This window comes from Bubalus kerabau, chromosome X, assembly GCF_029407905.1.
Source record: "Bubalus kerabau isolate K-KA32 ecotype Philippines breed swamp buffalo chromosome X, PCC_UOA_SB_1v2, whole genome shotgun sequence".
Classification (NCBI taxonomy): Eukaryota; Metazoa; Chordata; class Mammalia; order Artiodactyla; family Bovidae; genus Bubalus; species Bubalus kerabau.
The window spans coordinates 7,482,823-7,627,001 of NC_073647.1; the positions used below are offsets into that span (position 1 = coordinate 7,482,823).

The 144,179-nt window shown below is 41.3% G+C and overlaps 2 protein-coding genes and 1 pseudogene across 5 annotated transcripts; 1 reads left to right on the top strand and 2 right to left on the bottom strand.

The window, feature by feature from the left end:
• The first annotated feature begins 9,041 nt into the window (after positions 1 to 9,041).
• On the top strand, positions 9,042 to 81,863 carry LOC129638911 (fibrous sheath-interacting protein 2-like). 4 transcript variants are annotated; one of them, XM_055563648.1, is made up of 21 exons: positions 9,681 to 9,969; positions 10,347 to 10,472; positions 12,284 to 12,445; positions 13,142 to 13,231; positions 13,435 to 13,574; positions 14,648 to 14,789; positions 19,252 to 19,362; positions 19,777 to 19,924; positions 40,048 to 40,116; positions 44,105 to 44,205; positions 46,029 to 46,074; positions 47,167 to 47,252; positions 48,978 to 49,038; positions 53,609 to 53,645; positions 58,339 to 58,372; positions 70,608 to 71,096; positions 73,541 to 73,641; positions 75,053 to 75,099; positions 77,175 to 77,218; positions 79,275 to 79,341; positions 81,655 to 81,863. In XM_055563648.1, exons 1-21 carry the CDS (start codon positions 9,871 to 9,873, stop codon positions 81,690 to 81,692), a joined length of 2,238 nt encoding a protein of 745 aa, XP_055419623.1. In that variant the 5' UTR covers positions 9,681 to 9,870; the 3' UTR covers positions 81,693 to 81,863. The 4 variants fall into 4 exon arrangements, with proteins under 4 accessions (XP_055419622.1, XP_055419624.1, XP_055419623.1 ...); XM_055563650.1 differs by lacking the exon at positions 70,608 to 71,096 and having other exon boundaries at positions 9,682 to 9,969; XM_055563647.1 differs by lacking the exons at positions 70,608 to 71,096; positions 73,541 to 73,641; positions 75,053 to 75,099; ... (1 more) ...; positions 79,275 to 79,341; positions 81,655 to 81,863 and adding an exon at positions 61,217 to 62,224 and having other exon boundaries at positions 9,042 to 9,969.
• Positions 81,864 to 92,271: 10,408 nt separating this feature from the next.
• Positions 92,272 to 115,623, bottom strand: LOC129639517 (RNA-binding motif protein, X-linked 2-like; annotated as a pseudogene).
• A 4,938-nt stretch (positions 115,624 to 120,561) lies between these two features.
• On the bottom strand, positions 120,562 to 124,340 carry LOC129639892 (homeobox protein ESX1-like). Its single transcript, XM_055565184.1, has 2 exons — positions 124,293 to 124,340; positions 120,562 to 121,104 (listed from the first exon to the last, which is right to left on the bottom strand). The coding sequence occupies exons 1-2, from the start codon at positions 124,296 to 124,298 to the stop codon at positions 120,712 to 120,714; spliced, it is 399 nt and encodes a 132-aa protein (XP_055421159.1). The 5' UTR covers positions 124,299 to 124,340; the 3' UTR covers positions 120,562 to 120,711.
• Between the last annotated feature and the right edge of the window lie 19,839 nt (positions 124,341 to 144,179).

A 144,179-nucleotide genomic window follows, 5' to 3' on the forward strand; every position in this document is an offset into this window, starting at 1 on the left:
GTAATGTATATGCTAGGGTTTCCCTGGTAGCTCAGATACCTGGTTTCCCTGGTAATGAATCTGGCTGCAAAGCAGGAGACCTGGGTTCAGTCCCTGAGTTGGGAAGGTCCCCTGGAGAAGGGAACCACTACCCACTCCAGTACTCTGGCCTGGAGAAATCCATGGACAGAGGAGTCTGGCAGGGGTTCCAAAGAGTTGGACCATGGGGTCCATGGGGTCCCAAAGAATCGGACATGACTGAGCAACTTCACTTTCACTTTCAGTTTCAATGTATATGTTTCCATGCTACTGTCTCCATTCATCCCACCCTCTTCTTCCCCTGCTGTGCCCACAAGTCTGTTCTCTATGTCTGCATCTCTATTCCTGCCCTGCAAATAGGTTCATCAGTACCATTTCCCTAGATTCCATACATATGTGTTAATACACAATATTTGTTTTCCCCCTTCTGATGTACTTCACTCTGTATAACAGGCTCTAGGTTCACCACCTCACTAGAAATGACTCAAATGCTGAACCCATATTTTTAAGAGAACTGAACTAGCAAAACCCCTTCAAATAGATCTAAGAAGGCTTGAGATTGCTCCATTTGCAAATTCCAACTGGGCCCCCAACTTTCTGTGCGTAGGGAGGGAGCAGGCTGAGAAAGCCACTAAGCTGCAAACATAGGCCTTTTTTTAAAAATAAAAGTATGACCCATGGGGCCATGTCAAGAGCCCAGAAGATGAAAATAAGAACAATGAATAACAGTAAACTAGGAAGCCACTCCCAGGGAATAGAATGAGGATTGAGTCAAGGATTTCTCTGCTCCAAGAAAAGGGGGACCTGGCAGCACATATCCAGGTGGTTCTATGGTTGCTATGGGTCAATGACTCCTTTGTACCTCTCTTTTCAAGTGGGAGTGTTTACTGTAGTTATCTTGTCCCCATATCACCATTGTGGTTGGAGGGCAGTACTAGATAACTTGTGTGGCAGATTGCATTTTTCCAAATATGGGCACATTAATATATAGATGATCCTATATGCTGTTCTCACAATGTGACATTGACAAGTCTCTTCAAGATGGTGGCATCCATGTTCCTTGCCTTTGAGCTTGGGTGGACTTTTGTAACTGCCTCAGCCAAATAAAATGTGGTGAAAGTGATGCCGTATGACTTCTGAAGCTGGGTCACGAAAGGTAACAGCTTTTGCCTGGCCCCCTCTCTCACATGCTCTTGCTCTTGCTCTCGCTCTCTCTCTCCCCTTGCCCTGGAAATGCAGTGCTGTGTTGTGAGGAAGCCTAGTCAATACGAAGAGATTAGTGTGGCTGTTCTAGCTGACAACCACAGACAGGCTCCTAGCCAACAGCTACAAGCCACACATGTGAGTAAACAGAGCCTTAAGATGACGCTGGCCTTCACTGAAAGGGTCTTCCAACTGAAGCCCCAGACATCATGGAACAGAGACAAACTATACCCTCTGATGCCCTGTCTGAAAGGGAAGCCAAGAAGGTAATAAATTATTTTGCATTGTTTTAAGCCACTAAGTATAGGGGTAAAACACTCTCTTACAACAACACAAGAGAAGACTCTATACATGGACATCACCAGATGGCCAACACGGAAACCAGATTGATTATATTCTTTGTAGCCAAAGATGGAGAAGCTCTATACAGTCAGCAAAAACAAGACCAGGAGCTGACTGTGGCTCAGACCATGAACTCCTTATTGCCAAATTCAGACTTAAATTGAAGAAAGTAGGGAAAACCACTAGACCATTCAGGTATGACCTAAATCAAATCCCTTATGATTATACAGTGGAAGGGAGAAATTGATTTAAGGGCCTAGATCTGATAGATAGAGTGCCTGATGAACTATGGAGTGAGGTTGGTGACATTGTACAGGAGACAGGCATCAAGACCATCCCCATGGAAAAGAAATGCAAAAAAGCAAAATGGCTGTCTGGGGAGGCCTTACAAATACCTGTGAAAAGAAGAGAAGCGAAAAGCAAAGGAGAAAAGGAAAGATATAAACATCTGAATGCAGAGTTCCAAAGAATAGCAAGAAGAGATAAGAAAGCCTTCTTCAGCGATCAATGCAAAGAAATAGAGGAAAACAACAGAATGGGAAAGACTAGGGATCTCTTCAAGAAAATCAGAGATACCAAAGGAACATTTCATGCAAAGATGAGCTCGATAAAGGACAGAAATGGTATGGACCTAACAGAAGCAGAAGATATTAAGAAGAGATGGCAAGAATACACAGAAGAACTGTACAAAAAAGATCTTCATGACCCAGATAATCACGATGGTGTGATCACTGACCTAGAGCCAGACATCCTGGAATGTGAAGTCAAGCGGGCCTTAGAAAGCATCGCTACGAACAAAGCTAGTGGAGGTGATGGAATTCCAGTTGAGCTATTCCAAATCCTGAAAGATGATGCTGTGAAAGTGCTGCACTCAATATGCCAGCAAATTTGGAAAACTCAGCAGTGGCCACAGGACTGGAAAAGGTCAGTTTTCATTCCAATCCCAAAGAAAGGCAATGCCAAAGAATGCTCAAACTACCGCACAATTGCACTCATCTCACACGCTAGTAAAGTAATGTTCAAAATTCTCCAAGCCAGGCTTCAGCAATATGTGAACCGTGAACTTCCTGATGTTCAAGCTGGTTTTAGAAAAGGCAGAGGAACCAGAGATCAAATTGCCAGCATCCGCTGGATCATGGTAAAAGCAAGAGAGTTCCAGAAAAACATCTATTTCTGCTTTATTGACTATGCCAAAGCCTTTGACTGTGTGGATCACAATAAACTGTGGAAAATTCTTCAAGAGATGGGAATACCAGACCACCTGATCTGCCTCTTGAGAAATTTGTATGCAGGTCAGGAAGCAACAGTTAGAACTGGACATGGAACAACAGACTGGTTCCAAATAGGAAAAGGAGTTCGTCAAGGCTGTATATTGTCACCCTGTTTATTTAACTTATATGCAGAGTACATCATGAGAAACGCTGGACTGGATGAATCACAAGCTGGAATCAAGATTGCCGGGAGAAATATCAATAACCTCTGATATGCAGATGACACCACCCTTAGGGCAGAAAGTGAAGAGGAACTAAAAAGCCTCTTGATGACAGTGAAAGTGGAGAGGGAAAAAGTTGGCTTAAAACTCAACATTCAGAAAACGAAGATCATGACATCCGGTCCCACCACTTCATGGGAAATAGATGGGGAAACAGTGGAAACAGTGTCAGGCTTTATTTTTCTGGGCTCCAAAATCACTACAGATGGTGACTGCAGCCATGAAATTAAAAGACGCTTACTCCTTGGAAGGAAAGTTATGACCAACCTAGATAGCATATTCAAAAGCAGAGACATTACTTTGTCAACAAAGGTTCGTCTAGTCAAGGCTATGGTTTTTCCAGTGGTCATGTATGGATGTGAGAGTTGGACTCTGAAGAAGGCTGAGCACCGAAGAATTGATGCTTTTGAACTGTGGTGTTGGAGAAGACTCTTGAGAGTCCCTTGGCCTGCGAGGAGATCCAACCAGTCCATCCTAAAGGAGATCAATCCTGGGATTTCTTTGGAAGGACTGATGCTGAGGCTGAAACTCCAGTACTTTGGCCACCTGATGCGAAGAGTTGACTCATTGGAAAAGACTCTGATGCTGGGAGGGATTGGGGGCAGGAGGAGAAGGGGACGACAGAGGATGAGATGGCTGGGTGGCATCACTGACTCGATGGACATGAGTCTCAGTGAACTCTGGGAGTTGGCGATGGAAAGGGAGGCCTGGCGTGCTGCCATTCATGGGGTCGCAAAGAGTCGGACATGACTGAGAGACTCATCTGATCTGATCTAAAGTATAGGGGTAACTTGTTATGTGGCAGTAGATAACAAATGCAAAGTGTTTTATGAGAAGCTACCTCTGGGTGTGACTGTAGATGACAAAATTCTGGACATTGAGCTGAGGCTATAATTGGATGAAATATCTGAGGTCTTAGGAAAGGTAAGTATATTTTGCACGTAGGAGGAACACAAATCACAAGTACCAGAGAGAGGACAGTGCTATACTGTCATATTAATCACCAACAATGGTTAATCCTCTGCTATATTGACCACGGGCTTGACTGTGTGACATGCTTTGGCCGAGATGATGAAAGCAAAATCTTGAAATCTTGAAACTAGTTGTACATTGGGGTTTGCCCTTTCTTACTGCTGGGGAACCTAAGACCACCATGTGAAGCAGCATAGCCTTAGCTCCTAGAGGATTAAAAAACTCGTGGAGTGAGAGCCCAATTATACAGGTCATTCCAGTTGAGGCCCCAGAATTAGACAGGCAAAGACAGGGCATATTCATGCAAGGCAGAGGCACAGAGTCACAAACCGGCTGGTTGTGTGCTGTTCTATATTTCTGTAAGGTCAGGTTTGAGAGGTAGTATTGCAATAGAGTCTTGTAGAGGTAGACAGGGACCGAGGCACAAAAACATTTTATGCTTTGTTTTCATTCTTTCTTCCTTAGGAGGTAAATGCACTAGGGCTTAAGGATGGATTGAATGTCAAGGTCGTGGAGGAAAGGGAGGCATCTAGGAGCATTGTCTGGGGTCTGGCTTCAGTAGAACTGGCACCAGTCGCTGAGGCAGGAACTATAGGAAGAATGATAAGGCCTTTTTTAGTTCTTTTTAGTGAGGGGAGGCTGAGTTGAGTTTTGAGTATGTCAGTTTCAGTTGTTTGTCAGACATCCATATAGACATGTTTGGCTGGCAGTAATGTATATAACCAGGCTAGAGTTTTAAATGCAGGAGTTGTAGTCATATATGTGAAAATAAAACAAGAACACATACAATGTATCGATTAAGAGTATAGCTTTTGGGCTCATTTAACTTGGATTCAAATCTCAGCTCCACCACATATTAACCACAGTCATTGAGAAAAAAATGTCTTCATCTACAGAGACAGAGTAAATATAGACAAGGTTGTTGTGAGGATTAAACGAGGCAAGGTTTAGCAAAGAATCTAAAATTAATGAATTCTCAATAAGTGGCAGATATTGTTACTAAATGATCAAGAAATAACAAAGAGGTAGACCAAAACCATGGAGCCAAGAAGTGGCCGAAAGGCACTTGAAAAGATGCTTAACATCACTAATCATCAGAGAAATGCAAATCAAAAGTACAATAAGATAGCACCCCCACATCCATTAGGAGAGCTAGTATTAGAAGGAAAGAGAGAGAGAAAAGGAGGGAGGGAAGGAGGGAAAAAAGAAGAGAAAAAGGAAGGAAGGAAGGAAATAACAAGTGTTGGCAACAACGTGGAGAAATTGAAACTCTTGTGTACTGTTGGGGGGGGGATGGTAAAATAGAATAACCCCCATGGAAAACAGTAAAGATCCTCAAGAAATTTAAAATACAATCACCATATGATCCAGCAATCCCACTTCTAGGCATATATCCAAAAATTTTTGAAATAGGATCTCAAAGAGACATTTGCACATCCATGTTCATAGGAGTACTATTCACAATAGGTTGTCTGAGGAGGCCTTGCAAATAGCTGAGAAAAGAAGAGAAGCAAAAGGCAAAGCAGAAAAGGAAAGTTATACCCATCTGAAGGCAGAGTTCCAACGAATAGCAAGGAGAGAAAAGAAAGCCTTTCTAAGTGATCAATGCAAAGAAATAGAGGAAAACAACAGACTGGGAAAGACTAGAGATCTCTTCAAGAAAATTAGAGATACCAAGGGAACATTTCATGCAAAGATGGACATAATAAAGGACAGAAACGGTATGGACCTAACAGAAGCAGAAGATATTAAGAAGAGGTGGCAAGAATACACAGAAGAACTGTACAAAAATGATCTTCATGACCCAGATAACCACAATGGTGTGATCACTCACCTAGAGCCAGACATCCTGGAGTCCAAAGTCAAGTGGGCCTTACGAAGCATCACTACAAACAAAGCTAGTGGAGGTGATGGAATTCCAGCTGAGCTATTTCAAGTCCTAAAAGATGATGCTGTGAAAGTGCTGCACCCAATATGCCACCAAATCTGGAAAACTCAGCAGTGGCCACAGGACTGGAAAAGGTCAGTTTTCATTCCAATCCCAAAGAAAGGCAATGCCAAAGAATGTTCAAAGTACCACACAATTGTACTCATCTCACACACTAGTAAAGTAATGCTCAAAATTCTCCAAGCCGGGCTTCAACATTACATGAACCGACGTGTACCCCAATGTTCATCGCAGCTAGGACATGGAAGCAACCTAGATATCCATCAGCAGACGAATAGATAAGAAAGCTGTGGCATATATACACAATGGAATATTACTCAGCTATTAAAAAGAGTGTATTTGAATCAGTTCTAATGAGGTGGATGAAACTGGAGCCTGTTATACAGAGTGAAGTAAGTCAGAAAGAAAAACACCAATATAGTATATTAACGCATGTATATGGAATTTAGAAAGATGGTAACAATGACCCTATGTGTGAGACAGCAAAAGAGACACAGATGTAAAAAACAGACTTTTGCACTTTGTGGGAGAAGGCGGGGGTGGGATGATTTGAGAGAATAACATTGAAATATGTATATTACCATATGTGAAATAGATCGCCAGTCCAGGTTCTATGCATGAGACAGGGTGCTCAGGGCCAGTGTACTGGGATGACCCTGAGGGATGGGATAGAGAGGGAGGTGGGTGGGGGTTCAGAACGAGGAACACGTGTACACCCATGGCTGATTCATGTCAATGTATGGCAAAAACCACTACAATATTGTAAAGTAATTAGCCTCCATTAAAAAAAAATTATTTTTTTAAAAGAAACATTAAAAAGCAAAACAGTATGTGAACTGAGAACTTCCAGATGTTCAAGCTGGATTAGAAAAGGCAGAGGAACCAGAGATCAAATTACCAACATCCAGTGGGTCATAGAAAAAGCAAGAGAGTTCCAGAAAAATATCTACTTCTGCTTTATTGACTATGTCAAAGCCTTTGACTGTGTGGATCACAACAAAGGGTGGAAAATTCTGAAAGAGATGGGAATACCAGACCACCTTACCTGCCTCCTGAGAAATCTGTACGCAGGTCAGGAAGCAACAGTTAGAACTGGACATGGAACAACAGACTGGTTCCAAATCAGGAAAGGAGTACGTCAAGGCTGTATATTGTCACCCTGCTTATTTAACTTATATGCAGAGTACATTATGTGAAATGCCGGGCTGGATGAAACACAAGCTGGAATCAAGATTTCCAGGAGAAATATCAATAACCTCAGATATGCAGATGGCACCACCCTTATGGCAGAAATTGAACAGGAACTGAAGAGCCTCTTGATGAAAGTGAAAAAAGAAAGTGAAAAAGCTGGCTTGAAACACAACATTCAAAAAACTAAGATCATGGCATCTGGTCCCATCACTTCATGGAAAATAGATGGAGAAACAGTGGAAACAGTGTCAGACTTTATTTTCTCGGGCTCCAAAATCACTGCAGATGGTGACTGCAGCCATAAAATTAAAAGACTCTTACTCTTGGAAGAAAAGCTATGACCAACCTAGACAGCATATTAAAAAGAAGAGACAATACTTTGCCAACAAAGGTCCATCTAGTCAAAGCTATGGTTTTTCCAGTAGTCATGTATGGATATGAGAGTTGGACTATAAAGAAAGCTGTGTGCTTGAGAATTGATGCTTCTGAACTTTGGTGTTGGAGAAGACTCTTGAGAGTCCCTTGGACTGCGAGGAGATCAAACCAGTCCATCCAAGATGAGATCAGTCCTGAATATTCATTGGAAAGACTGATGCTGAAGCTGAAACGCCTAATGAGAAGAGCTGACTCATTTGAAAAGACCCCGATGCTGGGAGGGATTGGGGGCAGGAGGAGAAGGGGATGACAGAAGTTGAGATGGTTGGATGTCATCACTGACTCGATGGACATGAGTTTGAGCTCTGGGAGTTGGTGATGGACAGGGAAGCCTGGTGTGCTGCAGTCCATGGGGTCACAAAGAGTCAAACACGACTGAGCGACTGAAATGAACTGAAGAAGTGGAAGCAAGCTAAATGTCCACTAATGGTTGAATGGATAAAGAAAATGTGATAGAGATAGATACATTTAACAGACTATTATTCACCTTTTAAAAGGGAAGAAATCATACCACATGCTTCTACATGTATGAACTTTGAAGTTATTATGCTAAGTGAAATAAGCCAATCACAAAAGACAAATATTCCTTGATTTCACTTATATCACTTATATAAGGTATCTGTAGTAGTCCAATTCCTAGAAACAGAAAGCAAAATGGTAGTTCGCCAGGAACTGGGACAAGGGAAGAAAGGAGAATTGTTTAATGGGTACAGACTCAGTTTTGGAAAATGAAAGAATTCTGGAGATCTGTTACATAACGATTTGAATATATGTAACATTATTGAACTGTACACTTAAAAATGGTTAAGATGGTAAATTTTATGTTATGCATTTTTAGCACAATAAAAAGATTCATGAAAAAACATGGAGACAAAAGTGCAGATTCCCGACAAACCAAGTGCAGTCTCAGCTATTAAGATATTTACTGTCTAGTGAGTTCCTGGACAGCAAGAACTATGCTCTACTCACTGTTGTATCCTCAGCACCCAGCACAGTGTCTGGCAGAGCAGGCACTCAATAAATGTTGGCTAAGCTAATGTAAGGTGCCTACGTGCTAAGTCGCTTCAGTCCTGTCTGACTCTTTGCAACCCCATGGACTGTAGCCTGCCAGGCTCCTCTGTCCATGGGATTTTCCAGGCAAGAATACTGGAATGGGTTGCCATTCCCTCCTCCAGGGCATCTTCCCCACCCAGGATCGAACCCACACCTCCTGTCTCCTATATTGGCAGGCGGGTTCTTTACCACTAGCACCACCTGGGGTATGTATCCTGTATTGGCAGGTGGGTTCTATACCACTAGCGCCATCTGGGAAGTGCTGATAAGGTAGAAACTATAAGATAGAAATAGAAGAATGAGAAAGGAAGGACAAGGAGCATAGAGAGATGAAGAGCCCAAGACAGGAAAGAAAGCATTGAGTCCTGGAAAAACCAGTATGTTCTAAATGAGACTAGGGGAAGGATATGCCTAGTGGACGTGGTCGGTCACGGGATCGATAAAGTGGGCAGATGTATAAAGCCAGTCCTCTGGTCTTAGTGCAAACTATACAATTACTCAGAGGCACATGTGTTGAACAGAATCATAGCTCTTTGGGCGTCGGGAAGAATTAGAAGAATTACAGGCAGCTATCCAGAGACAAGGGCTTTCCTAGTGGCTCAGTGGTAAAGAATCCGCCTGCCAATGCAGGAGATGTGAGTTCGATCCCTGAGTCGGGAAGATCCCCTGGAGAAGGAAGTGGCAACCCACGCCAGTATTCCTGCCTGGGAAATCCGACGGACAGAGGAGCCTGGTGGGCTCAAAAGAGTCGGACACGATTTAAGGAATAAACAAGAACAATACACTGACAAACACTGATACATTTCTGGCTTAATTTAAATTAGGGCTATTGGTTTCAGGTTGAAAGGTAATGTCAACTGTGGTCCTCCTACACCAAGTCTTTTGGACCACTTCCCCATCTCGCTTGGCCCTTGAGGCTTGGGCTCTGCGCATGCGCCGGAGGCCCCGGGTGGCAGCTAGTGAGGTCACAACGCCCCATCCCCTCACTTGAGGGCGACACGCTTTGGGGAGGCGCCCTTTTAGGACGTCAGCGCGGCAGCCTGGAACCCAGCACTGTGAGGGGCGTGGCCTGGAGGAGCCGTTACCCTCGTGACCACTGTCTGGGTTGCCCAGGCTAGCTGCGGGCGTAGAGAGGGAAAGGTGTGCGCGAAGAGAAGAAACCGAGACGGCTTGTGGCACCCCCAGGCCCCGGCCCCCTGGGGGCTGATGGGTGGCCATGGACCGGTACCTCAATAACTGCTACAAGGCTGCTCAGGCCACTGCCTCTAAGGCGGCCGCCAGAAGCCGAACTGCCAACAGGGAGCAGTGTGGCTCCGTGAGTGGGGGCCAGTCGGTCATCCTCCTCTTTCTGGCTCCAGGGCTGGGTCTTGGGAGGGAAGGAGGGCGGGCAGACGAAAAACTATGGGGGAGGACTCAGCAGAGGCGTGTGGGTCCTTGAAGCTGGGTTTCTGGCTCCCAGACCCTCTGCAGTGACTAGAGCTCCCTCTGGTCGAGATTAGCTTTGAATGGAGCTCAGAGATTGGGTTGGTAACAGGGGTAAACTGGGAGGCCTTCAGGTTATCAACAGGGCGGTTTCTTTCAACCCTGAGTGTGTGTCTTTGGTTTATTTGGAGGTATTAGTTTAAGTAGATTAGTCTAAACTAAAATAATAGTACTAGAAACAAAAATAAGGTTTCTACTTATATCTGACAGGGCTCACAAAAAGACCCCATCCCAGAGATCGGAGCCACTAATCTGTTGGATCTTCCTCTGGGGGTCAAGCTTCCAGTTGTTCCTGGAAGTAATAATGTTTTCTATACTACAAATTTAAGTGAAAAGGTAAACTAACTTTTAATGGTGCTTAAGTGATTTTCTTGACTGTTTTCTGCTTGCTATTAAACTTGAAACACTGCTATTATTTTGCTTTGAGTCAACTTCAGTTTCACACACCAAGTGAAGTTAAAATGAGTTGAAGTATTCCGTGTCTGAACTTAATGATAGAAGGCTTCGTGATAGGCCTCCGCCACCCAATTCAGCCTTATCTCTGACCCAGACCTCAGCTCTGAAAGGTCGGGGTCTTTTCTCCCTGTCGACACATGGTATGATAATTTCTACTTCTGTGCCTTTGTCCATCTGGGTCCTGAAACCTGGCATGCTCTCCTCTCCTTCCTGATCTTCAATTTGAGCCATCTTTCAAGAGCTACTATATGAAGCCAAACCCCAACGGTTTCATCTTTCCTTAGAATTTACATTGCCCTTGATCTGCATTCTCTCACTCAGCACCAATGTACTGTTTTTCTGGTTCAGAGTGCTGCACACACTGTTTAAGTCCTCTGCCTAACACTCCCCACCCTGTCCTTAGCTTTAGGCCAAGCCTGAAGGAGGTTTGGAACTCTGAGTGTGTGCTTTCATCACATTATTTCTACTTACTTCCTGATTTTACTTATTTCCTTACCATTCTCCTCTCTAGGGTGTCATCAAGGATGCATAGGGGGCTCCCTGGTATTTCTGATACTTGTCAAATATATATGATTTTTTTAAGTTTTATTGCTGGAAAGCAATATAATTTCTCTTTTCAAAACCAATACATTCTACCCCTTCCCACTAATTATCATTCCTAAAACACACTCAAAGCCTATTTGACTAAAAAGTGATAACACTCCTTTTGAGTTTGTAAATGTAGCCCTCTTCATTGGTTTCTTGTTCCACTATCTTCTATTTCCCATATTTACATTGTGTTACTCTTTTATTCACTTGTTAGCTACTTATTTCCTGATTTTTTCCCCCATACTTACACTGATCGCTCTACACTTTATTATATTGATTCCCCCCAAACACATGTATTTAATTATGATCAGGTACTATATTCAACTACCCTAACCACTAACTCAGTGGGATCCTTCTTTATCTTTTAGCAATATCTCCTCAAGGAAGTAACACTATATTTTGCACATTTAGTTGTTTTTTTTTTTTTTTTTAAACTCTACCCTTGACCTGGAGAAGGCAATGGCACCCCACTCCAGTACTCTTGCCTGGAAAATCCCATGGACAGAGGAGACTAGAAGGCTGCAGTCCATGGGGTCGCTAAGAGTTGGACACGACTGAGCGACTTCCCTTTCACTTTTCACTTTCATGCATTGGAGAAGGAAATGGCAAGCCACTCCAGTGTTCTTGCCTGGAGAATCCCAGGGACGGGGGAGCCTGGTGGGCTGCCGTCTATGGGGTCGCACAGAATCGGACATGACTGAAGCGACTTAGCAGCAGCAGCAGCACCCTTGACCACCTTGTAAGGTGAAGCTATGACAGGTAGATGGTAGCAGAGTTTAGACTAGAACCACAGTCTCCCAATTTCTTAGGCCATGCTTCTTCACCTGACCTTGCTGCTTTGTGAACTACAATCACTTTAGCAGAATACCATGGAAACGGAATTTAAAGGTCTTTTATATTGATTTAAATGCAAGTGGAAGGAAACTTACAGTATTCTACTGTCTTCTTTTCAGATCAGCCCATTGTCAGTATTCTCTCACTTCAGATTCTTCTTGCATGTTTTATTTTCAATGAACAGCCTAATCACCTTAACAAATTGAGGTTTAAAAGTGTGATTTCATTCATTTTACATATGTAACACTTTTCAATCTATGTGTTTGCAGCTTTATAAACCTTCTTATGACTTTAACCTGTCTGATCCTTACTGTCGGCTGCTGGAAACTGGCTATAAAAGCCTGCACGATCCACATTTAAAATCATACTATAGGCGAAAAGATATCTTGAGGAGATTAAAGAAAGGCGGCTATATCACCAGCAATAATAAGGTGGGTTGAAGTTTGCTTCCAGTTAACCAGCATAAACCCATGGTCTTGATGTAAGCTTGCTTCTGTACTTCACTGGGAACCTGTGTCAACTTTCAATTGAGCAATAAAGAATACCTGACAGAAAACTCAATGAATTACTCAATATTTGAGTAAAGAGAAATCAGGTGGCTGTTTCTAAATAAAATTGTTCCCACTTGATCATTTTTCTTTGATAAAAGCAAAAGATAAACGCCAAATGATTTGAATATGTAAAGACATATGCATACACATTTATTTATGCATTGTCTCTCAGCTGTATTATTAGTGCCTTTCCTTTGGCTCTAAAAGTATTAATGGCACTGTATACCCATCAAGGGATACTTCCAATACCCTTTGAGAAGACTAGAGACAAAATGGAAACCTAACAGAATACAGCTTGATAGAATAAATTCTTCTGAAAGTTAAACATCCTTATTATACTGAACTTTAATAACATGTATTTTGTGTGAACCATATTATTGAAATAATATTATTTAGGTAGACATTTCCTGGTGATACAGCCACTGTAGAGAGATATTGCCTTCTAAACTATTGCCAAAATGTGCTATCACTAGCCTTGATCCCAAAATTGTTTCTAAAATGAACGTTCTTATGACTCTTTTCTCTGGAAAGTTTCATGATTGTTACAACTTTCTATTTATATATTTGTTTTTATAGGTTGTATGCACCTTGAAGGAATTGAATAAGTACAGGCAGTATCTCACCAGTTTGAAATTAGACTCTGAAAGAAACTATGTAAGGGAACAAGTAAGTTAAATACTTGAATTTGTTTTATTTGAGGCCTGTAAGAAAGTTTTTATGTAGGTTGTGGAAGAAAGACTTAAATGCAGGTTAATTAACCATTTGTAAACTACAGGACGTTTACCAAGCCCAAAACATGAGAAGTCATATCAAAGGACGAGGTTATTTCTGGCCAATATAAACACTGCAATTCTTTTTTTCCCTCCCAGGAAATGATTGAAAAACAAGTAAATAAATTGTATAAAACCAAGACAGCCTGTGACAGTCATGGCAGTACACAGTTCCAAGGTTGGCTGTTACAAGAAAATAAACAAACAACTCCAGACCAAGAGCTGTTGATAAAGCAAAGGTATGACCAAAGTTAATGCATATTTTTTGTGGACGTATTGTGGACTCCAGAAAACTGTAAAAGTACTAGAAATAATTGAAAGCAGAATTTAAAAAGTATTAGACAATTTAACTTCCTATAGTCTTCAATGTGGACTGAAAAGAAAGGAGATTAAGAGATAGCAGGGATTGGAAACTTTGATACCATAGCTAGGAAAGAGTTTCTTCCTGAGAAAATGGAGTCATGAGGAACCCAAGAGGTAAGACAAACTGATATTTGAAGAACAATTCCGAAGTACAGCTCCCTGAGCTTGGGAAACCCAAGTTCATAGTAGTAGAGGGAAAGGTGTCATTAGCACATTTCAAACTTAAGTTTAAGGAAATTACTGCCGGATAAAGCAGGGAGAGTTGCTATAACTTCATCTGATGTTAATATAAACAGGTGTTACCCCCCAACCAACCGTGTATGTTCATTTAGCTATTACTCACACACATTCAATCTTATGATTCAGCAGCTGAGCCCATGCCCCAGGAGGCAAATGGATGAGTTATAGTTCCTTCTCTTTTTCCTTTATCAGGGGTGAGGGCCAGTTCCCCATCACCTACCTCTTATATTCTATGGATTCATGTCATGATATGCCAGAATATATACTGATTCACCAAAGTGGCAGACTGGCAGTCTTCAGGCCTGTCTACACATGAGAGATTGTTCAAGGACTTGACAATGACAGAGGCCAATAGCCACTTATTTTTTAAGGAAAATTCAAATATACTTGTTTTTTGAAGTCAGTCCTTAAGTTGACTTCAGCCGTCTTTGGAAACTCATGTTACAGAGCTCCTGAATTATGACTAATCTCTGTATAAAATGCTTTAAATCAGTCTGTTCTACATTTTGCCATTGTCCCAACCACAGTAACAGTCTGATGAGTACATCATGGTGAGTTGGTGGATCAGGTTAGCTTAAAGAACTCTACATTCCTGTAGTTTAAGAAATAAAAAGCAACCCAGAAGGTGGTTTGGGAATATCAGAGTAGATAATACCAGCATAAGGGAAACACCCAGTTCATCTTCCCTTAAATTTTCACTTTTACTTAGAAATTTAGATATGACTAGCTTGGAATTAAACAAGCTTGAACACACGGCAGAAAAGCAGAACGTACTCCGGATAAAGGAAGAAGAAAGACGACATCGGGACCACGTTAGAAGAAAACTTAGTCTCTGGAGACAAATTGAAGAAGTGAGAAACACCAAATTATAAATATTGATGGGGAAATTATGTGTGATTATTTTATTCATAAACATTTTTAGCAGTCCCACCATATTACCTGAAGTTATTTCAGGTCTAAGAAATAAACCACTGCTTAAAAAATTCATTATTTTAAAATGATAAATGCTATTAATCTTGTATCACCATTATAACAGACAAGCTTTTACTTAACGTAGTGAGACTGATACCACAAATTACATACCCATCATAGGATAGACACACTTCATCTGCTCTTAAAGTTTTAGAATTTAACTAGTGAAAAATCAGATCAGATCAGATCAGTCCCTCAGTCGTGTCCGACTCTTTGCGACCCTATGAATCACAGCACGCCAGGCCTCCCTGTCCATCACCAACTCCCGGAGTTAACCCAGACTCACGTCTATCGAGTCAGTGATGCCATCCAGCCATCTCATCCTCTGTCGTACCCTTCTCCTCCTGCCCCCAATCCCTCCCAGCATCAGAATATTTTCCAATGAGTCAACTCTTCGCATCAGGTGGCCAAAGTACTGGAGTTTCAGCTTTAGCATCATTCCTTCCAAAGAAATCCCAGGGCTGATCTCCTTCAGAATGGACTGCTTGGATCTCCTTGCAGTCCAAGGGACTCTCAAGAGTCTTCTCCAACACCACAGTTCAAAAGAATCAATTCTTGGGCGCTCAGCCTTCTTCACAGTCCAACTCTCACATCCATACATGACCACAGGATAAACCATAGGCTTGACTAGACGAACCTTTGTTGGCAAAGTAATGTCTCTGCTTTTGAATATGCTATCTAGGTTGGTCATAACTTTCCTTCCAAGGAGTAAGTGTCTTTTAATTTCATGGCTGCAGTCACCATCTGTAGTGATTTTGGAGCCCAGAAAAATAGTCTGACACTGTTTCCACTGTTTCCCCATCTATTTCCCATGAAGTGGTGGGACCGGATGCCATGATCTTTGTTTTCTGAATGTTGAGCTTTAAGCCAACTTTTTCCCTCTCCACTTTCACTGTCATCAAGAGGCTTTTGAGTTCCTCTTCACTTTCTGCCCTAAGGGTGGTGTCATCTGCATATCGGAGGTTATTGATATTTCTCCCGGCAATCTTGATTCCAGTTTGTGTTTCTTCCAGTCCAGCGTTTCTCATGATGTACTCTGCATATAAGTTAAATAAACAGGGTGACAATATACAGCCTTGACGAACTCCTTTTCCTATTTGGAACCAGTCTGTTGTTCCATGTCCAGTTCTAACTGTTGCTTCCTGACCTGCATACAAATTTCTCAAGAGGCAGATCAGGTGGTCTGGTATTCCCATCTCTTGAAGAATTTTCCACAGTTTATTGTGATCCACACAGTCAAAGGCTTTGGCATAGTCAATAAAGCAGAAATAGATGTTTTTCTGGAACTCTCTTGCTTTTTCCATGATCCAGCGGATGCTGGCAATTTGATCTCTGGTTCCTCTGCCTTTTCTAAAACCAGCTTGAACATCAGGAAGTTCACGGTTCACATATTGCTGAAGCCTGGCTTGGAGAATTTTGAGCATTACTTTACTAGCATGTGAGATGAGTGCAATTGTGCGGTAGTTTGAGCATTCTTTGGCATTGCCTTTCTTTGGGATTGGAATGAAAACTGACCTTTTCCAGTCCTGTGGCCACTGCTGAGTTTTCCAAATTTGCTGGCATATTGAGCGCAGCACTTCCACAGCATCATCTTTCAGGATTTGGAATAGCTCAACTGGAATTCCATCACCTCCACTAGCTTTGTTCAAAGTGATGCTCTCTGAGGCCCACCTGACTTCACATTCCAGGATGTCTGGCTCTAGGTCAGTGATCACACCATCGTGATTATCTGGGTCATGAAGATCTTTTTTGTACAGTTCTTCTGTGTATTCTTGCCATCTCTTCTTAATATCTTCTGCTTCTGTTAGGTCCATACCATTTCTGTCCTTTATCGAGCTCATCTTTGCATGAAATGTTCCTTTGGTATCTCTGATTTTCTTGAAGAGATCCCTAGTCTTTCCCATTCTGTTGTTTTCCTCTATTTCTTTGCATTGATCGCTGAAGAAGGCTTTCTTATCTCTTCTTGCTATTCTTTGGAACTCTGCATTCAGATGTTTATATCTTTCCTTTTCTCCTTTGCTTTTCGCTTCTCTTCTTTTCACAGGTATTTGTAAGGCCTCCCCAGACAGCCATTTTGCTTTTTTGCATTTCTTTTCCATGGGGATAGTCTTGATCCCTGTCTCCTGTACAATGTCACCAACCTCACTCCATAGTTCATCAGGCACTCTATCTATCAGATCTAGGCCCTTAAATCTATTTCTCACTTCCACTGTATACTCATAAGGGATTTGATTTAGGTCATACCTGAATGGTCTAGTGGTTTTCCCTACTTTCTTCAATTTAAGTCTGAATTTGGCAACAAGGAGTTCATGGTCTGAGCCACAGTCAGCTCCTGGTCTTGTTTTTGCTGACTGTATAGAGCTTCTCCATCTTTGGCTGCAAAGAATATAATCAATCTGGTTTCGGTGTTGACCATCTGGTGATGTCCATGTGTAGAGTCTTCTCTTGTGTTGTTGGAAGAGGGTGTTTGTTATGACCAGCACATTTTCTTGGCAAAACTCTGTTAGTCTTTGACCTGCTTCATTCCGTATTCCAAGGCCAAATTTGCCTGTTACTCCAGGTTTTTCTTGACTTCCTACTTTTGCATTCCAGTCCCCTATAATGAAAAGGACATCTTTTTTGGGTGTTAGCTCTAAAAGGTCTTGTAGGTCTTCATAGAACCATTCAACTTCAGCTTCTTCAGCGTTACTGGTTGGGGCATAGACTTGGATTACTGTGATACTGAATGGTTTGCCTTGGAAACGAATAGAGATAATTCTGTCGTTTTTGAGATTGCATCCAAGTACTGCATTTCAGACTCTTTTGTTGACCATGATGGCCACTCCATTTCTTCTGAGGGATTCCTGCCCGCAGTAGTAGCTATAATGGTCATCTGAGTTAAATTCACCCATTCCAGTCCATTTCAGTTTGCTGATTCCTAGAATATCGACATTCACTCTTGCCATCTCTTGTTTGACCACTTGCAATTTGCCTTGATTCATGGACCTGACATTCCAGGTTCCTATGCAATATTCCTCATTACAGCATCGGACCTTGCTTCTATCACCAGTCACATCCACAGCTGGGTATTGTTTTTGCTTTTGCTCCATCCCTTCATTCTGTCTGGAGTTATTTCTCCACTGATCTCCAGTAGCATATTGGGCACCTACTGACCTGGGGAGTTTCTCTTTCAGTATCCTATTATTTTGCCTTTTCATACTGTTCATGGGGTTCTCAAGGCAAGAATACTGAAGTGGTTTGCCATTCCCTTCTCCAGTGGACCACATTCTGTCAAATCTCTCCACCATGACCTGCCCGTCTTGGGTTGCCCCACGGGCATGGCTTAGTTTCATTGAGTTAGACAAGGCTGTGGTCCTAGTGTGATTAGATTGACTAGTTTTCTGTGAGTATGGTTTCAGTGTGTTTGTCCTCTGATGCCCTCTTGCAACACCTACCTTCTTACTTGGGTTTCTCTTACCTTGGGCGTGGGGTATCTCTTTACGGCTGCTCCAGCAAAGCATAGCCATTGCTCCTTAACTTGGACGAGGGGTATCTCCTCACCGCCGACCTTCCTGACCTTCAATGTGGGATAGCTCCTCTAGGCCCTCTTGCGCCCGCGCAGCCAAGTCTCCTTGGACGTGGGGTTGGTCCTCCCGGCCACCGCCCCTGGCCTCGGGCTTAGGGGCGTGGGGTGGCTCCTCCCGCCCATCGCCCCTGGCCTCCTCCCGCCCGTCGCCCCTGGCCTTGGGCTTGGGGCATGGGGTATCTCCTCTTGGCTGCCGCCTCTGACCTTGGACGCAGGGTAACTCCTCTCCTCGCCGCCCCTGGCCTCGGGCATGGGGGCGTGGGGTAGCTCCTCCCGCAATGCCCAGACAAGGCTATTTGTTCAGGCTCTCTGTCAGAATACATTTAAGGGCAACATATTACATATAATAATTCCTCAAATCTATAAGAGAAGATCACCTTTCCAGCATCTTTTTAGATCTACCTTTGAAGCATAAGCCCATTCTAAAGCCAATGTAAGATTTTCATTATGGTTGTCCAAGTTCCTATAAGGGCCTTGTGTGTGTGAAGTCGCTCAGTCGTGTCCGACTCTTTGCGACCCCGTGGACTGTAGCCCACCAGACTCCTCTGTCCATGGGATTCTCCAGGCAAGAATACTGGAGTGGGTTGCCATTTCCTTCTCCAGGGGATCTTCCCAACCCAGGGATCCAACCTGGGTCTCCTGCATTGCAGTCAGACGCTTTATCCTCTGAGCCCCAATTTGCTCTAATTTGCTTATTGACCAAAAAAAGAAAAAAAAAGAAAAAAAAGATTATAAAAGAGAAGCCCTGCTGACTACTATGACATTGTGCTCTTTAGGAATGGAAAACCAAAGAAATGTTACTGCTGTCAAAGATTGGAGAAGAAGTAAACAGAGAATTGAGATTTGAAGAACAACGTAAAAAAGTCAAAGAAGATGCTCACCGTAAGGTAGAGTGACCTTTGAACAATAACTTGGGCTATTTTGAGGAAAGGGTTTTGCTAATGTTGATATTTTAAAGTGTGGATTTTCAAAAGTGACTTAAATTCACAAGGATAGCTATTGATGGAAAGAGCCAGTCTGGTCTGAACCTGGACTTTAAGGGCTGGTCTAAAATGGGACCAGTCTCCCGAAAGTAGGCAATGAGTTCAGTTGGACCTAGTTATTAAAATACATTCTTCAAGCTGGACAGCAAAAGGAAACTTACCCTTATTACCTTCCTAGCTCTGTACTCTGATTTTAGAAATCTCAAGAAAGAGGGCTTCCTTAAAATGTACCATCATATTTGAAGTATCTGTTATACATTTCCAGTGGCAAGTTGATATTCAATTTTAAACATTGAATATATATTTTTTAATATTTAGAAACAAGCACAACTCGAGAAAAAAATCACTTATTATTTACAAAAAATGCAAAGGAATTACCTTCAGAGAGAAGGATCAGAAGAAAATGTATTTGCAAACAGAAGTCAAGATGAAACAGAAGGTGAGAGAGAAACAATGAAAGACAAAGGTAAGTAGAATATGCATAAATATTTATTATCAGTGGCTTTGTAAAAAAAAAGCCCTCTATGTGCTAATATAGTGAGGTGACAAAGCCCTTGCAAAGAGAAATTCTAGAAGCTCACACTTACAGGCACTTCCCAGTTACAGGTCAAGTTGTAGAGAATGCACAGACACCCCCACACATTCACACAATACTGTTATGTTACAGACATTATAACAAATTACACACTTCTGTAAAGTGGCTCAGCAGACAAGACTGCCTTTACTAGGAGTTTAAAAAGGAGCCAGTAGAGGAGACAGAACAACAACAAAAAGGGAAAGAGACAGTTATATATAGATAGAGAAAATGAGCCAGTAAGACAAAACATTACCTCCAAAACAGACTGAAACAAAGAGGGAGACAATGAATGAAAAATAGAAGGAAAATTTTAACTGAGGTCCACTAAGAAAAGAGTATACAAAACAGTAAGCTAGAAAGAGAAAGAGAAAAAAAATTAAGTAGAAAAAAAGAAGAGACATTTAAAATATCCTAAACAAGAAATAGAAATAGAAAGAACAAAAAGGTTGAAAAGGAGAAAATATGATACAAAAAGAAAGAATGAAATGGAGATATAAAGAGGAGGAAAGTGAATGAATGAAAAAGAAGAATATTAAGCAGAAGAACCTAGTAAGAAAATATACATGCACGTGTGCGTGTGTACACACACACACACACACACACACACACACACACACCATGAGGGAGTGGAAGGAGACAAAGGCAAAGAAACAAGAAAAAAAGACAAGGAGTATGAGGAAGAAAAGCAAACAAAGAAGACAAAGAATGAAAGAAAGGGAGCAAGAAAAAGACATAGAGACAAAAATAGAGAAACAAAGGAGTAGGAGGAAGAGAGAGAATAAAGAAGTTTAAAAAGGATATGTGAATAGAAAAAAGCAAAAAAAAAAAAAAAAAAGAATGTTAGAGTGAGAATGTGAGAAAAAAATTTGAAAAGAAGCCAGTAGGAAAATCTAATACAATTTGGGCAGGGAGTAATAGGGGAAAAAATGAGAAGTTAGTAAAAGAAAGAGAGACTTAAAAAGGAGATGCCAATATGAAAAAGCAGTACATTGAAGATAGACTGAATGGAATAAAAGGATCCAGTAGGAGAGGGAGAATAGGAGAAAAGGAAAATATTAATATTAAAAAGGAAGACGTTAAAAAGTCAGTAAAAGAAAATAAAATAAAACAAAAAATGAAAAGATAAAAAAGGCAAAGTAGGAAATGAAAAGAGGAGAAACAGAGACACAGAGCAAAAGGGAGAGAAAAAGTATAGTACAATAAGGAAAGAGAAGGATTTCAAAAGTTACAGAAGACTAGCATTAAATAAGGGGGGAGGGGAAGGTAGAAGGGAGGGAAGATGGATAGATGGAAGGCAGAAAATATGAACATACTTCAAAAAGGAAGAGCCAGTAGCCAGTAAGAAAAGCAGTACAGGAACATAGAGAGAGAGACCATGGAAGAAAGAGAGAAGGGACAGAGAAAGAGAGAGGAAAGAAATATAGAAAAGAGGTAAATAGGATGAGTTTATAAAATAGGAGCCAGTAAAAAAGGCAGGACAAAAAAAAATAGAAGGAAGGAAGAGAGAAAGGGAGAAGGAAAGCAGACAGTTTGAAAAGAGAAGCCTGTAAAAAGAGAATAAAATAGGAAGAAAGAAAGGGAAGAAGGCAGGCATGCAGGCGGACAAAGAAAAGAGAAAGCAAAAGAAAAGGCATGAAAGGAGCTATTAAAAATGGGAATAAAGGAGAAAAGGAAGGAAGGAAAGAAAAAATTTTTAATGAATAAGTTACAGGAAAAAATAAAATGAAAAGAGAATGTGACTGTGTGAGAGAGAGACTTCAAAAGGAGTCAGAGGAATTAAAAAAACCTGTAAAATAAACATGATAGATAATAGATAGGTAGAACCAACTTTTAAAAGAATAATCCAGAGGGCTTTCCTGGTGGTCCAGTGGTTAGGAGTCTGTGCTTCAAATACAAGGGGCCCGGTTCAGTCCCTGGTCAAGGAAGTAGATGCACATGCCACAAGTAAGAGTTTGCATAGCACAACTAAAGATCTCACACGCCCAACAAAGACCAGAGACACCACACGCTACAACTAAGACCTGCTACAGCCAAATAAGTGAATACTTTTTAAAAGAGTAACCCAGAAATAAATGAAAGTACAAAACAAGACAGCAGATGAGAAAAAAAAAAAAAAGAAAGAAAGAAACGTTTCAGAAGAGGAGCCCTTAAAATTGAGTTTAAAAGGAGCGAGAGGGATGGGGCAAGTGCCGGGGGAGGGTGAAGGAGGGAGGAGGGAAGACAAAAAATGTAAAGCAAAAGGATGAAAGGCAGCAAGTAAAAGACAAAGAGAATTAAATCAGAAAACAAAGAAAAAGAAGGTAAGTGTTTAAAGGATGGGACAGTAGGAAAAAGTAAAATAAAAAGAGGGAATGTGATTGTATAAGAGGCTTGAAAAGAAAGAGTAAGTAAAAAATCCAAGTACAATTTGGGGAAGAGGGCTGTTTAAAAAGGAGACTTCCGAGGGGGCTTCCCTGGTGGCTTTAGTTCAGTTCAGTTCAGTCGCTCAGTTGTGTCCAGCTCTTTGTGACCCCATGGACTGCAGCACACCAGGCCTCCCTGTCCATCACCAACTCCCGGAGTCTACTCCAACTCATCTCCATTGAGTCGGTGATACCATCCAACCATCTCATCCTCTGTTGTCCCCTTCTGCTCCTGCCTTCAATCTTTCCCAGCATCAGGGTCTTTTGAAATGAGTCAGCTCTTCTCATCAGGTGGCCAAAGTATTGGAGTTTCAGCTTCAACATCAGTTCCTCCAATGAATACCCAGGACTGATTTCCTTTAGGATGGACAGGTTGGATCTCCTTGCAGTCCAAGGGACTCTCAAGAGTCTTCTCCAACACCACAGTCCAAAAGCATCAACTCTTGGGTTCTCAGCTTTCTTTATAATCCAACTCTCACATCCATACATGACCACTGGAAAAACCATAGCCTTGACTAGATGGACCTTTGTTGGCAAAGTCATGTCTCTGCTTTTTAATACGCTGTCTAGGTTGGTCATAACTTTCCTTCCAAGGAGTAAGAGTCTTTTAATTTCATGGCTGCCATCACCATCTACAGTGATTTTGGAGCCCAGAAAAATAAAGTCTGACAGTTTCCACTGTTTCCCCATCTATTTCCCATGAAGTGATGGGACCAGATGCCATGATCTTAGTTTTCTGAATGTTGAGCTTTAAGCCAACTGTTCACACTCCTCTTTCACTTTCATCAAGAGGCTCTTTAGTTCTTCTTCACTTTTTGCCATAAGGGTTGTGTCATCTGCATCTCTGAGGTTATTGATATTTCTCCTGGCAATCTTGATTCCAGCTTGTGCTTCATCCAGCCCAGCGTTTCTCATGATGTACTCTGCATATAAGTTAAATAAGCAGGGTGACAATATACAGCCTTGACGAACTCCTTTTCCTATTTGGAACCAGTCTGTTGTTCCATGTCCAGTTCTAACTGTTGCTTCCGGACCTGCATACAGATTTCTCAAGATGCAGGTCACGTGGTCTTGTATTCCCATCTCTTTCAGAATTTTCCACAGTTTATTGTGATCCACACAGTCAAAGGCTTTGGCATAGTCAATAAAGCAGAAATAGATATTTTTCTTGAACTCTCTTGCTTTTTTGATGATCCAGCAGATGTTGGCAATTTGATCTCTGGTTCCTCTGCCTTTTCTAAAACCAGCTTGAACATCAGGAAGTTCACGGTTCACATATTGCTGAAGCCTGGCTTGGAGAATTTTGAGCATCACTTTGCTAGTGTGTGAGATGAGTGCAATTGTGCAGCAGTTTGGGCATTCTTTGGCATTGCCTTTCTTTGGGATTGGAATGAAAACAGACCTTTTCCAGTCCTGTGGCCACTGCTGAGTTTTCCAAATTTGCTGGCATATTAAGTGCAGCACTTTCACAGCATCATCTTGTAGGATTTGAAATAGCTCAGCTGGAATTCCATCACCTCCACTAGCTTTGTTCGTAGTAATGCATCCTAAGGCCACTTGACTTTGCACTCCAGGATGTCTGGCTCTAGGTGAGCAATCACAGTATCATCGTTATCTGGGTCATGAAGATCTTTTTTGTACAGTTCTGTGTCTTGCCACCTCTTCTTAATACCTTCTGCTTCTGTTAGGTCCATACCATTTCTGTCCTTTATTGAGCCCATCTTTGCATGAAATGTTCCCTTGGTATCTCTTATTTTCTTGAAGAGATCTCTAGTCTTCCCCATTCTATTGTTTTCCTCTATTTGTTAGCACTGATCACTAAAGAAGGCTTGCTTATCTCTCCTTGCTATTCTTTGGAACTCTGCATTCAAATGGGTATGTCTTTCCTTTCCTCCTTTTCTTTTGGCTTCTCTTCTTTTCATAGCTATTTGTAAAGCCTCCTCAGACAGCCATTTTGCTTTTTGGCATTCTTTTTCTTGGGGATGGTCTTGATCACTGCCTCCTGTACAATGTCATGAACCTCCGTCTATAGTTCATCAGGCACTCTGTCTATCAGATCTAGTCCCTTAAATCTATTTCTCACTGCCACTGTACAATCGTAAGTGATTTGATTTAGGTTATACCGGAATGGTCTAGTGGTTTTCTCCAGTATCTTCAATTTAAGTCTGAATTTGGCAGTAAGGAGTTCATGATCTGAGCCACAGTGCAAAAAGAATAGAAGGAACGTTTGGGGGGGAAAGAGAAGAAAGAACGGTTTTGTAAATGAAGCCAGTAAGAAAATCAAATAAAATTCTATGTGGTGTGTTGCTGAGGTACAGCTAAAGTGTAAAAACCAATAAAAAATACAGTAAAATGAAGATAGATGATTTGATACCTAGATAAACACATAGGTATAGGTAGGACTGTAAAAAGAAGCCAATAAAAAAAGACAATACAGAAAAGAAAAGCAAGAAGAAGTAAAGAAGAGTGTTTAAACACTGGAGACACTGAGAGGAGAGGAAGGAAGGGAAGGAGTAGAGAGGCTGCTATGACAGAGGGAACAGGCTGTTAGAGGGAGAAAGATAAGAAGGAGAAAAGTAATGAAGGACAAAGGAAAAGAGGGTGGAGGGAAATTGAGAGGAATATAGGAAGAAAGAGGAGGAGAGAAGCAGTGGGGAAAAGCAAAGAGGAAGGAGAGGGAAGGAGGGGGAACAAGGGCTTGCAGGCAGCAGGCAAAGAAGACAGAAAAGCCAGAGAGAGTGAGAGAAAGCCATCAAGATATATAGAGAGGGGGGAGGGAGGGAATGAAGACAGGAAAAGAGAAGAAAGACACAGTGAAAAAAGGGAGCAATAGATACACAGAAAGGAAAGAAGGAATGGAGGGAGAGAGGAGGAAAGGAAGGAAGGAAAGGGAGGGGGAGGAAAGGATGGAAAAAGGAAGGAAAAGAGGATGAATGAGAGGAAAATAAGAAAAGGACAAGTCATTCAAAAAGGAAAAGGTAAGAGATTAAAGATGAGCATGAAAGTGTTTGAAAAGGAGTAGCCAGTAAGAAAAACAATCAAGTACAATGGTCTGTACAAGTGAAAGAGATTCAAAGATGAGAAGGAATAATTTTTTAAAGACCCTAATATATAGATTAAAAAATAGATGATTTATAGTTTGGTAGCAGGCAGTCAGAGGGACAGAACAGACTATAAATAGGAAGTACCAGTAAAAAAAAAAAAAAAAAAAAAGAGGTATAAAAAAAGCATAAGAAAAATTGAGCAAAAAATGAAACGCAGCAGGCAGGAAGAAAAACAGTAAAAGAAGGTGGGAAGATGGGATGGAGGGAAGGAGAGCAGGCAGGCAACTTGAAATAGAATGAATTGGTAGGAGAAAGAGTTTGAAAGTGAGAGAAGCTTGAAAAGATGGAGTCAGTAAGAAACTCAAGTAGGACTTTGGGGATGGGAGATTTAAAGAGAAGTTGTTGAAGAAGACAGTAAAAGATAGATAAACAGATAGAAAATAGAGTATAATTTTAAAAGAAGCCAAGTAAAAAAAAATAATAGAGAAAGATAGTGTTGAAAAGAGAAAGATGAGAAGAAAACAAAAAAGTGTAAAACCAGGTCCCTGTGAAAATACAGTAAAATCAAGCGAAAAGAAAAGAAAGCATCCATACATGGAGGCAAAGGAAACAAATACAGAGTGGGAAAGAAAGGGAATGAGAAAGAGACATGGGAAGTAAAAAAAAAAGAAGAAAGAAAGAAAGGAGGGGACAAAAGAAAATAAAGAAGTTAAGATGCTAGGAGTAAGTTAAAAGAATAAAGGAGACAAAGAGAACAAAAGAATGATTGAAATAGGGAGAGGAGATTGAAAAAGAGGACCCAGTGAGAAACTTAGCACACTAGGTGGGGAAGGGGAATTTAAAAAGAAGTCAGTCACAAAAGAAAATAAAAAAAATGTATATACAGAGATTATTAATAGACATTCTTAAAATTAAAAAAGCAAGTCAGAAAACTCAACAGGAAAAGCAGAAGGAAGAGAGGGAGGGAGGAAGGCGAGAAGAAGGGGTAAGGGAAGGATGTATGGTCAGGGAGGGAGACAAAGGAAAGGAGGGATGCAGGCAGCCAGCAAAGAACAGAGACACAGTGAAAGGGAGAGCTAGAGAGACACAGCCAGGAATAGTGGAAAGAAAGGAATTAGGAATTAGGAAAGAAGAGGTTTAAAAGGAAGAGACTCAGGTACAGTTGGGAAAGGGGAGAATGACAGATTTTTTAAGTCAATAAAAATACAGTAAAATGAAGATGATTGATAGGTACATAGCAAGGAAGATAAGTGCACAGGTTTAGGTAGGTGGAACTTTAAAAGGACAGTCCAGTAAAGACAGTACAAAGGAAGGAGAGAAGGGGGCGGGCGGGGAGAAAGAGAAGTTTAAAAAGGAGCCAGTAAAAACGTAAGAAGGAAGAAGAGGGACTTTCCTGGTGGTCCAGTGGCTAAGGCTCTGCACTCCTGGGTCTGATCCCTGGTCAAGGAACTAGATCCCACATGCCACAACTAAGATCCAGTGCAGCCAAATAAATAAGTTAAAACATTATTTTAAAAAATGGAAGAAGGGAGAGAGGGAGGGAAGGAAATAAGGAAAGCAGGGAGGGGAAGCAGGGAGGGAGGAAGAAAATCAGTTTAGAGAGGATGTTTCAGAAGACAATTGCATGAATAAGAGGGGAGAATGAGAGAGGAAGATACAGTAAGAAAATTAAGTATAACTGTGCAGGGTGGGAGAGAGTTCTAAAAGGTAGAAGTCAGTACAGAAAGAGTACAATGAACATAGATCATTAATAGCTGGATAGATAGCTAGGTAAGTAGGTATTTATGTATGTATGTAGGTGTATGGATATAAAAAGAGAGAAGAAAGGGGGAGAGGTAGGAATGGAAGGAGGGAGGGGTGAATAAAAGGAAGAAAGGGGCAGGAAAGAAAGTTTATAAGGGAAGAATCTCTGGGAAAAAGGCTAACATAGCGTGATCGTGAGAGGCAGCAAGAGAATGCTGAAAAGGAGAAACTAGTGAGAAAATAAAGTCATGGACAGATCTAAAAATACATTAAAATAGATAGGAAGATTGGATAGCTAGATAAGAAACAGATTTTAAAAATAGAAGCCAATAAGAATGGCAGTATAAAAGAAGTGCAGACGACAGAAGAAAAAATTTTAAGGGGAGTCACTTAAAAAGTATAAGAAATTAAAATAGATAACCAACAAGGACCTACTGTATAGCACAGAGAACTATACTCAATATTTTGTGATAACATATAAGAAAAGAATCTGAAAAGTGTGATTCATAGAAACTGAATCACTTTACTGTACACCTAAAACTAACACAACATTGTTAACATTGTTAACAACTATATGCAATAAAGCATAAATAATTAAAAATTTAAAAGTATAAGTGGGGAGGGAGGGAGAGGAGGGATAAAAGCAAAGGTTTAGAGATGAGACTGCAAGAAAAAGAAAGAAAGAGTGGGCGGGGAGCCCAGGCAAGGCAGGGCACAGGCCTTGTGACTCAGCCTCTCATGGGAGCAGGCCTCCATGGCAGGCCCTTGCCAAGCCCAACTGCCAGCCCAGGGGCCTGAAGTCACCAATCCTGTTTATAGCCTGGGTTCTTGTGGGGTTCCCCATGCAGATTCCAAAGGAATTGGTTATCTGGCTGGTTTCGCCATGGGCTATACAGCAGCAGCTCCAGCCTTTTCCCTCAACATATATCCTGGAGCACATCCTACCTTCCAAACAGTACCCTGCTAACTGCCCACTCCCCAACTCCTGTCACCACCCACCCACCCACCCCACCACTGTGCCAATGTATGCAGCCCCAAGAATGCCTGCCTACAGCTGTGTGCCCCCTCAGTGGTCACCCCACAGACATTTGCAGATGGAGCTGTGTAGTCACATCACGGAGGGTCCACAGCTGGTGCCGCAGGCCTCGTGTCTCCAACCAGGACTTTCTTCTTTATGCGCTAGGATGTATGCTTAGTCACTCAGTCATGTCTGACTCTTTGCAGCCCCATGGACTGTAGCTGACCAGGCTCCTCTGTCCATGGGATTCTCCAAGTAAGAATACTGGAGTGGGTTGCCATTCGCTTTTCCAGGGGTTAATGCTCTATACAATTAGCTAAACACTACTACGGCTGACCCAGCAGGTCCCAGTGCACTCAGTCTCCAGTTGACTCTGTGGGTTGGTCTTAAAGCAAATCCTGTTTGGTGGGCTGTCAGGCAATTTTTTAGCTAACTGTAATTAAGCAAAGGGAGTATTCATCTATTCTGAATCATATCTAGTTGAATGCATGTTAAAAAAAAAACACAAAAACAAAACTCACATAATTTATCCACAGTGACTGATGAAGAATCATCACATGCAAAGCTCAAAAGTATGGAAAAATATTTTACAGCTTGTGTCACTAATGACTGTCATAATATATGCAAAGTCTTAAAAAAGAGACTGTGTGAGTAAGAATATCAAGTACAATTGTGTGTGGTATGGGAGAGATTTTAAAAGTACAAGTCAGTAAAGGACAGTAAACATACATAGATGATTGATAGCCAGATAGACAGCTAGGCATGTAGGTATGTGCAAAGGAAGACAAATATATGATCGAAGAAAGAAAAGACAGAGATAGATTCATCCAAACATGCACACATATAGAAAGGACACTCATAGGCAGAAGCCAATAAAAAAGAAAGAAAAACTTAGAAATGGATGGAAAGAATGATTTAAAAAGAGGACACTAAAAGAGAATAAAAGGAGAATGGAAGGGGAAAAGTTAGAGACAGAGGAGGAAAGGAAAGAAGGAGGAAAGAGGAAAGAAGGAATTAAGAAAGGTAGAGGGTGAAGCACTGAGGGAGAGGATGGGAAAACAACATTATTGAATAAGAAAGAAACGAGAGAAGAAAGGAAATATGAAGGGAGCAAGAGAGTGGGGAGGAAAGAAAGAATCAAAGAAGGGAAGGGGACAGATAAAAAGAAGACTGAGGCAGGAAAGAAACAGAGGTTATGGAGTCCCTAGGAAAAAGAGTAAAATCAAAAGAGAAAAAATGTGAGTGTGAGATGAGAGTGATACATGGGTTCAACCCCTGATCTGGGAGGATCCAACATGCTATGGAGCAACTAAGCCTATTTGCCACAAATACTGAGCCTGTGATCTAGAGCCCATGAGCTGCAGCTGCTGAGGCCCGCGTGCCCAAGAGCTCATGCTCCACAATAAGAGAAGCCACCACAGTGAGAAGCCTGCACACCACAACTAGAGAGTAGCCGTCACCTGCCACAACTAGAGAAAGGCCCACACAGCAGTGAAGACCCAGCACAACCAAAAATAAATACATACTTTTTTTTCGAAGAGAGAGAAGAAAAGAAAGGGGAAGAGAGACAAAGAAGTTGTTTAAAAAAGAAAATAAGAAATATCATTACAAAAAATTTGAGAGAAAAAAAATAAGTTCTAAAAGGAGGAACCAGTAAAGAATGCATAGAACAAGAATGACAGAATAAAATATAATGGAAGTAAAGAGAATGGAGGGAAAGAGGGAGAAAAGAAAAGTAAGACTTTTGAAAGGATGAGGGAGCTTCCAGTTCAAGATGGCAGAGTAGAGGACATGCGCTCATCTCCTCCTGCAAGAGCACCAAAATCACAACTCGCTGTTGAACAGACATTGACAGGAGGATGCTGGAACCCATCAAAAAAAGATACCCTACTTCCAAAGACAAGAAGAAACTGCAATGACATGGTAGGAGGGGTGCAATCACGATAAAATCAAATCCCATACCTGACAAGTGGGCAGCCCACAAACTGGAGAACAATAATACCAAAGGAGTTCTCCCACTGTTGTGAAGGTTCTGAGCCCCACATCAGGCTTCCTAGCCTGGGGATCCCACAAAGGGACTGAGACTCCCCAGGGAATCTAACCTTGAAGGCCAGTGGGATTTGATTGCAGTACTTCCACAGGACTGGGGGAAACAGAGACTCCACTCTAGGAGGACATGAACAAAATCTTGCACATGCCAAGACCCAGGAGAAAGGAACAGTGATCCCACAGGAGACTGAACCAGACCTACCTGCTAGTATTGAGAGTCTCCTGTGGAGGCATGGGTCGCAGTGATTCACTGCTGTACTAGCAGCAGCAGTCCTGGAAGGTGCCCCTTGGCGTAAGTCTTCTTGCAAGTGGCCATTAACCCTACCATAGAGCCTGTAGACCCCGGGCCTGGGTCTTGCATGCTAAGTCACTTCAGTCGTGTCCAACTCCTTGAGACCCTATGGATTGTAGCCTACCAGACTCCTCTGTCCATGGGATTCTCTAGGCAAGAATACTGAAGTGGGTTGCCATGCTCTCCTCTAGGGGCTCTTCCTGACCCAGGGACTGAACCTGTATCTCTTATGTCTCCTGCATTGGCAGGCAGGTTCTTTACCACTAGGGCCACCTGGGAACCCCTAGGAAGGGAGGGAGTGCAACTCCATCCATCAGCAGATAATTGGATTAAAACTTTACTGAACATGGCCCTGCCCACCAGAGCAAGACCCAGTTTTCCCCACTGCCAGTCCCTCCCATCAGGAAACTTACACAACTCCCCTAGCCTCATCCACCAGAAGACAGAAGAAGCAAGAAGAGAACAATCCTGCAGCTGCCAGAATGAAAACCACATCACAGAAAGTTAATCAAAATGAAAATGCAGAGAGTTATGTCCCAGATGAAGGGACAAGAGAAAACCTGAAGTGGAGATAGGCAACCTCCCACATAAAGGATTCAGACTAATGATAGCGAAGATGATCCAGGATCTCAGAAAAAGAATGGAGAAGATGCAAGAAATGTTTACCGAAGACATAGAAGAACTAAAGAACATAAAACCAGATGAACAATACACTAGAAGCAATCAGTAACAGAATAATTGAGGCAGAATGGATAAGTAACCTGGAAGACAGAATGGTGGAAATCACTGCTGAAAAACAGAATATAGAAAAAAGAATGAAAAAAAAAAAAACAAACAAACAAACAAAAAAAAAAAACGAAGACAGCCTAAGAGACCTCTGGAACAACATTAAACACACCAACATTCACATTATAGGGTTCCCAGAAGAAGACAGACTGAAAGGACCTGAGAAAATATTTGAAGAGATAATAGCTGAAAGCTCCTCAAACGTGAGAAAGGAAATAGTCAACCAAGTCCAGGAAGCACACAGAGTCCCAGGCAGGATAAACCCAAGGAGGAACACACCAGGACATATAATAATGAAACTGACAAAAATTAAAGACAGATAAAATATTAAAAGCAACAAGGGGAAAACGACAAATAACATACAAGGGAGCTCCCATAAAGTTATCAGCTGATTTCTCAACAGAAACTCGACAAGCCAGAAGGAAACAGCATGATATTAAAGTGATGAAACGGAAGAACCTACAACCAAAACTCTACCCAGCAAGACTCTCCTTCAGATTTGATGGAGAAATCATAAGCTATCCAGACAAGCAAAGTTAAGAGAATTCAGCACCACAAAACCAGCTTTACAACAAATGCGAAAGGAACTTCTCTAGGCAGGAAACACACAAGAAGGAAAAGACCTACACGAAATAAACCCCAAACAATTAAGGAAATGGCAATAGTATCATATATACTGATAATTAACTTAAATGTAAATGGATTAAGTACACCAAACAAAAGACATAGACTGGCTGGGTGGATGAGAACACGTGCATATATGCACTTCCACTTACCATATCACTCTACTTAACCCCCCAAATTGTATGTAATTGTTTTATATTGTTAGGATAATCATGTTTCCATTATGGCTTGCAATCGTAATTATCTTTTATTTTTTGTCTGACTATTGATTGTGAAAACTGATGAACATCTTTTACTATTGTGGTTTAGTTCAATTCAGTTCAGTCGCTGAGTCATGTCCAACTCTTTGCAACCCCATGAATCACAGCATGCCAGGCCTAACTGTCCATCACCAACTCCCGGAGTTCAACCAAACTCGTGTGCATCGAATCGGTGATGCCATCCAGCCATCTCATCCTCTGTCGTCCCCTTCTCCTCCTGCCCCCAATCCCTCCCAGAATCAGGGTGTTTTCCAATGAGTCAACTCTTCACATGAGGTGGCCAAAGTATTGGAGTTTCAGCCTCAGCATCAGTCCTTCCAGTGAACACCCAGGACCGATCTCCTTTAGGATGGACTGGTTGGATCTCCTTGCCGATGGACTGGTTGGATCTCCTTGCAGTCCAAGGGACTCTCAAGAGTCTTCTCCAACACCACAATTCAAAAGCATCAATTCTTTGGTGCTCAGCTTTCTTCACAGTCCAACTCTCACATCCATACATGACCACTGGAAAAACCATAGCCTTGACTAGACGGACCTTTGTTGGCAAAGTAATATCTCTGCTTCTGAATATGCTATCTAGGTTGGTCATAACTTTCCTTCCAAGGAGTAAGCATCTTTTAATTTCGTGGCTACAATAACCATCTGCAGTGATTTTGGAGCCCCCCAAAATAAAGTCTGACACTGTTTCCACTGTTTCCCCATCTATTTCCCATGAATTGATGGGACAAGATTCCATGATCTTAGTTTTATGAATGTTGAGCTTTAAGCCAACTTTTTCACTCTCCTCTTTCACTTTCATCAAGAGGCTTTTGAGTTCCTCTTCACTTTCTGCCATAAGGGTGGTGTCATCTGCATATCAGAAGTTATTGATATTCTCCCAGCAATCTTGATTCCAGCTTGTGCTTCTTGGTTACCTAACTGTTATTCACTTAATACCATTGTATCATGATTGGTCAACAGAAAATAATAAAGTTCTACATCACTAAAACTACTATTTAATAGAAAAACCTGTAATCACTTTTTAAAATCCAGATGCATATCAGAATTAATCTTGGAATTTTTTGAAAAATACAAATGCCCAGGTATTGCTTTTTTTCTCCAGAGCTCCAGATGTGTTTCTAATGAGCAGCTATGTTTAAAAGCAACTGGACTATATGATGATTTTTTACTTTTATCTAATTTGTTTCACTTTTTTAATTTCATGTTTAGTGCTCCCATGTCATTTAGTTTATGTTTTCCAATTTCTCTTTTTTATTTTTGACGTTCTTTCTCAAGCCTTTATCAAGTATAGTAGAAAAGCTTTTGTATACATGTATATATATATATATATAGATAGATAGATAGATAGTATGGATTATATATATATATATTTTTTAGAAAGCTTATGAATTTTTGCCTAGCTAAAAAATTTATGACATTTATGGCATTCCACTTGTTTGACTCAGTATGAATAGAATGCTAGATTTCTAATTTATACATTCACTCAGAAGTCTGATATAGTTCCATGTATTTTGCATCTGTTATTCCTGCTAAAAGTCTAGAAAGTTTATAACCTCAGTGACTTTTTAAAAATTTGAATGAGGCTTGAAACTTCTAGTTCAATTCTGAGAATATAAAGAAATACTATGTTGTAAAAGAAAAAAAACCCAGAAAATTAACATGTGATACAGTTATTAAATATAGACTTTGTTCAAATTTCACACACAAAAAGAGTGGATATATGTATGTATAACTGATTCACTTTGCTATTCACTTGACACTAACACAACATTGTAAATCAACCCTACTCCAATACATAAAATTTTTTTAAAAGGGATGAGGCTAGGAAAAAATATGAAATAAAAACCAAAATGTGAGTGAGAGATGCTGAGGAGATTAAAAAGAGATGTTGATAAAATTAAGTATAATTGAAGGCATGGAGAGAGAGAGATCTGAAAGAAATCAGTTTAAAATGGTAAAATAATGATACATTGATAGATGACAGGTTGATAATAGATATTCATAAAGGAGAAACCAGTAGTAGTAAGACAGGACAAAGAATACAGAAAATGAGAGAAGAAAAAGGTTTTTTCAAAGAAGACAGTAAAAGAAGAAAGGAAGAATCAAATTCTATAAAGGATGAGTCAAGGAAAAGAATGGCATACAGAAGGAGAAGGAATGTGAGAGTGTGATGGAGGATAAGTAGGAAAACCAAGTACAACTGTGTGATGTGCAAATAGTTAAAAGCAGAAGACAATAAACGTAACATAAAGCTAAATGATTGATACCTATGTGGATAGCCAGCTAGATAGGTAGGAAATTTAGGTAGAAAAAAGTTTTTACAGGAGAAGGCAGTTGTAAGGAGAAGACTGTATAAAGAAAGAGAGAGGGAAGGAAAGAAAAAAGTTTTAGGAGTAGTAATAGAAGAAAGGAGTGGGGAGGAAGGAAAGGAGAAGGAGGGAATACAAATGAAGGAAGACAAGAGGGGAGAAGGGTGGTAGGGTGGATGATGAAAGGAGGTAGGAGGAAGGAATAAGACACGAGGAAAGGGAGGAGGGACAGGAAGGAAAGAGAGAGGAGGGGCTTCCCTAGTGGTCCAGTGGCTAAGACTCTGAGCTCCCAATGCAGGGAGCCTGGGTTCCATCCCTCTAGGTAGGTAGAACTTTAAAAGGACAATCCAGTTAAGACAGTGTAAAGAAAGGAGAGCGGAATGGGGGGCGGGGGGCGGGGAGAAAGAGAAGTTTAAAAAGAAGCCAGTATAAAAGCTTAAGAAGGAAGAAGAGGGATTCCCTGGTGGTCCAATGGCTAAGACTCTGCACTGCCAACGCAGGGGGCCTGGGTTTGATTCCTGGTCAGGGAACTAGATTCCACATACCATAACTAAGACCCAACCAAATACACAAATATTTTAATAATAATAAAATTAATTTCACACTAAAAAGAAATAGTGATGAAAAGAAAAATCTTTAAAAATAGGAGACAATGCGAAAAGAATGGAAGAAGAGTGGAAAGAGGGAAGTAGGGAAGGAATGGAAGAAGCAAAGAGGAGAGAAAAGGGATGACAGAAGGGAGAGAGAAAAAGAGAGGAGGAAAGACAAAGAGAAAAGGACAATGAATGACACAGAGCTAGAAGGGACGGAAAGAAGCTTTTAAAGAAGGACAAAAAGAAGAGGCAAGATCGAAAGGAGGAAGTGGGAGGAAAGAGAAGTTTAAAATGATGAGCCTGTAGAAAGTGTAAAATATAAAAGAAATGAAACAGAGTGTGAAGGGCTTGAAAAGGATGCATTAATAAAAAAATTAAGCACAGTTGTGGACAGTGGGGAAAGAAATCTAAAAAGAAGCCAGTTAAAATATTTCAGTGATATAAGATTCATGGATGAATTGACAGGAGAGTAGGTTGATAAGTAGGAAAGTATATAAAATATAAATAGATAGAACCATAGATAGGTGAGTGATAGATGATTGATGGTTGGATGGATGGGTAGGTCTTATTTTTAAAAAGAGAACCAAGTTTCTAAAAGTCAGTAAGAAGTCAGTACATACATATACACAATGGAGTATCACTCAGCCATTAAAAAGAATACATTTGAATCAATTCTAATGAGGTGGATGAAACTGGAGCCTATTATACAGAGTAAAGTAAGCCAGAAAGAAAAACACCAATATAGTATACTCATGCATATATATGGAATTTAGAAAGATGGTAACGATAACCCTGTATGCGAGACAGCAAAAGAGACACAGACGTATAGAACAGTCTTTTGGACTCTGTGGGAGAGGGCGAGGGTGGGATGATTTGGGAGAATGGCATTGAAACATGTATAATATCATATGTGAGATGAATCGCCAGTCCAGGTTTGATGCATGATACAGGATGCTCGGGGCTGGTGCACTGGGATGACCCAGAGGGATGGTACTGGGAGGGAGGTGGGAGGGGGGTTCAGGATGGGGAACACGTGTACACCCGTGGCAGATTCATGTTGATGTATGGCAAAACCAATACAATATTGTTAAGTAATTATCCTCCAATTAAAATAAATAAATTTATATTAAAATAAATAAATAAAAGTCAGTACATAAAAGATAGAAAAAGAGAAAGGGAAAGAAGTTAAAAAATATTTTTCAAAGGGGCCAGTACACAGAGAATAAAAGAAAAAGGGAAGATGGAAAGGACAGGATAGGATAGGGTAAAGTAGGAAAGGGAAACAGGAAGGCAGGGAGGCTAACAGAGAAGAAAGAAATACAGAAAGGGAACAAAAAAATGATGAACAGAAATCGAGTAAGAGAAGGAAAGAACGAAGGAAGAAAGGAAGACATATGAAAGCAAAAAAGAGGAGAGGTTTCAAATGGAATAAAATTATAACAAAATGTAAAATAGAGAAAAATACGAGAATGGGAGACAGAAAGGAAAGAAAAAAGGAGAGTCAGACACAGAAAGAAAGGAAGAATGTCTCACGGGCCAAAAAGTTTTAAAAGTAGGAGCCAATTTAAGAGTGATTGACAGCTGGATATAGAGCCAGCCAGCTAGGTAGGTAGATAGGTAGAAAGAACAGATTTTTAAAGGAGAAAGCAGTAGTAAAGATAATAGCAAAATGTATAAAGAAAGGGAGAAGGAAACAAAGAAAATGTTTTGCAAAAGGAGTAGTATAAACAAAGCAAAAGAAGAATGGAAGGAAGGAGGAAGGGAAGAAAGAAGGAAATGAGAGAGAAAGTGGGGGGGGGAGAGGAAGGAGACAGGAATGGACAGAAGGAGAGAGAAGCAAATGAAAGAGGATGAGAGAGCGAGCGTGGGTGGATGGATGGAGAAAGGAAAGGAGGAGGCAGGGGCAAGGAAGAAAGACATGAGGAAAGGGCGAAGGGGCAGTGGACAGTAAGAGGGGAGGAAGGGATGGCGGAAGGGAGGAAGCGAGGGAGGGGAGGGGGAAGACATGCATGCAGGCGGGGAAAGAAGAGAGACAGAGACCACGGAAGGAATGGAGTGAGGAGAATACAGAGAAAGAGGAGAAAGTGAGAGGAGGCAGGAAGGAGGGAAGAAGAAAGGGAGGCTGTAGGGAGTGAGGAAAGAAAGCTCTAAAAAAGAGGAACTCAGTTAAAAACAAATAAAGATGAATGCAGAACAGCTAGGTAGTTTGGTAGGTTGATGGATAGATGGGTAAGTAGACAGGATTTTTATGTGGAAGATCTAGTTTTTAAAAGTCAATATTAAAAAGATGAAGAGAAACAGGTTTAAAAGAGGAAACCCAAAAAAATGGATATAAGAGGAAGAGAGGGGGAAGGAAGTAAAGGAGAAGGAAGGAAAGGAAGAAGGAGGTCAGGAAGGCAGGAAGTAGGGGAGATAGGGAGGGAAGGAGGAAGGCAAGCAGGCAATAAGTTTACAAAGGGTGGAACTTGCGTGGTGGCTCGGTGGATAAGAATCCACCTGCCAGTACAGGGGACACAGGTTCGATCCCTGGTCCAGGAAGATCCCACATGCCGTGGAGCAACCAAGCTCATGTGCCACAACTACTGAGCCCACACTCTAGAACCTGTGAGCTGCAATTATTGAAGCTCTCACGCCCTAGAGTCTGGCTCTGCAATGAGAAGCCTGCCCACCGCAACTAGAGAGTAGGCCCTGTTTGCTGCAACTAGAGAAAGCCTGCAAGCAGGAACAAAGACCCAGTGCAACCAAAAATACATAAAAATTTAAAAATAAAAGATGAGTCAGTAGGGAAGTAAGCTAAAGAAGGGAAGAGAATGTAAGAGTGAAAATGTAGGAACCATTTTCCTACAAAAAACCTAAAACAGTTGTGTGGTGGGGGACAGATCGTAAAAGTAGGAGTCAGGAAAGCAAAGACAAAAATAAAGACAAAGATAAATGGTTGAGAGCTGAATAGGTAGGTAGGCAGTTATACAGATGATAGGTAAGTAGGTAGGTAGGTATATAATTTTAGAAGTGGAAGCCAGTAAGAAGGAATGCATGAAAAAGAGAATGAGAGAGTTAGAGCAGGAAGGAAAAAATAAAAGGGGAGCCAGCAGAAAGAGAGTAAAAGGAGGATGGGAGGAAGGAAGACAGGAGGGTGGGAAGGGCAAAGATAAAGAAGGAAGGAAGGAAGATAGGAAGAAAGGATGATGGAACAGAAGTAAGAAATAATGAAGAAAGAAAAGAGGTTTCTAAGTGATGAGTCAGTAGGGGAAAGTGAGAAATAGCAGAAAAAGACAATGTGAGAATGAGGGGGAGAACCAATAAAGCCAAGTGCAATTGTGTGTGATGGAGGGAGATGGGTTTAAAAAGTAGAAGTCAGTTTTTTAAAAAAGAATACAATATAGATGGATAGATGGCTAGGTAGGTAGAGGGATAGGTAGGTACTGCAGATAGGTAGATAGATGATAGGTAGAAACATACATACATACATCCCTGCATACACATATACACATAGAACTGATGTGGAAAAGGAGAAACCAGTGAAAAGTCAATACATGAAAGGTAGAGAGTTGGAAAGAGAAGGAATGAAAAACTTTTTAAAAGTGGGTTGCTAAATAGTAAAAAGGAAGAAAAGAGAGGACAGGAGACAAGATGTGTGAGGGGGGACAAAAGAGAAAGAAGGGAAAAGAACCAGATAAAAAGAAGTTTTAAAGGAAAGCAGAAAAGACTTCACTTTTAAAGAAATGAGCAAGAGAATGGGTTCAAGAGAACTTTTAAAAAGGACCAGTCAGTAAACACAATGTGAGAGGGAGGAAGGAACGAAAAGTTTGTGAAGGAAGAGTCAGTAACAAAAGCTCACAGTTCAGTTCAGTGAGATGAGGGTGTAACCTTCTGCCTCTGAGACAGTACATCACTTTAGCAGCCAGCTTTCTCCCTCCATCTTCAACTGTTAACTTCCCCTTCCAGTAGGAGGAAAGTTTCAGGTAGGCATCTTAAACAGTGCCCACCTCAAATGCTTTTTGAAAAAGAAAACATAAAAGAACTTGATGTTCACAGTATTACAGAGGTGACAGGAGAATGAAGATGTCTATTTCACATATGAAATTGACTTATCACTGTAACAAAGACATCATGTTCTATCATGTCAACACCAAGGAATATACATAACTCTAATGAAAACCCAGTTAGCACACATATAGTTTAGAATCCTTTTGTCTATTTCTAAATGATTAGAAACAGGAACGGCAGTCACCTTTTTCACAAATCAGGTGTATATATGTATGGTTGCCTCAGCCAGATTTTTGAGGCACAACCAAGAATTGTCATGGCCATTGTGGGGTCTCCAGCACATGGCCTCCAGGGTCTCTAGCACAGGTATTATGCTGGTCTGCATCCCCACACAAAGAAAAAGCCATGTTCTTCTTGAGCAGGACAGAGGGGTGGAGTTTTTTCCCTTTTGCCAGAAGACAGTTCTGCCCCCCCGCGCAGTAGAGCTTTAACTATACAAGATAATATTATAAAAGTGATTGTCCTGCCTCCCCATCACATCTATCCTAAGGTTTCTTAACCTTGCCACTTGGCATGTTGCACTGGATAATTGCTTATTATGGGAACCATCCCGTGCATTGTAGTATGTGTAGCATCATACGTGGCCCCTATCCACTAGATGCCAGGAGAAATCCCTCTCCCTGATTTGTAACAACCACAAATGTCTCCAGACATGTCCCAATTCCATTGTCCTCTGGGGTACAAATTTGCCTCCCCCTGAGACCTACTACGTCCCCTCTCCAGTTTCTCCCCATATACAGATTAGGATATGGTTCTCCCCCTAGTGGGCATAAAAGGATAAATAGAATCTATCTTGAATATCTTTGTCATCACCACTATTAATTTTTTTTTTTTATTATTTTAAGCTTCTTATCCAAAGATCAAGAAAATGAGTGTCACTGCCGGTCACCAGAAGTCACACCAAGGACAAAAAAGTAATGGAAATAATTAGAAATACTAAAATAGTCATTTGTGCTTCTTTCCCAAAGGTGTTGTCTGGGGCAAGAGGTGTGACTTATGTTCTTACTCCTCTACGTGTCAGCAGTATGGGCCACTGAGGCACTTATTATAAAAGCACAGTCTCAGGCACTGCCCCAGTACTGAATCAGAACCTGCATTTTCACAAGACCCCAGTGCATGACACGCACATTGACTTTTGGGGAACACTGGCTTCCATAGCCCCATGGAGGCAGAATAAAGTAAGGGTGCTCGGATGACTATTTGTCCTCTGCCTCCTCTGGTCTTCAGAGACATACCCTTATCTCCACTGATATAGTGCTTGGCCTGTCATCATTCACAGTTAAATTGGCCATCACTGCAATGACTCATGGTCTGGTCTCGCTGGGCTTAGTAGAACCCTCTGGATTTCCCACGCCACCTGAGTCCTGACTGCCTGCTCCATAACACTCTGGGAGGAGCCCTCTTACCCCCAGCCCAGTGACTCCCCTTGACGAGCTTCCCAGCTAGACCCTCAGCCCTTCCTGGGCCATGTGTATACCACATGGGAACCAAGAGTGGCTTAAGAAAGCAAAACCTTAAGGGGAAATAGGGAGAGGTTGGTCAAACGGTACACATGTTCAGCTGTAAGATTAATAAGGTCTGAGGATCTGATGTATAACATGGTGACTATCGTTGAAAACACTGTATTGTATAATTGAAATTTGCTAAGAACAACATGATAAATATGTGAGGTGATGGATGTTAATTAACTAAATGGAAGCGGGGAGAAATCCTTTCACAGTATACATATTTATCAAATCACCACAGTGTACACTTTAGCTATCTTACAATTTTATGTGTCTATTATATAAGTCCTAAAGAAAGGCAATGCCAAAGAATGCTCAAACTACCGCACAATTGCACTCATCTCACACGCTAGTAAAGTAATGCTCAAAAGTCTCCAAGCCAGGCTTCAGCAATACGTGAACTGTGAACTTCCAGATGTTCAAGCTGGATTTAGAAAAGGCAGAGGAACCAGAGATCAAATTGCCAACATCCTCTGGATCATCAAAAAAGCAAGAGAGTTCCAGAAAAACATCTATTTCTGCTTTATTGACTATGCCAAAGCCTTTGACTGTGTGGATCACAATAAACTGTGGAAAATTCTTCAAGAGATGGGAATACCAGACCACCTGACCTGCCTCTTGAGAAACCTATATGCAGATCAGGAAGCAACAGTTAGAACTGGACATGGAACAACAGACTGGTTCCAAATAGCAAAAGGACTACCTCAAGGCTGTATATTGTCACCCTGCTTATTTAACTTATATGCAGAGTACATCATGAGAAATGCTGGGCTGGAAGAAGCACAAACTGGAATCAAGATTGCTGGGAGAAATATCAATAACCTCAGATCTGCAGATGACACCACCCTTATGGCAGAAAGTGAAGAGGAACTCAAAAGCCTCTTGATGAAAGTGAAAGAGGAGAGTGAAAAAGTTGGCTTAAAGTTCAACATTCAGAAAACGAAGATCATGGCATCTGGTCCCATCACTTCATGGGAAATAGATGGGGAAACAGTGTCAGACTTTATTTTGGGGGGCTCCAAAATCACTGCAGATGGTGACTGCAGCCATGAAATTAAAAGACGCTTACTCCTTGGAAGAAAAGTTATGACCAACCTAGATAGCATATTCAAAAGCAGAGCTATTACTTTGCCAACAAAGGTCTGTCTAGTCAAGGCTATGGTTTTTCCAGTGGTCGTGTATAGATGTGAGAGTTGGACTCTGAAGAAAGCTGAGCACCGAAGAATTGATGCTTTTGAACCGTGGTGTTGGAGAAGACTCTTGAGAGTCCCTTGGCCTGCAAGGAGATCCAACCAGTCCATTCTGAAGGAGATCAGCCCTGGGATTTCTTTGGAGGGAATGATGCTGAAGCTGAAACTCCAGTACTTTGGCCACCTCGTGCGAAGAGTTGACTCATTGGAAAAGACTCTGATGCTGGGAGGGATTGGGGGCAGGAGGAGAAGGGGACGACAGAGGATGAGATGGCTGGATGGCATCACTGACTCAATGGACATGAGTCTGAGTGAACTCCGGGAGTTGGTGATGGACAGGGAGGCCTGGCGTGCTGCGATTCATGGGGTCGCAAAGAGTCGGACACAACTGAGCAACTGAACTGAACTGAACTGATTATATATAAGTCAGTAAAGCTGAAATGTTTTAAAACTGGAAGAAAAAGAAAGCAAAACCTCGGCGAGAGCCTTGCTCTGCCTGACCACACTGTATTACAAAGTTTGGGGTCCATGACCCCAGTGAGGAGGAAGAGTCAGAGTAGGGGTAGCCAAGGAAATCTCTTTCTAGAGTCTTAAACAGAGAGCTGAGCAATAGTTCTTCTTTTCTCTCTGTTAACCTCAGTTATCTGAAGCACCAAGGCCCAAAGTAAGCAAAATGTGAAGCCCTGTCTGATTTCTTTGGTCTCCAGTCACTCTCACCACCTTCCCATTTTCCCACCATCTCTGAGCTGCTAAAGGAGTGGACATTTTCCCCCTAACTTTCCTAAAGTCATATCCTTTTTCTTCCTGAGCCCAGATAACTCTTTATTTGGTAAGCTAAGGGTATCTCCAGGACACTATGAAGAATTTTCTCAAGCATTCCAGGATGTTTCTACACAAAAAGGAAGATAAAATTTAACGAAATTCTTGAGACAACTGCATGGCTTGCAAGGCATAATGTCTTGGTTGTGTCATCATTTTGGGGGATGACAGATATTGAATATTATTACCTGGGTGTTCATCATGGCATTTGTCCTGTTAAAAATTCTAACCTCTCCTTCCTTCCCTAGCTCCACCCCCAGGCAAGTGAAAGCCTATGAAAGATGAGGGTAGCGATCTTATACTTAGTCAAAAATGAAAAAGTAATATAAAATTTAAAAAATAGCCCTGTTGCATAATGGCTGTTTCTCATTTCTCAAGCCCCAAAAGTGAGTACAACAAAAGGTGGTCTCCAGACCTACATCTAGAAGGCATGATCACTGTAAAAAAAGTGTAAAATATAGAAAAACATAGTATATGTAATGTGAGAACGTAATAAACTTGGGCAAAAGGCATGAACAAACATTTTACTGAAGATACACAGATGGCAAATAAGCACACAAAACACTGCTTAATATCTTTATTCCTTAGGGAAAAAGAAATCAAACCACAATGAGATACCACTACACACCCAGTAGAATGTCTAGTAGAATTGAAGTAACTGACCATACCAAGTATTTGCAAGGACTTGAAGCAACTAGAACTGTCTGACAATGCAGGTGGGAATGTAAAATGGTACAACCACTGTGGAAAAAATTTTGGCAGCTCAAGTTAAACTACATCTGCCATGTGATTCAGTCATTTCACTCCTAGGTAGGTGCCCACAAGATATGAAAATATATGTTCAGATGAAGACTTGTACATCAATGTCCATAGCAGCATTATAGTCAAATTGGAAACAACCTAAATGCCCTTCAGCAGGCAAATGGATAAACTAGTGTATCCATACCATGGGATACTACTCAGAAATAAAAAGGAATAAAGTATTAATATAGGCAACAATATTGATGACCATCAAAATATGCTGAATGAAGGAAGCCAGATCACCACCCTCCCCCAACAAAAAAAGGGTGGTACAACCCCTGTTTGATTCCATTTATAGCAAACTCTAGAGAATGCAAACTAATTTATAGTAAAGCAGATCAGTGATTGCCTGGGAGATAGGAGAGGAGAGAGGGATGAACTATAAGGGGGCACAAGGAAACTTTTGGGGATGATGTAAATGTTTACCTTGATGGTGGTGATGGTTTCAAGGGTTTATATATGTACATATATATATATATATATGCCAAAGCCAAATGGTACATTTTAAATATGTTCAGTTTATTGTACTTCAATTACAGTTCAATCAAATTTAAAAATTAAATGATTTCTCTTTCATTTGCCTATAGGACCATCCCAGCATTTGTATAGTTCTGTAAAGACTCCCGAAAGAAGATCAACCTTGTTGCATTCTCCACATGATGTAAAGAGTAACACAACAGAACAAAAGGTAGAGAGCTGTATGTCTCAGGTGCTTTGTATTGGCCTCTCATTTATCAGGTTAATTTTTCTTTCTAGGGGATATCCCCATTCACTGGGCATGGTACTGATTGGTTAGAAATAATGGAGTTCTACACAGATCTGAACAGTCTTCCTGGTAGAGAAGGTTCTGAGTCAGCTTCATGCTAAATGTACCATGTAGTTGAGCAGAAACTAACAAATATTTGATGATGATGATGATGATGACGCTAGCTAATGTTTATTGGCAACCTGCTGTGGGCCAGGTCCTAGTAGAAAGTAGGGAAAGGTAGAAGGAAGGGGAAAGGGGGGAAGTAGGTGACATAGGCTACAAAGATAGAAAAGACATAACTGCTCTTGGGGATGCACTGTCCAGGGATCAGACACATAAACAAAAGTCCTTACAGTCAAATGAGAGGAGATTTTTGCTTTGCATAAAATATGAAGCACAGAAAGTGTGGAGAAATAGCCCTGCCTAGAGAAATCGAAAAAAGCTTTATAAAAGGAGGGCTTCATTGAATTGTAGTATTCCCTGGTGGCTCAGAGGGTAAAGCAGACATCTACCTGCAATGCAGGAGACCTGGGTTCAATCCCTGGGTCAGGAAGATCCCCTGGAGAAGGAAATGGCAACCCACTCCAGTACTCTTGCCTGGAAAATCCCATGGACAGAGAAGCCTGGTAGACTACAGTCCATGGGATTGCAAAGAGTCGGACACGACTCAGCGACTTCACTTTCATTGAATTAGGTCTTGAAACATGAGTGGGAAGTTTTCAGATGAGTTAGATGTGAGGATGTAGTGAGGCAGTATTGCAGACAGGCTTACAGTGTTAAGTGAAAGCATGAAAGCTCAAGCCAGCAAAACCAGAGCAGTGGGACAGAAGAGACTGAAATGGTAGGTTGAAGCCAGAACTTTGTATCCCTTGCTGAAGTATGAATTCATTCTCTCAGTAGTAGAAAACCATTGCCGGTTTTTTAGTAGGATGTGAGATACAAATGATTTGGGTTTTAAAAGATACTCTAGTTGCAGTGTGAGATAGCTACATAGAGGAGATTAGAGGCAAGATCGTTTTGAGTCTACTGGGATAGTCCAGATAAAAATGATAAAGGCCTGAACTAAGGCTGTGACAATGAGGGTGAACCAGAGGCCACAGATTTAAGATATTTCAGAGTCAGAGTATGTCAGGATTTGGTGACTCAACAGATGTGTGGACCTAGAGAAAAGGAGATGACAACGATGGTGATGATTTAATTTTTGTGTGCAGGTCTGGTATGCTCTCATAGTGCTGAGGCCTACTTCTATCTCAGAGCTCATTATCCTCCATCATATTTGTCTGTCTTTTCTACTGGGTGATAAACTTCTTGAGGTCAGGAATTATGTATCTTAGTTCCAGGCAGTGTACTCAATAAACATTAGACTGGATTAAACTAGCCTTATCTGAAATAAACAGAACAATTCTATGCTTTCTGGAATGGAGCACTGGATGATTATTATTGGTTATAGGATTATTATACCTATAACCAAAATGTGGAAGACAGACAAGTAGCAAGTTTGAAAAGACAGGAAAAGATAGCGTACCTGGGTACAATATACGCTTCATTTTAAACTAGTTATAAAGTGAGGTACCTGTAAAAGATATCCAGTAAGAGGTTAATAATATGTATTAGCATTGAGACCAGCACGTAGTAGAGAGGTAGAGATGAGGGGAAGGGGGAGATAAGATACTGTATTATTCTGATTGCTTTAGAATCAGCAAAAGTGTCTTTTAGAAGAAGAATTACTAATTAATTTTTTTCTTGAATGTTAAACCATACAGAAAGATAGAGAAACCATTAGGACATCATATCCTTCAAATGATGGAGGTAAGAAAAGGAACAATATTTATAATTGCTCTGATATCTTTTGGTTAAATAATTCATTGTGTCATATAGTCTTCCAAGTTATGCTTTTTTTCTCTGATTATACAATCCATGATTAATTTGATAAAGGAAGACAGAAGAATTATTCATGGTTGTAAATATAAGCATCACATTTTTAAGTGATTGCTGGGAGAATAGGCCTTCTGGAATCGACAAGGTGTGAGGAAGTTAGAGTTTCTGCTGTGACTGCCTCTGTAAGTTCCTGACAATGCGGCCATTAGAGAGTCCCAGTGAAGAGATGTCTCCCCAGGAAGGTCTCTTTTACCATCTTTTCTCCCCAGACATAAAAATCCATCCTGTTTCCCATCTCCCAGGGCTGGACTAGAGATTAGCTAAGTCTCTGTTCGTCTCCATAAAAGATTCCCACGCGTAACCTCCACACTTACCAAGAGCGCTGGGACATCTTCACCTGGGCGGCCCATGAGTACCTCAGATCCAACATGCGCAAAACCATATTCATCCCCAAACCAGCGCTCTGTTCCTCCTAACTTTATTCAGGCACAAAACCTGAGTCATTTTTGACTCTTTGCTATTTGCTCCAGTCCAGTCTGCCTCCTTAAATTCTCTCATAACTCCCTTCCTTTCCATTCATGCTTCCTGTGCCATTAAGCACTGTAATAATTAGTCTCCAATTTCTTTTTCTTGTTGATCTGTCCTACATTTTGCTGTGAATGTAACCTTCCTGAAATACAGGTTTGAACATATAATGCCTCTACCCAAAAGTCCTCTGTGGTTCCCCTTTGCTTACTGAATGAAGTGCAGAACAGTTTGCTCTAGGGCAGGGGAGTGGTGAGAAGTTTAGCTGGCGAAGTAACTTAGAGCCAGGGAGTTCAGGCTTGTCCCTAATGGCAGCAGTGGCCCCTGGAAGCTGGTAAGCAGGGGACTTCACAAAAGGGGATCTTATACTCGGAGATACTGCCTTAATGTCCATAAATACATACATTCTCGATTATGGTAATCTTAGACTTTATGGCAGCCCAGCAAGGAGAACTATACGATTTTTTCATATTTAAAGTTACCTCTTCTTTTCCCTAGAAATTACTACACTTCAGAGTCCAGGTGTTTCTGCGAAAACACCAAGTATCTGTAGATACTGTCTACAGGATACTTCAAAACAACAGGCAAGTAACTTTTCTTTTGTCCCACATACACACAGAAACAATGAAGTATAAAATGAGGATCAAGACTGACATAACACAATTTCATTCATTAAATGACAATTCAGAACAGTCTTATTCCCTGAAATTAGGCATCTTATAGTAAGATTTTATTTAAAAAAATTGAAATGCGAATCCACAGTAATAATCCTGTTACTTCAGACTTCCAATGCTTATGGCTATCTGTTGTGTTAGTGTTGCCATACTCTAAGTGTAGGGAGTATCAATAACAACTAGTAAGCTAACAGAAGAAAAATCTCAGGTGAGCCTGAGATTTTAAATGTGTTAAATAGACCCAAAATTTGAATACTTGTCTCAATTCTTAATAGAAATTACCAGAAACAATGTGAGTGTTCTCACTTAGCTCTTAGGTATGTAGGCTTCTTAAAAGATGAGCTTCAAGTCCATTCACACAGGAAGCAACATACTGGACTTTCGTGAATCATTTCTCTTCTCATGCTGATGGGTTGTACAGAAACAGCCATACAGCCTCACCCTCTCGCCTTTGTGGTCAGTGATCACTCAGTCGATGGTGGGAAATTGACAACAAACATTTAGGGTACAGCCTCTGGTCACAGCATCTGTCATCTCTGTGGGTCACCAATTGGTCATTCACTTTCAGACTCAAACCCACATCCTTGGCTCCATTAGCACTGTATTAAATGACTCACCTGTTCTAAAAAGTTAACACATTTTCCTATATCCTATGTTGAATGCATAATCTGTATTCTCAGTATCTGAAGAAAGAATCTTAACTACCTTAAGACAATATATGAGTTGCACATCAGGAGTTAATAACTTTTTTCACTTGCCTCACTATGCATGTATGCTAAGTCGCTTCAGTCGTGTCCGACTCTATGCGACCCTATGGACAGCAGCCCACCAGGCTCCTCTGTATACAGGATTCTCTAGGCAAGAATACTGGAGTGGGTTGCCATTTCCTTCTCCATGCCTCACTATACAGTCAGAAAAAAAAGTATTTTCTGAGTGTAGTATAGATGGGAAACTTAATACTATCAATACATATGTTATCCAAAAAATAAGCAATAAACAAATTTAGACCATCTGTTTTTTAAGGCTTTAAAATACACTGGACAATATGAGTAAGTCAAATTGTCACAAATACCTAATTCGGTTTGAGAAATAGTACGACCACTTTTATCCAACAAAATCCAATACTATTTTCCAGCTTACTTCACCCATCCCATCAGTGTCATGAAATGTACTTCTGGTGGCTTGTGTTCAGTTCTCAGGCCTAGGAAAAAGCAAAGTCTACTCTGCTGGATTTCTCTTCCTGTATGATTACCTAAGCAGGTGGAGCTCCTGGCCAACTGAGAGAGCCCCATCGCACATATGCAGAAAAACTGCTCTCTGCCTTCCAGCTCCCTCACAGCATTCCCCCTGTGCTTAACTTTCTTTAAAACCCACACATATTGTTTTTAGCTATTCAACTGATTACCTTCCATGCTGGTCAGTGCACTCTTCAGTTAATTAATTTTAGCATACTAGGAACTCTGTAAGCCTTTGAATTATGTAAGAAATGGAAACCAAATAAAACATAAATATTTATGATAAATAGATTTCTAAAATCATTTTATTAAATTTCTGTGAGACATAGGTGATGCTCAAATTCTTTGAAAACTCCTTTAAGGATTTTTTTTGTTTTCATTTTTCTTGTGGCATGTATAGGTGACACGTGCTGATTTGAATGGGGAAAAGGCCAAGAAATCAAGCTTAAACTATGAGCCAGGTAAACATTATCAACAGCTGTTAAGGAAATCATGCAATGCATTAATACATTCAACTAACATTTACTAAGCTTTTGCTACACGCCATGCACTATACTAATTATTGAACAAAGTAGAGAAGCCATGGTTCCTACCCTGGATTTTACAGTGTGGTATAAAACAGTCATGCCAGTAATCACAACATAATATAATAAGTGCAATAAAGGAGGCAAATACAAAGTCCACTGGAAGCATAGGGGAGACAAGGAAGCTTCTACAGAAGATGCCACACGAGCTCAGACATGAAGGACGAGATGTTGATGTATGGCAAAACCAATACAATATTGTAAAGTAATTAGCCTCCAATTAAAATAAATTTATAAGAAAAAAAAAAAAGAGAAAGAATTTTCTAAGCAGACTAATGGAAAGAGAACTTCCAGGAGAAAGGAATACGTTTACCAAGATATATACATTAGAGCCTAGTGGGTTTGTGGAAATGCAGATTTTTTTTCAGAATTGTTTTAGGTAAAAGTTCAAGTCAGAGAATTACAGAAGATGAAGCTTGACTGGTAGATATCGGTTGATCATTAAGATTCTGGTGAGCTGTGCCAGGAGATCTACCTTTTATCCTATTATCAAAGTACAACTATTGAAGAATATTGACAGGAACCTAATATGGTCAGAATTTGCCTTTTCTACCCACAGAGATAGAAAAGGAACTTCTGGTTACCAAAGGGGAAAGTGGGCTTGGGGGGATGAGTAAATTAGGAGTTTGGGATTAACAGGTACACACTACTATATATGAAGTAGATATACAACAAGGACCTACTGCATAGCATGGGGAACTATATTCAATATCTTGTAATAACCTATAATGGAAAAGAATCTGAAAAGGGATGTGTATGTGTATATATATATATATATCATATATAAAATATATAATATATATAGAACTGAATTATTTTGTTGTACACCTGAGACTAACACAACATTGTAAATTAATTATACTTCAAAAAATGACCCAAAAAAGAAAGAAAGAATTTGCCTTTTCTAAAAAAGGAAAGCAGAATTAGAGGTGAGGAGACTTGAGACAATGAGACAATAAAAATAATAGCATATTGAGCACTCACTATGTGCAGGTTCTACGCTAAACCGTATTCTCTCATTTAACCCTCTGAACAACAAAACTGTTTTACCTACCATTTTACACATGAATAAACTAAGTCTCAGAGTTGTAAATTATCATGCCCAAGATTTCACATAACATGTGGCAAAGCCAAGGTTTTAAAAGCCAGGTCTATCTTACTCAACCAATCCTAACCACAATACCACACTGCCCCTTATTACAATTAAGAGGCTATTATAATAGTCAAAGCTAGAAATGAGTCCTGAACAAAGTCAGTGGCAGTAAAGATGAAGAGCTGGGCACAGATTTGACTCAGACTAAGAAAGGCAAATGGATGAGATCTGGCTACTGATTGAATGTGGGAGAAGAATGAATTGAAGACAACGCCCATATTTCTAGTACAGGCAACTTAATGGATTGTGGTGCCATTCAATAGATAGGCAATACAGAAAGACGAACAAGTTTGGAAGACAAATATTTAGTTCAGCTTTGAATATATTGAGTTTGAGGTGCCTGAGGGCATCCAAATGGGACATCTAAGTGGAGCAGTCAAGGAGGCAGTTATAGGTATTGGTCTGGGATGCATGGGAGAAGAAATGAAAGGAACGCCTTATGTCAAAACCTATGGGAAATAATGAAAGCCGTTCCCATAGGTTTGATATACCTGTTCTTTTTAAGGTAGGTTATACTTTCTCCTCTTTATTCCATCTTTGATCTAAGAGTTATCCTTAAGTATGTTTCTTAATTATCAAGAAATTCATATTTTCAGTCACATTTTTAAAGTTAGATTCAGAGAATGTAGCCTGTAAATATTCAACACATTGAAGTTGTTGACATTTTCTTTGTGGCCAAATATGTGATTGATATTTTGAAAGTATTCCATAGATATACAAAAAATATATATTCTCTATTTAAAGGCTGTAAGGCTCTAAATGAATTTTAAATTCTACTTATTGATTATATTATTCAACTGTTATATGTCTTTTCTAATTTTTTGGTCTACTATTTGCTGAATAACAAATCACCCTAAAACCTGGCAGCTTAAAAAAACATTATCTCACAGTTTCTGTGGTTAGGAATACAGAAACAACTTAGCTGGATGGTTCTGATTCAGGGGCTCTCATGAGGTTACAGTCAAGATGTCATCCAGGGCTGCTTCAGTCATCTAAAGTCTTGATTGGGACTGAAGAAGTCACTTCCAAGGTGGCTTACTCACATGGCTGTTGACGGGAGGTCTCAGTTCCTCACCATGTGGGCATCTGCATACATCTCTGAATATCCTCATGATATGGCATCTGGCTTCTCCCAGAGTGGGTGGTCCAAGAGAGAGGGGCAGAAGCCACACTATATTTTATAGCCTAGTCTCAGCACACTCTCACTTCCACTCATCACTTCCACTCTATTCATTGGAAGCAAGTCTCTAAGTACAACCCGCACTCAAGGGGGAAAAGAATTAGCCTCCACCACTTGGAGAGAGTATTATCAGAGAATTTGTAGACGTATTTTAAAAACACCACAACAGTATTATCTTCACACTTATTTTTTCAGGTATGTGCACTATTAATTCCAGCTCCTTCCTTTCAAAACTGTACACACTCAAACATACACTCACACACAAAGACACTTAAGAAAGTACACAGAATTGAAGTTAACTTTGATGCAGATCATTGGAATTCATTGATTATTCAAAATACATGTTATATTTATTGGGAGAACAATAGCTATTCACCCTGACTATGAACTGACTTTTAATTGGTAACATTACTTTTTATTATTCAAAGTATTCTGTTTGTCTAAGACTGTTTAGTCATGTATATGCATGACTGATGGCCTTCCTCAATGGCTCAGAGGTAAAGAATCAGCCTGCAATGCAGGGGACACAGGTTCAGTCCTTGAATTGGGAAGACCCCCTGGAGAAGGGCATGGCAACCCACTCCAGTATTCTTGCCTGGAGAATCCCATGGACAGAGGAGCCTGGTGGGCTACAGTCCATAGGGTTGCACAGAGTTGGACATGACTGAAGCGACTTAGCACGCACACACGTGCATAACTGACATACACCATCCCAGTATTCCTATGGACATATTCTACATGAAGACTTGCTTTAGTATCATTATCCAGAAATAGTTACTAAAATCCACTTGCGAACTTTGCTAGACAGCATACAAAGCATGTTAGTATTTAAGTGGGAAGAGATTAATGACAGGAAGACTAATGAATGAACATTGAGCCAACACGTATATTAAAGAATTAATTGAACAAGTAAATGTTCTTGAGTGCTTACTATATGCCAGGCACTGTAAACTAGTACAATACAGCATAGTAAGTCCTATAACAGAGGGATGTATAGGGCGCTTCAGGAGCTTGACAGAGAACGCCTGTCTATCTGGGCAGATATAAAGGAAGGCTCTCTGAAGGAGGTGACACAAGCTGAATGAGTCCTAAAGGATGGAAAGTTTTAAAAAGGGACCTGAGTTACAAGGGAAATAGTGAAGGCAGAGGAACTGTGTGTTGTTCAGTACTTCTGGAGCAGAGAATATATGTAGAATGGTGACCACAGATGAGGCTGATGAGGTAGGCAGTCACCCCAAATCTTAAGGTATTTGATGCCTGTCTGGTAGTCCCTGGAGGATTTAAAAAAGAGTGTTGACAGCAGGAAATGAAAGACCTATTAAGGGACTTCCCTGGAGGTCCAGTGGGTAAGACTCCGAGCTCCTAATGCAGGAGGTCCAGGTTCAATCCCTGATCAAGGAAGGAGATCCCACATGCTGTAACACAGTAAAAAAGTAAAAAAAAAAAAAAAAAAAAAAACAAAATGTAAAAAAGTCCCATATGCCACAACGAAGATGGAAGATCCTGAGGCTGCAACTAAGACCCAGCACAGCCAAATAAATAAATAAAAGTTGTTTTTTTTTTTTTTTAAAAAAAGACCTATTCAGTTCAGTTCAGTTCAGTCGCTCAGTCGTGTTCAACTCTTTGCGACCCCATGAATTGCAGCACGCCAGGCCTCCCTGTCCACCACCAACTCCCGGAGTTCACTCAGACTCACGTCCATCGAGTCAGTGATGCCATCCAGCCATCTCATCCTCTGTCGTCCCCTTCTCCTCCTGCCCCCAATCCCTCCCAGCATCAGAGTCTTTTCCAATGAGTCAACTCTTCACATGAGGTGGCCAAAGTACTGGAATTTCAGCTTTAGCATCATTCCTTCCAAAGAAATCCCAGGGCTGATCTCCTTCAGGATGGTCTGGTTGGATCTCCTTGCAGTCCAAGGGACTCTCAAGAGTCTTCTCCAACACCACAGTTCAAAACCATCAATTCTTTGGCACTCAGCTTTCTTCACAGTCCAACTGTCACATCCATACATGACCACTGGAAAAACCACAGCCTTAATTACAATTTTATAAGTAGCCTGTGAAGGATACCAACAAATAGTGATTTTCTTTTTCTCTCTAAAAATTCATCTGCAGCTCCCGGAGTCTCCTTCATTCACGACTCACCCATTAGGTAAGTATCTAAGAAAGCTAATAAAGGAATGTGTTATTTTAAATTAATATTTAAATAATTACACAAGAGTGCTGCTTGAATCCTCTACTCTTGTAGTTTTACTTGTCTGTAGTAAAAGTCTCACCTTTTGCAACCTCTCAGGACTAAGCTAAAATTGTAAAGTAGGCAAAGTTAATCATTCATGCTCTTCCAGTTCCTCTTCTGATCTCACTTTAGTCCTGGGCTCTCCTCATAGGCAATACTTTGACTCCCCTTTCACGTAGCATTACTCCTTCTAGGATCTAGATCTGTTCTTTTCCCCCGTCCCCACTCAAAAATGCATTACTTGTACCATTTGAGGTTATTGGTTTTCAAATGATGATAAATTAGTTTACCGTATAGTATTAATGACGTAATCTGTTACTCCCTAAGGATATTTGCATTTTCATCCAAAGTAAGTCAATCTCTCATGATCTAAAATAAAGGCCAGTGGAGAAGTTTTCTTTTGGCCTGGGGCCTTTCAGCTCTCAAACATTGATGGCCACCCATTCTGCTGATGTCCTGTTCCCCTCAAACTTGAATAATAATTCATGCATATAAAATACCTCCTGATGGAACGTACATACCTATCATCTTTTATAAACCCTCAACAAACCAAATTAGGTTCAGGATAATTTTTATAAATCCCAAACTTTGATGAATTGGTTAGGTAAAGGGAAGTAGTGTATGATGGTAAATGGTGTTGATGTTCAGACCAGGCTTCTTAGAAAAGGATTTTGAGGTAGGAGTAATTGCAGTCAGTTTCATTTACAGAGGGCTCATGGGGTACAAGGATGCTGAAGGAAAGAAACTGACTAGCTCAGTATCAAGGTAGTTTCAAGAAATAAAGGTGAGAGAATGTGTGCATTATAGAGTGTTAATTCCTGCCTGCCTCTTCTTCCTGTCCCCACTATCATCCTAGACTACAGAACTACAGAATCACTTCAGTCTTTTCAACAGCAAATGTTCTGGATAGCCCTTTATTATAAAAATCAGCTAAGATGAAGAGCTATGCACATGACCCAGAGCTGCTATCTCATTCCTCACAAATACACAAGTTAAGACACCTTTATCTGAGCCTAGGACAATTCCAAGCCAGAACACAATGGAGAAGGCAATGGCACCCCACTCCAGTACTCTTGCCTGGCAAATCCCATGGACAGAGGAGCCTGGTAGGCTGCAGTCCATGGGGTCTCGAAGAGTCGGACATGACTGAGCGACTTCACTTTCACTTTTCACTTTCATGCATTGGAGAAGGAAATGGCAACCCACTCCAGTATTCTTGCCTGGAGAATCCCAGGGATGGGGGAGCCTGGTGGGCTGCCATCTGTGGGGTCGCACAGAGTCGGACATGACTGAGGCAACTTAGCAGCAGCAGCAGCAGGACAATTCCAAGCCAGAACACAAGAAAACACAGCTAGAATACCATCTGGTATGGCTCTGCCCATTGCACCCATGCCACACCTCTTTACCTTACAGGAAAGAACACAGGTTCAAGGCCTCTGGCTTAGTCCTCTTGATCTGTTGCAGCTCCTTGCTCCCTGAGACTCAAGTGTGGGTGCATTATGTCTATTCCATCACATACCTCATCTCTCTTCTCTTCCTCCACCTCCTTAGTTCTCTGTTTTTTCTAATGCTAACATAAAGACATACACAGTAAACTTCAGTTCAGTTCAGTTCAGTCGCTCAGTCGTGTCTGACTCTTTGCGACCCCATGAATTGCAGCACGCCAGGCCTCCCTGTCCACCACCAACTCCCGGAGTCCACCCAACCCATGTCCATCGAGTCGTTGATGCCATCTAACCATCTCAGCCTCTGTCATCCCCTTCTCCTCCTGCCCTCAATCTTTCCCAACATCAGGGGCTTTTCAAATGAGTCAGCTCCTCGCATCAGGTGGCCAAAGTACTGGAGTTTCAGCTTCAACATCAGTCCTTCCAATGAACACCCAGGACTGATCTCCTTTAGGACGGACTGGTTGGATCTCCTTGCAGCCCAAGGGACTCTCAAGAGTCTTCTCCAACGCCACAGTTCAAAAGCATCAATTCTTCGGCACTCAGCTTTCTTTATAGTCCAACTCTCACATCCATACATGACCACTGGAAAAACCATAGCCTTGACTAGACGGGCCTTTTTTGGCAAAGTAATATCTCTGCTTTTGAATATGCTGTCTAGGTTGGTCATTACTTTCCCTCCAAGGAGCAAGTGTCTTTTAATTTCATGGCTGCAGCCACCATCTGCAGTCATTTTGGAGCCCCCAAAAATAAAGTCTGCCATTGTTTCCACTGTTTTCCCCATCTATTTGCCATGAAGTGATGGGACTGGATGCCATGATCTTAGTTTTCTGAATGTTGAGGTTTAACCCAATTTTTTCACTCTCCTCTTTCACTTTCATCAAGAGGCTCTTTAGTTCTTCTTCACTTTCTGCCATAAGGGTGGTGTCGTCTGCATATCTGAGGTTATTGATATTTCTCCCGGCAATCTTGATTCCATCTTGTGCTTCATCCAGCCCAGCATTTTGCATGATGTACTCTGAATATAAGTTAAATAAGCAGGGTGACAATATACAGCCTTGATATATTCCTCTTCCTATTTGGAACCAGTCTGCTGTTCCATGTCCAGGTCTAACTGTTGCTTCCTGACCTGCATACAGGTTTCTCAAGAGGCAGTCAGGTGAGCTTAATAAAATAGAATTAGGAACCAAAAAAATCAGGACAAGAGGATGCCAATGTGATAAGATAGTGATGGGGGGTAAACAGTAGTAATAATTCAACAGATTTGGTGATAGAATGGACCACACGTATGTATGATCAGGAGGTATCAGGCATCATCCCAAGCTAGGGGCCTGAGGTACCAATAGAGGCTCACCAATTACAATTAGATTAAAACTTAGATATTCAGAAGGATTAGGCAGACGGACTAAAATGTAGTCTTGTTACATTAATCTTCAAGGGGTGGTTGGCCAGTTATTTTCTGGACTAAAGTAAGGTTGTATGGCGGAAAAGGTTAGGAACAGAAAGGTTATGTTTATAGTTTTATAACATGGAAAATTAAACTGTGAAAAACTGGGCCTTATGTTTGGGGCTTCTAAACTAAGTGTCATTAATATCACTGCCCTCTTTAAGAAGTAGAGTTGGCAGTACAAACGAACCTAAACCTTTGACACTTTAGTAGTATCAACCTATCAGGGAAAAACACTGAAGACTAGAGAAAAGTAGATGTAATATCATGGCACTCCTAGAATTGTGGTGGAACTTTCCCACATAACAGTGAGTTTATTTGCGTGTTTCTGCTCAATTGACTCCAATGAGAAACTGATAATTCGCGGCAAACTGCAGATTTGTATCCAATATTACAACTAGTTGCTAGTGGTCTTATATAAGGTTTTTTAAATCTATATGGTTAGTTTTGTTCTTAGGTCTTTGCTGTTTCCTTTTATCTTAAAGTATGCCTTTGGGACAGAAAGTCTGGAGACAGGTAGAAACATACATAGGACTCCACTTGCTGCCTATGGTATGAGGTTAGGGAGAGCAGGAAAAAAAGAATCTGGGTGCGTTAGATTGCAGAGGATCTACAAAGAGGAAATTGTGCTGGAGATGGCCTGAGAAACTGGGTCTCAGAAAAATTAGTGAAGCCAAAGGATAGGAACTATGTCACTGATGGTGAGCATTCATGTTCTAGGTTCCATATTGCAAAAAGGTATTAATCCTAGGATGGGCTATTGCTGCCTAACCCTAGCTGAGACCTTTTCCTACTAGTGTTAAAGTTGTCATTTCACAGTCTGACTGTATGTCTCAATATTGGATTGTTAGGCCTTGGTAGAAAAAAGTAAATTTGATAACATAAGGGCAGGCCAAGTAAAAATGAAAATAGAGCACCATGTTTCCTTTAAGAGGGTCAAGAGGTTATGGCAAGGGGTCCATGGAGGCAGTAAAATATGAAAGTAAATCAGACTTAGGCTTTGTTTTTTTTTTAACTTTGTGTTATCCTATAATCTACATGATTTTGTTGTTCTCTTGCTACAATTTAATAAAATATAATTTTGGTTCCATGTAGTAGATCAGAATAAATAATCCTGATTAGAGCATAGAAGAGAATATTGTGATACCTAGAAAGGGGCTCCATCTAATTTGGCTTTGCATGTCATCCGAAACCCATTATTTTAATGTCCTTGTCAGTAATCATACATAGATCTTCTACTGCAGGGTGAGGAGAGGAGATTAGGAATTTTGAGGGGGTGAGTAGAAAATGAATTATCAGAAAGCTCTGATCAAGCAGGTCAAGTGGAAAGAACTAGCCCATCCCTTGTCTTTCCAACCCCATGCTCTTCTCAACTCACTACAGAACAAACATGGCTAAGGTGGGTCAAGAGTGGCAACATCAAGTGTTAGTTTATACAGCACCTATTATTCTACTGTTTATGCCGCAATTATTCTGCGTAATAATTCTTCTGGGTAATAGAGCATGTCCTATGCCCAGGGGCCAATATCTAAATAAGAGGATAAATGGGGAGATTAGATAAAAAAATAAAGCTTATTCTTCTTTGTGAATTGCTGGGGAGAAAACAAAACTCCCAAGCACAAAACAGGTAATCTGATTCAATGATTAGGAATTTGGAGGAAAGTTACATAAATGATTAACCATGAGTAATAAAATCAATCTCTTTTTACTTTTTCAGACAAGACTACCATCCAAATCGCTGTCAAGAGAAAGTATGTATGATGAAATTCACTATAGAGCAATTAAGGATATTTTCCGATATGTTATTAGAGAAAAATCTGTGAATCAGACTACCAGCAAAATCATCTATTGATTTTAGTCCGTTTTCCTCTTTGCCTTTTTCTCTTCCTTGACTTTCACTCTCTGTTAATCTTGAATTTTGCCAAGGTCCGAAATTATTGTTCAAAGAGTTATTGCTATGCGGGGTACAAAGTTACTGTTACCGCCATTTTGCCCCGGGTCCTCAGGAGGGTAGATTGGGGGAGCTTTGGGAGGTTTAATCATCACAAAGAAAACATCCAATACCACACACTCACTCCATAATGGGAAGGCATTACAGGAAATGCCTTTGCAGACCCTTGCAGATCTGGCTGAAGGGCTGAGCACCCTGCCCCTCAGGTAAGTGAACCAAGATGCCTAGATCTATCTTGTAATTCTCCTGGGAGTAAGAAGAATCTTAGGATGGCTACTCCATCAGAAGAAGGGGGTCTCAAGAGAGCTGCAACTTGGACCAGGTGAAGAGCATAAGGTAAGTCTGATAAGCCCCAACTTTGGGGCTAGAAGAAACATGAACTAGAAAGGGGTTCAGGGGAGTAGCACATTCACATACTTTTTCACACGTACGTGAGAGTTTCATAGACCGTCCAACAAACACAAAGGCTGAGACATACTGGCACCAGGAAGATATTTCTTGGTTTACTAGTATAGTGAAAATGAGCTAAAAATCAGATTCTACTTATCACATTTCACTTCATTAAAAACTTGACAAATGTCCCAATTTTATATGTCAAAGTTGGACATGCTTCTCAGCTACCCTAAGAGTAATAATGTAGATCTACTTACTGTACATTATCTCTGGTAACAAGAAAATAATATGTATTGAAATGCTTAGCTCATATGTATTGGAACAGATTTCAATCAATTTAGACCAAGAAGGTGAGTAGCTTATTTATTAATGTTTAAATGTGATTCTTAGAAGTGTCTGATTTAGGTCATGTTTATGTAAAACAAGTGTTTTTCAACCGTATGCTGTCATTTCAAATTATTAATATGTTCTTCAAACTCAGTAGCCATTTTCTGGTCTGCACGGTAGGTGAAAAAAAGTGCTTTACAAGAACTAGATAGTAGTAATGTTTGCATAACACTGTGAATGTGCTTAATGCTGCTCAACTGTATAATTTAAAACGGTCAATTTTATGTTATGTGCATTTTATCACAATAAAACATACATTAAGAGATTTGGGAAGGATTCTAATAACACGACTTTTCCTGGAGGTGTCCTCCAAACCTTCTCTAACTGGTCAGGAGAGAATATGCTACATTCAGCAAGGTGTTAACTTTTCTCTGAATGTTGGCCTAACCTTGAACAATCTGAGGCTAACTTCAGAGATAATTGTGAATTAACAACCACATGATAGGGAATCCGGTGCCCAAATGCCAGGATATCAAACAATGCACAGCTAAAATGCCAGGCATCCAGCCTTTGCTGCCACTGGCTTGTAGCCACAGCGTTGAGAAACAGTTCCTGTGGAAGGTACACATGCTTGGTCTGGCTGTCTTGAGGATAGTAACAACTTTAAAAAGAATGCTATTTTATTATAGGCAAAAGGATTTTTATGACCCCCAAATATATCTGCAATAAGTAAACGTACACAAACAGTTATAGAGTCTGGCAGGTGCACTTGTCATCTGCCCCTGGTCCCCTGTCTAAGCTGTAACAATAAACACAATTAAACATGAGGAAATGGCTGTTCAAGTCCAGGCCCTGGGTTTCTACTTCAGCACTTACTGAAAGAGACCCCAGCTTCCCTCAAGTGCTCCACCTTCTGGCTGTTTGAGCCAAGTTCGGGCTCAGCCTTTTTTCCTTCTGAAATTAATGTATTTGTTTCTTGAGCTGACCTCTGCCTCCCAATCTAAGACAGTTTGCACTGATAATCTTTTATTGGACCTAAGCCTGTTCATTTCCCTTAAATCATCAGTGCTAATTGTTGCCCATTGATTAAACGTAAACAAGTAGCTGTGGTGATTTGCATATGCAAATCAACACAGTCAATTGACCGAGAAAGGCAGCAACAGACCAGCCAGGGAGCCCACAGGCTGACCTCTCCACAGTGAGGCTTTATTTTTCACCCTCATCTCCTAGCTAAACAGATGCCTAAAAGGAGACTCTGTCCACAAAGGCACATACATGTTTGAACTGCAGATTTGTTTCATGAAATAGTTTGTTAGAGGCAATCTGGTTTTTTTAGGTATCGCTTGGATCATAACATAGTCTTACCTCTTGCTAGAGAATTTGTTTTCTATGAGCTTGGCTATCTTTTCTAACCAAGAAGCCATTTACCCTCAGTAATAAACTATTATATAGTTCCAAGGGATTTTTTTTTTTTTTCTGCTTTATTTTTCAATGGGTGTACTACTTTATTAACATTTAAATTTCACCAACAGTGAGCTCAAGTATATGCTAGGCATACGTTCAGATTTTTGAAATAAAGATAAAATGGACAGACAGCTTTAAGGGTGCTACACTGCACAATAAATATTCAACAATTAGGCAATCTAGGGGATGATACAAGTATACATTTAGGAGCACAAGTATAGCGTCCAAGAGATTTTGAATCAAAGGAAATCTCATTCAAAAAATAGATCACAGCCATAGAGAATAAACCAACTTGAAATTAATCTGGTGTTCTAAATAGATTTCCTATGTTCTCCTTATACACCATGGCTGGATTCTAACTATGCATTGTTTGATATAAGGAATTAAAAGTTAGTTGCTGTCCCTAAAACGAGTAATTTATCCATGATTTCCCTTCTATCCCCACTCACCTCCCTTCCAGGTAACTTCTGAAGAACTGAACAGTAGAATTCAAAATGTCATGACCTGGGTCGTGGCTGCAGTGACCAGTGTATTATACCCAGCCATCACAAAATATGAAGAAAGATTGCAAAATATTACATGCCCGATGCCTGATAACTCCACCCTCTCTTCTGATAGTGCGAGTTGCTGCAGCTCATGCTGTGAGACATTTCTGTATGAAACAAGTAAGATGGTTCAGGCGGAGCCCTGTACAGAGGCAGCTGACAGGTCAATAGAGCAGCCAGTGGCCCCATCAAAATCATCTCTTGCCCGTAAAGAAAGAACAGATGTAGAAACAACATATCACAGGAAAGAACACTTGGAAGACAAACCTAAAGCCCCCAAACCTGAATATAATGAGATATCTGAATCCGCCAACCTTAAAACCTGTAAATCCGATAGTCACCTTGTTGTACGGATTGAAACAGGCACTAGGAAATGTAAAGATGAAACAGATAGCCTAGAATGCCCACTGTCTTCAGATGAAAAAGCAAAAGCTATCAATGAGATGCAGGAGTTAAATAATGTTTATGTTAACTTTAAACATCATCTAAAAGAGGAAGCTGAGTTGATTTTAAGAAACGTTTTTCAGGAAATGGTGTCTGAACTAACCCAGACCATCCCCACCCTTTCCTCTGTTACGACCGAACCTTTGCCTGCCCAAACTGACACTGACAAAGGAGACTTGCTCTCCAATGTTGATATTTCCTCAGCAGCTGCTGAAATTATGGAAAATGTGCTTGGGAAGTTACAGTCTGCAGTTAAGAAAACATGTACTGAGGAATTTTCACCAGGAAATGTATCAGTTCACTTTAAATCAGATTAAGTCAGTGGAGAACATTTTATTTCTCCAAAAGAAAAAACTTCAGAAGTTTCACTGCCTTATGCTTTGGAGAACATGAATGATGTTGCAGAGGACATGGTTCGTGTGATTTTAGAAAAGCTGACGGTCCTTGCATCTGCTAAGCAAAGTGAATTGGCTCATCTTAAAATCACTACTGACCCAGCTTATCAGCAACACAGAGAAGACCCAACGTATACGTTCCTTCAAAGAGCCAGCAAACGGAAATCCAGTGCTAAGACCGATGCTCCCAGTTTGATTGCAAAGAAGAAATACAAAATTTAGTCTCAACTATTTGTTCCAAGTCCTCTCTGGTTGGTTATATAAAGGAAGCAGTCAGCACTATACTAGGTTATATACAAGTTGGACTTCATAATGAAAGGCTAGTTGCAACTGAAGAAACAGTGATCATCCTACAGCTACTTGATGCTCTCTTGGCTCAGCTGCATCAGAAACCAGTGAAAACAGATGTCCGAAAGAGCAGACACTCCAGAATAAGCAGTCCCTCTGGCACTGAAGAAAGGAACAGACTCACCAGGACTGGAGTAGCTAGTGCTCCTAGGTATGGGAGCCTGTTTCCACCTGTTAATGTTCCTGGTGTGGCCCTTTATTCTGAAGACAAAAATGAAGAAAGAGACAGAATTGTAGAAAATGTATTGATTTCATCTGTCAAAGACGAAAAAGCAAAATTACAAGAACAGGTTCCTGACTACTGGTTAACTGGAGAAAACAATGATTTTAAACGCAGAAGAAATATGAACTTACCTACAAAGCCTGCTTATGGACGCAAAGGAGCATTTCACGATCAGGGATTAAATACTGACTTTCCAGCTTTTAATAAGGACCCTTTAAAGGACAAGCCAAGTTGGAATAAAGACATTTTGCTTTTCAGTCAAGATGAAACATATCAAATACAAAAAGCCTCAGAAGATATATAATTAGGAGTATTTTAGCAAAGATGCTCAAAGATCTATCTTCTGGGCCATCTGATCGCTCAGATTATGAAGATGGTAGAGAGGCTTCACTTCTTACCTCAAGAGAACCACAGGATCCATCACATCAAGAATGGATGGACCAGATGTCCTCTGTGTCAGAAATCCATACGGTATCTCAAGATACTGTAGATGCTATATTAAAAATACTTCACGTAACTTCTTGTCATATTATCGAACATTCTTCATCAGTACATCAAACTCCTCTAGATAATGCTGATGTACCAAGCAAAGAGTTATTACAAATATGGTTTGACAGTAAAAGGAAGATGAAAATTTTATCTGCACTTAGCGTGGACCCTACAAAACTTTCCTGGGTAGAATCTGGAACAAGTGGCTCAACATCAGAATCTGTAGATAACCTTAATGATAAAACCATTAGCACAATTTTTAAGAAGTTGAACTCATTTATTTGTCCAAAATTACAAACCTGCTTCAAACCAGAAAGCCATGCTGCCCATTCAAAGCCTGCTCCTGACAAGAAATCTTCATTTCGATCTCACCTTAGTACTTTCACAACTAAAGTGGTAAAAATTGTTTTGGGTGCTATCCAGAAAGAACTACGACACAATAAGAAAAATCTAAATGTTAGGAAGAATAGCCCTCCCAAGAACTTTAGAGATACAGGATTTTTTGCTGACGCCGAAAATGAATTAGACTCTGTTGTCACAAAGCTAAATAATGACATTATGACAAGTTCATTAGCTACTTGCATTTGTGAGGTGTTAAGTGGAAACACAGATAAAAGTAATATTTTACTCCCTTCAGATAAGCTAAGGTCTAAAATCTCACATGGGACTGATGGCATTGATCAACAAAAACTTTTGCCTTCTCATTGCCCTCGCATGCAGAAGGAAGTTCACCAATGTACTAGATTTCAAGTGTTAGGTAGAATTGGAGATGCCTTGTATGGTATGTTATGCAAGCTCACTGGAGACCACCCACATGCTCCCCTATCTGATGAGCAAAATACAGAGGGGATCAATAAGAATTTGAGAACAACCAGTACACTGCAGTCCAGTATTAAGCTCATTTCTCGTACAATTCTAGAAGGTATTGTTTGAAAACTATGTGGTGTTGAGACAGATGGCATTTTCAAAAATTCAGAATTTAAAGCTATCTCAGAGCGTATTGACACTGACAGCCTGTCATTTGCTTTGCTTCTTGAGGAAATGAGCAGATGCTATGACATAATCTCAAGCATAGCATCCAATGTGACCTGGCCAGGTAGCCAAGAGATAACTAACAAGGGGAAAACTACAGGTAGCCAAGAGATAACTAACAAGGGGAAAACTACTGCCCCCAAAATAGGAACCAGAAAAGAAAAGCATCTGAATAAACTGAAAACCTTGGCCTCGGACATCTTTGAAATGGTTTTTGCTAAGTTGGAAGGGTTTGCCAATAGAAATTTGGAAAATCTTGGTGCTATAATCTGTGGATATAAAAAGAACAAGACATACTGTGAAAGTGAAAATACCAACATTTGTGGTAACACACATGAAAAACGATTGCAGTCGACTTTATACAGGCATGCAAAGAAAGTGTCAAGTACTATTTTGAAAGCTCTTCAAACTGAATTAAACATGAACTTGCCAGATTTGGAAACATGTATAAGTAAGCCACTACAAGAGAAACAAATACTTAAGAGTTTAGTCAATTTCATTTTAGATGCAGTGTCTCCAGATATGTTTAATGAACCTGAACCAGAAGAGAGAGGCATTGAAAATTACAGATATAGGCCAATCTATGGAAATTTTCTTCCTGGAGGAGCTGACCCAGATTCATATCTAGAAGATCCTGCAGATACAGAGAAAGAAAGTGCTGTGGAGGAAAGACCAGCAGAAGATGAAACTAAATCCGATTCTCTTAAGCAACAGGAACTAGAAAAAAACACTAAAAACTTTTGAAGTGGAACTCAAAGAGCCAAAAAAGTCCCCAGTTGTGCCCATTGTAAGAAATACTTTGAATGAAATTTTTCACAATGATTTAATTGGTCAGTTAAAGGTGTTTACTCTTCCCCAGTCCCATTTATGTGACATTCCTCATGCTGAAGATGAACCATTTGCTCAAACATCTGTTCAGTCCCTGGAGAAAACAGTGGGCCCTTTAGTATCTGAAGCAGATGTAACCATTGTTGCAGATGGTGTCGTTAGAACCATATTTCAAAAACTTTATTCTGCTGCCATGACAGATAGAAATGAAAGTGAAAATAGGTATAATAATACTATCACCTTTCCAGCAGATAATCTCTTTTCCTAAACCTACCCATGGAGGAAAGTCCCCTGTTTATTCTACCATACTGGATAGAAATCCACGCACATTTCAGTCCACTTTCAATATTGGTAAACTGACCAAAATAAATGTAGTTGAAGATATTATACAGTCAATATTAACAAATTTAGAAGCATTTGCTACTTCCACAGTAAAGGCTCTCTTTTGTCCTCACATCATTTTCACAGTTCCTGTGGCTTTACCTTCACAGCAGGATGAGATTGCTTTACAACAACCATGGTTATCCACCAAAGATTCATATTCTGAAGACCAATTTTCTTGTTGCTCAGTGGATCACAGTAAATCCGGAAAGACCGCCTCGATATGTCAACTGAGTGCCTCTAAATTAAATATGTATGCAACAGAAGTGGCTAGACAAATTTTACAAGGAATCAAACATAAATTAGATCAAGACATAAGAAGTCCATTCTTAACTCAGAGTGTTGTGGCCTTTGAAAGTATTCCAAGTCAGGTTGTTAGCACAGTGCTAGATACTGTGTCTACTAAAGGCAAATATGAAAAAAATGTATTTGACAGAGAGACTGATCCAGTTGCACCAGAAGATATTATTGAAAAGCTATTCAATAAAAGTGATTATCGTAAAAGAACTTCAATTTCAAGTACTAGATACCATTGAAGGTATCTTAATTGATATCTGTGAGGAAACAATAGATGAGAATAATCTCCCACTTGCTGTATCCACTCTTAAATGTAATGTAAGTGGGAGACATTTAGAAACAAACTCTGAAAGGGACCCTAGGTATACAAATAAGGCTATTCTTACACTTTTAGTTCCTAAGGAGCGCGTTGCTATGATTTCCAATGATATGGTGGATATTGTTCTTTAAAATCTCACTTCTGCTATCATGGTTCGCATCAGTGCAAATGATTCCATTTCTCCAAGATTGTCTACAGCATTTTCTGATGCATTTTCCAAAGCAGAGCATCAACAATCTCCCATTAAAGACTCAGTGAATGGAAGGGCAGAGCGTCAACAACCTCTTGTTACAGACTAAGTGAATGAAAGGGCAAAGCGTAAGCAACCTCCTGTTATAGATTCAGTGAATGAAAGGAAAAGGGAGAGATTTCCTCTTGCAAGAAAGGTAAGAGATATTCAGCTGAAATCAGCTCTTTCTGATGATAATCAGACAACTGTACTTAAGAAACAAGATGCTAAGAAACCTACTCCTGATCCATGTAAGGAAAATGCTTACTGTTACTTTATTACTAAAACTATTTTGAATAGATTAAAATCTTTTGCCACAGAAAGAATAGATTTGCTACTTATTCTTGATCCTGAGACTAGAGAAAAACCGGATGTTGGCTCAGAATTTACAAATTGGAAACAAAATGACAGTGTGTTTCTTGAATCAAACCAAACGCCATTAGATGTGACTGTCCCGAAAATATCAACAGCTGGAACCATTGTCCATCAAGAAGTCACAAATTACACATTAGCTAATTACAGAGAAAACCATAGACCTGCAATTCATATATCACAAGCTAGTCTTAAGGAATATGCTGACCTCATCGCCAGTACCATTTTGACGCTTATAAAAAATGACAAAGACCTAGAAATCCAAAAGATGTATACATATCAAACAATACTTCATTTCAAGAAAACATCATTGCAAGTGAAACTGTCAACAACATCTTAAAGAGTTTATGTAATAAAGTATCTTTGAAGGCAAGTGGCTTTTACTCAAAGCAGGACCCTGATCTTTTTACCCAACTAGCTGTACAAAATGAAATAGTGCCAGGTCAAAGAAAAATGGAAGACAACACCAAACTGTCTCTCTTTTCAAAATAGTCAGGTGAAAACCAAAAAACACAAGAAGTGGAAAACCAGAGAAGGACATTGGAAGAAATATTTAGAAATGGAGAATCTGGACAGGAAAAAACAAATTCTTTGTTAAGTGTAGTTAAGGAAATTTTAAAGAAGGCATATCAAAGGGTATTGGAAAACACAGAACATTGTTCTCCATTCAATGAACTCCCCCACTTTACATCTGATTCTAAAATTAAAACATCAGCATGAAAAAAAGCCTTACAGTCACATATAAGCAGTGTTGTAAATGACACAGTTGAAAGTGCTTACACAAAACTGTTCTCAGTAATTATGACCTCGTTATATGAAAACAGTGAGACCAGAGGAGAAATGGAAGCCTCTGGCAGTGATGGATTACTGATGAATCCATCATGCTTTAGAGAACTGAAACAAGCAGAAAAAAGCAGTGTTCCCCCTAAACCTGTGATACCACAAGTTTATCCTTACACAGGCATTGGAAGTGTCAGTTCATTGGAAAACACCTTATTGCAATTTTCTCCATTGTGACTGGGTAAACACTTGGTTCAAAAGGTTCTCAAAAAGATCACAGATTTTGCTTTGCTGAATCTAGAAGAGAATTCGTCCCCTAAAGGTCAATCTGATGAAATTCTGAGGCCATGTAATTCTAAAGCTAGCCCCAAGGGCAGCCCTAGGGCAAGTGTTAAGACAAATTTTAAAACAAAATCAAAAGTTAACTCTTTGTCTAAATTTGGAACAAAACCACAGCTCAGACCTAGTGGAGCTAAAGCCCAAAGCAAAACCAAGTTAGGTCCTAGAGAAAAGACCCTAAAAGGTAGCTGGTCCAAGACTTCCATTGGGCTCCCACACCTACTGTCAATAGGGGAGGCCAAAAGTCCCTCACTGAGAGCAAAACTCCCCACTGCAGAGCTAAAAATGTATGCCAGGGATATACTATGTAATATTCTGCAAACAACTGTGAATGAATTTGAAGAGGTGAGGCAAAACAGAGCAGTGGCAAATGTAAACACTTTACTTTCTGATCAAATTGAGAGAGCAAGTGGAATAGTGAGTGCAGTTTTGCAAGGACTACATGCTATGAAGAATAATTTGGCCAATCCAATAAAAGGCTCACATTCAGATGATCTCAAACTTCCACGGGGGGTATTTTAGTACAACCTCTGCTGCAAATCCAGAAGCCCATTTCTCCTTGGAGAATGTTTCTTCACAACTAGACAAACTCTTTCCCAAAGAAGATATTTTTAAACAAATGTTTGACAAATGGCAAACAGAATCAAGCAACATGGATAACGAAAAATATAAGCTACCAATGATAGCCGAGGCTGTTTTGAATGAAATTTCAACAAAAGCAAAAGAATTAAAACTCCATTTCACTTTTAGGTTTGTCACTTCTTGAGCCATGTGAAAGCAGTCACCATCATTTTAAAAGAGCTGCTTCTAGAGTTGAGGATTCTCAAGCACAAATTAATATATTTGGCCAGGAAATCATTAAAAAACTATTTGAAAAATTAGAGTTGTGCTTCTTGACTCAGATGTTCACAACGGATAGTAAAGAAACACTACAAAGCAAGAAAGAAACTGCTGCTAGAAGAAAATGTGGTTCCTCATGAACAATCTTAACGATGTACCAACTTACAACACAAAGTTGAAAGACAAAACACTGGGGATCGCTGGCCACCAAATCACTCAAGAGATCTTGGAAGGGGTTCTGAACACCTTAGAGTCATTTGCAGACCTACAGTTTAAACATGTCTCTACATATGCTTTTTCTGAAATTGTGAGAACACCTATTGAAAACTTTTTTGCTGTGCAACAGAAACCACCAATGAAAACAACATTTCCCAAGTTACAAACACTGACTACGTTTCCTGATGAATCTAAACCAAGTAGTATGATTTCCCAGGAAAACATAAACAACGCCTTCAACAGCTTTATTTTTTTCCATTCAGAATTGCTTACTTATGCTGTTAATACTGTTACTGACATGCTTAGTATAATTAAGAACAAACTAGACAAAAATGCACAAGGAACCATCTTCAACTAGCATATTTGAAGAAAACATTGTAGCAAGTCAGATCATCAGCACACTGATAAACCAGTGCACTTATTTCTATGAGTTGATGATCAAAAGCCATGCAAAGGAAAATCTGCTCCAAGGAGCTAAAAATGTCTACAGTGTTAATTGCTCCCGATTTACAACTGGACCAGAAATGTCCACTTCAAAGTCAAAGGGAATTAGCTGCTGGGATGATCCTCCACAAGTCTCCAGCTTGTTGTCTTATTCAGAGGAAGATATGAAAATAAAGGACAAGACTTCCTTAGATGTACCTTCATATGTCAGATACTCTACCGGAGATTCAACTAAAACCATAGAGCCAATGGAAGGGCTCGAATCCGAGTTTAAACCATCATCTCCTAGAAGTGAAGCCCAAGCCTTCAGCCATTTTGATCAAGCTGTGAAAGGAGACTACTCTCTCCCAGAAGGCACTGTCTTACAAATTTCATCTCAGAAATCCAGTGACTCTGCACAGGCAGCACTAGAGCACCCCATGTCTTTCAAAGAAGCGGAAGAGGGTGAAAATCAAAGAGTGCTTCACTATGAGCCCCTCAAACCAGTTGTTAACTCAGATTTTGTTTTGCACAAAGGATATTCCTTTAAGGCAGCATTTATCTGAAAATCTGGTTTGCAGTGTTACAGAGGGATCTAGGATTGATAACTCAAATTAACTTAAAAGTTCTGTGGCATCATCAAAAGGCTACAGAAATGGGAAAAGTTATTTGTTTAACTGTAATGGTCTCTTCCTTAATCTGGCTTTAACATTGCAAAATGGAAAGTAACATTTGACTAGGGAGGTGAGGAGAATGAAAATTTACTCTTTGAAGCTTCCTTTGGAAAATATGTTCCAAGGATTAGGGTGTTGGAGGGGTGAGGAGTGAACATTCAAAGTCCTTCACAATTTTGCCATTATTCATCAGTTTTAAAAATCCCGGTCAGCCAACACTTTGTCTTTTCCATGAAAATTTCTTTATTTAGATTGGTGTATTAGTTCCCTAGTAAGAAGTTCAGAAAAACATGTTATCGTGTCTAAATCTGTTAAAAGACTTGCAAAGCAAATGATGAAAACAGTGTACTTAAAGTATGCATTTTGCATTTCTTGATGAGTAAAATGTAAACTTTGAAGCAAAAGGAGGAACCTTAGGGTCTCTTCTTTGAACTGGACTGTTAATCTTGAATGCAAAAAAGAATTATCGAAAAGAGGAAATATTGCTTGTGATTTTCATTTATTTTTTCTTTTAAACATATGACTAATATATAAGTAAAAGGCACTTAAAGATAAGTAATTTTACTAAATTGAAATAGAAACCATGTGAAAGTTGCCTTACTATTCAATACAGTAGAACCACAGCAAAAATGACTGAGTTGATTGTTTTTTAACATTCACTGTCTCTTTAATTCCAGACTTCTAGTAGAAATTCATTTCAGAGCTTAATAAAGCCCGACATCACCAAAGTGGAGCTTTTAAAAGATGTTCAAAGCAAAAAAGATCTTATCATTTGGTTAATCATTCGGTCAATAATTCAAGAAAATTTAGAAAATAAAGAAGAAAGCTTAGATTCTGATGAAGATGAAGTTGTTTTACAAGAGGTTGTAAAAGAAGAAGAAGAATTTCTAGAAAGCCCACTTGAAGATCAAGTAAAAGAAGACATGAAGCTCACTACCAGCACAGTGGCTCACCCTAAGCCACCAGTTAGCAAATGCAGTCTGAAAAAATTTTTGTCAGTAGGAAAATGTCAGCCCAAATCCAGAGTAACTATAATGACTGAAGTGTCACCAGCAAAACAGACGGAATCTGAACAGACACTAATAACTGATTCTAACATTGATGTAACTACCTCAAAATGCTTGACTGTCACAAACTCGCCTTGGGAGAAAAAGACACAACTGAGCGTAAGTGAGAAATGTAACTATCAGTGACCAGGTGTCTCTAGAAAGGGTAGAGAGTTTCACAAACTTAGTCCAAGTAATACACATTGGGTAGGAAGATAAGGGCATCACCTGGATCCCAAGTAGTCTCTCCCAGCTCTGATGATATTTACAACAAAAGGGAAATGATTAACAGATGAAGCCAGGTGCCGGGGTCCAGCCCTGGTGGGTCCAGGGAATTGGAAGGGGAGATGGCTTCGGTGATCAGGATACAATAGAATTAAAGATATAAAGAGTGGTTAAATAAGGATAGTGAGAAAGAATCAGTGAGAAAATTCAGCGAAGAAAAGAGGCTGAATAAGTTGGTTTACATGGAAAGCTAATAAAATTCCAAGACAAGGAATTTGCGTCACCTACGTAGGCCGCAGGCGTCCTCCCATTCTCCCGAAGGAGAGGAGACACTAAGGCCTCCCTGGTCAGATCTTAGAAGCCCAGGCAAAATTAGTAGGCTTGACGAGCCTCCACGCTACAGATGGGAATTCAGCCAGAAGGTGAGAGAAAGAACGACATGGGGAGACCAAGCTTCGGTGAACAAGGCCCACACTTTATTTTCCAAAGTAGTTTTTATACCTTAAGTTGTGCATAGAGGATAATGGGGGAAGGGGTAGAGTCATGCAGTAAGCCAGGCTTTCTTCCTGCAAACTTATCATATGCAAAAGTGTAGGTGATGTACATCATCTTCTGGCCAGGAGGCCTGTTAACATTTTAAGATCCTTTCTTCAGAAAACTCATTTTTCTCTAAAGGTGATTATTCTAAAGTCAGGCACCACCCTCCAAAAGCATTAGATAAAGTTGCATTCCTATAGGGCAAAGGTGTGGTGGGCTATAACAAGAAAAGAATTAACTCAAGGGTCCAAGGTTACAAACATTAAAGCTACTACTTACATTCCTATACACCAATTATATTAATCAATACACTCCCAGGGACACAGAAGGTAAGGGATATGGAAACTTAGCAGCAAACATTGGCCCAACAAGTGAAAAACCCTTCACCAATACAATTTCTAATCAATCTTTTAACTGCTCCAAGGAATCTGTATTTAGACAGTTTAGAACATCTCACGCCTCTCACGGTTGGGAGGCTATGGACAATCACACGTGGCCGGAAGAATCTGTTCAGGCAGGCTAGAGGACTTCCAAAGGAGTCTGTAGGTTGAAACACTCTTGTCACGCCCAGGAACTTTATTAGCTGGAGCTGTAAGTTAACTCTTTTTCAGAGAGAGGTGGTGGTGGGGGACAGCCCCCCGTAAAGTCAGAGGTGTAGGTGAGAGCACAAAGCAGTAAAGTAGGCAGACTCTGGTTATGGGGGTAGATGCTCGAGAATTTCCAGGGGGACTCCTGAGGCTCGATCCCGCCTTTGCCTATGCCAAGCCTCCTTCCTCATGACCTTTGCCACGGGCAGAGTTCCTCACGCTGGCTCCCGGCAGCCAGGAGCCTCAACTGAAGAACAACAGATCATGGAAAGAGTCCTAGGCTATTTAGAAGGACAAGAAAAACAGAAAATAGAAACTGGTTAGGAGAAACACAAGCTAATTATTTAAAATGATAGGTTGTGGGGGGGTTTGGTACACTGACCTGTAAATATTCATTGGAAGTTTTGTGTGTACCAACTCCATTCCAGTGGGCAGGACCAGAAGATGGACTTGAAGGGGAGTAAAAACATTCATGCAAATTCAGCCTATCTGGGTTTGAATTCTGGCTTTGTCACTTAGTAGCTATGTGACATTGGGGAAAGTTATTTAACCAACTATCTTCTTAAAAATTACTTATCCAGCTTGCTAGTTGAATATGTTGAATATTCCCCCTGTTAACAGCCCATAAACTCTAGCTCTTATCCCTGGTTCTGTACCCTTCTAGTGGTGATCTGGGCCTCACTGACCTCTTGGGTTAGCCCTATCCCAAAAATCGTACCTTACTCATATGTATGGGGATTACACATGATTTAGAATTTCCTAGTAAAACAATCCCATGGATTATCCATTTGAAGGAAACCTGGGTTCAATCCCTGGGTTGGGAAGATCCTCTGGAGAAGGGAAAGGCTACCCACTCCAGTATTCTGGCCTGGAGAATTCCATCGACTACAGTCTACGGAGTTGCAAAGAGTCATACATGACTGAGCAACTTTCACTTTCACTTCTTTCCAATTAACTCAGAAGCAGCAATGAACCAGAGAAAACAAAACACAGGGATATGACTCTGGCCAGTTCAGGAGCTCATCATCAGGTCAATAGCCTTGCACAAACTCTGTGTATTGGGATCTGTTTATTTACTGGAAAGCCATGTGAAATCTCATGAGCAAACAAAGTGTGCCTGGTCAGAAATGCTGGCTATATAGATAACTAAGGAAATGTTGTGGTATATTTTATTTATTATACACACTCTTTTGTGTCTTACTTGTATTTTTCCAGGAAACAGAAATGAGACCTAGCACCGAACCAACACATGACTTCATCCATAGAATGATGAGTGTATCTTTAAATGATGAAGAAGATCTGGCTTCATTTTCTAGGTACAGTCAAAGTAATACTAGTTGGCTAAGGAAATAGAAATCTGAAATGAAGATTACGTTGATGGGAAGAATGGGCCTCTCAGGTACACCTGTGAGGAAGCCAGTTTAGCCCTTCAATCTCCCCTCACTCCTTCCCCTAACTCCCCTCTGTGTTTACTTCCTGGGCCCTCCCTTCACATCTTTTCTCCTATTCCTATTTATCTGGTCTCTACTTTCTTCTCCTGGGATCTGCTTTCTAGTATAGTGGTCTATAGTATAGTTACTTTGAGTCTTTAATGTGTTAGGTTCTTGAATCTGGGAGACAGGCTCTGAGTCAACAGTCCCCACACTAACGGCTCACCTAAAGGAGTTCCCACTTAGTTCATGTATGTACCTAAATGCTCAGCAGGGTGGCCCTGTCAGAAGAATCCCAAGGACACAGAGGGGCAATGTAAATTAGAGCACTCAGGGAAGAATTCTCAAAGGCATTAGAGTTGGAATTGGGCTTTAAATGATGGATAAGATTTAGATAAGACCATCCGTTCGGAAAAGACTATAAGAGAAAGGCTGGACCATGTGGTATCTATAGGGACAGGGAGGAACAAAGTACACTGAAGTCTTAATAGTTTTTCTAGAATAGCCAAAACATGTCTAAAATTGCTCTTGTGTCCATAAGAATATTCACAAACTGGGAACAGTAGCACTCTGTTTTTGGTTTTTAAAACTTTTTATTTTATATTGGGGTATCACCAATGAACAATGTTGTAAGAGTTTCAGGTAGACAGCAAAGGGATTCAGCCATACATATACATGTATCCATTCTCCCCCAAACTCCCTTCCCATCCAGGCTGCCACATAACATTGGGCAGAGTTCCCTGTGCTATACAGTACTTCCTTGTTGGTTATCCGTTTTAAATACAGCAGTGTGTGCATGTCCATCCCAAACTCCCTAACCACCCCTTCACCCCACCCTCCCCGCTGGTAACCATAAGTTCGGAACAGTAGCACTTTGTATCATGGGAGAAATAGGGCATAAGGAAGAAAATCCACCCTGTCCCAACTATATCCTTTTCCACCTGGCACCATGAAATCAAGGTTTCTTTTTGACCCGATGCCATTTTAGGACATCCACTCCTGGCCCACCACTGGCTTTATCTCCACTCACGCTTGTCTTAACATACATAATTAGTATTGCAGGCAAATCTCAACTATTGGTATCATTGCATAACACAAGTGGGAACATATAAAACCAAAGTCAATGTAGCTGTCATTTTTATTTTGAGAACTCACAGACATTCCACGCCAGGTTTGCATCTATATAAATAAAGACTTGCACAGATGGTTCTTTAACAGTCATTATTATTCATTAATAATTATTCATTCCTTCATATAAAATACAAGGAAAATGAAATGTCTTGTATCTTTTCTTTAGTTTTGATGATGAGAGTTCCACAGATCCAAGTGCCACGGTTACAGAAGGTTGGATTGATTTCTTTTCTTACTTTAAATTAGATTGTATTTAAAAAGAGAGTTTGTTCATCACATTGATGAATACTGAGTTTTCCAGTAGGCTGATCTAAATTGGAAGAATACTGAGTCAGTTAACCAGCTAGTGTGATGAACTAGTTTGCTTTTTCTGAAACACTAGTAAGATTCCATTAATAATTGTGGCGAAAAGTATGTAGTGTGACTATAAGTTTACAGTTACCATGATCCTGTGGGAAATATCCAGGAAATAAAGGTTTATCACATCTATATGTAGACTACAGCCCATGCTACTAGGGTTTAATCATCTCTTTAAGTAGGTATGCTTGCTTTGTATAACTAGGTCAGCCCCAGTAAAATATATTTAAAAGCTTTTAAAGCTAAAAATGAAACCTACGTTTATTTGCTTGCATTAAATCCTGGCTAGGGTGCACCCCACTTTAATTCTGTCTCTGTTAAAACTGACTCCTTATTTATGAGTTGGGTTTGGTCCTCTATTCTTTTAAAGCTCAAAGGATCAATGTGGCTCTAACAGTGGGACAGCACTGAGGTAGGGGTATCATGTTTACGGTAAAGATGGCCTGAAAACTCCAACTACAGAGCTGGAGTTGGCCTTGGTTGTTTCAAGCCTGCACCCACTCAAGAAGTTACTCAAGAAATATATCCTCTCCATTTGAGAGTGGGAATAACATTTATTAAAAGATGAATCATAGAATGGAGGTAAGTTGCCAGAATCCCATAAATAGGTCATCGTCAGAGGATGATACGTCACTGGCGTGTTTCCTGTATTATGGAATCATAGGCTGTCAGAGCCAGAAAGTAGCTGGTATAACCTTATTTTACAGCTGAAGAGACTGAGGTTCAGGGTAGGGAAGTGACTTGTCCAAGGTCATACTGTCAGTCAGAATATAGATCCCACGTCTCCTAAATCTGAACTCAATGTCATTGTTTTCTTCAACTTCACTGCAGTGAGTCACGCTTAGATATAGGTATCCTGTGGTAATATTTAATATTGCACCTGTCCAGTTCATGCATTCATTCACATTCAACAGAGTCACTGGGCACTTTCTTCGGGCTGGACACTGTTCTAAGTTGTGGAGATAGAGCTGCGAATGAGAGACAAAGTCTTCACCTCCTTCTAATTGGGAAGGGGATATCAACACAATAGGGCTTCCTCTGGGGTGGTGAAGAGTTGGCCAGGACTGAGTGACTGAGTACAGCACATAAACACAATAATTCTAGATAGGAATAAGTACTTCCCATTTCACCCAGGATAAAGGCCGGGGTCTTTACAATGGCTTACAAGGCCACACATGGTCTGGATTCCATTCTCCCCTCCTGGTGACCTGTCTTGACCACCTCTCTTTATGATCCCTCTTAATCCCTCCACTCCCGCCACATGAACATTTATCTTCTTCAGATCTTTGCTGAAATATTATATTCGAAGTCAAAAATTCCCTGAACACTTTTCTTTAAAACTGAAACCCCAATGCCACCCCAGCACTCCCTGCTTTAATTTTATCCCTAGCATTTGTACCATCTGAAAGCTTTTTTTAAAAAATTGTTTATTGACTCTCTCCCTTCCCTAGAATGTTAGTTCCATGAGGGCAGGGATTTTTCTCTGTTCACTGTATCCCCACATGTCTACAAAAGAAGCACAGAGTAGATACTCAGTACGTATTTGTGAAATTCATGAATGAATATGAAAAAAAAAAAATAAAGAAGAGCCCAAGTGATATAGAATGACTGGCTAGATTAGTTTGGTCCAAGAAGTCTAGAAACATCAGATCTTAATAATGAGACGGAAGTGACCACAAGAAGATCTGGAAGCAGAGGGTCCCACACACAGAGTTCAGTAAGTGCAACGGACCCTAGATGGGATGAGTTTGGCATGTTAGAGGCATCTTCCCCACAACCTGTGCCCTGAATTTGAGGATCTCACCTCTTTTGGTTTCTTCTGCTTGCCTAGTTTCTGCGATTCTCTGATGAAATTATTGAGGTTATTTTTGTGCTAAAATGTGTATATGTCTCAGAAATAACTATTTTCCAATATTGTGTTTTGATCACAGAAAGTCTTGAATGTCCATGTCTGGAGAATTTGAGCAGTCTTGAGGTAAATATTTTTCACTGGGTCCCCTCATTGTGAGCCAGTGGAACCCTGACAAAAATGAGGGAGTGCCTTAAAGTAAGGGTGTGGCATGCCTTGAGGTTGCCTCAGGAAGCACTCCCAGTTGGGACCAACCTCTGGTTGAAGTTATTGTCCCCGAGTAAGCGCATAGGGTAAGCCCCTTAGCACCTGAGAACAATGGCACGCAAGGAGTGAGGCCCTGGAACTGGAGGGCCCGGTGGGGGCAGCGAGGGAACAGATGCTTCGAAGAGGAAGGGGCGCTGGCTGAGGGAAGTGAACGCTGGCTCCATCTGCTTTGCAGGGTACCCTTCCTAGGCAGCTTTCCAAAAATCTGGCCCACTCCTTAGTGTGATCCCAAGAAATTCCCTCCACCTAAAGCCCTCTTAGGAAGTCTCTGAGGAGACTGAAACTACAGCTCCTCCTAGATCCTCCTCTCTGTTTTGTATTACTTTTGCTTTACTCTTGGTTCACTTTAACCATCCCCCAGCATGCGTGTACACACTCATAAACACAAACCATCCCCCTTATCCTGCGTTATTTTCTTCACACCACTTAGGTCACCATTTAGTCATTTATTCAACATTTATCAAGTGCCTACTATGTGCCAAGGGCTAGAGATTCAGAAGTAAACAAAGCTGTCAAATATTCCTGCCCTCATCCTCTGGCACAGGATTCACTTGAGTATAAGCTTCATGACAGCAAGGGCTTGTCTTGTCAGAATAACTGCCTTAGCACCATCAGAGTCAAATTTCAACCACGTCAGGAGGGCCTCAACTCCTACCCCCATGAAGCTGATGGACAGCCCTGTGTGGGAACTGTTACACAGAGCAGAGGTTCTCAACCCTGGCTGCAGCCTGGAATCAACTTTAACAACGGACGCCCAGCGTTCCATCCCCAGAGATTCGGATTCAGTTGGTCTGGGTTGCAGCCTGGGCCCTGGGTGATGCTGACGAACAGGCAGTGTTGAGAACCACTGAGTTAGCGGACTTGTGTCTGGCCATTTAGTAGCATCTGCCCCTTCCCCTCCTTCCTTTAGATAGGGAATTCTCAACCTGACTTCATGCTAGAGTCACCTAGGCAACTTAGAAAAGAGAACAATGCTTGCCCCAGCCTCAAGGATTCCTGTTCATTTGGGGCGGGGTCCAAGCATGCCTATTTGTAATATTTCTCCAGATGGTTGTGTTGTGCAGCCAACGTTGAGAACCAGTCCCTTAGATTGTTCTGTCCCAGTTTATCCCTTTATATATCCTATCCTCCATATCTTAATCCATAAACTGCCTCAAATCCAAAATTTCACCATAATACTCTGCTCTCCATACCAATGGTAGGTGTTGGTGTGGAGAGTTCTCTCATCTCTCATGCTTCTCTCATCTTGCCTTCATTGATTTGCCCCATCCTTTTTAACCGCCCTCACCATGGCACACCTAGCCCAGCCACCTCCCCCAGCCTACTGCAGGCCCTTCTGGGACCCTGCTGCTTCTGCATTCCAGGGGGTGAGGAAGGTCCACAGAGCAAAGCCAGCACCTGAGCCACCATCTCCGCCCTGCCCCCTCCAGGCTGCTGCAACCTCACACTACCACTTTCTTGCTCCAGACCTCACAATGGTTAAGAATTATTTCAAAGAAGATTGGGGTAGTAAAATGGACCTCCCCTTGCCTCCTCCTTCCCTTAAGACCTCCACTATCATTAGCTTTGCTCAGAGAAGGATCGAAAATGTTTTATTTGTTCCAAGTTCCCGGAGGGGAAGGGCAGCATGGCTGACATTGTTCTGTGACCTGGGACACGTGAGCCCTTGAAATTATCCGCCAGGGGCAGCCCTTGTCTGAGTCTGGCGCCAATCCTGGGTGTCCTAATTAGCAAGAATTATGAGAAGTCATGCCTAGGAATAACCAAAGTCCCAGAAGATAATTCTTTGAGACTGAGGGGCCCTGAGATTACTATGTATGATGCCACCATGGTTGTGCTCCCTTCAGGGTTTCTAGTGTTCGCTGTCCATCAAAGGGCAGAGGCTTAAGCTAGTATTTCACCTTTGTCTTGGCAGTTTCTCACCCTCTATCAATGCAGAAGTGACCGGACCAGCCAATATTCCTCAAACGATGGCACTTCAGGTACAACAAATTTATCATTTTAGAATGAAGCTCTCAATTATGTCATTTTGAACATAGAGGAGTTTTGATCATTCACCCCCCCTTGCCCATCACATTGAATGGGTCTTGCCTTGCAGCACACCCACCCACCACCAATATGAGGATGAGATAATATGACTTAGTATGTATGTGTGTGTGTGTGTGTGTGTGTGTGTATGTGAGTCGCTCAGTTGTGTCTGACTCTTTGCGACTCCATGGACTGTAGCCCTCCAGGCTCCTTTGTCCATGGGATTCTCCAGGCAAGGATACTGGAGTGGGTGGCCATTTCCTTCTCCCTTAGTATGTATGTAGATTGCAATTTGCAGGTTATTATGCAGTTCTCTGACTTAAACCTGCAGGCAGTTCCTGGTCATGGGAGTAACATTTATTAGGGACCGGCCATGTACCAGGCATTCTGCTAAGTGCTTTTCTCACATCCACCCTGTGAAGCATCATTTCCATTATATCGACAAGGTAACAGTCACTAAAGCTTATCATACCATGCTTCCTTGCAAGTCTTGAAGCTCTCTCTCAGAGAGGAGAAAATGGAGGCAAATGACCTGCCTGAGGTGGCACAGCCAGCAGGTGGCTGAGCCAGGGCTCTAACATCACAGGTCTTGAGGCTCTCTCCCATATTCTTTTTCCTGCCAAACAGGGGTCACATCTCAGAACTAAGCGGTGACCAGGAACTTCCTGCAGAGTTTAGTGATAAGTAGAAAAGATCCCATCTAGGTTTCCAAGTAGCATGTCCAGTCAAAGAGTAAAATCCCATTCTTCTGTGACTTCAGTTTGATGGGGACGCCTCCTCCCAACCCCTACATTCCACACATTAGAGGAGTTCACTGAGAAGCAGTTCAGATAACCTATTTTTGCTCTGATAAGGGCTTTTGGAGGAAGAAATGCAGAAATGGCTCACCCTGTGCTAAGGTGCTCAAAGTAGTAAAGCTCCCCACAGAGGAGAATTTACATTGAATTTGAAATTACAATGATACCTGCTTAGGAAAACCCACCCCAAAAGAGGGGACTTCTGGACCAACACAGGCTCATTACAGCTTATTTTTCACGAATAGGATTTTGGGGGAATCAAAATCAGTTCATGGTACGACGTGTCATTCCCTAGCCCTTGGCATGTGTCATGGCCATAAACACCCAGGTACATTTCTCTCTTGAGAGTGACCAGTACCAACCAAGTGAAGTCCATGGTGCTGCCCACAAAGCAGATCAAAGCAGCAGCAGGGTGTCTTGAAGGAGACCTGGAAATGGTGGCCAGGCATCTACATTTTTAACAAGACCCGCAAATTGCAAAAACAAAGCTTTATTTTTCCCCTCAAGATTTTCAGAATGTGGCCTTGCAGTGTATGCTTGAATTCTGTAACTGTCTTTGTCTTACTTTTTCAGAAGAGATCTCTCCATTCAAGCCTTTACCTTTGCCTTTGCAAATTTTGGCTTTTTCCTTATTAATTTCTTGGTTGTTCTTATTTTGTTTGAGCTATCAGCACATTCCAGTACTGCATTATTGATCTGAAGAGCTAAACTATTCCCACCCCCCACTTTATTTGCGGTTAAATTTGCTATCTGCTACCTTAGTTTTAATCATAGATCCTTGAGGTTCCTAAGGTTATATTGCTAATGAGAAAAGCTGAGGATTTGCAAGAGGTCTAGGAGAACCCTGTCTTTTACTAGAAATAAGAAGGTATGTTCTTTACTGCCCTGTGTCTTTTTATGACATCTTGTCACAGTTCATCAGCAACAAAGGTAAATGCTCATTTCTGTCCTTACAGATACAACAGTCATTTTGTTAACATAAACTATTAGACGCTTTAAGAGCCCTTTGCACAAGACAAGTGGTATAGAACAATGAGTCCAAATGGAGACTTTTATTGGCCACACAAGTCCTGTATAGCTCACACAACAAACAGATCACTTGAGGTCAGACAACTGAAAATGTTCCCAGACTGAGAGAAATGCTAGCCTTTTGTAGTGCGCAGCTGCTTTTGCCTGGACATTTTGAAATGGACACCGGTACTGTTGAGAGTTGAAAGTTACCTTCTTGTGTGGAATTAGCTCATCAGGCTACCCATGTGACCTTAGCCAAGGCATCTGACTTCACTGGGTTTCTCCTGCTTTCTTCCCAAGGCTGTCAGAAGGAGCAAAATACTCTTTGTGAAAGCACTTTTAAAAACAAAAGCTATGATATAACTACTTATTTCTGAATCCTAAATGATCACTCCCCGGGGCCTGACAGCAATTGGAAAGCCTGGTAACTGATCACATTTCTCTTTTGGTTGTTCACAGACTTTGAAAAGCCCCATACTTCCTCTAGATGGGTCTGAAATGATGAGGAAGATATCATCAACTTCCTCCCAAGTGTTTTCAAGAATCTAACACCAGTGTTCCGAAACCTTCCTCACCCTCACCCCCTCACCAAAACAGAAACTGAGACTGTAATACCCAATAACAGTAAGCATGTTGACCTTCCTCAAAAAATAAACGGTTGTTAAAGCTGACATTGTGTCCTACACACTGATTCTTATATTGAAAATAAGAGCAAAGAAAGCATAAACAGGCAGTTGGAGAAAAGGAGGGTTTTGATAAATGCTTCTGACAAGCATTTTGGGATGAAAAGAGCAGCTCTGTGTCACATAGAGATCCATCTAGCAGGCAGTGTGGGGTTGAAGCTCTGCTCTTGAGGGCCCTGCAGCCTTGCCGGGAAGATGAGAACTAACTTCAAAGCAAACGTGTGATACCAGTAAAACAACGTGTCATCACATCTTTCAGGCACCCTAGGTGTTCAAAGAAGGGAGTCATCGCTGTGGGCTGGAGTGGTCAGGATACATTTGCTGGAGGAACTGGAATTCAGACAATCCTCAAAGGACCGTTCGGATTAGGGAGGCCTTGACGGCACCGGGAAGGCTATCCCCTCAGGTCACACACCTGCATACACTGCCGCCACGCCTGAACAATTTAGCTCTGGCCCATAGGACATTCTACGATGATGGAAATGGTCTGTATCTGCTCAGTTTGGTACAGGAGGCACCAGCCCCACGTGGCTATTGTCACTAGCGTGACTGAGGAACCCAGTCTTTCCATTTTATTTCAGTTTAAATAGCCACATGTAGCTAGTGGTTGCCTTATCAGACAGCACTAGTCTAATCAGTACAAGGCCTCAGGGACAGCAGCCAATTCCAATTAGGTTGAAGGATTCCCCGAAAGTTCATTTCCAAAGTCTATCCTCAAACAAAGACGTGTAGAGATCTAACTCCTCAGGGGGGCTTTGAAGCCTCCAGGCATCCTCTTGGTCCCTTTAAGAGACATGAACCACCAGTGTGGCCAGAGAGGAGCTCATGGTTTCCAGCCATATTTGTGCCGCTGCACTTGTCGAAACTCAATTGATGGAGAAAGGATAAGCCCCATGGAGAACACCAAAGTCAGGGAATCACAAACAGAAAATTGGAACCTGCATCTGCCAGCTGGCCTCAAGCAGTGCTTGGCTAGAAACGGCTTCCAGGAGACAGCAACACATGAAGATGATCACTCACTAGTCATTCTCATACCCCAGCTTTATCCAGGAATTTAGGTCAGTGGAAGGTCTCAGCCTTATACTAATGCCCAAGGGAACTATTTCTATGAAAGTAAATTTCCTTTATGCTGTACCTATAGTCCAGAAATGTTAAGTGACGTTTAGTAAATAGAATGGCAGGCAGTTCTGCCCAAATATCACATATACCTAAATTGCACTGCCTTCATCTCATTTCTGCCCTTACATACTGAAGTTCATCGCACGCAGCAGCATAAGTTTAAAGTTAGCTTTGAAAGATCTACAATAATGGCAAGCACTGATATTACATAAGCCTTTGTTTTTATTAAAAAGTAATACCAAAAAATAAAACTTTTTTAAAGTAATAGCAATCCAGTTTGGAAATCAAAAGGTATGAAAGCTACAGTGAAAAGTTTCCCTCTCCTCTCCCAGCTGTTGGCCTGGTTCACCTCTCCCAAAGCAATCTCTATTACCAATGGGACCAGTATCCTTCTCAGAGATAGGCTTTGGATAACAAGTGTATTTTCATATGACTTTAGCAAGAAGTCTAATATCCTCCCTCAAAAAAGGCAGAAAACAGAGAGGAAGAGGGAGGTGAGAATGGAAGGAGAGAATGCGTGCACGCTATCTGACGGCTACTATGTCCTAATATCACTGCATTCGTAGTCTCAAAGTCAGTCATTTTTTCAAATGCTCTTTTGTCTAATGAATTAAATGTCAAAAGGTGAGCGCGCCAGAATGGGAGGAAAGGTGCTTACCATAGCTCTTCCAAGTCTGCTGGCCAAAATACATTAAGAATGTATGAGCTGGTAACTACAGTCCTTAGAGAGAGAACCATTTAAATATTTTTTAAAAACGAAAGCACTAAAAGTAACAATGCCATGAAATAAAATGCAAATTAGAATAACGCAAATGTATCACAATATACCTTTCAGAGAAGAAAACAGGAATAAAATGATAAAAATCCAGTGTTGCCCAGATGTGGGGAATTACATTTCAACTCTACAGTGGTGGCAATCCCACAAATCTGATCTTTCTGAAAAGCAGTCTAACAATAAGATGGGTTATGGTTCCAGCTGTACTTTTGGACCTGGTAACTGCATTTAGGTAAATTTGGTCCAAGGGAATAATATAAAGTGAAAACAAATGTAAAAGACTATATGAAAATGTACATAGCATTACTATTAATTATGAAGACAAATTAAAACAATCCTAGTGGGACACTGGTGTGGTGTATTATCAGGAAAGAATGCTAGTGAAAATATACACACAAAGAAATGCAGATATGAAATAAGTAAAACCAGCACACAGATAAGATGTGAGCACAGAATAAGGCCCTGTTCGGGCCTCCCCACACAGGGGCGCTGGGAGGGGAGGCGTCAGTGCCCCTCCCCTCCCCTCGTGCTGTGGACGTGTTCCAAGGGGCCCAACCGGGCCTGCCAAGCAAGCAGGACATGAACCGGAAGGGCCAGAATGCGGCCACAGACCCAAGGAGACCCCGGGGTTTCCCACAACCACCAGGGAAGGCTAGAGGAAAAAAAAAAAGATGTCACACTGATAACAATTACACAGTATACTTTATGATTTGGCAACCATATAATATACTAATAAAAATTCAAGGAACTTAAGAGATCTAAATAATCATGAAGGACTTTTTTTTTTTTTTGGCCGCTGTTAGCTGCTTGCTAACAAATGCCTTTCTCTTGAGGAAACATCATCACAACCATCTCCAACATCAGTTCTTATGCCAATTCTAAACCTAGCCTAAGGTGGATAATACCAAATGCCTCAGTTTCTTATGAGGCGTAGAAAAACAAAGCATTAGTTCAGATTTTTTCGAACAACTTCTGTAAAGATAGTAGGTCATCTTCAGTCAACCCCAAGGTGCTCTTCTAAATTCTAAGCTGACAAAAGGTAACCAAATTTTTGACTGATGTTCATTATAGAAAGTATATTGGCATCAAATATACAATAGCTATATAGCTAGGTGACAAGCATATATTTTAGAGTAACTTGTGTCATATGGTTTTGCCCCTTTTTAGGACCCAGCACATAATTTCAGTATTTTTAATGATTCATCTAGGGACCAATGTGTCTTTGATGACACGCTATTGGTCATACTTAGTTTGCATGCATGCTAAGTTGCTTCATTTGTGTCCAACTCTTTACAACCCAATGGACTGTAGCCTGCTAGGCTCCTCTGTCCATGGAATTCTCTAGGCAAGAATACAGGAGTGGGTTTCCATGCCCTCATCCAGGGCATCTTCCTGATACAGGGATCAAACTTGCACCTCGTACACTGCAGGCGGACTCTGTACCACTGAGCCACCAGGGAAGCCCATACTTAAAGAATAACAAATGCTTATCACAGATATAATTATTATTTCCAACTGGAAAAACTGATCTGTTCTTATCATTCATTTTATGATGGAGTTCCCAGTAACACTTGCAGAAATCACGGGCCACCTATTTAGTAAAGGAAAGATACTAGGTTAAATCCTTTCAGTGCAAATAGTCACACCCAAACATGTCTTCTAAGCTTAACTTTTCAGATGAAAGATATCAGCAAATGTTTGACTATTGTTTGGTCTCAACAGCATAGTGCACAGCACTTTATACTTCACTGGACTACCATTTAGACAATGACCAGGCTACTCCTTTCAAAAAGCTTTAAAACCTGTTTACAGAACATCTGTACTAGATAAGGATCACTTCCAATTTAGGGTTCACTGAGTCCATAAACGGCCAAGATAGATACTTATGAGGTACACATTCCAGTAGGTTAGAGGAAGGAAAGAGACAGACTAGGGTGTTAATCAGGCCACATGAAAGAAATACTGATATGCCAAGAAGTAAAAATTGTTCTTAATGAGCACTTTATTCACTGGCTGTTCAGCTTTGAGGTCACTGCGAGTTTGTCCACCAATGAATTGCAACTCTTCTGTGAAGTGAACCCATGAAAGAAACCAGTAAGCATTCGTTGTTGCCAAAGATCAAGTAAAACCAATAGCTAGCTGGCTGTTCTCAGCTGGGCGTAGTGCAGGGTGTATTTGCCCCTCTCAGATCTCTGACTCCAGGGAGCATAAGTGACTGACTGCCACAGCTATTGAGCTCTGAAATGCAGTGCTGCTGCACTTTCCATCACCGCTGCATTTTCACCAAGGCCAAATTTCTCATGGGCTACTCTCGGCCAATGGCAGAGTGTAGCAGAGATGCTAAGATTGGTTATTCCTGCAAGACACAGGACTTCCCCCACAGGTGACTGGGCAGGGATGCTGTCAGGGAAGAAGCCCATCCTCACAAAGGATGGCAGGTCGACCTGATCCCACATTACAGATGCAAAGTAGACAGACTTCATGGGGCAGAACAAGATAGTAATACTTTATCAGCAAACAGCATGGGTATCAGTGGAGTTCTGCCAGTCCCCCAAGGGCAATGCAATGGGCTCAGAGACATGCTACCTATGTGGCGGGTTGCATCACTGCCGAGGAACCCAGGGTCAAGGGCCCAGGACCTTCTGAGCAATGAACAAACAAACCAGTGCTCCTTCCCCTGGGAAGCGAGTGGTTAAACAGTAGTCATACTATGGTCACTTTGCCCTACACAGAAATGGTTCAGCATCAAGAAGCAGGTAAACTGTGCTTTCAAGAACCTCAGCAAGAATGTGCAGATGCTCAGGGCCCATGGTGGACTGCCTGTCCTGAAAGACGCATTTGCTTCGCAAAATGTCCTTAGAATTGCACCACCTGGTTAAGAATTTTCCTCTCCACCCTTCCTTCCTTCCCTCTCTCCACCGGGGTTAGAGACCCGCATCTAGTCCCACAGCTCTCCCCTGACTCCCTCCCCACTCTCCCTCATAGGCCTTTACCCTGATAAATCTCTTATGTGTTTGATCCCACCTTGGCCCCTGCTTCTCAGAGAACCCGAATTATCACAGATGGTGCCATCAGTGGTCCAAGAGAACAGGCTGTGTAAGATGGGGCCTGGGACTGCTTCAGTCACTGCCTGGTGGGCAGAATGGACACTGTCCTGAGGGGATGTGGGGCACGGATAGTCCTAGGCCTTGAGGACCCAACTGCTACAGATTTCTCTGGAGATGATGTGGGAAAACTGAGAAAACAGGCTGCCAGATGTGGTGATTCAGACTTTTGAAAATGGAGGAATAAGGAAGGCCTACAAAGACAGTGGAAATGGCTGCATACTGTTAAGTATACTGATGCCCTGCAGCAGGGTAATGAGAAATGGATGACCGTTAAGTAAAGAGTATGTGTGAGAGCCAGAGGGCCTCCAGCGAGCTTCCCAAGAGCCCCTCAGTTCCTGCAGTGGAGGAGTGGATGCAGCAGAGCAACAAAGAAGCCATAAGAGTTGCATAACTCCAGGGAGATTAAATACTCAATATCTAACATATGGCAGGTCGGCTTTGCTGCAGTCAGGGCCACATGACTTCATATGGTTGGAAAATCCTTGGGACCCTGAAACGTGGGATAGGAACATCTGGTTAGACTTTCCTGAAGGTGGTGGCTCTGGAGACACCCCTACCCAGCTCTCAGTATGCAAAGGGGGCCATTCTTTCCAAACAAGGGCTTGCACACCCTGTGCTGGAAGATGCTAGAGGCTGCTCCCCTCACCAGACACGCAGTGCCCCGCCGGGCCCCCCCCCCCCCCGCCTCCTCCCCGACCCAGGAGCTGTGTCCAGCCTCTTTCCTGGTTACCAAACTGCTATCTAGGATTAAATTCCAGCATTACCTGGCTAGGGAAGTGCTGGGCCTACCAAAAAGCTGCAAGAATTAACTGGCAGGAGCCATGGGAACACTGGGTTTGGTTTTCAAGGGTGCTGTATCAAGAATCAGAAAAGCAGGAATTCAGACTTAGAACTCAGCATATAGGATTTAGAGGGCTTCCCAAGTGGCTCAGTGGTACAAGAATCCGGCTGCAATGCAGGAGACATAGGAGATGCAGGTTCAATCCCTGGGTGGGGAAGATCCCCTGGAGGAGGGCACAGCAACCCGCTCCAGTATTCTTGCCTGGAGAAGTCCACTGTCAGAGGAGCCTGGTGGGCTACAGTCTATAGGGTTGCAGACTCAGACACGACTGTGGCGACTGAACACACGCACACACATACATACAGAATTTAACCCCCAGGCAAGAACTGCAGGGGGTGAGCAGCTTCCACTGAGGTGGCTCACAGAGGACTGGAGAAAGTGCTGGCCACCACCAGGCAAAGTAGAAACACCTGAGCTGTCCTGGCAAAGGACCAAGGAAGGAATGACGAGGCCAAGGGGAGTAGGTATCCTGGAGAGATTGCATGAGGTAAGAAACCTCACCAGAGGGTAGTATTCCATAGCAGGGTCCAGAGGATATCCCACTCAGAGGCTCATTAGGTTCAGAGGTGGCCTCCTCTGCAGGCCAGGGATGGCAGTAAGAGATCATCACAGAGCTGGGGCCCCACAGTAATAAAAACCTAGGAAGTGCCGAAGAATTGATACTTTTGAACTGTGGTGGTGAAGACTCTTGAGAGTCCCCTGGACTGCAAGGAGATCAAACCAGTCAATCCTAAAGGAAATCAATTCTGAATAGTACTGGAAGGACTGATGCTGAAGCTGAGGCTCCAACACTGTGGCCACCTGATGCAAAGAGCTGACTCATTAGAAAAGCCCCTTGACGCTGGGAAAGATTGATGGCAGGAAGAGAAGGGGGCAACAGAGGATGAGATGGTTGGATGGCATCACTGACTCCATGGACATGAGTTTGAGCAAGCTCCAGTTGGTGATAGGGAAGCCTGGTGTGCTTCAGTCCACGGGGTTGCAAAGAGTCGGACATGACTGAGTAATTGAACTGAACTGAGTGGTGCTTATCCCCAGAAGCCAGGAAGACACAAATACTAAAGTGAACCTCAAGGTCAGAAGGGCAACCAAGCGGGCTTCACCCACATGGACTCATGGAAATAGCGCAAACGGACCATGGTGTCCCTAGAAGCAATACAGAGAGCCACCAAGGGTTATCACTCAAGATCTACAAGCTGAAAAAGGCAAAAGTGGAGAAACAGGGGGCCGAGGGAGGTTCTCCCCAATAAAAAGTCCAAATTACTTGCTCAATTTCCAGACATCAGCCCATCCTCAGATCTAGAAGAAGTAGCTGGGCCCCTAGAAGGAAGGACAATGCCATGTAATGCTTCTCCCAGCACTAACGCTGTATGTACACTGGGGCAAGAATAGCCAGACATTTGAATACTGGATGCAAGATATATATGGTGTATGTATGTATATATGTATATATATATATATATATATATATATATACACACACACACACACACACACACACACATTCATATATGTATACCCTGTTTCTCTGGAAAAACCCTAATTGATACATAAATCAAATACATATTCCATGGAGATGCAGTAGATCAGCACTGCTTTTAAACACCTGAATGATGCAGACAGTGGTAGGCTCTATGGTAACTCTGCACCTATGGCCATATGGGGATTCCTGTATGACCAGCTGAAGGAGGAAACAGCTTGAGCCTGGTTTACAGATGGGTCAGCACTCAATATCTAAGTACAAAACGAAGATGGGTGGTATCTATATAACAGCAGATACATTCACGGGGGAGAAGGAACATTTTTCCAGTGGATGGAACAAGCAGGGCACTTGACTTGGTGTGGAAAAAGTGGCCCAAAGTGAGACCGTTTATTGAATACATAAGACTCTAGGAAGTGGCCAATGGCTTGACCATCCAATTGGAAGCCTGGAAGGAAAAGGGCTGGAAGATCAGAGACAAGGCGATCTGATGCAAAGGCCGTGGACTGACACATGGGAGCATGCAAAGTGTGAAGATTTCTGCATCATATGTTAACCACCACCAGAAAACATCTCTTATGGAAGAGGCACTGAACCACCAGGCAGACACAACGACTCAGCCAGGTGCAGGGGCCTTCGTTAGTTACTACACAACTGGCATGATGGACACGAGCAGAGTGGTCACGATGGCTGACGGAAGTCCAGCAGCAAGGACGCCTGTTTACCAAGGCTCATCTCCTGGGACTCCTCTGACAGGTGACTCTTGATCAAGGGCTCACCACTGGTCTTGCTGAAATAGTCTTAGAACTCCACTGCAGTCTTAAGACTTTTCCTATGTAACTTCCTTCTTTCCCTCCCTTTCTTCTCCACAAGTTAGACATACGTCATAGTCTGACGGCTTTCCCAATCTCCGCCAGCTCCCTCCCCACTCTCCTTCATGGACATCCCAACCACCAGTCTAGGTGCACATCTCATCTAGGACCCATACAAACACACCAGTTGATTTAACTTAGCACATTCACTATTAAAGCTCTAATCCTCTGCTTTACAGTGTCAGAAATTCCATTTTAATAATTCAGCAGAGGTATTAAGGTTTTGTGGACTGTTCCTATCAAATTCATAAAGGATTGATTAAATAAATAAGTAGAATAAAATAAATAAATAAAAAGAAATCTCAAAATGAGAAAGAACTACCCAGCAGACCAGACAGATATGCAATGGAGCTGACAAAGTGTTCCCACCTCACCAAGAGCAGCTACTCGAAAAGCAGACTAAGCACAGAAGCAGGTTGGTATACCTGGCTAGCCAAAAGGTGGAAACAACCCACATGTCTATCCATTCAGGAGTGGCAAAAAAAACATGGAATATCTATACAATGGGACATTATCCACAAAAACGAATGAGGTGTCTGGAGAAGGGAATGGCTACCCACTCCGATATTCTTGCCTGGAGAATTCCATGGACAGAAGAGCCTGGAAGGCTACAGTCCATGGGATCACAAAGAGTTGGACACGATTGCGTAACATTTTCACTGATACAATATGGATGCACCTCAAAACTATTATACTAAGTGAAAGGCCCCAAACACAAAAGGCCACATGTACAATTCCACTTACATGAAATGCCCAGAATAGGTAAATCTACAGGAACTGAAAGCAGACTGGTAGTTGCCAGGGACAAAGAGGAGGAGGGGATGGGGAGGAGCTGCTTCAAGGGTATACAGGGTTTCATTTTGGGGTGATGAAAATATATTGGAACTAGATAGGGTTGGTGGTTTTATAACACTGTCAATGTACCCAACTGCACTGAATATCCCCTTTAAAATGGTTAATCTCAAGATAAATATCGTATACTAACACATATATACGAAATCTAGAAAGATGGTACTGACGAATTTGCAAGGCAGACATGGAGAAACATAGAAAACAGGCTATGGACACAGCGAGAGGGGAGGAGAGGGTGAGATGTACGGAGAGTAACATGGAAACTTTCAATAACATATGGAAAATAGATAGCCAATGGGAATTTACTGTTATGTCTCAGGGAACTCCAACAGGGGCTCTGTATCAACCTAGAGGGTTGGGATGGAGAGGGAGATGGGAGGCTCAAGAGGGAGGGAACATATGTACACCTATGGCTGATTCATGCTGATGTTTGACAGAAAACAGAATTCTGTAAAGCAATTATCCTTAAATTAAAAAATAAACTCCAGTTTGGGACGACCCAGAGGGAGGGAACAGGGAGGGAGGAGGGAGGAGGGTTCCAGATGGGGAACACGTGTATACCTGTGGCGGATTCATGTTGATATATGGCAAAACCAATACAATATTGTAAAGTTAAAACATAAAATTAACTTAAAAAAATAAATAAAATGAAAGAAATGTAAAAAAATTTTTTTAAATAAATTAAAAATAAATAAATAAATATATATTTTTTTAATGGTTAATTTCATGTGAATTTCTTCTCAATCAAATAAATAAATAAGTTATAAGGGAAAAAATGTAGACATATCAACCAAAACAAAAACAGCAAAATTGAAAAAAAGATGTCTACAATTTCAAAAAACAGGGGGCAGGTAGGCAAAAATAAGGAAGGAGCAGGCTGATGTTAAGAATCCTTATCACATGTATAGCAACCTGTCTGAACCTAGTTAAGCCACACTTCTCTGCTCAGTGGTTATAGCTGCCAACTGGAAAGGTTCTTAACATGTAGCACAAAGACTGGAATTCTAGAACTGTCTGCTATTTCTCCTTCCTGGCCATTTCATCAGAAATTGGGGTCATGAATTCAATGGCCCTATTGATAAACCCAGATTTAGGTACATGCTCTGGTAAGTACCAAAAGTACCAAGTATATTCCCAGGGACAATGGATTCTGCTCAAAAATCCAGGACATTTAGCTGTTAAAAACTACAGCTCTCTTGATGATTATTATACTCAAGGGATCAAAAGAATTCATTTTCAGAGACTTTACATGTAAATATAGTAAAAGAATAACTGAATTTCATTGCATTTGAAAAATACAGTTCATTTTTAATTCTACCGTGCTGAATAGCTGAACAGGCTGCGGCATCAGTGATGCCTGCACTCCTTGGGATTAGAGGACTCCGGGTCCCGAGAGTGCCGGGACCTTTTGTGCCAGTGGGATTTATCTTGGTGCCTACTTCTACTCCTGTGACTACGCCCCTCAGAGAGCACCTGTCATGCCGCCCCTCAGAGCGCCTGTCATGCCATCTGGAATGTATGTCTGAGCTTCAACCCCTGTCTCTCTCCCTGTGCCTGTCTTCTCTCTCTTCCCTTCTGCTTGATGACTTGTGTTCGTGCTTGGACTTCTCCGTTCTTGGCTCCCTCTCTCGGTCCTCCATTCTACCACGGCAGGTCTTCCTGACCTCAGGGGAACTGGGGTGGGACTTCCGCACCTCCCTGGACTCTGACTTCTGACCCTTCTCTGCCTTCTCTGAGTGCTTGCCACTGTGCTTTTTAGAGCCAGGGTCATCCTTTTCCTTTATCATCTTGCTTCTGGGCAAGGAAGAGGAGGCTGGCTACTCTGCCTGTACCTCCCGGCCAGTCTTCTGTCTTTCTTTTTTTTTCTTTTCTTCCGTTTTGTCTGGAGGAAAAGAGGGGCACAATCAGTAAGAAAAAGAAGATGGAAAAGATGGAGGATATACAAAAGAAAAGCATGCTTGGCAGCAGCATGAAACACTCACGGTCTCTACTTCTAGAAAAGTGCCTCCAAGAATCCAAGCTGGATGTCTGTCACCCTTAATATGTCAGGTTGCTATATAAGGCAACTCCAGCTCTTAATTCTCTCTCTAAAGACCCTACCTCCAAACAGTCACGTTAGGCACCAGAGGGTTAGGACTTCAACATACACATTTTGGTGGCCAGAATTTAGCCCACAGCATTAGTCTTCTGCTGATACTTCTTCTTTCCCAGTTAAGGTAAGGTTCCCCACACCTGCCCCCTTCACACTTGAGAACTGACTACCAAATCTCAGTGAAGGCTAAGAAGAGCAAACATTAAGCCTACCCAGTGTCTTCTCATAGGCCTTAACCATTTACCTTTTTTGTGTTTTTTTTGGTGGGTTTGTCATCTTCAGAGCCCTCAGATGAACTTGGTGGAGGAGCATGAGTCCCACAGCCCCTCTCCTGCAGCTCTCTGGTCACCTCATCCATTTCTTCTGAGTCCTCAGGAAGTCGATAGTTAGATACATGATCCACTCAGATAGTTCTTCCTTTGATCTAAGACAGACAGGCAATGCTTTGGCAGATAGCTGACTATTTGCTACCAAACACAGCCTTCCATCTATTTGAACCCAGCTGCAGAAATCCATGGTTTGAGCCATTCCCATTATCCTCTTGCTAATTCTGTTTCTCAGAAAATCTCAAAAGCAGACCTGCTCAAGTGATGTGTCACAGCACACATCCCTACACATTCGCTCAACCCTGGGGGCAGTCAGGTAGAGCCTGGGGCAGCTGGAGATCCTGGGAGCCTCATCAGTTTATCCCAGAGTTCTATATAAATATCTCCATGTTATAAGTGTGCCATGAAGTGAAAGGAGCCTGGGAAGTACTGCCCCAAAGCATAAGCAGCATGGAAAACTGCAAGAGTTTAGATGCACAAACATGAATTACCTTCCATCTGTAACATTAATTTACAGTGAAACACACTGTTAAGAAGCCTGGAAGCTAAAGGGAATTCCTAAAACTCAGCTCAATGCTACAGCTGCTTTCTCAACACAAATGGATGAGGCCAAAGCGAACAACAGCTGGGAGGGGGTAAGGAATCTAGAAAGGACTACTTTCTTTTCTCTTAAGCCCTCACTCCTTGCTCCACCCCCACCATACTGGAACCACTGGCTCATGCTGATACTATCACTGCGAATCCCAACTCTCCAGGTGAACAACAAAAAATTAAACCTTCACTTAAAACAAAAACATTCGGGCAGATACAGACTTATTCTATAGGCAATGCCATCAGAAATGTGAAATGTCTGGCTTTTACTGTTCCATTCAAGAGCAAGTTTTTACTCTTACCCCTAAGCCTGAGTACTTTCACCTATCCCATTCCACCATAAAAGGTGGAATAAAGTCACCTTTTATGGTGACTCCCTTTCACTGCTGGTGCAATCAGTGACAGATTCTCCAAGTCAAGAGTCACCCCTCCAACCTGTGACAATGCTCATTCAATGGCAGTGCTTTTCCTAAATGAGCACAGGGAGCATGTGGAGCATAGGTAACCCTGACTTGCCCCATCCCCTTTTCATGCCTCACTCTCATGTCATCACTCACCGTCGCACTTACAAGGGTGGAGGAGAGAGAATAGAGGACAGAAACCTTCAGAATGAGTTACTTTCATAGACTTTGTCATAAGATTTTAACTAGAGAATTTTCAGGGCCCAGTACTGCTAAGTCAATGGAGACATATGAGAGACATACATGGCTAGGTCCTCAGCCACGAAACCATGATAGAACCCCAAATTCCCTGATACAGGACAGCATAGAACAGCAGTGTTTGCTAGTCTCTTTGCCCTCCAATACAGCAGAAACGAGAGTGGAGTGTGAGGAAGAAAAGGTGAAAAACAGACGCCTGGTTGGGTGCAAGATGAAGGGGAGTGGGGGGTCATGGTACCTATGCTCCTGAGGACATAGCTTGCTAAGTGATGGGGAAAAGAAACGCATGTTGACAGGGTCATGAGCCAACGGAATTATGTCCTGGGGTCATTTCCCAGTCAGTATGTCCCCACACCTCTGCAACCCAGCTGACCAGTACTGCCCTTGAGCCTGTAGTCATCAGCTGGGAAATGAAACTGACACCCTACCCAATGGAAAAGTTCTGCTCAGTAAGCATACTCACCTTGATCCCATTAAAACTGTCAACAGCCAGAGTTGTGCTCCTCTGGTCTTCATAGCAGAGGAAACAGAATCCTTTGGATTTCCCAGTCTTCTTGTCCGGTACCAGATTAATGTTAACAATCTCCCTGTATCTATTTAATTTATAAAAGAGTAAGACACTATTGACTTAAAATGTAAAAACTTTCAGATTGGACGACAAAACAAAATTCAAATAATATAATCTGTACAGGAGACACGCTGAGAACAAGATGACAAAGAAAGGTTAAAAATCAAAAGTTAGAAAAAGATATATCAAGAACACCTGATTTTAAAAATGGGTGGTAGCATTAAGATCAAAGATGAATTCAAGGCCAACCAAAACAAGACATTTAAATGTGACTAAGAGGGCTCTTTTACACAGAAAAAGGTCCTAATACATAAGTCATGAAATTTTATACATAAATAACACATCCAAAATTTTAATTAAAAATACAAAGAGCAACGAAGAGTTCAAGTTATTAGAGATTTTAACACACCACTTTGAGTTCACAACACATAAAATTGAGAAAAATAAGTCAGAGGAATTAATATAAAATTATATAACTACAAATAAACATATACTTAATAATATAACACTTACATTGTTAAAAATATTAACATCAGACTAGTAGATATACAGATATATTCGACTGTACAGAGAGTTTCTTCTCAAGAATCCATGAAACACATATTAAAACTGACTGTAGACTAGATCTCAAAGTAAACCTGAATCATCGCCAAAAACAGCACAGACCATGTTCTCCAATCATAATGTGAAACAGCTGAGAACAATAATTTCAAAACAAAAAATGCCCTAACTAGAACTTGAAACCTGTTCTCCAGGCTAACTACTGGATGAAAGAGAAAGTGAAATAAAATAAAGAAATCATGGTAGACTATTTAGAAAACAACAAAAATGGGAATATATACCAAAACTTGGTGTCTGTGTGTGTTAGTCGCTCAGTCTTGTCCGACTCTTTGCGACCCCAAGCACTATAGTCCGCCAGGCTCCTCTGTCCATGGAATTCTCCAGGCAAGAACACTGGAGTGGGTTGCCATTTCCTTCTCCAGGGGATCTTCCTGAACCAGGGATTGAACCCAGGCCTCCTGCATTGCAGGCAGACGCTTTACCGTCTGAGCTACCTTTACCTTTACTGTCTGAGCCCACCAAAACTTACAGGATGTGGCTAAAACCACACTCAGGAAAATCTGTGACATTAAAGAATGTTATTGTCAAAAAGGAAAGGGGAATTCCCTGGCAGTCACAGTGGTCAGGACTTGGTGTTTCACTGCCAGGGTTCAGGTTCAAACCCTGGTCAGGGAACTAAGATCCCACAAGCCACAGGGGAGTGGGGGATAGTAAATCTTAGGAAGGTAGGGGGAAGTTAGTAAAGACATAATTTAATGAAAAAAAAAAAGAAAAAATTCTACCTTACTCATTATATAAAAATTAATTCCAGAAAGCTTCATAAACTTAAAACTACAGTCATAAAAATACAATAGTAGCTGATGGAAATGTTATAACATGATCACATACATATACCTCAGCCCCAAATCTAGCATCTTACTTAAAAGAAAACACTAGAAATGATTCAACTATGGTATATGGTATTCAGCTATTTAACACTATTTAATATTGTAGGTATCGGCCCATGCAATTAGACAGGAGAAAACAGATATAAAAAAAGAGTAAATATATGTGTATGTATAACTGACACGTTTTGCTGCACAGCAGAAACTAGTACAACACTGTAAATCAACTATACTCTAATTTTAAAAACTAATTTAAAAATGAAAAAGTAAAGCTATCTCTGTATGAAGATTATATATGATGATATATATAGAAAACCCAAGAGAAGCAATGAGAAACAGTGTTAAAAACAAACAATATAACAGATCTGTAGGATAACAGGATATAAAGACAACAAAAATAAACCACCCTCTTACAAACAATAATCATAAGATATAAGGAAAGAGGAGCCCTATTTGTAACAGCAACAACAAAAAGATAAAATACTTAGAAATAAATCTAACAACAAGGAATGTACAAGGTCTATGCAAAGAAAACTCTTAAAAACTGCTGAAAGACACAAACACAGTTTGCAATAAATATAAAGACACCTCTTTTTCTTGCATAAGATGACTCAACATTATAAAGATATCAAAATCACCTCCCAAGTTAATACTTATGTATAAGGGTGACACTCCAATTTTCTGGGGGTAAATATGGAGTTTTAAATAAATGCTGTTGGGACAACTAGATAGCCATTTGAAAAAATATGAAAATGGGGTCCATATCTCACACTACACATCAGAATAACTCTAAATGGATCAGAGATTTCAATGCATAAAATTGAAACCATACAAGTATTAGAAGAGAACGTGGATGGGTGGGAAGAAATACTTTCTAATTATGACTCAAATCCAGAAGCAATAAAAGACTGATAAATTTGACCACTGCTGCTGCTGCTAAGTTGCTTCAGTCGTGTCCGACTCTGTGCGACCCCATGGACGGCAGCCCACCAGGCTCTGCCATCCCTGGGATTCTCCAGGCAAGAACACTGGAGTGGGTTGCCATTTCCTTCTCCAATGCACGAAAGTGAAAAGTGAAAGTGAAGTCGCTCAGTCGTGTCTGGCTCTCAGCGACCCCATGGACTGCAGCCTACCAGGCTCCTCCATCCATGGGATTCTCCAGGCAAGAGTACTGGAGTGGGGTGCCATTGCCTTCTCCAGCAATTAGAGGACAGACTATACAGGGACAGCATGAGGGAGTTTGGGGGATGATGGAAATGTCCTTCATCCTGATTGTAAGGGTGATTACACAAATCTATTCAAGTACTAAAAAGAAAAATCTCATAGGACTGTACATCCCCTAAAAAGTCAATGTTACCATAAGATCATTTAAACACATGAATAAATGAACGCATAAAAATTTAAAAATAATAATTTTGCAAAGAAAAAAAAATCACAATAAACAAAGTCAAATGACAAACTAGGAGAAAACGTCTGCAATTTACATCACAGATTAAGGCTAGAAAGCCATTTTTTTTTCCTTTTGCTATAAAGGACATTACCAGGACAACTGGAAGTCAAATAAAGTCTATAGATTAGATAACAGTGTAACAGTGTTGATTTCCTGAATTTGATCACTATCCTGAAGTTAAATGTCCCGGTATTTTGGGAAATACACACTGATGAATTTAGGGGTAAATGTGCATCGTGTCTGCAATTGACCCCCAAATGGTTCAGAAAAAAAATAATATGCATACAGGTGGAGAGAAATAATAAAGCAAATGTGACAAAATGCTAACATCTGGGGACTCTGAGTAAAGGGGATATAGGTATTCTTCATTCTATTTCATAACTTTCCTGTTTTAACCCAGAAATTTTTTCAAGTATTTCAAAATAAAAAGTAAAAGAAAAAAAGAATACAGGAGCTGGCTTGACAGGATAACTACAGACCAAACTGGGACAGTTTGAGCATCAAGAAATAATAATAATGGCAATGTAGTATAACACATCAAATTAAAAAAATAAGTCCACAGCAATACAATACATGATAAAGTGTTAAAAACAATAAGTTAATATCCTTAATACATGAAGGGCTCTTGTAAAATCAGTAAGAAAATGAGGAACACACTAACAGGGAAAAACTAGGCAAATGATCTTAATAGACAACTTACAAAGAAAAAGAATAAGGGCCTATAAATCTACGAAGAGATGTTCAACCTCCCGGATGATGAAATAAAGGCAAAGTAAAATAATAATGAGAAATCATATGGCAATATTTTCTTAAAATAACCATTACTGATTAGGATTCAGGAAAATGAGCATTCCAGTCAGAGTGAAAACTGATACAACCTTTTCGGAGAGTAATTTGACAATGTTTATAAATTAATTTCATGAAGGAAACCATCAGGGAGGCAGACAAAGATGTATATATCACAATGTACACTGCAGTATAATTCATAACAGCAAAATATTGGAAATAATGCCCGACATTGAAAAGAAGACAATAGACTTAGGAGTCTTGGGGCAATGGCTATGTACTACTTGGCTTAGAATTAGTTCGGCATTAAATGAACTGATGTGACCGCGCTAGTGTGCATGATTTTTTTGAGGTAATGTTCCTCATCTATGAAATGGGGATAAGATCCACTCTGCCTTCCTGCGCTATGTATATAAATATTCTCCGGGCATGGTAGAGCCCTGAATAACTGAAAGATGAGATCAGAGTTCTTGTTTTGTGGGTAAATGTGCCTCTGGTGGAGGAGGTGGCACTTTCCCAGTGGGTGAGGGTTCAAAGGGGCTGAGGTTGTGAGAGGGACTGACTCTACTCTCAGAGTACCCAGAATTTCAACAAAACTAAGAGCTGATTGTGGACAGTGGGGTAGGCCTGCCAGAAGAGAACTTTCAGCAGCTATTGGAGCCAGACTACAGGCTACGTATGAAGAGGACTGGAGCTCAGGGAAGACGAAGAGCTCATCTGCGTGTTTAAGAAATTGGAGGCTAAGATGGCGGAGGGATAGGACGGGGAGAACACTTTCTCCCCCACAAATTCATCAAAAGAACATTTAAACGCCGAGTAAATTCCACAAAACAACTTCTGAATGCCGGCAGAGGACATCAGGCGCCCAGAAAAGCAGCCCATTGTCTTCGAAAGGAGAGAGAAGAAATCCAGCTCCACCCACCAGAACACCGGCACAAGCTTCCCTAACCAAGAAACCTTGACAAGCCACCTGTACAAACCCACACACAGCGAGGAAACGCCACAATAAAGAGAACTCCACAAACTGCCACAGTACAGAAAGGAAACCCCAAACTCAGCAATTTAAACAAGATGAAGAGACAGAGGAATACCCAGCAGGTAAAGGAACAGGATCAATGCCCACCAAACCAAACCAAAGAGGAAGAGATAGGGAATCTACCTGATAAAGAATTCCAAATAATGATAGTGAAATTGATCCAAAATCTTGAAATCAAAATGGAATCACAGATAAATAGCCTGGAGACAAGGACTGAGAAGATGCAAGAAAGGTTTAACAAGGACCTAGAAGAAATAAAAAAGAGTCAATATATAATGAATAATGCAATAAATGAGATCAAAAACACTCTGGAGGCAACAAATAGTAGAATAATAGAGGCAGAAGATAGGACTAGTGAATTAGAAGATAGAATGGTAGAAATAAATGAATCAGAGAGGAAAAAAGAAAAACGAATTAAAAGAAATGAGGACAATCTCAGAGACCTCCAGGACAATATTAAACGCTACAACATTCGAATCATAGGGGTCCCAGAAGAAGAAGACAAAAAGAAAGACCATGAGAAAATACCTGAGGAGATAATAGTTGGAAACTTCCCTAAAATGGGGAAGGAAATAATCACTCAAGTCCAAGAAACCCAGAGAGTCCCAAACAGGATAAACCCAAGGCAAAACACCCCAAGACACATATCAATCAAATTAACAAAGATCAAACACAAAGAACAAATATTAAAAGCAGCAAGGGAAAAACAACAAATAACACACAAGGGAATTCCCATAAGGATAACAGCTGATCTTTCAATAGAAACTCTTCAGGCCAGGAGGGAATGGCAAGACATACTTAAAGTGATGAAAGAAAATAACCTACAGCCCAGATTATTGTACACAGCAAGGATCTCATTCAAATATGAAAGAGAAATCAAAAGCTTTACAGACAAGCAAAAGCTGAGAGAATTCAGCACTACCAAACCAGCTCTCCAACAAATACTAAAGGATATTCTCTAGACAGGAAACACAAAAAGGGTGTATAAATTTGAACCCCAAACAATAAAGTAAATGGCAACGGGATCATACTTATCAATAATTACCTTAAACGTAAATGGGTTGAATGCCCCAACCAAAAGACAAAGACTGGCTCAATGGATACAAAAACAAGACCCCTACATATGTTGTCTACAAGAGACCCACCTCAAAACAGGGGACACATACAGACTGAAAGTGAAGGGCTGGAAAAAGAGTTTCCATGCAAATAGGGACCAAAAGAAAGCAGGAGTAGCAATACTCATATCACACAAAATAGACTTTAAAACAAAGGCTGTGAAAAGAGACAAAGACGGTCACTACATAATGATCAAAGGATCAATCCAAGAAGATATAACAATTATACATATATATGCACCCAACACGGGAGCACCGCAATACGTAAGACAAATGCTAACAAGTATGAAAGGAGAAATTAACAATAACACAATAATAGTGGGAGACTTTAATACCCCACTCACACCTATGGATAGATCAACTAAACAGAAAATTAACAAGGAAACACAAACTTTAAACGATACAATAGACCAGTTAGACCTAATTGATATCTATAGGACATTTCATCCCAAAACATTGAATTTCACCTTTTTCTCAAGCGCACACGGAACCTCCTCCAGGATAGATCACATCCTGGGCCATAAATCTAGGCTTGGCAAATTCAAAAAAATTGAGATCATTCCAAGCATCTTTTCTGACCACAAGGCAGTAAGATTAGATCTCAATTACAGGAGGAAAACTATTAAAAATTCCAACATATGGAGGCTGAACAACACGCTGCTGAATAACCAACAAATCACAGAAGAAAGCAAAAAAGAAATCAAAATTTGCATAGAAACGAATGAAAATGAAAACACAACAAACCAAAACCTGTGGGACACTGTAAAAGCAGTCCTAAGGGGAAAGTTCATAGCAATACAGGCGTACCTCAAGAAAAAAGTCAAATAAATAACCTAACTCTACACCTAAAGCAACTAGAAAAGGAAGAAATGAAGAACCCCAGAGTTAGTAGAAGGAAAGAAATCTTAAAAATTAGGGCAGAAATAAATGCAAAAGAAACAAAGGAGACCATAGCAAAAATCAACAAAGCCAAAAGCTGGTTCTTTGAAAGGATAAATAAAATTGACAAACCATTAGCCAGACTCATCAAGAAACAAAGGGAGAAAAATCAAATCAATAAAATTAGAAATGAAAATGGAGCGATCACAACAGACAACACAGAAATACAAAGGATCATAAGAGACTACTATCAACAATTATATGCCAATAAAATGGACCACGTGGAAGAAATGGACAAATTCTTAGAAAAGTACAACTTTCCAAACCACGACCGGGAAGAAATAGAAAATCTTAACAGACCCATCACAAGCATGGAAATTGAAACTGTAATCAAAAATCTTCCAGCAAACAAAAGCCCAGGTCCAGACGGCTTCACAGCTGAATTCTACCAAAAATTTAGAGAAGAGCTAACACCTATCCTGCTCAAACTCTTCCAGAAATTGCAGAGGAAGGTAAACTGCCAAACTCATTCTATGAGGCCACCATCACCCTAATACCAAAACCTGACAAAGATCCCACAAAAAAGAAAACTACAGGCCAATATCACTGATGAACATAGATGCAAAAATCCTTAACAAAATTCTAGCAGTCAGAATCCAACAACATACACCATGACCAAGTGGGCTTTATCCCAGGGATGCAAGGATTCTTCAATATCCGCAAATCAATCAATGTAATACACCACATTAACAAATTGAAAAATAAAAGCCATATGATTATCTCAATAGATGCAGAGAAAGCCTTTGACAAAATTCAACATCCATTTATGATCAAAACTCTCCAGAAAGCAGAAATAGAAGGAACATACCTCAACATAATAAAAGCTATATATGACAAACCCACAGCAAACATTATCCTCAATGGTGAAACATTGAAAGCATTTCCTCTAAAGTCAGGAATGAGACAAGGGTGCCCACTTTCACCATTACTATTCAACATAGTTTTGGAAGTTTTGGCCACAGCAATCAGAGCAGAAAAAGAAATAAAAGGAATCCAAATTGGAAAAGAAGAAGTAAAATTCTCACTGTTTGCAGATGACATGATCCTCTACATAGAAAACCCTAAAGACTCCACCAGAAAATTACTAGAACTAATCAATGATTATAGTAAAGTTGCAGGATATAAAATCAACACACAGAAATCCCTTGCATTCCTATATACTAATAATGAGAAAACAGAAAGAGAAATTAAGGAAACAATTCCATTCACCATTGCAACGGAAAGAATAAAATACTTAGGAATATATCTACCTAAAGAAACTAAAGACCTATATATAGAAAACTATAAAACACTGGTGAAAGAAATCAAAGAGGACACTAATAGATGGAGAAATATACCATGTTCATGGATTGGAAGAATCAATATAGTGAAAATGAGTATACTACCCAAAGCAATTTATAGATTCAATGCAATCCCTATCAAGCTACCAACAGTATTCTTCACAGAGCTAGGAAAAATAATTTCACAATTTGTATGAAAAAAACAAAAAACCTCGAATAGCCAAAGCGATCTTGAGAAAGAAGAAGGGAACTGGAGGAATCAACCTACCTGACTTCAGGCTCTACTACAAAGCCACAGTTGTCAAGACAGTATGGTACTGGCACAAAGACAGAAATATAGATCCATGGAACAAAATAGAAAGCCCAGAGATAAATCCACGCACATATGGACACCTTATCTTTGACAAAGGAGGCAAGAATATACAATGGATTAAAGACAATCTCTTTAACAAGTGGTGCTGGGAAATCTGGTCAACCACTTGTAAAGGAATGAAACTAGACCACTTTCTAACACCATACACAAAAATAAACTCAAAATGGATTAAAGATCTCAACATAAGACCAGAAACTATAAAACTCCTAGAGGAGAACATAGGCAAAACACTCTCCAACATACATCACAGCAGGATCCTCTATGACCCACCTCCCAGAATATTGGAAATAAATGCAAAAATAAACAAATGGGACCTAATAAAACTTAAAAGCTTCTGCACAACAAAGGAAACTATTAGCAAGGTGAAAAGACAGCCTTCAGAATGGGAGAAAATAATAGCAAATGAAGCAACTGACAAACAACCAATCTCAAAAATATACAAGCAACTCCTGCAGCTCAATTCCAGAAAAATAAATGACCTAATCAAAAAATGGGCCAAAGAACTAAATAGACATTTCCCCAAAGAAGACATACAGATGGCTAACAAACACATGAAAAGATGCTCAACATCACTCATTATCAGAGAAATGCAAATCAAAACCACTATGAGGTACCATTTCACGCCAGTCAGAATGGCTGCGATCCAAAAGTCTACAAGTAATAAATGCTGGAGAGGATGTGGAGAAAAGGGAACCCTCTTACACTGTTGGTGGGAATGCAAACTAGTACAGCCACTATGGAGAACAGTGTGGAGATTCCTTAAAAAAAAACTGGAAATAGAACTGCCTTATGATCCAGGAATCCCACTGCTGGGCATACACACTGAGGAAACCAGAAGGGAAAGAGGCATGTGTACCCCAATGTTCATCGCAGCACTGTTTATAATAGCCAGGACATGGAAGCAACCTAGATGTCCATCAGCAGATGAATGGATAAGAAAGCCATGGTACATATACACAATGGAGTATTACTCAGCCATTAAAAAGAATACATTTGAATCCGTTCTAATGAGGTGGATGAAACTGGAGCCTATTATACAGAGTGAAGTAAGCCAGAAAGAAAACCACCAATTCAGTATACTAAAGCATATATATGGAATTTATAAAGATGATAACAATAACCCTGTATACGAGACAGCAAAAGAGACACTGATGTATAGAACAGTCTTTTGGACTCTGTGGGAGAGGGAGAGGGTGAGATGATTTGTGAGAATGGCATTGAAATATGTATAATATCATATATGAAACGAGTCGTCAGTTCAGGTTCGATGCACGATACTGGATGCTTGGGGCTGGTGCACTGGGACGACCCAGAGGGAGGGTATGGGGAGGGAGGAGGGAGGACGTTCAGGATGGGGAACACGTGTATGCCTGTGGCGGATTCATTTCGCTATATGGCAGAACCAATACAATATTGTAAAGTTTAAAAAAAATAAAATTAAAAATAAAAAAAAGAAAAAAATAATATTATGTATGTTAGTTAGATCTCCTAAGCAATGGTGGGTGTTTTACATGTTAAGCTTCATTTAATTCAAAAGAAAATCTACGAGGAAGGTGTTGTCAATATTCCCATTTTACAGATGAGGAAACTGAGGCACAGAGGCAGTAATGCAGTTACAAGAAGTGAAACGGATGATGTCTTTGAGACTGTATTTATCGACACTCAATAAACTTTGTGGAAAAGGGCATTGTCTATCTAGACTGTTGGAGAAAAAAACTCAATTTCAACTCTCTCTTCTAAAAAAAAGAAATGAAGTGTTTTACTTAGATCTACTAAGTAACATTCTGGATGTGTCATATGCTCTGTTTCATTTAATTAAAAAGAAAAATACCACTCCCATTTTGTAGATGAGTAAACTGAGTCACAGAGGCATTCAGGAAGTGACTAATAAGTGAACGAGATGCTTTATGGTGAGAGTATTTATGGACACAGTAAAATTTGCAGAAATGGCACTGTTTGTAGATTGTTGGTGAAAAAGCTCAATGTCAACTCCATCTATTAGGAAAAAAACAAAATTAGGTATGATACTTAGATCTACCAAGCAAAGTCTGTCTTCTTTTACCTGCTTGCCTGCATTTAATTCAAAAGAAAAACTACACAGAAGGTGGAATCAATGTTCCCATTTTATAGATGAGGAAACTGAGGCCCAGAGGTATTAATGAAGTAACTAGAAAGTGAAAGAGATGCTTCTTGGTGAGTGTACAGTCTATAATTAGGAAACTTTGTGGGAAAGTGCACTGTTGGTCCAGATTCTTGGGGAAAAATCTAGATTTCAACTCATTCTTCCAAAAAAAAAAAAAAATTAAGTGTGTTACTTCGACTGCTAAGCAATGTCCTCGGTGTTTAGAAGGTCTGCTTCATTTAATTGAAAACAAAATCTATGAGGAAATTGTTATCAATATTCCCATTTATACTTCAGGAAGCTGAGGCATTAATGATATTGTTAGTAAGTAAGAGAGATGCTTTTGCTAACCGTATTTATCTATAGTTAATAAACTTTATGGGTAAGGCCTCATCTGTCTAGAATGTTTAGGGGAAAAACTTGATTTCAATTCTATTAAAAAAAAATTAAGTATGTTACTTAACTCTACTAAGCATGTCCTCAGTGTTTTACATGCTCTGCTTCATTTATTTTTTTAATTTAAATTTATTTATTTTGATTTGAGGCTAATTGCTTTACAAAGAAAATGTAGGAGGAAGCTGTTATCAACATTCCCATTTTATAGATGAGGAAACTGAGACACATAGACAATACTGTTGTTACTAGTTAGGGAAATACATGCTTTTTGTTGAGCGTGTTTATCTATTTAGTAAACTGTGTGGGAAAGGGCATTGTCTGGGTAGAATGTTGGGGAAAAAACCCAATTTCAATTCTCTGTATTAAAAAAAATTAAGTGAGTTGCTTAGATCTTCTAAACAATGTCCTGGTTGTTTTGCATGCTTCTCTTCATTTATCAAAAAGAAAATCTACAAGTAAAGTGTTATCAACATTCCCATTTTATATATGAGGAAACTGAGGCACAGAGGCTTTAAGAAAGTAATTAGTAGGTGAAAGATGATGTATCAGTGAGCCTGTTTATCTATACTTAATAAACTTTGTCGACAAGGCCATTGTCTGTTAGATTTTTGGGGAAAAAAACTCAATTTCAATTCTCTTAAAAAAATTAAGTATGTTACTTAACTCTACTAAGCATGTCCTGTGTATTTTACATGCTCTGTTTCATTTAATGAAAAACAAGACTCAGTAAGGTAAAAGAAAATCTACAAGGCTGTGGGGTAAAAATAAAGATTTTAACACTCTTAAAAGAAAAAAAACCAATACTATGTATGTTAGTTAGATCTCCTAAGCAATGGTGGGTGTTTTAGACATTAAGCTTCATTTAATTCAAAAGAAAATCTACGAGGAAGGTGTTGTGTTGTCAATACTCCCATTTTACAGATGAGGAAACTGAGGCACAGAGTCCATAATGAAGTTACAAAAAGTGAAACGGATGATGTCTTTGATAGTGTATTTATCAACACTCAATAAAGTTTGTGGGAAAGGGCACTGTCTATCTATATTGTTGGAGAAAAAAATCGCTATTTCAACTCTCTCTTCTAAAAAAAAGAAATGAAATCTTTTTCTTAGATCTACTAAATAACATCCTGGATGTGTCATATGGTCTGTTTCATTTAATTAAAAAAAAACAGAGCAGACCAATTTTATAGATGAGTAAACTGAGGCACAGAGGCATTAAGGAAGTGACTGATAAGTGAAAGAGATGCTTTATGGTGAGAGTATTTATGCACACAGTAAAATTTGGAGAAATGGCACTATCTGTAGATTGTTGGTGAAAAAAGCTCAATGTCAACTCCATCTACTAGGAAAAAAACAAAATTAGGTATGATACTTAGATCTACCAAGCAAAGTCTTTCTTGTTTTACTTGATTGCCTGCATTTAATTCAAAAGAAAAACTACACAGAAGGTGGAATCAACGTTCCCATTTTATAGATGAGGAAACTGAGGCCCAGGGGTATTCATGAAGTTACTAGAAAGTGAAAGAGATGCTTTTTGGGGAGTGTACAGATCTACACTTAGGAAACTTTGTGGAAAAGTGCATTGTCAGTCCAGATTATTGGGGAAAAATCTCAATTTCAACTCATTCTTCTGAATGAAAAAACAAAATTAAGCGTGTTACTTAGACTGCTAAGCAATGTCCTCGGTGTTTTAGATGGTCTGCTTCATTTAATTGAAAACAAAATCTACGAGGAAATTGTTGTCAGTATTCCCATTTATACTTCAGGAAGCTGAGGCATTAATGAAATTTTTAGTAAGTGAGAGAGATACTTTTGCTAACCATATTTATCTATATTTAGTAAACTTTGTGGGTAAGGCCTCATCTATCTAGAATGTTTAGGGGAAAACTTGATTTTAATTCTATTAAAAAAAAAAAAAAACAAATTAAGTATGTTACTTATCTCTACTAAGCATGTCCTCAGTGTTTTACATGCTCTGCTTCATTTATTTTTTTTTTTCATTTAAATTTATTTATTTTGATTTGAGGCTTTATTTACAAAGAAAATGCACGAGGAAGGTGTTATCAACATTCCCATTTTATAGATGAGGAAACTGAGAGACATATTACTGTCATTACTAGTTAGGGATATACATGCTTTTTGTTGAGCGTGTCTATGTATTTAATAAACTGTGTGGGAAAGGACATTGTCTGGCTCGATTGTTGGGGAAAAAACCCAATTTCAATTCTCTGTACTAAAAAAAAAAATTAAGTGAGTTGCTTAGATCTTCTAAGTAATGTGTTGGTTGTTTTGCACTCTCATGTTCATTTAATCAAAAAGAAAATCGACGAGTAAAGTGTTATCAACATTCCCATTTTATATATGAGGAAACTTAGGCACAGAGGCTTTAAGAAAGTAATGAGTAGGTGAAAGATGATGTATCAGTGAGCGTATTTATCTATACTTAATAAACTTTGTTGATAAGGGCATTTCTGTTAGATATTTGGAAAAAAACTCAATTTCAATTCTCATAAAAAAATTAAGTATGCTACTTAACTCTACTAAGCATGTCCTATGTATTTTACATGCTCTGTTTTTTTCATTTAATGAAAAATAAGAATCCATAAGATAAAAGAAAATCTACAAGGCTGTGGGGTAAAAATAAAGATTTTAACACTCTTAAAAGAAAAAAAAACAATATTATGTGTGTTAGTTAGATCTCCTAAGCAACGGAGGCTATTTTACATGTTAAGCTTCATTTAATTCAAAAGAAAATCTATGAGGAAGGTGTTGTCAATATTCCCATTTTATAGATGAGGAAACTGAGGCACAGAGGCAGTAAGGCAGTTCCAAGAAGTGAAACGGATGATGTCTTTGAGAGTGTATTTATCTACACTCAATAATACCGGGGTCCAGCCCCAGCAGGATCTAGGGATACCCTCAGGATGAACAGCGTCGGCGAAGAGAGATGAAAGTAAAAGGAGAGAGAAAGAGGCTGATATTCTTTGGCGCCCAACGTGGGGCAAAGATTCAGAGCACCTTTTCTCCGGAGTGAAGACGCAGAGCGCCTTTTCAATTGGGTTTTAGAAGCCCAGGCAGAAAAGTGAACTCAGAGAACCTCTGTGCTCCAGGGAATAAGCCTGAAAAAAAGAGATAGAGAAAGAGAGAGAAAGAAAGAGAGAAAGAATGACACGGGGAGGCCAAGCTCTGATGAAGCCGGGTCTGCAGCTTTATTTTTAAAGGGAGCTTTTATACCCTGAGTTACACATTTCCAGACATGAAAGATACAAAGTCATGTAGAGTCAGCTCAACATTAGAGCAGTTTGACCTTCATTGGCACCAGGATGTTTTCTGCATACCTTTTCATTTACAAGGGTCTTTGTGTTATGTACATTATCTTTTGGCCCAGAGGCCTATTAACATATTTGTGACTCTTTCTTGATAAAGGTTGGTCAACCAGAAAACCTGCTTTCCCTTTATCTTTCCGGTCTGCAGTCCCCCTCAGGAAACACAGCTACATTCTTATGGAGCAAAGGTGCAGTGGGTTACAACAAAGAAAGAATGTATTAACTCAAGGGTCTTATGTTGTTAATTCCAAGGCTACTGCTTGTTTTTCTTGCATACCAACTATACTAGCTAATGCACTCCCAGGCGCACATTGGGTAAAGACAAGGAAACTCAGTAACAAACATTGGCTCAACAATGCTGTATTGTTTAATAAAACTTTTTTATCGCTCGAAGGTTATGCTTGGGGTGTTGTGAACAATCATGTGTGTTAGTTGCAAGAGTGTGGATAAACCTGCCAAGCAAACTAAAATAGTAACTGAGGGGTTAAAGTTAAAATACTCCTTTTAAGACCAGGACACTTATTAACTAGATCCTTAAGTTGATTTTCTTCAGAGAAAGGTGGTCGGAGTTAGCACCCTGTTAATGTCAGAAGAGCTGGTGAAAGGCATAATACAGTAAACAGTAGACAGACAGACTTTGCTTTGGGGGTCGATGCTCGAGCAGGTCCAGGCAGTCCCTCGAGTCCTGATCCGGCTTGCCTGTCAGGTCTCCTCAGCATGACCTTGTCATGGGTGGGATCTCCCGTGTTGGCTCCTGACACAATAAACATTGTGGGAAAAGGCATTGTCTATCTAGATTGCTGGAGAAAAAAAAACTCAATGTCAACTCTCTCTTCTAAAAAAAAGAAATGAAGTTTTTACTTAGATCTACTAAGTAACATCCTGGATGTGTCATATGCACTGTTTCATTTAATTAAAAACAAAGAGCACTCCCATTATGTAGATGAGTAAACTGAGGCACAGAGGCATTAAGGAAGTTACTAATAAGAGAACGAGATGCTTTATGGTGATCGTATTTATGCAGAGTAAAATTTGCAGAAATGGCACTGTCCATAGGTTGTTGGTGAAAAAAGCTCAGTGTCAACTCCATCTATTAGAAAAAAAAATTAGGTATGATACTTTGATCTACCAAGCAAAGTCTGTCTTCTTTTACCTGCTTGCCTGCATTTAATTCAAAAGAAAAACTACACAGAAGGTGGAATCAACCTTCCCATTTTATAGATGAGGAAACTGAGGCCCAGAGGTATTAATGAAGTTACTAGAAAGTGAAGTAGATGCTTTTTGGTGAGTGCACAGATCTATACTTAGGAAACTTTGTGGGAAAGTGCATTGTCAGTCCAGATTATGGGGAAAAAACTCAATTTCCAGTTATTCTTCTAAAAAAAAAACAAAATTAAGTATGTTACTTAGACTGCTAAGCAATGTCCTCGGTGTTTAGATAGTCTGCTTCATTTCAATGAAAACAAAATCTACAAGGAAATTGTTGTCAGTATTCCCATTTATACTTCAGGAAGCTGAGGCATTAATGAAATTGTTAATAAGTGAGAGAGAAGCTTTTGCTAACCATATTTATCAATATTTGGTAAACTTTGTAAGGCCTCATATCTAGAATGTTTAGGGGAAAAACTTGATTTGAATTGTATTAAAAAAACAAATTAAATATGTTACTTAACTCTACTAAGCATGTCCTCAGTGTTTTACATGCTCTGCTTCATTTATTTTTTAATTTAAATTTATTTATTTTGATTTGAGGCTTTATTTACAAAGAAAATGCACGAGGAAGGTGTTATCAACATTCCCATTTTATAGATGAGGAAACTGAGACACAGAGACATGACTGTCGTTACTAGTTAGGGAAATACATGCTTTTTCTTGAGCGCGTTTATCTATTTATTAAACCGTGTGGGAAAGGGCATTGTCTGGCTAGAATGTTGGGGAAAAAACCCAATTTCAATACTCTGTATTAAAAAAAATTAAGTGAGTTGCTTAGATCTTCTAAGCAATGTTCTGGTTCTTTTGCACGCTCCTCTTCATTTAATCAAAAAGAAAATCGACGAGTAAAGTGTTATCAACATTCCCATTTTATATATGAGGAACTGAGGTGCAGAGGCTTTAAGCAAGTAATTAGTAGGTGAAAGATGATGTATCGGTGAGCCTATTTATCTATACTTAATAAACTTTGTTGATAAGGGCATTGTCTGTTAGATTTTTGGGGACAAATACTCAATTTCAATTCTCTTAAAATAATTAAGTATGTTACTTAACTCTACTAAGCATGTCCTGTGTATTTTACATGCTCTGTTTCATTTAATGAAAAACAAGAATCAGTAAAGTAAAAGAAAATCTACAAGGCTGTGGGGTAAAAATAAAGATTTTAACACTCTTAAAAGAAAAAACACAATATTTTGTATGTTAGTTAGATCTCCTAAGCAATGGTGGGCGTTTTACACGTTAAGCTTCATTTAATTCAAAAGAAAATCTCAGAGGAAGGTGGTGTCAATATTCCCATTTTACAGATGAGTAAACTGAGGCACAGAGGCAGTAATGCAGTTACAAGAAGTGAAATGGATGATGTCTTTGAGAGTGTATTTATCTACACTCAATAAACTTTGTGGGAAAGGGCATTGTCTTTCTAGATTGTTGGAGAAAAAAACTCAATTTCAACTCTCTCTTCTAAAAAAAAGAAATGAAGTATTTTACTTAGATCTACTAAGTAACATCCTGGATGTGTCATATGCTCTGTTTCATTTAATTAAAAACAAAGAGCACTCCCATTGTGTAGATGAGTAAACTGAGGCACAGAGGCATTCAGGAAGTGACTAATAAGTGAACAAGATACTTTATGGTGAGCGTATTTATGGGCACAGTAAAATTTGCAGAAATGGCACTGTCTGTAGATTGTTGGTGAAAAAAGCTCAATGTCAACTCCATCTACTAGGAAAAAAACAAAATTAGGTATGATACTTAGATCTACCAAGCAAAGTCTGTCTTCTTTTACCTGCTTGCCTGCATTTAATTCAAAGAAAAACTACACAGAAGGTGTAATCAACGTTCCCATTTTATAGATGAGGAAACTGAGGCCCAGAGGTAATGAAGTAACTAGAAAGTGAAAGAGATGCTTTTTGGTGAGTGTACAGATCTATAATTAGGAAACTTTGTTGGAAAGTGCATTGTCGGTCCAGAATATTGGGGGAAAATCTTGATTTCAACCCATTCTTCTGAAAGGAAAAAAAAAAAAAAAACAAACTTAAGTGTGTTACTTAGACTGCTAAGCAGTGTCGTCGGTGTTTTAGATGGTCTGCTTCATTTAATTAAAACAAAATCTACAAGGAAATTGTTGTCAATATTCCTATTTATACTTCAGGAAGCTTAATGAAGCTTATACTTCAGGGATTAATGAATTTGCTAGTAAGTGAGAGAGATGCTTTTGCTAACCGTATTTATCCATATTTAGTAAACTTTGTGGGAAAGGGCATTGTCTATCTAGAATGTTTGGGGGAAAAACTTGATTTCTATTCTATTGAACAAAAAAACCCAAATGAAGTATGTTACTCTACTAAGCATGTCCTCAGGGTTTTACATGCTCGCCTTAATTTCGGTAGAAAGAAAATGCACGAGGAATGTGTTATCAGCATTCCCATTTTATAGAGGAGGAAATTGAGGCACAGAGACATTACTGCCGTTACTAGTTAGGGAAATACGTGCTTTTTGTTGAGCATGTTTATCTATTTAGTTAAAACTGTGCGGGAAAGGGTATTTTCTGGCTAGATTGTTGGAGGAAAATCCCAATTTCAATTCTCTGTATTAAAAAAAAATTTGAGTTGCTTAGATCTTCTCAGCAATGTCCTGGTGGTTTTGCACCCTTCTCTTCATTTAATCAAAAAGAAAATCTACGAGTAAAGTGTTATCAACATGCCCATTTTATATATGAGCAAACTGAGGCGCAGAGGCTTTAAGCAAGTAATTAGTAGGTGAAAGATGATGTATTGGTGAGCCTATTCATCTATACTTAATAAACTTTGTTGACAAGGGCATTGTCTGTTAGATTTTGGGGGAAAAGAACTCAATTTCAACTCTCCTAAAATAATTAAGTATGTTACATAACTCTACTAAGCATGTCCTGCGTATTTTACATGCTGTGTATCATTTAATGAAAAACAAGAATCAGTAAGGACAAAGAAAATCTATGGTCTTAAGATTACTTACAGTCTTCTCTGGTGGTCCAGTGGTTAAGAATCCACTTTCCAATGCAGGGGATGCAGATTTGACCTCTGGCCAGGGAACTAAGATCCTACATGGCTCGGAGCTACTTAGCCACATGCGCCCACAGCTACAGAGCCCGTGTGCCTTAATGAATTATCCCACATGCCGCAACTAAGACCTGACATAGCCAAATAAATAAATAAATAACTATTTTTTAAAAGATTACTTCACAACCATGAATCATGTGCACAGTATCCACCAAGGGCCAATAAGAGGCCAGTAACTGTCCTGAGCTGACCAAGACACTGGGGCTCCCTGGTTCATCTCCAAATTCACCAGCAAAGGTGAAATCCAGGGCCATCACCATGCAGACTCTAGTGGGACTCTGCCAGGCTCCTCATAATCTGCTTCCTGACCCCAGATTAGAGTTCCTTAGCGGGGATAGCCCATGAATCTCCCTTGAGGCCCCGGGATTGAGTGAGTAGACCCAGAGATGTCTTTGGGAAAGCCCTTGCCCAGATTGCCCAGAAGAGGGCACCTGAATACCATTTTCATGTTATTCTTTCCGTCGGTCTGTGCCGTGCTGAGTTACTCAGTCCGGCCCTTTCCGAGCACCACCCCCCCCCACCAGGCTCCTCTGTCCATGGGGATCCTCCAGGCTAGAATACTGGAGTGGGTTGCCATGCCCTCCTCCACGGGATCTTCCCAACCAGGGATCGAACCCAGCCTCCCACATTGCAGATGGATTCTTTACCATCTGAGCCACCAGGGAAGCCCATGAATATTGGTATGGGCAGCCTATCCCTTCTCCAGGTTATCTTCCTGATCTAGAAATTGGTCTGGGGTCTCCTGCACTGCAGGTGGATTTCTTTTACCAACTGAGCTACCAGGGAAGGCCCAACTTTTGCCACTTCTTCAGGAACTTTTTTTTTTTTTTTCTCCTTCTGTGGCCAGGAAGAGGGGAAAATTCTGGTTTGGGGCCTGCTGTGGCACCAGAGGTTCATAGCAGTGGATCTGATGGGCTCTGTGGGATTCAGGCAAGTGAGCAGAACTGAGGCCAGTCTCCAGCATCAGCAATATTCATAGCTCTGGAGTGCGTGTGCTCACCAGTGAGGGGCCATGCAAATCCTCCTTCTTTCGTGGCTGCCTGGCATTGACCCTAGTGAGGGAGAGCTCAAGACACATCGGTCCTTGTGGCACTGAGAAAATTCTCCCCGCTTCTGGGAAGCAGTGGGCTCTTTTTATTCCTCTACTTCTTTGTTCTGTCTGCTGTATTAGTGTCTTCATCATCTTCATGGTAGCAAATGTTTATTGAACACCTACAGCTTGCCTTGTTTTCTTCTGAGTGCTCCACGTGAATCTCTTCATCTTCTTTTCAGCTCTATGAACTAACTACTATTAAGATCCCGTTGTACGGATGAGGTTCAGAAAGCTGAACCAATCTGTTCAAAGTCACAGAGCCAGTCCATTGCAGAGCTCTGATCTGATTCTGAGTCCACAGTTTGTCTTCTTCCTAGGAAGCCAGCTGCCTCTCACACTTCCTCCTCCCCACCCACATGCCTCTCCCTCTCCAGGTCGTCTCAGCGGCACAGTCTGCGTGTGGGTCCTGGGTTTGTGTGCTGTCCTCCAGGCAGTGAGCTCAGAGATGGCACTTAGCCAAGCACTTCCCTTTCTTTGTTGGGACGGAGGCATTGTCTTAACGGGAGAAACCAGCCACTCCATATACAAGCACCATGGTTAAGGGAAGGGGCTCCAAACCTTGAAGGTTTCACAGACTAGTAATATTAGTAAAATAAAACTGGGTGTGGACAGAGGTCATAATCTTTTCATTTTACCAATTAAGACCTTGTCATTCTCCTCTTCCTACTAATATTAATAACAGAAATAATATCTAAAGCATATAGAGAAAGATTACCATGTACCATATACTATTCTCAAACTTTCAATGAATTACCTGATATTATCCTCACAAAAATCATATTCAGTAGGCATTGTCGTTTTCCCCATTTTGGAGGCAAGGAAAGTGACAAAAAGAAACGTTTTGTAACTTACTCCTGACTCTGCTGAAAACCATTATAGTATATTGTCTCTCATGTGTGTTTGATAATAGATATTTTTAAAAGAAACCATCAAAGTACTTCCCTGGTGGTCCAATGGTTAAGACTCTGCACTTCCACTGCAGGGGGCATGGGTTCAATTCCTGGTTGGGGAGCTAAGATCATGAGTGCCACAGGGTGTGGCAAAAAAAAAATAATAAGAAGAAAAGAAAAACATTAACCATCAAGCACAGCCAGAGGCCCTGATCTCAGAATTTAGGAATAACCAACTAAAAGCACAGATGGTTCAGGGTTTGTCTTGGGCAAAGCAAATGCTGTCTCTCTCTCTCTCTCTCTCTCTCTTTTTGCATTTTAATGTGAAAGTACTAATATGTGCTTTGAGAAGTAAACGTCTAGATAAATACTGAGACCTTAACCCAGTGACTAGCACATAAGAATACAGTACATACCAGCTGCGACATTTATCATTGTAATTCCCTGTGGCACAACCCTGCAAACTAACCTCTTGCTGGGAGGAAACTGAGCAAGGCAACTCTAGACTCTTCCTGTTACTGAGGTCAGGTTAAGTTTCTGTAACTGACGACACCCTCCTTCCCTCAGCTGTCTCCAATTTCCCATCCTTGAATGAACTGAAGCAGAGGAGTTTTACTTCCCATTGATTGATACTGCTGTTGCCATCAGTTCTGTTCAATTGCTCAGTCGTGTCCGACTCGTTGCAATTCATGGACTGCCGTAACCGGGCTTCCCTGTCCATCAAGAACTCTTGGGGCTTGCTCAAATTCATGTCCATCAAGTCGGTGATGTCCCCTTCTCCTCCTGCCTTCAATCTTTCCCAGCATCAGGGTCTTTCCAATGAGTCAATTCTTCCCATCAGGTGGCCAAAGTATTGGAGCTTCAGCTTCAGCATCAGTCCTTCCAATGAATATTCAGGACTGATTTCCTTTAAGATTGACTGGTTTGACCTCTTTGCTGTCCAAGGGATTCTCAAGAGTCTTCTCCAACACCACAGTTCAAAAGCATCAATTCTTCAGTACTCAGCTTTCTTTACAGGCCAACTCTCACATCCACATATGACTTCTGGAAAAACCAGAGCTTTGACTAGATAGGTCTTTGGCAGCAAAGTAATGTCTCTGCTTTTTAGTATGCTGTCTAGGTTGGTCATAGCTTTTCTTCCAAGGAGCAAGCGTCTTTTAATTTCATGGCTGAAGTCACCATCTGCAGTGATTTTGGAACCCCAAAAGATAAGTCTGTTACTGTTTCCATTGTTTCCCCATCTATTTGCCATGAAGTGATGGCATGCTCTTCCTTTCGTGATTGTTGAGTTTTAAGCCCGCTTTTTCACTCTCCTCTTTCGCTTTCATCAAGTGGTCTTCAGTTCCTCTTCACTTTCAGCCATAGGGGTGGTGTCATCTGCATATCTGAGGCTATTGATATTTCTCCTGGCAATCTTGATTCCAGCTTGTGATTCATCCATCCTGGCATTTCGCATGATGTACTCTGCATATAAGTGAAATAAACAGGGTGACGGTCTACTCGTTTCCCAATTTGGAACCAGTTCCCTGTTCCATGTCTGGTTCTAACTGTTGCTTCTTAATCTGCCTACAGATGTCTCAGGAAGCAGGTAAGGTGGTCTGATATTCCCATCTCTCGAAGAATTTCCCCCAGTTTGATGTGATCCACACAGTCAAAGGCTTTGGCATAGCCGATAAAGCAGAAGTAGATGTTTGTCTGGAATCCGCTTGCTTTTTCTATGATCCCACGGATGTCGGCAATTTGATCTCTAGTTCCTCTGCCTTTTCTAAATCCAGCGTGAACATCTGGAGGTTCTCAGTTCACATACTGTTGAAGCCTAACTTGGGGAATTTTGAGAAATACATTGCTAGCATGAGAGATGAGTGCAACTGAGTGGTAGTTGGAACACTGTTTTGGGTTGCCTTTCTTTGAGATTGGAATGAAAACTGACCTGTTCCAGGCCTGTGGCCACTGCTGAGTTTTCCTAATTTGCGGGTGCATTGAGTGCAGCACTTTCACAGCATCATCTTCAGGATTTGAAATAGCTCAGCTGTTGCCAGAGCAGCACTCAAACTTTCCATCTGAAAACCCTAGGGAACAGGGAGTCATAAACTCCTTCTGAGGCTTCTGCTGCAGCTGCTTGCAGGTTGGATGGCCACTCAGGTATTAATTTATTCATTTTTCACTGAAGGATAATTGCTTTACAGGATTCTGTTGGTTTCTGCCCAACATCAACATGAATCAGCCATAGGTGTACATATGTCCCCTCCCTCTTGAATCTCCTTCCCACTTCCCTCCCCATTCCACCCCTCTAGGTTGTTACAATGCCCCTGTTTGAGTTCCCTGAGTCACACAGCAAATTCCCAATGGCTATCTATTTTACATATGGTAATATATGGTTCCATGCTCCTCTCTGTATGCATCATGCCTTCACTAAGGTATTGAGGGTTAGTAAGAGAGGGCTCCTCAAAAGTCATCTGCAGTGGTTCTCCCCATTCATCACCCAGACCCCAAGCTTGACCATGCTCTTGACCTTTCACACCCATTCTGCCAAATAGCCTCTCATCGGGAAGGTAAAGGGAGAAAAGGAACTAGGAAAGGACAGGGCGTGCTGCTGTGCTAAGTCGATTCAGTCGTGTCCAACTCTCTGTGACGCCATGGACTGTAGCCCAGCGGGTTCCTCTGTCCATGGGATTCTCCAGGCAAGAATATTGGAGTGGGTTGCCAGGCCTTCCTTCAGGGCATCTTCCTGAGCCAGGGATGGAACCCCAGTCTCTTATGTCTCTGGGAGAGTTCTTTACCCCTAGCGCCACCTGGGAAAGGCCCTTAGGAGAGAGGATCAAGAATGATTTCTCTCACTCATATGTGAGAATAAAATCCCAGCCCTTTCCTTCTCATGTTGGAGCACGGGGCTCCACGGAGGGGGTTCTAGATAGGACCTTTGCATAAATAAACACTCTGCCTCATTAGCTTGGCCTTGGACGTCTTGGATTTGGCTCCAAGTCAATTCATCAAAAGCCATCCTTTTACCAAAAGTCAAGACACAATGACCAAATGAATAAGTGTGTCATTCTTTGAAGGATTAAGTTATTATACATGACTAATGTGCCAGAGCTTACCAAACTTACCGACCTACCGAAAACTTTATTGTTGCTTTATATATTTATTTCAACTTGCTACATAACATACAAAAATGCACATATTTAATGTATATATTTGGACAAGTTTGGACATATATACTGGAGAAGACAATGGCACCCCACTCCAACTCTTGCCTGGAAAATCCCATGGAGCCTGGAAGGCTGCAGTCCATGGGGTTGCTAAGAGTCGGACACCACTGAGTGACTTCACTTTCACTTTTCATTTTCGTGCATTGGAGAAGGAAATGGCAACCCACTCCAGCGTTCTTGCCTGGAGAATCCCAGAGACGGGGGAGCCTGGTGGGCTGCCGTCTATGGGGTCACACAGTTTCGGACATGACTGAAGAGTCTTAGCAGCAGTAGCAGTAGCAGGACATATGTACAAAACCATGATACCATCACAATGTTCTTATTTGTTTTAAGAGAAGAAATAATCTGTTTAAAATATTCTACTTATTTTTCCACGCTGGGTCTTTGTTGTGGCAGGAGAGATCTTCCATTTCTTTGCAGTGTGTGGGCTCTTTAGTTGCAGCATGTGAACTCTTAGTTGCTGTGTGTGACATCCAGCTCCTTGACCAGTGTTCCAACCCGGGCCCCCAGCACTGGGAGTGCAGAGTCCCAGCCACTGAACCACCAGAGAAGTCCCAATGCTGTTATTTTTAAATCCAGAGTTTAATGTGGTTTTCTTTGGGCAAATTGGCATGGCCAAGGGCTGGAGAGAGCCAGTTCCATAAGGTTCTGGGCCTGGACACTCCCCTTCCCCATTCTTTAGTCCCTCCTTCCTCTGGGATGGGCAACTGGAGGAGACTCTCTTCCTCTGCCAGCAAATGATCCCCTCCTCCACCCCAACCCCCAGCTACAACCCCAACCCCCAACTTGGCTGATAGCCTGCTCCTTCTCCTCACATACCCTTTCCTGGGTGGTTTCCACCTGGGAATTCCATTTGAAGAAGAAAGGCAAGGTCTTCCTGCTTCTTTTAAATAATGTGATTATCCTGCATCAGTGCTCAAGGGACCACTCTCCCTGGCTTGAGGCAGCAGACAACCAAGTGCCTTCTTTGCAGTATTAAATTAGCTGGAACCCAGGTTCTCCCCAGGATGTTGAAGGTGACAAAATATATCTGAAGGCCACATGATCAACTCTGAGCTGGGGAAGGAGGGCTAAGTTTCCACCTCTGGGAGAGGGGGAAAGTCGCACACTGGCCTAGACAGAGTTTCCTCTTGCATTTCCTCTACAGAGCCAGGAACTCCCCCTGCTGCTGGGGTAGTTTCTATCTGTGCCCCCACCCACCCCGCATATCCTCCGCAAAAGGGAAGGTGGTGAACAGAACTGGGAGAGAACCAGATGAACACCCAGCTCCCTCTCCTCCATAAAGCCCTATGAGCAGCCCCTGTAGAAGTGGCCCTTGGGGTCCTTGCCTCTGACCTCATCACCATGAATGTGACTCAGGCCTGCCTTGGAACACACTCTCCTCCCTTGGAGACCCAAGTGACCCGTCTTGCACATCTAGGTGGTCCCAGTGCTGCAGGGTGGGGGAAGGATGGGTGTTGGAGATGAGGGTGGAAGCGAATGGATGGGTCTCGGTACACCCCTCCTGGGCACCTGGGATACTTCAGAGATGTGTGTGGTCTACTGATGGTGACTGTGGATCAGCAGTTTCCATCAGATGCAATAACCCCATGTGACACACAGAACAAATATGCAGAGAATTCACAACTTTATTGAAAACACAGAAAACGTGCCCTAAAATAGTGGGTCAATGACTCGGCACGTGTATGTAGCACACTTGGCAGGCACTTGGCAGGCCCTGTGTGCTTGATGCTGAGATATCAGAACTTCAATCTGGCTCAAAGGCACTTTCGACAAGGCTGTCATGGAGACCATTCAAGAGGAAACGGGGCTACAGAAAGGCCACTGGTGGTAGGGGACCAGGCAAGGCCGTGAGGGCAGCTGGAGTGAATGGAGGGTGGTAGAATCCAGGGCAGAGGAGGCAGAAACAGAGGGGGTAAGGGCAGCATGGGCATCAAGGGCGGCACGGGCAGCATCAAGGGGGGCACGGGGGGCACGGGCGGCAAGGGCATCAGCTCCAGGGTTATCGGCTCCAGAAGGACCCAGACACAATTCAGCTCCTGAATGAGGACGGTGTTGCAGGGTCCACCCCTGTTGCTGACCACACGGTGGGCCGGGAGCAGGGGCGGCGCATCTCTGAACCTCAGTGCTCTCTGATATTTCCTCCACTTGGCCCTTCTATGATTAAACCACACCTCCAGTCAGAGAGAAAAAGGGGGCTGGGTTAGTACATGGACCAGTTAATATCAGACAGGAAAAAACGGAGCAGGGAAATCTTGGTGACTTGAAGATGGGAAACTACACCAGGAGAAGAAGCTATTTCCTTCTGGTTAAAATTTTTTAGGACATTTACTTAAAGGCCCTCCCATCAACTCCCCCACCCCCCACCCCCAGCAAGTGGGCACTGATGATGTGCCTGGCTCTGGACTGGCTTCTCGCCTTGTCTCTCCTCCCACCTATTACTATTCCTGGCACTAACCCCACTCACTAGGCAGGCGCACCTTCGTGATGGGGGAAGTTGAGCACATGATAAAGTGGGTGCCTTTTAAAATCATACTGAGAGGAACGGGACCCATTTTGAATGACCGGTCTCTGGTGCACAGTAAATAATCAATAGGCACGGGCTGGGTTTGTAAATAAAAGCTGTCCCCAGGGACTGCTGTGACGGTTCTAGAGACGGAGCTGGTGTTGCCAGTGAGGTTTGGTCGTGGGGGCCCAGGGACTCTGTGGCTCGTCTGCTGACACCAGTGGAGTTGAAGCCCTGGACACAGCCTTAGTACCGGACTGCAGATCAGAGAGGTTTATACCGCTGCTGCTTAGTGACTTCAGTCTGTCCGACTCTGGGCGACCCTATGGACTGCAGCCTGCCAGGCTCCTCTGTCCATGGAACAAACTCGGCCCAAATTGACTAACATTCTTAAAATCTCGGCCAGCCAAGAGATGGCGGGGAGGACGCAACCACCGTTGCCTTTCTCAACTCTGCACTCTCCACCCTGCCCCACCCTCCAAATTTGCCCAGGCTCAGGACCCAGTCAGCTCCCTCTGCTCTGGGTGTGGCTGCAGGACCTTGGACCAGAGTCTCTTGTGCCCCATAGCCCTGCTCTCTGGGCGCTGCCTCTCAACCAGCAGAGCCTCATTGTCCCCTCATGATTAAGGCAAGAGCATGCAACCTGCATATTAGGAAGAGAATTGATAAACACGTCGGTCAGGATTCACAAAATGGCTCCTTCCGAAATATGAGCCAACTTTCAACAACTGAAAGAAAAACCTGTGCTGTGGGTGCCACTGCTCCCTCAGCATCCCAGTTGTTGGAATTACATCATATTTAATGTTTTTGGATGTTTTCACTCTGCAAATTTTACATGAAACCAAAGGCCTCCTCTCTCTATCGCCTCATTTTTCCTCTCCCATCTTAGTATCTGGGCCCTTCTGATGCATGAATAGGTAGTCTTAAGGAGCCACGTTAATAAAGCTCACTGTGGAGCGGGGGATAGAGTGTACCAGGGATCAAATCTGCATAAAGATAAACAAGATGTAAAACTGGCTAACTGAAGTGCTGGCGGCTACTACTTCCATATTCCCAGTACTGCTTTCATAGAGTAACTCTTGCTGTGTGTGAAAACAAGGGGAGGTGTCCATTAAATATTTCTTTGGGAGATTCGTGCCATAGAATTTGGAAATAGATGGGAACATTCTCTCTTTTCCCTTATTTGTTTCCTGTGGGTCCTGTTCCCCTTCAGAACTCCACTAAGAGACCACTATGTGAACCCCGGAGAAGCATGTCACCAGGTTTTCTCTCCCCGTGAGCTTGCTTTGCCTTCATGAGAGAGCAGAGGCCCGGGCCTCCCAAGCCCTGGCCAGACCTGACTGTGAGCCCAGCCCCTGGCCTTAGGCTCCCAGCCTTGCTTTGCAGACCCCCACCCCCACCCCCACCCCCACCCCGACCAGGTCTGCAGCCCGCATCCATCACTGCCCTCACACAGGGGCTCGGCAGCAAAGCAAATAATAAAACCTTCCTGATTTTTCTTCCTTCCTTTCTTAATTTTCTACTTTGAAAAAATATTCCCCTGATACAACTTACTCTGTTCAAAGAACAAATATTCACTTTCTGTGCCTGGAGGTACCAAGTAGTCATTACCATCTAAGTAAATGGGCGAGTACTTCAAATTAACACAAGTAAGCTACTGGCTGAGAGCCATGGACCATGGACAATCAGAGAGAACTTCTTCAAAACCAATCCCTGAAAACAGTATGAAAAGGGCAGGAAAAAATCCTTACACATAAGAAATTGCTAAAAATAATATTCACTCATATATCTGGTAGTTTCATAATGCTGCATATATGCAGTATCTCCAATAAATATATTAATAGTGCCCAATTTTCTCAGACTCAACTTTAAAATATATATCGACAAATTCCTAAGGGTTGCAAACCTTTCCTTCATCTCCATCATAATGCACAACCTACTATGTTAGCAATGTTTTCAGGCTGCACTTCAAACAATTTCAGAAAATTAAAATTTACAGCTGAAACTCTACACTGTTGTGAGTGTGAGTATGTGTGTGCTCAGTTGTGTCTGACTCTTTGCAACCCCACAGAGCCTGCCAGGCTCCTCTGTCCATGGTATTTTCCAGGCAAGAATACTGAAGCAGGTTACCAATTCCTACTCCAGGAGGTCTTCTTAAAATAGGGATGGACCCCACGTCTCTTGTGTCTCCTGCGTTGCTCTACCAAACACACAAAAACAACAGCAGGAGGATCCAGCACTTGGAATTTTAAATGATGCCCCTCCCCATCAGTCTCAGCTAAACTAAACGTACATTTGTTGCTCATACGTTGCGTCCTGAGGTGAATTATTCCCTTACCCAAATGGCTGAATACTTGAAAATTCACTCCTTGCAGAAAGAGCTGATGCCTGGCTTAAATATTTTAAATAATTTACTATACTTGGACCCCCTTGCATGCTTAGTCGCTCAGTCGTGTCCGGCTCTTTGTGACCCCATGGACTGTAGCCCACCAGGCCCCTCTGTCCATGGGGATTCTCCAGGCAAGAATATTGGAGTGAGTTGCCACTCAAGGGGTGGACCCCCTTAAAACCCAGCTATTTGGTGCATTAATTTGAATAATTCCCAAGTCAGACTCAGCCCCAACATGAGTCCACAGAGAATTGCCCCCTGAAGGGTATCAGTGTTAGAAAGAGTTTACTTTACTGAAGAGGTATCTATTCTGGCCCCAAAGTCCAGAAGTTCCAATCTTTCTTTCCAAACATAGTGAAGGCTGCAAACACAAACCAATGTGAGAATGTCCAGGACAAGGTATCCAGTTCCCGAAGTGGGTTTTAGAATGGCTGTTATGCCAAACTGCTTTTTTCCAGTTTACTCACCTGCATTCAATCTTCAGTCACTCCCATGCGTCTTGCAAGCTCCTGTCTGAGGGGGAAGAATTACAAATATTCAGCATTTGACATTATGCACGAAATGAAATAATGTTGTACATGTCTCACTATCTAAGATATTTACTCAGAGAGTAGCCAAGATAACAGCATAAGAAAACTCTGAGCTTACTTCCTCCCTTGGGCACACCAAAATTACAACTATATACAGAGAAGCTATTGATGAGAATGACCTGAAAGATGAGCAGACAAGATCTTCCACAACTACAGATATGAAGAAGGAGACACGGTAAGATGGACAGGAAGGGTGGAGAAGGGGTATAGTCAAGACTCACACCCACAGGTCGGCAACCCATATGTCCTGGGCTTAGTCGCTCAGCTGTGTCCCACTCTTTGGGATGCCATGGACTGGAGCCCACCCTGCTTCTCTGTCCATGGCGATTCTCCAGGCAAGAAAACTGGAGTGGATTGCCAAGCCCTCCTCCAGGGGATCTTCCCAACCCAGGAGTCAAACCCAGGTCTCCTGCATTACAGGTAGATTCTTAACCATCTGAGCCACCAGGCAACCAGTATACAGGAGGATAGAAGAAAATGGCAACCCACTCCAGTATTCTTGCCTGGAGAATCCCATGGACGGAGAAGCCTGGTAGGCTACAGTCCATGGGGTCACAAAGAGTCAGACACGACTGAGTGACTTCACTTACTTACTTACTTACTTACTTATAATTGAAGAGATTCACCACAAGAAGCAAGGAGTCTGAGCACACTAGATTTCCTAGCCTGGGGTCCTGAGCTGGGAAGATAATCCCTCGGAACATTTGGCTTTGAAGGCCAGCAGGGCTTCCTTTCAGGAGACCCAGGAGCTGTGAGAAACTGAGACTCCACTCTGAAAGGGTGAACCCAAAATCTCACATGCTCCGGGACCCAGGGCAGAAGCAGTGATTTGAAAGGAGCCTCGGTCAGACCTACCTGTTGATCTGGAGAATCTCCTGCAGAGGCAGGAAACAACTACAGCTCACCCTGGGGACACAGATGCTGGCAGCAGCCATTTAAGGTGCTCGTTGGACCGTGAGCACTCTGCTGCTGGCAAGGGCCAGTTTGAAATCCTCCCTCTAGATTATTAGCACTGTGACCCAGCCCTCTCACCAGTCTATTGGCACTAATCCTGGCACACCCCAAACCAAGCAGCTAGCCAGGCAGGGACACAGCCTCACTCACCAACAAGTCATTTGCCATAGGAGCTTCTGAGTCCCCAGTCACCCAAGAACCACACTTGCCCACCAGAGGTCCCAGGACCCAGCCCCAAACACCGGTGGGCCAGCAGCCTATGCACTAGGCAATGCCTGGTAACCAACAGACCAGGGGTCCACCCATGGTCCTCAGCCCACCACAACAGAAGGGCTCATGCAGCCCATATAGAAAACACCCCTGGAGCATATAGCTCTGATGACCAGAGGAAGTGACAGAGTATATTTAATGTGATCAAAGGGGAAAAATCTACAGCAAAGAATACTCTACCTGGAAAAGCTATCATTCAGAGTTGAAGAAGGGATAAAGACTTTTAGAGACAAGTAAAAGCTAAGTGTTCAACACCACAACACATGCTTTACAAGAAATGTTAAAGGAACTTGTCTAAGCGAAAAAGAAAAGGCTATTAACACAAATAAGAAAAGAATAAAAAGTAAAGTTATAAGCTTTTACACAGCAAAGGAAGCCATAAAGAAAACGAAAGTCCATAGGTTTACGGAATAGAACAAAGTCTTCGCGAATGATGCAATCGACATGAGCTAAATTTTCAAAATATGCAAACAGCTCATACAACTCAATAACAACAACAAAAAACAACCCAATCAAAAAAATGAGAAGACCTAAATACACATTTCTCCAAAGAAGACATGTGTGCATGTGTGGGCACATATGTGCTCTATCGTGTCCAACTCATTTTGAATGTATGGGACTGTAGCCTGTCAGGCTTCTCTGTGTGTGGAGTTTCCAGGACAAGAATTCATGTGGTCACAAAGAGTTGGACACAAATGTGCACACACACACACATGTCTTCTTTGGAGAAATCTCTGTTTTGGTCTTCTGCCCCTTTTTTGATTGGGTTGGGTTTTCGTTGCTGTTGTTATTAAGTTGTATGAGCTATTTCAGTAGTTTGGAAATTATGCCCAGACATTTTTTCAAAGAAGTCATATAGATGGCCATCAAGCACATGAAAAGATTCTCAACACTGCTCATCCCACATCTGGGCATAGATCTAGAAAAGAGCAAATTCTAATTAAAAAAGATACACATACACCAATGTTCACAGTGGCACTGTTTACAATAGCTAAAACATGGACGCACTCTAAGTGTTCATCAACAGATGAATGGATAAAGATGTGGTATGTATATACAATGGAATATTACTCAGCCATAAAAAGAATGAAATTCTGCCATTTGTGACCATGTGGGTGCACCTGGATAGTGTTAGGCAAAGTGAATTAATTCCAACAACGACAAACATTATAAGGTATCACTTACATGCAGTATCAAAAAACAGTAAAATGAACTCTTTTACAAAACAGAAACAGAATCACAGTGGTAGAAAACAAATTTATGGTTATTGAGGAGAGGGAATAAATTGGGAGTATGGGATTAACAGATGCACACTACCATATAAAAAATAGATAAACAAGAAGGATTTACTGCATAGCACAGGGAAGGTTATTCAGTATCTTATAATAAACTGTAATGGAAAAGAATGTGGACGAGAATACATATACAAACATATGTATATTTAAGTATAACCGAATACACTAGCTATATAAACCGCATGGTAACCACAAACCAAAAATCTATAATGGACACACATACAACAAAAGAGAAAGGAATCCAAACATTACACTAAAGAAAGCCATCAAATCACAAAGGAAGAGAGCAAAGAAGAAGAAAAGAACAAAAAGAAAAGAATGAGCAAAATGGCAGTGAATATATACCTACCAATAATTACTTTAAATATACATGGAATAAATGCTTCAATTAAAAGACACAGAGTGGCTGACTCGACACAGAAACAAATTCCACATACAGGCTGCCTACAGGAGTCTCCCTTCAGATCTAAATACTCAGACCAAAAGTGAGAGGATGGAAAAAGGTATCCCATGCAAATGTAAATCAAAAGAAAGCTGGGGTAGCAACACTTGTATCAGATAAACTAGTCTTTCAAACAGAGACCATAACAAGAGAGAGACATTATATAACGAACATAGAATCAACTCAAGAAGATGTAACAACTGTAAATATATAGGCACCCAACGTAAGAGCACCTAAAATACATACAGTAGGTACTAACAAACATAAAGGAGAAACTGACAGTAAACATGATATTCAGGACTGTGACACCCCACTTACATCACCGGGCAGATCATCCAGACAGAAAATCAATAAGGAAACACTGACCTCAAATGACATATTAGACTTAATGGACTGACAGAGCATCCCATCCAAAAGCAGCAGAATACATGTTGACATTTTAGGAATCCGTGAACTAAGGTGGACTGGAATGGGTGAATCTAGCTTGGATGACCATTGTATCTACTACTGTGGGCAGGAACCCCTTAAAAGAAAAGGAGTAGCCATCACAGTCAACAAAGGAGTCCAAATGAAGTACGTGGATGAAATCTCAAAAATGACAGCATGATCTCTGTTCATTCCCAGGGCAAACCATTCAATATCACAGTAATCCAAGTCTATGCCCCGACCAGTAATGCTGAAGAAGCTGAGGTTGAACGGTTCTATGAAGACCTACAAGACCTTCTAGAACTAACACATCCAAAAAGATGTCCTTTTCTTTTTTTTTTTTTTTTTTTTTTTTTTATTTTTATAGGGGACTGGAATGCAAAAGTAGAAAGTCAAGAGATACCTGGAGTAACAGGCAAGTTTGGCCTTGGAGTACAGAATGAAACAGGGCAAAGGCTAACAGAGTTCTGCCAAGAGAATGCACTGGTCATAGCAAACACCCTCTTCCAACAACACAAAAGAAGACTCTACACATGGACATCACCAGATGGGCAATACCAAAATCAGACCGATTATATTCTTTGCAGCCAAAGACAGAGGAGTTCTATACAGTCAGCAAAACCGAGACTGGGAGCTGACTGTGGCACAGGTCATAAACTCCTTATTGGCAAATTCAGACTTAAATTGAAGAAAGTAGGGAAAAGCACTACACCATTCAGATATGACCTAAATTAAATCCCTTACAATTATACAGTGGAAGTAACAAATAGATTCGAGGGATTAGATCTGATAGACAGAGTGCCTGAAGATCTATGGACAGAGGTTCATGCTATTGTACAGGAGGCAGGGATCAAGATCATCCCCAAGGGAAAAAAAAATGAAAAAGGCAAAATGGTTGTCTGAGGAGGCCTTAGAAACAGCTATTAAAAGAAGAGAAGGGAAAGGCAAAGGAGAAAATGAAAGATATACCCATTTGAATGCAGAGTTCCAAAGAATAGCAAGGTGAGATAAGAAAGACTTCCTCAGCAATCAATGCAAAGAAATAGAGGAAAACAATAGAAGGGGAAAGACTAGAGCTCTCTTCAAGAAAATTGGAGGGGGCGGTCCTGAGATGGCAGAGGAATAGGACGGGGAGACCACTTTCTCCCCCACAAATTCATCGAAAGAACATTTGAGAGCCGAGCAAATTCCACAGAACAACTTCTGAATGCTGGCAGAGGACATCAGGCACCCATAAAAGCAGCCCATTGTCTTCAAAAGGAGGTAGGACAAAATATAAAAGATAAAAAGAGAGACAAAAGAGGTAGGGATGGAGATCCGTCCAGGGAAAGGAGTCTTAAAAAAGAGAGAAGCTTCAAAACACCAGGAAATACTCTCTCCAACGGGTCTGTGGCGAGCCTTAGAATCTCAGAGGGCAAAATAACCGGGAGGAAAAATAAATCAAGAATTAAAACCAACAGATTACGTGCCTAACAGCAACTCCCAGCGGTGCAACAGCCCAGACGCTCACATCCTCCACTAGCAAGCAGGGGAGGGACAGGGAGGAGTGGGCAGCATTGCTTAGGATAAGGACCGGGCATGAATGCCCTGAGGGCAATCTGAGGGAACTAGCTTGAGATAGCCACCCAGACTGTGGGATAGCTATCCCGCGAAAAGTCCTAACCACCACCAGGCACGCTCACAGAACAACGTACTGAGCAGAGCTAGCCGGCTGCGGACTGTCCCATCCCCCTGCTGGAGACAGGCAGGCAAGGGCAGCCAGAGCCGGAAGGGGGCAATCACGGCCACAGAGAGGCATCCTTTACCAACCTGCAAAGAGACTTTGTTGCTAACCAAGACTTCTTGGGATGCTGGAAGGTCGACATCTGCTGGGAGGGTCGCAGCCAGAGATCAGCTTCCCAGAAGAGAGAAGGCACGCCCGTTGTACACCCAGAATACCCGGTGGCTGGGACGGGGGAGGGGATAAGTTGCAGCCTTCAACTGGGGGCGACTACGCGCGCCAAGGACCTGGTCACCTGAGCTGCTCGGACCTGCGACAGGCGCAAAATGCAGGCCCAACCAAGTCCGCACCTTTGCAGAGTACCCGAGAACCTGAACCTGAACAGCTTAGACCTGGGAAGTGCATGCAAACCAGGGCCCACATCAAGACAGTTCCCATCAGAGCAACCCAGAACTGAGCAGTGTAGACTGGGAAAGCACACATGCCATGAGTGGAGCAAACCCAGTGTGGCTGAATCACTGTGAACACACGCAGTGATATTTGTTTGCAGTGTTCTTCCCTCCCCAAAGAATGACTGAACAAGCGAGCCTAAAAAAAAGTGGCCACCACCGCGTCCCTTGTGTCATGGTGGAAATTAGACAATGAAGAGACCAGCAAACAGAAGAAGCTAACATAAACAGAGGGAACTGCTTTGGAAGAGGCAGGTGCAATAGACTGAAACCCTGTAGTTAGCACCGACTACATAGGAAGGGGCCTACAGACAGTGAGAAGTACAAGCCGGACGAAGGAACTATCTGAAAATGAACTGACCCCACCCTGTCCACTAGAGCTCCAGGGAAAGTCTTAGATATATTTTTACTATTATCATTTTTTTAAATTAAAAATTTTTTTTGTTTTATTTTATTTTTTTTTTGTTATTTTTAAGTCCCCATGACTCCTTTAATTTTCAATTTTATAATCTATTACTTTGCAAAAAAAAAGAAAGACCCTATTTTTAAAGCAAACTTCATATATATATATATATATATATATAACTATATTTTATAATTTCTGTGACTTTTTCTTTTGCTTTTTGTTTTTTTTGGGTTTCGTTTTTGTTTTTTGTTTTTTTTTTTTGTTTGTTTTTTTAATATTGTATTTTTGAGGATCTAACCTCTACTCAAGATTTTTAATCTTTGCTTGTTGGTATTTGTTATCAACTTTGTACCTTTAAGAACCCAATCTTCAGTACCCATTTTTACTTGGGATCGAGATCACTGGCCTGATTGCTCTCTCCTTCTTTTGACTCTCCTTTTTCTTCACCAGGTTGCCTCTATCTCCCCGCTCCCCCTTTGCTTCTCTACCCAACAAGGTGAATCTCTGTGTGTGTTCTGGGCTGTGGAGAACACTTCAGTTCAGTTCAGTCACTCAGTTGTGTCCGACTCTTTGCAACCCCATGAATCACAGACACCAGGCCTGCCTGTCCATCTCCAACTCTCGGAATTCAATCAGACTCACATCCATCGAGTCGGTGATGCCCTCCAAACATCTCATCCTCTGTGGTCCCCTTCTCCTCCTGCCCCCAATCCCTCCCAGCATCAGAGTCTTTTCCAATGAGTCAACTCTTCGCCTCTTCGCATGAGGTGGCCAAAGTACTGGACTTTCAGCTTTAGCATCATTCCTTCCAAAGAAATCCCAGGGCTGATCTCCTTCAGAATGGACTGGTTGGATCTCCTTGCAGCCCAAGGGACTCTCAAGAGTCTTCTTCAACACCACAGTTCAAAAGCATCAATTCTTCAGCGCTCAGCTTTCTTCACAGTCCAACTCTCACATCCATACATGACCACTGGAAAAACCATAGCCTAGACTAGACGGACCTTTGTAGGGAACGGATTACTGGCTGGATCTGTCTCTCTCTTTTTGATTCCCCCTTTTATCCTCCTGGCCACCTCTGTCTCCCTCCTGCCTCGTGTCTTCTCTATGTAACTCCTTGAACATCTCTGAGGGATCCAGACTGTGGAGAGCATATAGGGAAGTGATTACTGGCTAGCTTGCTCTCGCCCTTTTTGATTCCCCCTCTGTCCTCCCGGTCACCTCTATCTCCCTCCTCCCTCTTCTCTTCTCCTTTTAACTCTGTGTACCACTCCAGGTGTCCCTCACTGTGAAGAAACTTTTCATCATTTACCTAGATGTTTTATCATCGGTGCTGTATAGATGGAGAAGTCTTGAGGCTACTCTAAGAATAAGACTAAAAACCAGAGGCAGGAGGCTTAAGTCCAAATCCTGAGAACACCAGAGAACTCCTGAATCCAGGGAACATTAATTGATAGGAGCTCATAAAACACCTCCATACCTACACTGATACCAAGCACCACCCAAGGGCCAACAAGTTCCAGAGCAAGACATACCACACAAATTCTCCAGCAACACAGGAACAGAACTGTGAGCCTCAATATACAGGCTGCCCAAGTCACACCAAACCCACTGACATCTCAAAACTCTTTACTGGACACTTCATTGCACTCCAGAGAGAAGAAATCCAGCTCCACCCACCAGAACACCGACACAAGCTTCCCTAACCAGGGAACCTTGCCAAGCCACCCATCCAGCCCCACCCACATGAGGAACCTCCACAATAAAGAGGAACCACCAACTGCCAGAATACAGAAAGGCCATCCCAAACACAGCAATATAAACAAGACGAAAAGGCAGAGAAATTCCCGGCAGGTAAAGGAACAGGATAAATGCCCACCAAACCAAACAAAAGAGGAAGAGATAGGGAAACTACCTGATAAAGAATTCTGAATATAGTGAAAATGATCCAAAATCTTGAAAACAAATTGGAGTTACAGATAAATACCCTGGACAGAAGGATCGAGAAGATGCAAGAAAGGTTTAACAAGGACCTAAAAGAGTCAATATATAATGAATAATACAATAAATGAGATCAAAAACACTCTGGAGGGAACAAACAGTAGAATAACAGAGGCAGAAGACAGGATAAGTGAGGTAGAAGATAGATAGTGAATAGTGATCGTGAAATCGCTCATTCGTGTCAGACTCTTTGCGACCCCATGGACAGTAGCCAACTGGGCTCCTCCGTCCATGGGATTTTCCAGGCAGAATTCTGGAGTGGGCTGCCATTTCTGGTAGAAATAAATGAAACAGAGGAAAAAAGTAAAATGAATTAAAAGAAATGTGGACAACCTCAGAGACCACTGGGACAATGTGAAATGCCCCAATATTCGAGTCATAGGAGTCCCAGAAGCAGACGACAAAAAGAAAGACCATGAGAAAATACTCGAGGAGATAATACTTGAAAACTTCCCTAAAATGGGGAAGGATAATCATCCTAGTCCAAGAAACCCAGAGAGTCCCAAACAGGATAAACCCAAGGCAAAACACCCCAAGACACATATTAATCAAATTAACAAAGGTCAAACACAAAGAAGACATATTAAAAGCAGCAAGGGAAAAACAACAAATAACACAAGGGGATTCCCATAACAATAACAGCTGATCGTTCAATAGAAACACTTCAGGCCAGGAGGGAATGGCAGGACATACTTAAAGTGATGAAAGAAAATAACCTACAGCCCAGATTACTGTACCCAGCAAGGATCTCATTCAAATATGAAGGAGAAATCAAAAGCTTTCAGTTCAGTTCAGTCACTCAGTCGTGGCCCACTCTTTGCCACCCCATGAACTGCAGCACGCCAAGCCTCCCTGTCCATCACCAACTCCCAGAGTTCACTCAGACTCACGCCCATCGAGTGGGTGATGCCATCCAGCCACCTCATCCTCTGTGGTCCCCTTCTCCTCCTGCCCCCAATCCCTCCCAGCATCAGAGTTTTTTCCAATGACTCAACTCTTCACATGAGGTGGCCGAAGTACTGGAGTTTCACCTTTAGCATCATTCCTTCCAAGGAACACCCAGGACTGATCTCTTTTAGAATGGACTGGTTGGATCTCCTCAGAGTCCAAGGGATTCTCAAGAGTCTTCTCCAACACCTCAGTTCAAAAGCATCAGTGCTGGACAGGGTGTGGAGAAAAGGGAACCCTCTTTCACTGTTGGTGAGAATGCAAACTAGTACAACCACTATGGGGAACAGTGTAGAGATTCCTTAAAAAATTGGAAACAGAACTGCCATATAACCCAACAATCCCACTGCTGGGCATACACACTGACGAAATGAGACTCGAAAGAGACACGTGTACCCCAATGTTCATCGCAGCAGTGTTTATAATAGCCAGGACATGGAAGCAACTTAGATGTCCATCAGCAGATGAATGGATGAGAAAGCAGTGGTACATATACACAATGGAATAGTACTCAGCCATTAAAAAGAATGCATTTGAATCCGTTCTAATGAGGTGGATGAAACTGGAGCCTATTATACCGAGTGAAGTACGCCAGAAAGAAAACCACCAATACAGTATACTAACGCATATATATGGAAGTCAGAAAGAAGGTAACGATAATCCTGTATGTGAGGCAGCAAAAGAGACACAGATGTATAGAACAATCTTTTGGACTCTGTGGGAGAAGGTGAGGGTGGGATGATGTGGGAGAATGGCATTGAAACATGTAAAATATCATATGTGAAACGAATCTCCAGCACAGGTTTGATGCATGATACAGGGTGCTCGGGGCTGGTGCACTGGGATGACCCAGGGGGATGGGATGCAGAGGGCAGTGGGAGGGGGGTTCAGGATGGGGGACTCATGTACACTCCTGGCGGATTCAAGTCAGTGTATGGCAAAACCAATACAATATTGTAAAGTAAAATAAATTAATTAAAAAAAATAACTTGTCATGGGGATATAATATACAGCACAGGAATTGTAGTTAATATTATTGTATTACTTTGTATGGTGGCACAGGATAACCAAACTTATTGTTGTAGTCACTGCACAATGTATACAAATGATGAATCATGAGTTGTACACCTAAAACCAGTGTAATAGTCTATGTCAACTATACATCAATAACATTACAAACAAAAATAACAAAATTAAAAGAAAAGAAAATTAGAGATACCAAGGGAACATTTCATGCAAAGATGGGCACAATAAAGGACAGACATGGTGGGGACCTAACAGAAGCAGAAGACATTAAGAAGAAGTGGCAAGAATACACAGAAGAACTATACAAAAACGTTCTTCATGACCCAGATAACCACGATGGTGTGATCACTCACCTGGAGCCAGACATCCTGGAATGTGAAGTCAAGTGGGACTTAGGAAGCATCGCTTCCTACAAAGCTAGTATAAGTGATGGAATTCCAGATAAGCTATTTCAAATCCTGAAAGATGATGCTGTGAAAGTGCTGCACTCAATATGCCAGCAAATTCGGAAAACTCAGCAGTGGCCACAGGACTGGAAAAGGTCAGTTTTCATCCCAATCCCAAAGAAAGGCAATGCCAAAGAATGCTCAAACTACCACACAGTTGCACTCATCTCACACGCTAGTAAAGTAATGCTCAAAATTCTCCAAGCCAGGCTTCAACAGTGCATGAATGATGAACTTCCAACAAGAGATCAAATAGCCAACATCCACTGGATCATCAAAAAAGCAAGAGAGTTCCAGATAAACATCTATTTCTGCTTTAATGACTATGCTAAAGCCTTTAACCGTGTGGATCACAATAAACTGTGGAAAATTCTTCAAGAGATGGAAATACTAGACCATCTGACCTGCTTCCTGAGAAATCTGTATGCAGGTCAGGAAGCAACAGTTAGAACTGGACACGGAACAACAGACTCGTTTCAAATCGGGACAGGAGATTGTCGACGCTGTATATTGTCACCCTGCTTATTTAACTTATATGCAGAGCACATCATGAGGAACACTGGGCTGGATGAAGCACAAGCTGGAATCAAGATTGCCAGGAGAAATATCAACAACCTCAGATATGCAGATGACACCACCCTTATGGCAGACAGTGAAGAAGAACTAAAGAGCCTCTTGAAGAAAGTGAAAGAGGAGAGTGAAAAAGTTGGCTTAAAACTCAACATTCAGAAAATTAAGATCATAGCATCTGGTCCCATCACTTCATGGCAAATAGATGGCGGACAGTGGAAATGGTGGCAGACTTTATTTTTCGGGGCTCCAAAATCACTGCAGATGGTGATTTCAGCCATGAAATTAAAAGGCGCTTGTTCCTTGGGAGGAAAGTTATGACCAACCTAGACAGCATATTACAAAGCAGAGGCATTACTTTGCCAACAAAGGTTCATCTAGTCAAAGCTCTGGTTTTTCCAGTAGTCGTGTATGAATGTGAGAGTTGGACGATAAAAGCTGAGTGCAGAAGAATTAATGCTTTTGAACTGTGATGTTGTAGAAGACTCTTGAGAGTCCCTTGGACTGCAAGGGGATCCAAGCAGCCCATCCTAAAGGAAATCAGTCCTGAATATTCATTGAAAGGACTGATGCTGAAGCTGAAACTCCAATACTTTGGCCACCTGATGGGAAGAACTGACTCATTGGAAAAGACCCTGATGCTGGGAAAGATTGAAGGCAGGAGGCGACGGGGATGAAAGAGGATGAAATGGTTGGATGGCATCACTGACTCAATGGACATAAGTTTGAGTAAACGCCGGGAGTTGGTGATGGACAGGGAGGTCTGGCGTACTGCAGTCCATGGGATTGCGAAGAGTCAAACACGACTGAGCAACTGAACTGAACTGAACTGAACACATTCTCATGTGCACATGGAACATTCTCCACAAAACAAGCCTCAATACATTTAAGAAAACTGAAATGGTATCAAGCATCTTTTCCAACTACAATGCTGTGAGACTAGAAATCAACTACAAGGAAAAAAGCTTCAAAAAAACACAAACACGTGGAGGCTAAACAAAATGCTACCGAACAATGAATGAGTCACTGAAGGAAAAATATAAATAAACAAACGGCAACAAACGAAAATGAAAACACAATAATCCAAAATCTATGGGATGCACTAAAAGCAGTTTTCAGAGGGAGGTTTGTAGTAATTCAAGCTTTCCTCAGGAAATAAGAAAAATCTCACATAAGCAACCTAACTGCACACCTAAAGGAACTAGAAAAAGGAGAACTAACAAAACCCAAAGTTAGTACAAGGGAGAAATCACAAAAATCAGAGAAGAAATAAATGAAATATATTTTAAAATATATAAAATAGCAATGCAAATAAGAGTTGATTCTTTGAAAAAGGAAATAAAATTAATAAATCTTTCGCCAGACACATCAAGGAAAAGAGGGTCCAAATCGATAAAATCAGAAATGAAAAAGAAGTTACAACCAATGCCACAGAAATACAAAGGATCATAAGAGACTACTATGAACAATTAATAAGACATCAATAAAATGGATAACCTAGAGGAAATTAACAAATTCCTAGAAATGTAGAGTCTACCTAGACTGGAGCAAGAAGAAATAGAAAATTTGAACAGATCAATTACTAGTAATGAAACTGAATTGGAAAATTAAAAAGGATTTATTTAATTTAGCAGCAGCAATATAGCCAATATCTTATAATAACTTTAAATGAAGAATAACCTATAAAAATTTTCAGTCGGTATGTTGCACATCTGAAACTAATAGAATATTTGAAATCAACTACACCTCAATAAAACAGACATCACTAATCACGAGAGAAACGCAAACCAAAACTACAATGAGATATCACCTCACACATGCCAGAATGGCTAACATCAAAAAGACTACAAATAGCAAATGTTGGTAAGCTTGTGGAGAAAAGAGAACACTTGCACACTGTTGGTGGGAATGTAAATTGGTGCAGCCACTGCAGAAAACAGTATGGAGGTTTCTCAAAAACTTAAAAACAGAACTACCGTAAGACCCCGAAATTTCAATCCCGGGTATATATCTAAAAAGAAGAAAAACTAACCCCAAAAGATACATGCACCCCAATGTTCATACCAGCATTATTCACAACAGCCAAGATATGGAAGAAACGTAAGTGTCCATCAACATAGGCATGGATAAAGAAGATATGGTATATACATACTCAACATTAAAAAGAATGAAATACTACTCAACATTAAAAAGAATGAAATTTTGCCATCTGCAACAACATGGATGGACTTGGAGGGTATTATGCTCAGTGAAATAAATAAGTAGGACAGAGAAAGGCAGATAGTGTATGATGCCACTTATATGTGGAATCTAAAAATGAAAACAAACTATTGAATACAACCAAAAAAGAAGCCTCACAGATATAGAGAATAACCTAGTGGTTACCAGTGAGGAGAGACAGGAGAGAGGGACAAGATAGGGGTAGTGGATTAATAAGTACAAACTACTATGTATAAAATAAATAAGCTACAAGGATACATTGTACAGCACAGGGAATACAGCCAATATTTCATAAGAACTATAGTGGAGTACAACCTTTAAAAACTGCGAATCACTATGTTGTACACCTAAAACATATAATATCGTATATCAACTATTCCTCAATTTTTTAAAAAAGATAACTTTAAAGTCTCCACCAAAAATCTATTAGAACTAATAAATGAATTCAGTACCGTTTCAGGATTCAAGATTAATATATAGCCATGTGTTGCTTTTTTCCTATACACTTAATAATAAGCTATCAGAGGAAGCAAGAAAACAATCCCATTTACAATAGCATTAAAAAGAATAAAATTTTAAATAGCATTATACCTAAGAATAATCTTAACCAAGGAGGTTTGGTTTCACCAAAGGAAGTGAAATAAACTTTCACCAAGTGAAAGATCTATACTCTGAAAACTATAAAACACTGCTGAAGGAATGTAAAAATTATACAAAGAAATGGAAAGATAATCTATGTTCTTGGATTGGAAGAATTAATATCGCTAAAATATCCATACAACCCAAAGCAATCTACAGATTTAATGCAAGCCCTATCAAAATACATGACAGGGAAGGAAATTTAAAAAAAGAGGGGCTACGTGTATATGTATAGCTCACTCATTTTGCTTTACTGGAGAAACTAATACAACATTGTAAAGCAACTATACTCCAATAAAAATTAATTAAAAAAAAAAAGAACCTACAAAAAAGTGAAATATATGACATTGTTTACCCAACAATAAATTCACCCAAAGAATAAATAATCCTGAAATTTATGTGAAACTACAAAGGACCCCCAAATGGCCAAAGTCATCTTGAGAAAAAAGAACAAAGCTAGAGGTTTCACACTCCCTGGCTTCAGACTATACCACAAAGCTATAGTCATCAATGCACTTCCCTGGCAGTCCAGTGGTTAAGACACCTGACACTGCCCTTTCACTACAGGGGGCTTGGGTCAGATCCCTGGTCAGAGATGATTCTGAATGCCATGGGGTGTAGCAAAAAAAAAAAAAAAAAAACTCAATATGGTACTGGCATTAAAAACAGGCACACAGATCACGAGAACAGACTAGAAAACTCAGAAATAAACCCAAGTACTTATCGTCAATTAATCTATGACAAAGCAGGTAAGAATATACAACAGGGAAAACAGTCTCTTTAATAAGTGGTGCTAGGAATACTGCACAGCTGCATGTAAAAGAAATTAGAACAATTTTCTCACAGAACATTAAAAAAATAAGCTCAAAATGGATTAATGATCTAAATGTAAGCCTACCAGGCTTCTCCCTCCATGGGATTCTCCAGGCAAGAGTACTGGAGTGGGTTGCCATTTCCTTCTCCAGGGGATCTTCCCGACCCAGGGATCGAAACCAGGTCTCCCGCATTCCAGGCAGACGCTTTAACCTCTGAGCCACCAGGGAAGCCCAAATGTAAGACTAGATACTATAAAACTCCTAGAGGAAAACATAGGCAGAACACTCTTTGACATGAATCACAGCAATACTTTTAGGGAACTGTCTCCTAAGGCCAAAAAAAACAAAAACAAAAACAAAAACAAACAAATGAGATCTAATTAAACTTAGAAGCTTTTTGCACAGCAAGGGAAACCATATACAAAACAAAAGGACAACCTACTGGACGAGAGAAAATTTTTGTAAAGGATATTACTGACAAGGACTTAATATCCAATTTTTACAAAACACGTCGGGCTTCCCTCATAGCTCAGTCGGTAAAGAATCCGCCTGCAATGCAGGCAACCCTGGTTCTATTCCTGGGTCGGGAAGATCTGCTGGAGAAGGGATAGGCTACCCACCCCAGTATTCTTGGGCTTCCCTTGTGTGGCTCAGCTGGTAAAGAATCCGCCTGCAATGCAGAAGACCTGGGTTCGAGCCCTGGATTGGGAAGATCCCCCGTAGAAGGCAAAGGCTACCCACTCTAGCATTCTGGCCTGGACACGACTGAGTGACTTTCACTCCACTTCATACAACTCAGTATCAGAAAACAAAGAACCTAATGCAAAAATGGGCAGAAGACCTGAATAGACATTTTGCCCAAGAAGATACACAGATGGCCAACAGACATATGAATAAAAAAAGCTCAACGCTGTTAATCGTCAGAGAAACGCAAATCAAAACCATAATGAGATCACCTCATACCTGTCAAATGGCTATCATCAAAAGGATAACAAATGTTGGCAAGGATATGGAGAAAAGGGAATCCTACACTGTGGGAATGTAAACTGGTGCAGCCACTATGGAAAACAGTATGGAGGTTTCTCCAAAAACCTAAAAATAGAACTATCCTACGATCCAGCAATTCCGCTCTTGGGTAGATATCAAAGAAAACGAAAACAGTAATTCAAAATGATATTTGCACCTCAAAGTTCACAGCAGCATTATTTACAACAGCCAAAATATGAAAGCAACCTAAGTGCCCAGTAACAGATACATGGATAAAGAAGATGTGGTATATATATACAATGGAATACTTCTCAGTCATACAAATGAATGAAATTATGCTATTTGTAACAATGTGGATGGACCTAGAGAGTATTATGTTTAGTGAAATAAGTCAGACACAGAAAGACAAACACTGTATGATTTCACTTACATGTGGAATCTAATAAATGAAACAAATGAACAAATGTAACTAAACAGAGACATAATTATACATACAGAGAAAAAAAAAAAACAGGTGGTTGTCTGAAAGGAGGGGTGGGGGAAGGAGAGAAATAGGTGAAGGAGATTAAGAGGTAAAAACTTCCAGTTGAAAAATAAATGAATAACTGGTATGAAATGTACAGTGTGGGGAATATAGTCAATAATTATAGAATATCTTTTATGGTGACAGACTCACGGTGATCATTTTTACATGTATAGAAATAATGAATCACTATGTTGTAGAACGGGAACTAACATATTGTTGTAGGTCAATTATACTTCAAAAGGAAACAAACTAAAAAAAGAGAGATTAGATTGGTGGTTACCAGAGGGAGTCAGGTGGGGGACCTGGGTGAAGGCAGTCAAAAGGTATAAATGAGATGTAGGCAGTTCTAGACACCCAAATCAAGGGGCATCTTGAGTTTGACACTTGAGAAAGGGAGAAATTGGGCTGATTCTTAGAATTATCACACAGCAAAAGCCAACCGAACTTGGAGTAATCTGAACAAACTGAACAGAAAATACTGAGCCAAAGTTGATGCTATTTACCATCCCTTCTCATTAAATCATCTACCACCATGGAGGTTTCCATGATATGGTTTGCCTACAGGCTCGCCAATCAGTCCCTCTCTGTCTCTTGCAAATTTCTGTCACTCTTTCAATATGCCCTAGCTCAGTGAGTATACCACCCGCCATTCAGTTGGGCAAATCAGAAATTCAGATATTTTGCTTAATCATTTCCTTTTACTCCTATGTCCAAACTACCATGAACTGCTGTCAATTTACCTTCTAAATACCTCTTTAACCTGTTCACTTCTATCCATTACCACTACCTGGACCAACACACCATCACCTCTGGCCTTGCCTACTGAACAGCCTCCTAAGATCAAATCTCAGCCACATCCCAGCTGTGTGGATCTTGGGCAAGTCTCTTCACGTCTCTGGGCTTCAGTTTTTTAACAGGTGAAGCGGGGATAAAAAACAGTAGCTACCACATTCATATAGGGTTGTGAAGATGCAATGACAATCTGTAGAAAACCCTTTAGGACCAGTGCGTAACACAGTGAGTGCAACGTAAATGATAGCTTTTAAAATTTTATCTGCATTCACAGACACTCAGCAATCCATTCATTCTCCACCCTGTAGCTTGCTTTAGGGACAGTTCTACCTCAGGCACAAACTTTAAGGGTAACTAAAAATTCAGTAATTAAGATAAAGGATGTTTTAGCGTAGTAGTCCCTGGTGGCTCAGAGGGTAAAGCGTCTGCCTGCAATGCAGGAGACCTGGGGTCGATCCCTGGGTCAGGAAGATCCCCTGGAGAAGGAAATGGCAACCCACTCCAGTACTCTTGCCTGGAAAATCCCATGGACAGAGAAGCCTGGTAGACTGCAGTCCCTGGGATCGCAAAGAGTCGGACACGACTGAGCGACTTCACTTCCACTTTTCTTTCAATGTAGTATTTGAAAGGCTTCCCTGGGGGCTCAGCTGGTGAAGCATCCTCTTGCAATGCAGGAGACCTGGGTTCGATCCCTGGGTTGGGAAGATCCCCTGGAGAATGGAACTGCTACCCACTCCAGTATTCTGGCCTAGAGAATTCCATGGACTATACAGTCCATGGGGTCCCAAAGAGTCTGACACGACTGAGCGACTTTCACTTTCACGTTCAATGTAGTCTTTACATTAATGCAAATATAATCCATGAATAACTGATGACCAGTATTTCAAATCAAAGTAGAATCCAACCGCGCACGTACTCCACCATGCCTCAGGTGACTCATTTGTTAACTGTGGGCCGACAGTTTCCCGACGTGACTTATTCAAACTCCCCACCGTAATACTGCCTCGATTCCCACCGGGCAGAGGAGCCCCCGCCCCCGCCCCACGCCCTGGGGTTTTCAACTCCGGAGCTGAGGACAAGGACCCGCTCGCCTCAGCCGACGCCCCCAGAGCTGCCCGCTTACTGCATGGCCACGTTGAGATACGGAGTGCGGTGGAAAACTGCCTCCAGCTCCCGCAGCTGCTCCAGCGTGAAGGTGTGCCGGGAGACTCGGTGGCGCCTGTCTGCCGCCTTCCGAACCTCGACGGCGGCTCCCGGGCGCTGCTCCTCCCCGCCCTTCTCTCCACCTTCGCCGCCGCTCGCGCCCGCCTCAGCCTCTACCTCAGCCTTGGCCTCGCGGCTTTCCCCATCCGGGGGGCCCGCATCTCCCGCGCCCACATCGCCGCCTTCCTTTTCTTCTCCTTCATATCCCGCCTCTTTCCCCTCCGCGGCTGCTCCCTGCTCAGGTTCGGACTGAGCCTTCGGCTCCTCTCCCCTCTCTCCAGGAAGCGAGACCTTCGCGGGCTCGGCCTCTGCAAGAGAAGAAACCCAAAGCCAAAGATCAGGCCGTCGAGCGAGCCCGCTGAGGAAGAGGCAGGAGCCCGCTGAGGAAGAGGCAGGAACCCGCCGCGTCTGAGGAGGAATCCTCCCGCTCGCCCCTCCCTAGGGAAATTCGTTTCCAGGAACCCTGTGAACCGAGCGCCCAGCCTGCCACTGACCATGAGCTTCTTCCCGATTCTCCTTGACCCCCAGCCTGAGGAAGCCCACGACGGCCGCGTCGGTGTTGGCATCGGCATTGTGGCCACGCTGCGGCTGAGGCTTCATGTTCCGACCGCTGTCCAGGAGGCTGTGCCTTCAGCGGAGGCTGTCCTGGATCTCCCGAGACCCCGGCTCTGGACTCCGGGCTAGAAGCGGCGGCCCGCAATGTGGCACCGTTAGGGCGACTCTGGCGTCGGGTCAGGACTAGAGTCCGGATACATGCTCTCTGGGGGTTTATCACCGGCTGCTGGGGGTTGGGTCAGCTGAGGTGCGCATGCGGCAGGAGCTTGGCTGTCCTGGGGGCCGGGGCGGGGTGGGCAGGAGGTGCGGGGGCGGGGGAGACTCCAGGTGCGCACCACGGGGGGCGCTGGTAGGGAGCATGAGTGAGAGCAGAACTCAGGCCCCCAAGTTGCAACTTAGCTGACCAAGGACTGCGCCCTTGGTCTGGCGTCTTCCCAGACCAAGGGCCTGTGCCTGATTTGTGGACGGGAAGAGCAGGCCCTCACCCTAGCTCCGTAGACCTTGGAGAAACGTTTGGGGACTATCTCCTGGCTCAGCCCGCCATATCCAGCAGCCAGTACTAAGGAGAAGCAATCGAACTAATAGGTTCACCCCTTGGTGTCGCCAGGGACTGGTTCCGGGACACGCCGGCGATACCAAAATCTGCGCATGCTCAAGTCCCATAGCTGGACCTCCGCATCTGCGGATGTGAAACCCACAGATACGGAGGGCCGTCTGTTTGTCTACAGAAAAAAAAACAAACAAAACAAAACAAAACAAAACAAAAAAAAACCCGTGTATAAGTGGACCAGCTAGGCCTTTGCTTGCTCTGAGTTTTTGCAGTGAGGCCGAAGTCCGAGTCTGCCATACTCCAGCAGTCTCCAGGAGCAGGAGTACAGGGTTGGGTTTTCTGAGCAGGTGGAGTGCTCAGATGCACTATGAAAACAAAACAAAACCCAGCCCACCCCCTTAAGAAAGGACGTTAGCCTATTTTAGTAACGAATCCACATCAAATTGCAAGTGTAGAAACCTGCACAGTGTTTAGAACACTCAAGAATGCTTATGGGGTACAGAGAGAGCCCCTTCCTTTTGTTTTTG

Excerpts from the sequence above, each read along its gene's own strand:
- LOC129638911 (XM_055563647.1), top strand. The coding sequence starts at position 9,871 with ATGGACCGGTACCTCAATAACTGCTACAAGGCTGCTCAGGCCACTGCC. Across the intron at positions 44,206-46,028 it reads GTAACACAACAGAACAAAAG|AAAGATAGAGAAACCATTAG; the intron begins GTAGAGAGCTGT and ends TAAACCATACAG. Across the intron at positions 49,039-53,608 it reads AAGCTTAAACTATGAGCCAG|CTCCCGGAGTCTCCTTCATT; the intron begins GTAAACATTATC and ends ATTCATCTGCAG.